General features: G+C 46.5%; 1 protein-coding gene across 1 annotated transcript; it reads left to right on the top strand.

The window, feature by feature from the left end:
* Positions 1 to 11,405: 11,405 nt before the first annotated feature.
* On the top strand, positions 11,406 to 82,645 carry GRB2 (growth factor receptor bound protein 2). Its single transcript, XM_032320086.1, has 6 exons — positions 11,406 to 11,618; positions 20,918 to 21,132; positions 72,089 to 72,186; positions 78,478 to 78,600; positions 81,146 to 81,314; positions 82,084 to 82,645. Exons 2-6 carry the CDS (start codon positions 21,055 to 21,057, stop codon positions 82,267 to 82,269), a joined length of 654 nt encoding a protein of 217 aa, XP_032175977.1. The 5' UTR covers positions 11,406 to 11,618; positions 20,918 to 21,054; the 3' UTR covers positions 82,270 to 82,645.
* The last annotated feature ends 19,599 nt before the right edge of the window (positions 82,646 to 102,244 follow it).

Raw genomic sequence — 102,244 nt, 5'->3', positions numbered from 1 at the left:
CTGAAGCTTAGTTGGATGAGATAAATTGTGCCAAGTGCCTAGCACAGGGTCCTAAAACGTAGCTGGCGCTCAGTTCAACTTGGTTCTCTTCCTCATTATGTTGTTCATAACAAGCAGCGTTCAAGGAGCAATGGACCCGACATGACTCCGGTTGCCAATTAAAACCCTGAGCTGTACTGTCATATAAAACACAGCCAGTAAAGGGCATCTGTGGTCAGACTGCACAGGGAAAGTTAGTTGTTCTCAGTGACTGTCTGGTTTAGGTTGTCTGGCCACGTTGGGAGAGGTTTTGGGGGTGACAATGGATCCCCACAACCAGTCTTGTTTCTCCCGGTCCTGACTGACAATTAACGTAATGTCATGGCCCAGATGCCATAATAACAGTAATAATAATAACACTGGACATTTCTTAAGAGCTTACTGAGGGCCAGGTTCTGACTTAAACACACTACATGCGTTATTACATTTAGGCTCCTAAGACAAAATGTTCAGACGCTGACGATCCTTGCCAGAGGCAGGACACCACAAACCTTGCCGCTGAACCATCTAAATCTGAAAAACTTTGAGAAGAGAGAATAAATTCCATAGCGTTCTGCCCTTAGGCTGTAAAACTAGAAGAGTCTAGCGGAGATGGAAGACGTATTTCACACGAGAAGGCAGGAAAAGTGCAGCTTTGGGGTTTATGAAATAAATGGAAAAAATATTACTTCTGGTCTTCCGTAACCACAAGGGATTGAAACCTGTGGTTAAAGGTTTGGGGGTTCGGGGCCCCCTGGGTGTCTCAGTTGGTTAAGCATCTGCCTTTGGCTTGGGTTGTGATCCGTCCTGGGATGGAGCCCCACATCGATGGGGAGTCTGCTTCTCCCTCTCCTTCTGCAGCTCCCCCTACTTGTTCTCTTTTTCTCTCTCTCTCTCTCTGTCAAATAATACATAAAATCTTTTTTTAAAAATTTGGGGGGTTATTAAGAGTGAGAGGGGAGTCTTGCTCATTCCTGATCTGTTTTGTTGCCAGGGAAATACGGGCTTCCATTGCCGGTGCAACTGGATATTTCCTCCAGGCTCCATCGCTGGGACCTGGCAAGCCACATTTCCTGGCACTCAACAGCAGCCAGTCCCGGCAGCAGCGAGGTCAGACCCATTTTTGGAGCCAAACACCCAGCATTCCTTTACAATTAGTGCTACAACCTCAAGGGAGGCTCTTGCCTGTCTAGAGGGACCTCTAGTGGCCGCCAAGGGGAGTTGCCCAATATTCTAGCCTATGTAAGACATCTCCCTAGACACGTCCGACTCCTTGTCACAAAAGAAGCCTCCCGCTTCTTTTGCTAATTGCCCTGTGGTCGATGATGACAGGTAGGGTTGACAGCATGAGTAAGTCGAAGTTATTGCCCTTGCTAATTAAAGCTGTGAAGTACACTTTCTGTAAAACATGAAGCCACCAGGTTTTCAGATGTGCCCAACCTCCCGGCCTTGGCAGCAAGGGTCTTGAACTGGAACAAGACACTTGTCTATCAAGGGGTGTAACCTGCCCAGCTCCAGGGTGACGGCGGGATACTTCCTTCTAGAGGCTTTGTGGCAGAAACTGTATGCTGGAGCTCACTTAGAAAAGGAATAGACTGTCGTGCTCGAGGTCATAATGTCACATTGCACTAATACAACTATTTTTTTTGTAAAAAAGAAAAAAAAAGCTTTAAAGGAGAAAAGGGGTGATTATCTAAGAATCATTTTGAGATCATTGGAAAATTGAGAATATAGGTGTATCCACTCAAGAGGTAAGAGCTAAAGGATACAGCCTGATGAGTTTTTAGTAAGTATGAAAATGGGTCCAGAGGGGGTTAGAGGAAGAAAGGGAACGTTGAGACGTGAATGTTAAAAGGTTTATGATTCAGAAATATTTTGCAGGGGTGCTTGGGTGGCTCAGTTGGTTGGGAGTCTGCCTTTGGCTAAGGTCGTGACCCCAGGATTCTGGGATGGAGTCCCTTGCTGGGCTCCCTGCTCAGCGGGGAGTCTGCTTCTCCCTCACCCTCTGCCTCTGCCCCTGCTCCGTGTGCCCGCTCTATCTCTCTCAAATAAATACAAAATCTTAAAAAAAAAAACAAATATTTTGGAGCACCTTTACAATGCATTACCTACTTGTGCTTCATTTTCATGTCAGCTCTGTTTTGAGTTGTATCATCACCCTCATTTTTCCACACAAGAAGATTAAGTCACAAACAAGTCATATCCCCTGCCGGAGACTGCACAGTCCCTGAGCAGAAAGGCTAACACTAGAACCACTTCTTTCTTTTTTTAGATTTTATTTACTTATTTGGGGGAGGGGTGGAGGGAGCAAGCCCAAGGAGTGGGAGGGACAGAGAGAGAGAGAGAAGCAGGCTCCCCTCTGAGCAGGGAACCCGATACGGGGCTCGATCTCAGGACCCTGAGATCATGACCCAAGTCGAAAGCAGACACCCAACCGACTGAGCCACCCAGGCATCCCTAGAACCACTTCTTCTGAAATCCTGCTTTGGCTTTGCTGTGTCTCCTGGGTTGGTCCTTCTGTCCTTGAGCTGCAAGCCGGGGGGGAGTCATCTATTTTTTTTTTTTTTTTCGGGGAGTCATCTATTACTTCTTGCTGTCACTCACCTCTCCCTTCTGATGTAGCAACGTGCAACCACACGCCCCCACGCTCCCTCACTGCAAGCTATGGTTTCTCCCGGCAGTGAAGATCTCCAGCCTGCCCATCCCACAGCCCCTCTGGACATCTCTGACTCACCAACCCAGTCCAGACTCACTTAAATGGTTGCAACAAGCTTCTGAAATTGTGGTTAAAAATTTATTTGTTTACCTATTTGTCCTCCCCCATACCCCCCGACCCCGGCCCCCAGGATTGTAGGTTGCCCCAGAGCAGGAACCTCGTTCTTTTAAATTCATCAGTGCCTAGCTCATAATACACCTTCCACACGTGTTTGTGGAACAAATGAGGGAAAAACATGCTAATTCAGCAAGTCCACAGTCTAGTACAATCATGTCTGGGCCCCAACTCTGGGGATTCTACTTTATCTGGGACAGCGCCAGGAAACATTATGGTTTTTAATATTCAATGTATTTTAAATATTTCATTTATTTATTTATTTGACACAGAGAGGGAACACAAGCAGCGGGGGTGGGAGAGGGAGCAACAGGCTTCCCGCTGAGCAGGGAGCCTGAGACACAGGGCTCGATCCCAGGACCCTGGGATCATGACCTGAACCAAAGGCAGACGCTTAACCACTGAGCCACCCAGGCGTCCCTAATATTCAGTGTATTTTTTAAAATTTCTTATTGTGGTAGCACATACCTAATTCTTACCATTTTAACCATCAAAAGTGCAGAGCTCAGTGACATTAAGCACATCCACCCAGTTGTGCAACCATCACTACCTCCCATTCGCAGAGCTTTTTCATCCTTCCAAACAGAACCTGTGTCCCCATCACACACTGACCCTCCCTTCGCCTTTCTCTTCTGCCTCACTTAGATTCCATGCTCCATAGAAACACCTGTCCTACGAGCTCGCTCTACACCCGGGCCTTCTCCCTTGGGGGTATCCGCCCCGCAAAATCCCAGCCTGGCTAAACCAGGCCCTTTGCCCGCACTGGGTCTGCAACCAGGCAGCAGGATTTAAGTGGTTAAAAATAGGCAGCCAGGCTGAGTGTCCTCTTTTGAAATTTACAATCACAAAACCTAGGGGGGATCTGGGTGGCTCTGTTGGTTAAGCTTCTTCCTTTGGCTCAGGTCATGGTCTTGGGGTCCCGGGATCAAACCCCACATCAGGCTCCTTGCTTGGCCAGGGGTCTGCTTCTCCCTCTGCCTCTCCCCATCATCCGTGCTCTCTCTCACTCTCTCTCTCAAATAAATAAACAAAATCTTAAGAAACAAAACCAAACCCAGCGGGACCACAGCGGCACCTGCAATGTGTGTTTCCTGAATTGATTTCATCCTCCATAGTCCAAAAGTTCAGTTTCATGCCTTCTGACCAAAATAAATTTCCTTCTGTCTTCTCCCCTCCCTCAAGTCAGGTGCTGACCCCACTAGAAGCTGCCTGTGCAAAGAGGTTGTACTGTTCTTACCTGTGCTGCTCGCTGTCTGAAAATGCATGAGTTGCAGAGACATTGCTCCCTAATTTCCTCTCCTCTCCTGCATCCCAGAGTTTCCCTCTCTCCTTGATAATCCCCTTGAGCATACAAAGCATGTCCTAACAGGTCCCATATTTAAAATCCCCTCCTTGGGAGGGCCTGAATGGTTCAGTCGATTAAGCATCTGCCTTCTGCGCGGGTCAAGATCTCCAGGTCCCCAGGGAGAAAAAAAAAAAAAAAAAATCCCTGCTCAGCAGGGAGTCTTCTTGTCCCTCTTCCATGCCCCCCCCCAGCTTGTGCTCTCTCTCTCTCAAATAAATAAATAAAATATTTTTAAAAAATAAATAAATAAAATAAAATCTCTTCCTTGGCCCCTTAAATCCTATTTTTTTGGTTGGCCTTATAGAAAAGCTTTTTCTTTCTTTCTTTCTTTCTTTTTTTTTTTTTTTCAGATGTCATTTTTTAAGTAATCTCTACAACCAACATTGGGCTCGAACCCACAACCCTGAGGTCAAGAACCGCACACTCCACCAACTGAGCCAGCCAGAGTCCCGTATAGCAAAATTCTTCTCTGACAGGTGCCCTTCCTGCTGCCTTACTTCCTTACTTACATTGTCTCTCTTCCCGCCCTTCTTTTTTTTTTTTTTTAAAGATTTTTATTTATTTATTTGACAGAGATTACAAGTAGGCAGAGAGGCAGGCAGAGAGAGGAGGAAGCAGGCTCTCTGCTGAGCAGAGAGCCCGATGTGGGGCTCGATTCCAGGACCCCGGGATCACGACCCGATCCGAAGGCAGAGGCTTTAACTCACTGAGCCACCCAGGCGCCCCTCTTCCCGCCCTTCTGTATCCCCTCCAATAAGGCTCTTACCTGACCCTCCCGCCAGGACTCTTCTTATCCATTTCACCAAAAGTCTCCAAATTCAAAGGTTGCCTCTGTCTTCATCTTACTGGTCTCCTTTGGTAACATTGGACATGGCTGACTACACCCTCCTTATGGAAACACTTAATTTCCCCCATCGATAAAAGAGGCATAATCATAACACCTCCTGTGTGTAGTTTTTGTGGGGACTACATGAGATAAAGTGCATAAAACCCTTAGATTTTCCCTGGTGCTCAATACCTCCAGCTTGTCTTGAATATTTTCATCTTTCATGAGATAATGGATTCATGTAATATTTGCCTAGCGAAAACTCTTTCTGTAAAAAGAAATAAAAATAAAAAGCAAAAAGACATCAGAGGCTCAAATAAATTTAAAAAATGAAAAATGTTAAAGGAGAAGAAAAGGGAGAGTCTCCTATGTAGAATGTTTTAAAAGAATATAGTAAACCGATATTGGAGAACCTTCCTTGTATTAAAATTGCTAATGCTTCTTTCTCAGAAGCGTAGGAACAGTGGGGAAATTTCCACCCTTTGGATGCATCAGTTCCATTAGAGCTCACAGCCAAAATGGAACTGACTTCATCTCCTTAGTGAACAGAATGTGTTCTAACAGAAGGAATAGAAGAGTGCCAGCCTCCTCTGAACTTGACTCTGGCATCGCTACAGAGAGCAGTTAAGACCAGAGTCCATTTGCTTATCTGCGCTTTTATTTTTTTATTTATTTGTACTGTGGCGCTAAGCACCACCCGCCCAGATAATGCCCACAGCCATGGCCTTTCCTGGCATTTCTCAGCCACAGGCACCTGAAGATCCCAAGGGAGAACACAGGAGAGTGAGTCCCCAGTTTCTCTGGGCCCAAGGCAATTTACATTCTGATTCCTATAATCTAGGACATACTGGGAAGACCCCAGAATCCCCATGATGCAGTTATTTAGTAAACATTGTCCCTTGAAGTCTGGTCCAAAGAATAGGCTAAGAATTTCTGTAGCTGCTTACTGAAAATGCACACTTCTGGGGTACCCAGAGAGCTCATTTGTCCATTGTCCATTGTCCATGTCCATACCAACTGTCCTCAGTTGGTAGAGCATGAGACTCCTTAAATGCATATTTCTGGGCCCTTCTCAGACCTGACGAGTTGTATATTTCTGGGATACTGGAATTTGCAATTTATACAGATCCCCAGATCTGTACATTCTCCTGTGTATTAAAATATGAAAACATTAAACAAGAACTTTTGGCCCTTTCCTCCATCTTAAAAACTTGCTCTTTGGTCTCGAGGGGCCTCCATTGATTCTACCTAATGGAACACAAGCTATTTTTCAAGACAACTTAGTTACCACCTCCTCCATGAAGGCTTCTTGGACTTTCTGCCCTCAGTTTATCTTTCTCTCTCTCTCTCCTAGGTTCCTTTAACAATGAGTCTCCGTGCTCTTGGAGCACTTGTCATGCTGGGTCATATTATTTAGAGTTAGGCTTTATTTGGGGAGTCAAGAAAAACAAGATGTGGCACCTCTTCTTGAAGAACTCATAGTTTAAAGGGGAGAAGGACAAATAAGTTGATGGCCAACATATGGTCCTAAGAATGTGGTGACGAGGGGCCTGGGTGGCTCTGCCTTTGACTCAGGTCATGATCTCAGGGCCCTGGGATTGAGCCCTGCACCCGCACCAAGCTCTCTGCTCAGCACAGAGCCTGCTTCTCCCTCTCTCTCTACCTGTATCTCTGCCTACTTGTGATCTCTCTTCCTGTGTCAAAAAAAAAAAAAAAAAAAAAAAAAGAATGTGGGGGTGCCTGGGTGGCTCAGTCGTTAAGCCTCTGCCTTTGGCTCAGGTCATGATTCCAGGGTTCTGGGATGGAGCCCCACATTGGGCTCCCTGCTCAGCAGAGAGCCTGCTTCTCTCTCTCCTTCTGCCTGCTGCTTTGCTTACTTGTGCTCTCTCTCTCTCTCTCTATCAAATAACTAAATAAAATCTTGAAAAAAAAAAAAAAAGAATGTGGTGAGGATGCAATATGCTGAGGGTGCTATTAGTGGAACCAGTGCATCATGGGAGGCTTCCCGGTGGAGGTGGCACCTGAGCTGAGTATTAAAGGACAGGTAGGAGACAGGTGGTGATGGAGAAGGCAGGGAGAGGAAGTGAGAGAACTGTAGAGTTATTCAGGAAACTGCAGGTCATTCGGAAGCATAGAAACAAAAGGCCAGAGCCACAGAGGGCTCTGGGGGATATGCTAAGGACTTTGGACCTTATCTGTGACTCCCAATTCTGTTTGAAGTTTAGAAAGCCCACTGTTGCTGCAGTGTAGACGATGATTTTGGAGGGTGGGGCAGGGTCATCAGTGAGGAGGAACGATGGTGATGTGGACAGGTTAAGTGATAGAAATGGAGTCAGGAGATAGAGGAAGGGAAGCCGCAGGACTAGGTGTCCTGGCAGGCTCAACGTCCAAGGTCACCTTCAAAGCTTGAGAAGCCGCGGAAGCCTTGGCTCACAACTTAACCAAAGGAAATTCTAAGATGAGAACTTCCAAGATCAGTTGAGCAGGTGACAGTAGAATCTCAACGACCAAGTTTAGGTTGTCACTGGTTGTCTGACTCTTTCCCACGCTCAGCAATGTGGTCTCAGAGACGAGCAGGAGGCTCACTAAATGTCAGGGTAATGTCCAGTTACTACCGGCAGGCGGCAGCACCGCAACTCACAGAGAGCAAAGCGAGAAACCCTTTTCGGCGACTAAAAAAAAAAAAAAAAAAAAAAAAAACCCGCAAACCCCACCAGAAAGGAGAGACTTTGGGGTAATTAATTTGCGCATTCTGAAGTGACTGATGTGGCCAGTTTGTTATCTGCAAGTTTTGCTACAGTTACAACAGGTTTTCATGCCAGGATGTGACTTTGACTTTGCAAATTGCTTCTTACTCCAGTATCTTTGTGATTTAACATGAGCCACACACATTCAAACTATTGCTTCTAGTGTTTTTTTGGTTTTATTCTTCTCTACATGGAATGATCTTGGGCAACGTTCTCTCAAGTTTCAGAGTTGTTTGCAGAAAATTTTTTTGCAGGAAAGACAGTGTAACAAATGTTGAAGGTTTTGTGTTTTGTTGGCTTTTTTTTTTTCTTTCTTTTTTAAATACACCGCCCACCATTGCTTCATTTCCAGACAATTGTTTTTACTTTAAATGTTCCCTTCCAAATCTGGTCCATATGCATATATTTTTGCATAGACATACTCAGAGTCTGTTTTATCAATGCTGCATTTTAAAAGGAAGTGCATATTTTTTTTTTTCCTGTTCTTTTAGGCTTCTATACTCTTCTGAGATCTCACCCACTTCCTTAGCTTCAAATATCACATGGCACAGAAAAGCGACCACATCTTTATCTCGAGTCAACTTCTGTTATTTATTCTCTAGGCATCCATTTATTCACTCCATGCACTGTGCTGGGGGCTGGGACTACAAATGTGTAGAGGTACGGTTCTGTTTCTCTGAGAGCTGGTAGAACTTGGGAAGGAAGGCTTTGAACAAATAAGGCAGCAATGAGATTGAGGTATAGTGGGAATTTTGAGGAAGAAACCCTAAAACTGGCTTAGGTGTCTAAAAAGTGGGGGGCAGGAGGCCAACTGAGCAGAGGAAACTGCATATACCAAGATATGGATGCTCCAAAGATTATGGTACCTTCTGGAAACCACAGTGGTTTAGTTTTGGTGGAATGTGTGTTGGCTAGAGACAGAGAATGGGACGGGCAGGCAGGGGCCAGATCCATAACAGTCTTGCAAGTGACTTGAGATAGTGTCTTGCGGATGATGAATATCTTAGTTCCCATTGATTTCCCTCTGCAACCAGAGTGATAAAGTACTTTGAAGATGGACATCTGACTGTGTTCCCCCGCTCCTCCGCTTTGGTATCCTATAGGATCAAGTGCCTTGTTTTTTAGCAGCTCTGAAAAGGCCCTGCAGGAGCCTCTCCAAATGCCTTACCCACGTGCCGCATTCTTCTTTCTTTTTTTTTTTTTAAGATTTTATTTATTCATTTATTTTACAGAGAGAGAGAGACAGTGAGAGAGGAAACACAGCAGGGCGAGTGGGAGAGGGAGAAGCAGGTCTCCCGAGGAGCAGGGAGCCTGATGCGGGGCTTGATCCCAGGACCCTGGGACCATGACCTGAGTTGAAGGCAGGTGCTTAACCCACTGAGCCACCCAGGCGCCTCCCACATTCTTCTTCATCCCAGTTATAAATGGCTTCCTTGAATCCTTTCTTACCATCTGCCCTTTGTACATGCTGCACCCTCTCCTGGAACACCATTTTCCTCTTGGGCTAACTGGAGTCTCAAACCTTCCTCTTCAGCCTTCCCTGATCCTGGGCTAGGTCAGGTCCCCTGCCATATGCTCCCAAAGCTGCCACTACTGCAAATGTCATACTCCCAAAGGTATGTTCCCCTCCCTGTGACAGGTAATCCTGTTCTCTACAAAGTAGATGCTCAGTTGATGTTGGGAGAATGAATGAATACATTGAGCTTTTCAACAGCATACTGATATTTCCACCTGCATGTCTCCTAGAACGATGAACTCTACATGTCCAAAACTAGACATCATCATCTCCTTCCCTGCCTCCTCCCTGCATCACCCCACCCCTGCCCAGTTAGGTACTCCTCTTCAGTGGCACACTTCTCTGTTGTTCTCCCCACTCAAAACAAAGAAATCCAACTTTTCCCTCACTTCCTCCTCCTCTCTGCTCAGGAGCTAAGTCCTTCCCTTCCATTTCTGTTTTTTTCCTGGCCACCATTCTAGAATTACTAAGTAATTATAAAGCATCATAGTGGCGAAAATACGGATTTTAGAACAAGATAGGCCTAGGTTCAAGTCTTGGGTCTACTGTACTTGGGTTTTCTTGGGTCACATCAGGAAGCTCTCTAAGCCTCAGTTCTGAGTCTGTAAATGGGAATACTTATTATCCACCCTCTAGAAACACCATACACTTCAGGTGGTAAATAGATAACCCTCTTATTATTTTTACTACATATCAGACGTGTCCTGCTCAAAAACCTTCAGAGGTTGCTAATCACTTGACCATGAACCCTAAGCCATACATCTTGGCCTTGTCTCTCACCCCACCCCAAATCTTAAAATCTGGGCAATTTAACATATTGGCTAATTCTGTCAGTGTTTCCTCCCAGCTTCCAGGTTGCAGTTCAAACACCAAGTCCTCTCTGATTAGCCGAGCACTAAATAACTGGCTCCCTTCTCTGCGGTCCTGTATGCATTTCAGTGGGACTTAAGGCCCGCTCTTTTGCCTTGCAGAACAGGCGGCTCTCCTGTGAATTACAAATTGCTGAAAGCAGAGGCTTTGGTAGGTTCATCTATTACCTTGCAAAGTGCCTTGAATACAGTTGGTGCTCATAAAATGCCCGGTGAGAGAGCAGCTCATTTTCCTTACTTCAGTGGCTTCTTTCCTCTGCAGAATCAGACGGCTGGTTATTCTCATGGCAGCACTATTCTGTTGGCTTCCAGGGAGCACATTACCATGAGATACGTTCTGTTCTCTTTAATTAGAAAGAGCTTTTGGAACTGAAAAATAGGAGTTACTTCTTCAAGCCTCATCTGCTGCTCCCCCGTACTCACCCGCCTGCTGCAGGAATCGAACTACTTAGCATTACACAGAACAGGACTCTCCCGCCTCTGCTCCTTTGGGCGTGCGTGCCGGTCCCCTCTCCTGGAGCACTCTTACCCGGACTTCTCTGTCTAGTGAACTCCTACTCGCCCTCCAAGACTCAGCTCAGACGTCATCATCACCTTCTCTGGGAAGGCTGTTCTAATATGGGCAGAGTAGCGGTCCTTCCCCCCATTTTTTTTTTTTTTTTTTTTTTTTTAGCTTCCTCAGCATTCCCCCAAATAATTCTAACATTGCATATAGCATCTGTTTGTTTACTTTCCTTCCTCTCCTCCAGACCGCGAATTCCTGGCGGGCCAGGATACCTGTTCCTCAGTGTGCCTTCTACACACAATACCTGTACCTATACCTATGATTAGCACACAGTAGGCGCTGGATTAGATAAGCGAGCGAAGAATATGTTAATTCCTCTAACGCGGCTGTTTGGCCCACATTCTCAAGTATTTCAAAAGCTGGTCGTCCCTTTGGAGTGTTTCAGGGTGGAGGGAGATTCCCGCACCCCACCCCCGGCAGGAGAAGGGAAGTGATTAGGGCGTGGTGAAGAGTTACGCCTTCGGGGCTAAGCTGTAATTGACCCGTCTAGGCACTGAGAGGGTTACAGCGACCCGGAGGCGGAGCCAAGTCGGTTCCACCTGCTCCGGGGCGGTCTGGCGCACGCGCCTTGGCATCTAGATGGTGGCTACCTGCGGGGCCCGAGCCCAGGAGGAGCGCTTGCGCTCTGGGCCTTTTCCGCCGGGGGAAGTCTCGCGGGGGCGGGGCGGGGCGGGGCGGGGCCGCGCGGGGAAGTTCTCGCGGGACCCCGAGGAGGAGCGGAAGCCAGGCGGCTGTGCTGCTTCGGCGAGCGGGCGGCGGCGGCGGCGGTAGCGGCGACGAACACTGAGGCGGCGACCGCGGCGGGAACAGGCGCTGCCCTCGGGGAGCAGCAGCGCGGTCGGCGGCCGCTCGCACCGCTGCAGAGGGGCCGGCCAGGCGCGGAGCGGAGCCGCTGCGCCACGGTGAGTGCGGCCGGCGGCGGTGCTCCGGTGCCTCTTCCCCCTCGCTCGGCAGCGGGAGTCGGCCCGCCGGGCCCAGCCTACCCAGGGCTGCCGGGGTTCGGGGTCGGGACGGCGAGGCCTGGGGCGGGGGACGGAGTCCCCGGGGCTCCCGGGCTCCGCGTTTCCCCTTTTGGGGCGCTTCCTTCCTGGGGACCGTCCTCCCCCGGCCCTTAGCTCGGTGCACAGCCCCGGACCCCGGGGGCGGGAGGCGGGGGGCTCCTCATTAAGTTTCACGCTTTCTTCCGGAGGGTTTGCGCCTCTAGAGGGGTCGGGAGAAGCCCGGGATCCCTGGGTACTCATTCTGTGAGTCAGTCTGACTTGGCCCGGGAGGCGGGGGATTCGCAGCGGCTGCAAATGTGGTGATTGATGCTCCTGCGACCTGCACGGCCACCACGTCACCATCTCCTGGTGTCATTGGGCCGAATTTGGGGAGGGAACCCACCTACCGTATGAATACCATTGAGTTAGAACCTTTGCTGCCGGAACCAGTCGAGATGTCCGCTTTTTTTTTTTTTTTTTTTTTTTTGAGGCTGCTCTGAAAAATAATTGTAAAGAACAGTAAGCAGCAGTTGGTTGGAATGCTCCGAGGAAGGATTTCAGTGCGAGGGGATAGAGAAGCACCGGTATTTTTCATCTGTAAGGCTCTCCGTAGAAGCCACATGAGTTATAGCTTGTTGAGGGAGTCCTTGTAAAAGTTGGGCTTTGCAGAGGAGCCGAAGTGCACTCGACATCTATCGTTTGGTGCTGTGGACTCAGAAAAGAGTCCAAAAGACACATGAAAGAAGTTAGCGTTCTCTCTTTGGCTTTCCTGTCTCTCTTTCGATGTATACTTCTCCAGTCCTTGCCTTCCCTTGCTACTTCTATTTTCACTGCGGACATCAGATGCTTACTTGTGTAATGCAAGTCATTTGCCCATCCCTCCCCCCCCTTTTTTTCTAATCTACTTCCCCTTCCTCCTTTTTGTCCCCTCTTCGACATAATTTTTCTGCCCCTTGGTGCAGTTTGCCTTCTCCCTCATGTAAAGATTCTGTTTTCTCTCCGGGGAAGATCCCCTCTTTTCCTGTTTTATCCTTCACTTTGAAGCGTGGGCTTCAGTCAGCCCTGCGAGACTTGAAGTTCTTCCCCTGGGAACTGGGAGGCTCAGAGGATTGAATTCATCCATAAGCCGTCAATACTGCTACAGGGTCACAAGTGTAGCTTGCTTGTGTTATTTGTGTTTTAGTTGTTCTCTTTGTTTCGATATTCTGCTTTTGTGCCTGCTTACGCTTTTCTTCCTGTGTCTCTCTTGTATTGGTTAAGGAAGATTGGGTCAGTTGGTGGCTTGTATGACTTATTTTTTTTGGCTTTTAGTTGGAGTGGTTCACGTTAAAAAAACAAAAACTAACCATAGACCTATATTACAATAGAATTAAGATAACATGAAATATTTGAGGGAATAGAATTTTAGGCCATAGATGAATTAATTAACACTTGCCCGTTGTGACAGTATGAATTTATTCTTTGCCAAGGTTCTTTTAATCAGGCATCTTTGTTATTGCTGTCAGGGTTTTTTCGGTAGAAAGGAATAACTGTGTTCCATTGCTTCTTTCCTGGTTCAAAATTTTCTGAATTCCCAAAATAAAAAACGAAGTTAATTCTTCTAATCGGCTTTCTTTGATACTAAAAGCAAGCATTTAAATGCTTGAGGCAGTTTACTTCCTTAGCAAGTGTATTCAGATTTGAGGGATTGCTAGGTTTTAAATACTACTGGTTGATGGTACTTAGTTTTTCTGAGAAAAATCTATTATGTTGCCTGTTGTGCAGCAGCAGTTCTGATTGTACCTAGAACAGAAGAGTAATAGATTTTGGAGAAATTAAGTAATACAGAAAAGAGACCCACCATGCTCTCCTGAGAGAAATTAATAGTTACTTGCTTAATTCAGAAGAACTTTCTAGCACCACTGAAAGACTGTTGAGAGCCCTTGGTTTTATTTGTCAAAATTGGCTTTTTCCTTGTTGAGCCAAGTGAGGACGCATTATTTTCATCGTACACAACAAAGTTGTAGTGCATCCTCTGGAATGCAAACTTTAAAATCTGCTTAAGGCATCCTTCTAGTATATCAGTGATTCTTCAGGTTTAGCATGCATAAGAATTACCTGTGAATCTTATTTTAAATTAGGCTCTGGGCCTAAGGCCACTACATTGCAGAACTCTAGAAGGCACCCCATGGTGAATCAGTCTCTGAATGGGACTTTTTTTTTTTTTTTTTTTTTGAAGATTCCATTTATTTCTTTGACAGACAGAGATCACAAGTAGGCAGAGAGGCAGGCTGGGGTGGGGGCAGGGGAAAGCAGGCTCCCCACTGAGCAGAGAGCCCCAATGCAGGGCTCCATCCCAGGACCCCTGGGATCATGACCTGAGCCAAAGGCAGAAGCTTTAACCCACTGAGCCACCCAGGCACCCCTGAATGGGACGAATGATTTTGATGCAGCTGGTCCAAAACCCAAAACTGTTGTTACAGGAGGCAGCTGTAAAATCATGAGGCTGGAATGTGGCTTTAAATTAGTCAACTTAAATTATGCTTTCTGTATGTACAGAGTAAATATTTAAAAGCCTAATAGAATAAGTGACGATAGATGTGATTAGTCTTTATATGTGTAAATATTTGAGCATTGTTAGGACTCTGATGTGGAGCAATTTAATTTTAAAGTTTATATTTAATAGGGCTGTTAATTTGCCTACCAGAAAGCGCTTCTGAGTCTGTATGTAGATGGAAGAAGAGGGACAGTGCAGGAACATACAGACTGGTACTTGAAAAGATGTTGGTGATGCCAGCCAGTTGGTACCTCTTACAACTGTGTGCCAGAGACTCCACAGCCTTTACTCCACTCCGAGGCCTTACATGCGCTATCTCTTTCAGTCATCAAAATGTCCCGTCCGGTAGGTGCGTTATTATCCTCATTTTCCAGCTGAGGGAAACGAGGATTTAGGGAATGTAGGTTATTTCACCAGCGTCGCCCGTCTAGTGGTAGTGGGCCAGTTGAATTCAGGTCTGACTCCAGAGCACCAGTAATATTTTTTGGTGTTTGACCGTAGTGATGAAAATACAGTTGAGGTGTGTAGTGCAGAAATTAAAAATACTGGGGTGCCTGGATGGCTCAGTTGGTTAAGTGTCTGCCTTTGGCTCAGGTCATGATCCCGGGGAGCTCCCTGCTCAGCGGGGAGTCTGCTTCTCCTCCCCTCGCCCCCACCTAGTGTTCTTTCTCTTACTCCCTCTCCTGAATAAATAAATAAAATCTTGAAAAAAAAAAAGAAAAAGTAAAAATATTTTGTCCTCTTGCTCCTAGAGATAACCATTGTTAACATTTTGGGTCTTTTCTTTAGCACACATTTGATAAATACTATTTTTTTTTTTTTATTAATTTGACAGAGAGAAATCACAAGTAGACGGAGAGGCAGCCAGAGAGAGAGAGAGAGGGAAGCAGGCTCTCTGCTGAGCAGAGAGCCCGATGCGGGACTCGATCCCAGGACTCTGAGATCATGACCTGAGCCGAAGGCAGCGGCTTAACCCACTGAGCCACCCAGGCGCCCCTTGATAAATACTATTTTGCTTTATGGAAATGGGATAAACTAATTTTTCTGCATTTTTGCTTTTAACTTGATAGTATCTCTTGGTATTTACATAGCTATTCCATAGATGCGCTCGTGGATATTGATCAGGTATATATGTATGTGACATATGGTATTTGTCATTATTTCAGTGAGATAATCTAGGAATTGAATTGCTTGTTCAAGGATATCTATTTTTAAATTGTCAACATAAAATTACTATAGTATAGTATACTATAAAATTACTTTCCAGAAAAATTGAACTGATTAATTCCCTACTACAGTGTGGCCTTTGTGATGGGTTTGTTATAACACAGTATCAAGCACATGGTCAGTCAGGCATATAGTAGCTGCTCAAAATGTTAAATGGATGAACATTGGATAAGGAATCAGAGTATGTTCACCCAAAGTATTGGAGAGGTTAAATACTATAAACCTTTAAAAAATTTTCCAGTTAGGGGACGCCTGGGTGGCTCAGTGGGTTAAGCCGCTGCCTTCGGCTGGGGTCATGATCCCAGGGTCCGGGGATCGAGTCCACATCGCGCTTCTTGCTCAGCAGGGAGCCTGCCTCTCTCTCTACCTCTGCCTGCCTCTCTGCCTGCTTGTGTGCTTTCTCTCTCTTTCTGACAAATAAATGAATAAAGTCTTTAAAAAAAAAAAATAAAAAAAATTTGCCAGTTAGGTGAAGGAAATCTCATTGTTTTAATTTGTAGGTTTTTTTTTTTTTAAAGATTTTATTTATTTATTTATTTGACAGGCAGAGATCACAAGGAGGCAGAGAGGCAGGCAGAGAGAGAGAGAGAGAGGAGGAAGCAGGCTCCCTGCTGAGCAGAGAACCTGATGCGGGACTCGATCCCAGGACCCTGAGATCATGACCTGAGCCAAAGGCAGTGGCTTAACCCACTGAGCCACCCAGGCGCCCCTAATTTGCAGTTTTTAACAGTGAAATTGAACCTTTTTTTAAAGATTTTATTTCTTTATTTATTTGTCAGAGAGAGAGAGAGAGAGAGCGCAGCGCGCACACAAGCAGGCAGAGAGGCAGGCAGAGGCGGAGAGAGAAGCAGCTCCCTGCCGAGCAAGGAAACCTATGTGGGACTCGATCCCAGGACTCTGGGATCGTGACCTGAGCCAAAGGCAGGGCCCAATCGACTGAGCCACCCAGGCATCCTTGAACATCTTATGTTTTAAGTAGAATCACATTTTAACTTATTTTGAGTAACTTAATGTTGGGCCCTGTTCAAACCACTTCATCTATATTATCTGTATTACCTAATAATGAATGAATCTTACAAAGTAGGTGATACTATCCCCATTTTACTGATAAGAAATGGGGCTCGTTTAAAAGGCTTACCCAGAATTATAGCTGGTAAGCATCAAGATCATTACTTGAACCCCTGTCAGCCTGCTTTTAGAGACCATGCAGACATTAAGCTATATTGCCCAGTGAGTGTTGTGTATTTTATGTTCTGTAAATTTGGGGAAGAAGAGAGTTAAATGGAAGAAAGAAAATAAAGTCCTACAAGTACAGGGGACTGCATTTGAGGATTCAGTGCACATTGTTTGCCATGAACAATTCAGGCTGCACATACGGGTTTTTTTTTTTTTTTTTTTTTTAAGATTTTATTTATTCACCAGACAGAGAGCACAAGCAGGGGGAGCAGCAGGCAGAGGGAGAGGGAGAAGCAGGCCCCCCCAGGAGCAGGGAGCCTGATGTGTGGCTTGATCTCAGGACTCTGAGATCAGGACCTGAGTCGAAGGCAGACCCTAAACCCACTGCAGGGGCTCCTGCACTTGTGTTCTTAAAATTTGTTGCTTGTGGGGGCGTCTGGGTGGCTCAGTGGGTTAATGAGCCTCTGCCTTTCACTCAGATCATGATCCCAGAGTCCTGGGATCCAGCCCTGCATCAGGCTCTCTGCTCAGCTGGGAGCCTGCTTCCCCCTCTGTCTCTTCCTGCCTCTCTGCCTACTTGTGATCTCTGTCTATCAAATAAATAAATGAAATCTTTTAAAAAATAATAAAATAAAATAAAATCTGTTGCTTGTGATGGGCTGCAGGGTGTGTGCTGGAACAGCTTAACCGTTCTCAGTAGAGTTCAGTGTCAAATGTACTCTCAACCCATTTTCTCTGTTAAAATCATTATACATTGCGTCCAGTTTCAGTTTTCTTCTTTTAGTTATTAGTGTTCTGTATGATAGTTTTTTTGTGGGTATGTTGTTAGGGCTTTTGTGTTTTTTTTGTTTTTAGGGTTGTGAGTGGGTTTTTTTTGTTTTTGTTTTTGCCTTTAATGAAACACATCCTTTTGAATTCCTTTAGCCTGTGTGCTCTTTCAGTGGCTAGCCTCGTAAGCTGAGCCCTTCAGGTTTTCTCCATGAGCTGCTTATTTTTATTTGGCACAACCACGGAAGTATTGATTATGCCTGGTTTTCATTTCTCTCAAACTGTATCTCACGAAGCCATAGTTATGTGAAACATGATTTTCAAGAGTGTTAGTCTGTTTATGCTTTTTTCTAGGAATCCTGTGGTAGATGAGTTCGGTCACAGGAAAACCCAGTGTTGAAAACCGTCTTGGTTTTTATGCCGTGTCTGTTTAGTTACACTGCAGTTGTCTGAAATCCTATATGACTTAGAAGTTTGTTCCTTGTTACAACATACTACCTTGCCTGTGACAATGCTTTTGAGTTTCTGATTTTCTGATTTCTGTTTTTCAAATATGAAACTCCTTATCCTTGTTAGATCTGCTCAATTTAGCTTCCTACCATTGAAACATAGTCCCAACAATCAGCTCTGGACACCAATTAAAATAAATTACCTGGTCAGATAGAAAATATTTAAAGTATTGACAGGCATGTAGCAAAGATCTTGGAACATTTGTAGCTCAATAAAACAGGTACACGCATTGGAAAGTAGGCAAAAAAGGAAAAGCAGTTATTAATGCCAGGGAAAAGTAAAGGATTGTACCAGAAAGGAAAGTTGCTTGTAATATATTTAAATCAGCAGTGAAGAATATTTTGTAATGTGAACTGCTTAAACCGGAATTCATGGTATTACTGGATGGGCGGGGGGATGCTGGCAGGGGCGAACGTCTCACAAGAGGTAGATCATGGCTGGAATAAACTAAGAAACAGCAGTAAAAGCATATTGTTTAGAAATACTGGAAGTAAAATACAAAGCAAAAGACAAAATTGAGGGTGATTGCTGGTAGGTGTTGGGGTGGGGAACTGCCCTTTTTAAAAATAAGCCTTTTAAAAGCAGTGACTTTCAAAATTATATACATGGATTAGTTTGACAAAAAAAAAAAGCAACTACAGAGAGAATAAATAAAGGGTGTTTAAGGACACACAAAAATAAATACTCTGAGGGGTGCCTGGCTGGCTCAGTTGAGAAAATATGGGACTTGATCTTGGGGTTGTGAGTTTGAGTCCCATGTTGGGTGTAGAGATCACTTAAAACTTAAAATGAGGGGCGCCTGGGTGGTTCAGTGGGTTAAAGCCTCTCCCTTTGGCTCAGGCCATGATCTAAGGGTCTTGGGATCAGGCTTTCTGCTCAGCAGGGAGCCTGCTTCCCTTCCTGTCTCTGCCTGCCTCTGCCTACTTGTGATCTCTGTCTGTCAAATAAATAAATAAAAGGGTTTTTGTTTTTTTTTTAAGATTTTATTGATTTATTTGAACAGAGAGAGAGAGATCACAAGTAGGCAGAGAGGCAGGCAGAGAGAGGGGAAGCAGGCTCCCGGCAGAGCAGAGAGCCCGATGTGGGGCTTGATCCCGGTATCCTGAGATCATGACTTGAGCTGAAGGCAGAGGCTTTAACCCACTGAGCCACCCAGGCGCCCCTAAATAAATAAAATTAAAAAAAAAAAACACTTAAAATGAGACATATACATATATGTGTTTGCTAGCGCTCTGTCTTCCCTCTTTTAGAGCCAGCCCCACATGGAATATTGTAGGTATGGCCTGATAGAGTAAACGTTGGTTTGGTTGATTAATTTCCCCGCGGTAGAATGTGTGGCTTTCAGAATTTGACTGAAGGACTTTTTTTTTTTTAGATTTTATTTATTTATTTGACAGAGATCACAAGAAGGTGGGGGTGGGGGAGTAGGTCCCCTGCCTAGCAGAGAGTTTGACTGGGGGCTTGATCCCAGGACCCTGAGATCATGACCTGAGCCGAAGGCAGAGGCTTAACCCACTGTGCCACCCAGGTGTCTCTGAAGGACTTTTTATTACCAGGTGATTTCTTCCCTCCCTGGTAACACTCATTTCCTTCTAATCTTAATATTCCCAGCTGGCTTACTGCTTAGTCCATTTGCAGCTATGCTTGATTAATGCCCCAGTTGTTAACTTTAGAACAAAAGAATAATAATCACCCGTGCCCCTCAGATGAGCTTTCTGCTAGGTGGTAATTATCCAAGAAGGGTGTCACTATAAATACTCTGTCCCCGTTCTGCCACTGTCAGTGTTGTTTTCTGCTTTTATTTAGCCTGTATGAAAACACGAACTGAAAACGAGAATGGGGCTTTATTTTCCTTTCCTTAGGCAGAGGTCTAGATTACGTCCATGTCTGTGGCTCTGTGGCTGGAGACTGAATGCCCACCGTTCCACATCACGTAGTACAGTAAAGGTTATTACAGAATCTTTACCTGCAAAATGCAATTTGGCTTATTTTAGAACCCCTCTGGCTCTGAGAAGAGCAGCTGTTGTCAGGGTGACTGTGAGAGGCTTCTGTTTGATTTACTGGCACCATCTCCCTGCCCTTTCATCCCCAGATAAGGCATCTGGCAGCTCAGATTCTGAAAAAGGGATTCCTTTCAAGTGTAGTTAGGACTTCAGCTTTGCTCCCTAGGGTGTTTGGAAATAATGTGGAGGATGCTTCTGGAAATGCTGGACCTAGGACATCTATTTCAAGGGCTGTTGGGACTCCAAAGCCTTGGGGGTATTCAGGGGAGAAAGGTGCCTTAGGCAAGAGCAGGTCTTCACCCACAAAAGGCTCTGACACAGCCGGATCTCCTTTTTCTGGTTACCTGAGCTTGCTGAGCAGTTTGGCAGTAGTAGAGGGGAGCTGCCTTGCTCAGAACAGCAAATTGGATTTAAGAGAGGAGTTCCGAGGTTCACCTTCTCCTGCTTTCCTAGGAGCAGACCAAGGGTTAGTTTCTGACAACAGTCAAGCAGCTGAGCACCAGAGCTGGAATTGCTTGCTTTCGACTGGGTCGGGGACCCAGCGTTTTCAGAAAGCCCGAAAGCTTGGCAGGGAGAAAGGAAGGAGATGGGCCCGTGCCACGGAGAAAAGCGGGGTCCCGTCCCCAGGGCGAGGCCTTTCTTGGAGCGGACTGCATCTCGGGCCGGAGCAGCGGAGCATAAGGGGCGAGGGAGGAAAGGCGGAGACTGAGCGGGGCTCCAGCCGGTTCCTGCACCCCGCGCACACCCAGCGGGAAGGAAGAGGAAGTGTGTTCGGGAATAGCTCGAGCGGCGGCCGCCATTGGCCGGCGGGCCTGTCAGTCGCCTGGGGGCTGAGACTGCGAAGAGGAAGGAGGCGATCGGGGCTCCTGCCTGCGAGCGAGGGAGGCGGGCCGAGCCGGGCAGAGCCAGGGGGCGTGGGGGTTGGGGCAGCGGGCCGATCGGCAGGGCGGGGCTGCCTTCGGTGCTGGCCACTTCTCTCACCCATCCTTCTTGTGATTCAGGGTGGCATTGTGTGTCCCGGAGTGCACGAGCGAGTCCCGGGAGAGCGGCGAGGCCGAGCCCAGAGCGCTGGGTGGCTTCGGCAGGGAAGACTCCCTTCCCCCGGCTTCAGGCTGCTGAGCCCTGAGCAGCGCTCAGAATGGAAGCCATCGCCAAATATGACTTCAAAGCTACTGCTGACGACGAGCTGAGCTTCAAAAGGGGGGACATCCTCAAGGTAAGTGTGATGCCACGCAGATGCCGAGATGGCCTCCTGTTGTACTCATCTACCTTCGTTTGCCCTGATAACACAAAGAAGCCGAGCCCGTCCTTTCTCGGTGCCCACTTGTCCCGTTTACCGTGGGGTGGGCTCCGGATAGCTGACACCGATGCTGAGTGGAATATTAAATATGACTTAGGAGGGTTGGGTTGATGTATGGTCTTTAACTGCCTTTGTGTGAATGCCTCGAGTATTTCTGTTTGCTTGTTGGTTGGTAATTCAGGGAAAGTCAAAGCAGCATGATTGTAGCAAAGAAGTGTATGAGGGGAAGGGTTTTTGTCCTTATTGTTGTTGTTAAGACTTAAACTTGAACTATTTATGTAAAAGCACTCAATTAGTCTTACTTTACCCAGTCAAGAGATTTTTGCAATCCAGAACCTGAGGCTAGTTGGAGAGGTGGTTAGAAGTATATGCCAGAACTCATTAAAGAACCTCAGTGTCTTTTAATTCTTGGTTAAAAAAAAACAGTGGGGTCCTAAATCCTTAGGTTCGTCTTGCTGTTGCACGAGTCAGATGGCGATTTTTCTGAAAAGAAACTTGAGCAATTACCCTGTATTACAGTCTAATTGCACAAAAGAAACCTGCTGACAGTTTAAAAATAAGCTGCTTTCCAGTTTGCAGCTCATTCCGAGCCCAAACTATTTACATGAGGATTCGCTTTCCACCTGGCACATGGTAATTATGTTGTTTACCCAATTGACGGCAGCAGCTTGCCCTTTTGGATATGTAATTTATTTTTACAAGGGTGGGTGTTATCGAATAATGTGTCAGCTCTACAGGAGAACCTGAAGTTTAGCATTTGCATATCCCGGGTTCGCTGCCTCTCAAGTTCTGACATTTTTCTGATGGTTGAGAGTTTGCCACGCATTTGTTTACTACCCCTGAGTAAAATTATTAATATTTTACAAAGAGGAAGAAAGTGGAAATGTAGAAATGTGGTCCCCTATAAAAAGACTGCTGTTTTTTTCCCCACTTTTTTGAGTCCTGCCAACCTATGGGTAGTTACTGTTTTGCTCTCCTTGCCTGAGGCACAGAGTTCCACCCCAAAGTGTCTTGATATTAGACATGTAGGTTGTGCTTCATAGAAGGCAATTTTGAAGAGTCCTTTAAGGGGAAGGAAAGTGTTTTTTTCAGAGCTGTCCTTGTGATGCTAACTAAGCTCCCGAGAGAGCGTATTCTCAAAGTCAGCACTGAAGTGTCAGAAAGCAGACAGAACCAGCTGTAGATTTTAGAGTAACATACGTTTTCGGTTTCTCTTTTCTTAGCTAGAAGTCAGAGCAAAGGAGAGAGCTTAGGCTGTTAAATTACTCTATCATGGACGTACAGAGGAGTAATTTGACGTTTCCATAGGTGATGACTGTTTTTAGCAGATAAACAGTCGTGGTACCATCCCAAGATTGGCTTACTCAGATGTTGTATACCTGAAACTAATACAGCACTGTGTGTTAGCTGTAATGGGATTTTTAAAAAGATCGGCTGCTCACGTCGACAGCCTCTGCAAAAACCCTGCAGGAACAATTTTTTCTCCCCCACAATGCAAACTTGGGTTTCTCCATTGAGCTTACCCGAGAAACTTGAATCTGGAAGCCCGGTAGTTCATATTTTTCTCTAAGTTTATTCCATTATATATGTAGCACTAAAGCAAAAAAATGAAAATATGGATTTGAGGTCTATTTTTAATAATTTTCAGGCACTCAGATGTATCCTAGACCTAGACCATGAGCATCTCATAAATTCTCCAACTTAAATTGTAAACTCTTGAACAAGTGTGAAACCCTTCTCTCCCATCCTATAATTAGGGAAGATGATACTGTTTAACATTCCCCCAGAAATTGTTCTGATGGGAGAGAAAGTGAGTCAGAGTGCTCACATTTACTTCCAGATTTTCTTTGGGGAGAGAAAAATGCATATATTTGGTTCTTTCCAATTTGGTAGATAACTGGCATATGAAGTCATAATGTCATTATTACTTTTGAATGGTGACCGTTAGCTGTTTATTATTAGTAATCTTGTGGCTTTACTCCAAAAAAAAAAAAAAAGTGACAGTACAGTAGTTGCCCTTTGTCTTGAAATTCTGTGAAACAGCTGATTGAGAAGGAGGGATATTGCTTTGTCTTAAAAGCTGTTATTTCAAAAAGCAGTGTTTCCTTCATTTGATTATTCAAGGAGTAACTGATTTCATTTGAGAGGCTTTGATTTGATTTGATAGCTCTTTAGGATGTTAGCTGTGAGCCAGAACATGTTTAGAAGTGGCTGGAATAGCATTGACCAGTTTGACTTGATTGAAGTAGAGCTTATATCTGCTCTCTCCATAAGGGGGGCATATACACATGGGTACTAAATACGTATTATTTGAAGGTAATGGAGTGGCAAGGGGCTTGGGCCTCTACCTCTGACTGGAGTTCCCAGGGATTTACTCCTCTCACTGTCCTCAAGCTCCTGGTTAACTCTGGTTAATGTGGACCCCATCCTCCAGCAGGTCTCTTGCTTACTTTCCATCTACACATTGACTTGTGCTGCCCTGAGAAGAGAGAAAAATAAAAACATTTTCCTGGAAGCCTAAAATAGAACTAAATGCTTCGGTATATCTGCCTTTGTTACTGTTTGTCTTACAAAAGCGCGCGTTTTTTGGAGGGGAGGAGGGGGGCATTGGGGCACAGAATGGAAGGAATTGCTCTTTGTTGGAGGTTTCAGCCTTGCATGGCCAAAGTGAACTCACTTTCCCTGCCGTGGTCCTGTAGGCTTCAGATAGTCCCAGGGGTTCTCCACCAAACAAGGCCTCTGAATTCTCTCCCTTAGGGCACACAATATATCCGAGCTTACCTAAAAGTCACGTCTGCTGTTCAGAGACTTACGTACACACACTTCAGACAGAGCTGCGTGCAAATTAAGAGATCATTTTGAGGGGCGCCTGGGTGGCTCAGTGGGTTAAGCCTCTGCCTTCGGCTCAGGTCATGATCTTAGGGTCCTGGGATCAGGCCCCCTAATCGGGCTCTCTTCTCAGCGGGGAGCCTGCTTCCCCCTCTCTCTCTGCCTGCTTGTGATCTCTCTCTCTCTCAAATAAATAAATAAAATCTTTAAAAAAAAAAAAATAGAGACCATTTTGAGCTCTCACACTTGTGTTCATGGCATTCAAGCCAGCAGCTTATTTTCTATAAAGGCAGACCTTTAATTCTAGAAAAGAACCAACAGTGGATCATCTTGGTGTCTTCTACTTGTCTGGTACTAACTGCTTTTATCAGTTTTCAATACTGCTTTAAAAATAGGTCTTGAGTGGTGCCTGGCTGGCTCGTTTGGTGGAGCGTTCTACTCTTGATCTCAGGGTTGTAAGTTTGGGCCCCACGTTGGGTGTAGAGATTACTTAAAAATCTTGGGGTGCCTGGGTGTCGTTAAGCCTCTGCCTTCAGCTCTGGTCATGCTCTCAGGGTCCTGGAATCGAGCCCCCGCATTGGGCTCCCTGCTCAGTGGGAAGCCTGCTTCTCTCTTTTCCGCTCCTCCTGCTTGTATTCACTCTCTCACTGCTTCTGTCAAATAAATAAATTAAATCTGTTTTTTAAAAAAGAGAGAGGGACGCCTGGGTGGCTCAGTTGGTTAAGCAGCTGCCTTTGGCTCAGGTCATGATCCCAGGGTCCTGGGATCTAGTCCCACATCGGGCTCCTTGCTCGGCAGGGAGCCTGCTTCTCCCTCTGCCTCTGCCTGTCTCTCTGTCTGCCTGTGCTCATTCGCTCTCTCTCCCTCTGTCTCTGACAAATAAATAAAATCTTAAAAAAAAAAAAAAAAAGAGAGAGAGAAAAGAAAAGAAAGAGGTCTTGGGTTCACACTTGGCTCTTTGAAGATTTCTATCTCGGTGCTGATGACCTGTTTTAATGTCACATTTACTGAGCATCTCTTTGAGCCACATCCTGGGATAAGTTGCTTTGAGAGTTGGGAAAGAAATGCTTTCTCCCTTGCGGAACTTTAAAATCAAATAAGAGAAGTGAAATTAGTATGTGAAACAGGATATGGCAGTATACAAAATTAGATGATTTTTAGAACAGGAGAAGACCTTTTAAAATTTCTTAATTTTGATTTTTATTATTTTTTAGATGAGGAAATGGCCTGTAGAGGTTAAATGATCCATCCAAGATCACAACGATTACTACTTAGTAAGGAACTGGTATTTCATGAGATGCTGAGTTGTATCACCCATTGTAATGTAGGGAGGGCGGTGACTGGTCAGAGCTGACATTGGAAAGTGCTGTGTGGAGGGACTGTGACTTGAACCGGACCTCGCCAGCGGGATGGGAGGGAACAGGGGGTGCTTGTGGTGTTTGAGATAGGAGCACTAGAATGGGGTTGGGAGACTGTGCCATGGTGGAAAAGAAAGTAGAATTGGAGTGAGATAGGTAAAACCAGTACGAATTCGATCTTATCCTTTAGAAGCCTCTGCAGGCTTTTAGCTGATGATGGAAGTGTTCTGGGCTAGGAGGGAAACCTGGAGGCCCAGGCTGTGAGGTCACAGTGAGCCGGCCGGCTGTGAGACTAGTGCCCCCATAGGTGCTAGAGACTAAGAATGAAGGATGGGGGCGGGGAGGGTGTTGAGGGATGCTGAGTGAATGGAAAAATAAGGGGATTTCTGCCTGTCAGCTGGGGACGTTGGAAGAAACCTGTGTCACTGGGAAATGAATGCCTACTGAGTATGTTCCTGAGAGCCAGGAATCGGAACTGGGGCTTGATTGGTGATAGTTTTTATAGCAGCCGGAAGTCCTGAATTTGGGTCCATGAGTCTCCTGTCAGGTGTTTGAATGATTAAACCTAAAAATGGGGTTGGTATGGTGTTGTTGTTGTTGGTGGTGGTGGTGGTGGGTTTTTTTCATGATTTCAAATTCATTGTACTTGATAGTATTTCTCTGCTTATTGAAAAGAATTCTTGGGGTGCCTGGGTGGCTTAGTCAGTTAAACATCTGCCCTTGGCTTGGGTTGTGATCCCAGGGTACTAGGATCAAGCCTTGTGCTGGACACCCTGCTCAGTGGGGAGCCTGCTTCTCTGGGCCTCCCACTCTGCTCGTGCCCTTGCTTGCTTTCTCTCTCTCTCTCTTTGAAATAAATAAATAAAATCTTAAGATTTTATTTTTATTTATTTGATAGAGATCACAAGTAGGCAGAGAGGCAGGCGGAGGGGGAGGGGGAAGCAGGCTCCCCACTGAGTAGAGAGCCCAGTGGGGAGCTCGATCCCTTGGGATCGTGACTTGAGCCGAAGGCAGAGGTCCAACCCACTGAGCCACCCAGGCACCCCGATAAACAAAATCTTAAAAACAAAAACCATTCCTTGGCTAAAATTAACAAGTCAGGAAATGACAGATGCTAGCAAGGATGCAGAGAAAGGGGACCCCTCCTACACTGTTGTTGGGAATGCAAGCTGGTGCAACCACTCTGGAAAACAGCATGGACGTTTCTCAAAATGTTGAAAATAGAGCTACCCTGTGACCCAGCAATTGTGCACTATTGGGTATTTACCCTAAAGATACAAGTGCAGTGATCCGAAGGGGCACGTGCACCCAAATGTTTATAGCAGCAATGTCCACAATAGCCAACCTCTGGAAAGAACCTAGATGTCCATCAACAGATGAATGGATAAAGAAGATGTGGTATGTATACACAATGGAATACTATGCAGCCATCAAAAGAAATGAAATCTTGCCCAGTTGGAGAAAGACAACTATCATATGCTGTCCCTGATATGAGGAAGTAGAGATGCAACGTGGGGGGTTTGGGAGGTAGGGAAAGAATAAATGAAACAAGATGGGATCGGGAGGGAGACAAACCATAAGAGACTCTTCATGTCACAAAACAAACTGAGGGTGGCTGGGGGGAGGGGGGCCGGGAGAGGGTGGTGGGGTTATGGACATTGGGGAGTGTGCTATGGTAAGTGCTGTGAAGTGTGTAAACCTGGCGATTCACAGACCTATACCCCTGAGGCTAATAATACATTATATGTTTATTAAAAAATTAAAAAAAAAAAACCATTCTTGCTGTTTTTTTTTTTTTTTGACAGAGATTACAAGTAGGCAGAGAGGCAGGCAGAGAGAGGAGGAAGCAGGCTCTCTGCTGAGCAGAGAGCCCGATGTGGGGCTCGATCCCAGGACCCTGGGATCATGACCTGAGCCGAAGGCAGAGGCCTTAACCCACTGAGCTACCCAGGCACCCCCATTCTTGCTGATTTTGACTAAACCCAAAATTTTGTATATAATCTTTATGAATGAAGATGATTTGAGTTCTCTTAGAACAAATAATTTGTTTGCCTTTCGCTGTATTCATTTCTCCCCCTGTCATCTGAATGGACTGTTTCCAAATAGGTGCTAAGAAGGAGCTTTCAGTTCCCGTACAAGACTCCTTTGGGGGGCCTGGCTGAAGACCAGTCATCCCTGTTGGAGAAAGAAATGAGTAAGGAAGTGTAGTGTTCCTTGGGGGATCTTTCAGTTCTCACCTCTTACGCCATTGTGGTTGAAGTCCTCCTCGAATAGCTACCATTTGTGGAGCATTCACTATGCCACAGAGTTCTGCAGTATTTCTAATTTGCGTCATGAAAGGTTGGCCCTCCTTAGCCTCGTCCTACGGCTGTAGAAACAGACAAACCAGGAATTTGCTCAGGTTGGCACGTGTAGTAAGCAGCACAGCTGGGCTTGATCTTGGGTCTGGCTTATGATGCCCCCCACAGTACGTCACTGCTCCCCTTAACTGTCAGATGTAAGGAAACCAGAAATGGGAGCGATCCTGCTTGGCTCACCTGCCAGGCAGGAGCAGCCGGTCTGTGGTACTCCTTCTACTGAGTGACTAACTGGACATCATATCTAAAGTAAATTGAGTTCAGCAGTGAAAGAAATGGGTAAGATGAGATCATTCTGCCTGTCAGATTAGCAACAATGATAAAGATCGACCCCACCCTGTGTTGGCCAGGATGTGGAGAAATGGACTCTTGTCACTTTCTGCCAGTGGAGGTTGTACTAATAACACGGTCTTTCCGCATGGTGGCTTGGTGACGTGTATCAGAACGTAAAATGGGCCAGCAGTTCTACTTTTAAAATGTTATTTTTAAAAAAGATTTTATTTATTTATTTGAGAGAGCTAGAGAGCACAAGTTGGGGAGAAGGAGAAACAGGCTCCGCACCAAGCAGGGAGCCCGACTGGGGGCTTGATCCGGGGACCCTGGAATCATGACCCGAGCTAAAGGCAGCCATTTAACCAACTGAGCCTCCACGCAGGCACCCCTAAAAATTTATTCTAAGAAAATTCTCAAGTTTTAAAAAATGTAGACATCAGGAACTGGAGGAGGTTATGCTGAGTGAAATAAGTCAAACAGAAAGCCAAAAATATCTTAACGGTTTCACTTACTAGTGGAGCATAGGGAATAACACGGAGGACATTGGAAGATGGAGACAAACCATGAGAGACTATGGACTCTGAGAAACAAACAGAGTTTTGGAGAGGAGGAAGGGAGGTATTGTGGGTATTATTATTATTATTTTTTAAGATTTTATTTATTTGACAGAGAGAGAGAGATCACAAGCAGGCAGAGAGAGAAGGGGAAGCAGGCTCCCTGCTCACGGAGCCATCTGATGCGGGGCTCGATCCCAGGACCTTGAGATCATGACCTGAGCCGAAGGCAGAGGCTTAACCCACTGAGCCATCCAGGCACCCTGTGGTTTTGGGTATTAAGGAGGGTATGTACGGATTGCATGGAGCACTGGGTGTGGTGCGTAAACAGTGAATCTTGGAGCACTGAAAAAAAAATTTTTTTTAATGTAAACATCGGATATTTACTTCAATTAATGTATGTACCACCTAGAAAAGAAACTTCTGCCTTTAAATTGTGAAATGCCATTTGTAAGATGCGTTTCAGAGATGTTAAACTGTGTAAAAGAGGCATCTTTGAATTGATGGAATTACCATATTACCAAAACTCCGCCAAAGACCTAAGTAGGGGGCTACATAAGCGGTTTATCGTGCTTGTAAAACGGAATGCTGTGCAGGTGTTCATGTTGGTATAAATCTGTGTCAACACAGGATAATGCCCTTGGCACAGAGAAGTGTTTGAATGGATGCTCTTTGAAAAAGTAGTAATGTAACACATTGGATGTTCAGGATGACTTTGCACTAAACTTAATGTCTTAACTTCCATTCCCTTTTAAGTCCTGGAAGAATCCTAACAAAGATGCTGTTATCCCCATTTTACTGATCAGGAACCTGAGACTTAGGTTAAGTAACTGGTCCAACTTTACAAGTTAGCGTTCAGATCCAGGCCGGTTTGAGTCTGGATTCTGGGTTCTTAACCGCCACCCTGCAGGGCTTTCTCGTACCCAAATGAGGTCAGTGAAGAGGGAGCTCCCTTTTAGGGCTCATTCTGTTTGCTTATTAAATACATGGACTTCTTTCCGAATGCGCCTCCAGAAAGTAACAGATGCTTCCAAGGAGCTTAATTTCAGGTGATTTTTACTCCTTTTTGGTCCTCATTTCTCTGTAATCAGTTTATAATTTTATTAAAGCAATGAAGTTACATTCAAGTAGCAGTTTACATTTTGCATTTGTTTTACCTGGTGGATATTCCAGGAAGTTAGAGGGCTCTGGTCAGGGGTTGGTCGGTTTTCTAATGGCTGAGGTTTAACCTGCTTTTAAATCTTTAGGCTGAAATTCACTGTGACTCAGTGTCCTAAAACTTAGATCCTTTAAAAAGTGATTCATGATGACTTCAAGGGAAATTGTGGTCCTTTTGGCAGCTACTCCCTCAGTTGCACCATATGGACGTGGAATGAGAGACATCTGTAGTATTGTGGCGAGGGACAGGTGCTCCGGCACTCCGGGCTAGACCCGCCTGCTTTGAATCCCAGCTCTGCTACTGGCTGAACAGACATTGTGGTCTTGGGCGATTTACTTTGTGCTTTGGTTCTCCTGTGTGTAAAATGGGACGAAGAGCACCTAACTCCCTAGTATCACAGTGCGGATAAGAAAAGCCTAAGAGAGGGGTGCCTGGGTGGCTCAGTCGGTTATGCGGCTGCCTTTGGCCCAGATCATGATCTCGGGGTCCAGGGAGCCCCGTGTTTTCATTGGGCTCCCTGCTTAGCAGGGAGTCAGCTTCTCCCTCTCCCCTGCCCCTATACCCTCCCTTCATGCTCTCTCTCCCAAGTAAAATCTTAAAAAAAAAGAAAAGAAAAGCCTAATTCATGTGCTTAAAGCAATGACTGGCCTAGACAATGCTAGCTGCCATTAGTTTTTGTTCTTGTTTTTTGTTTTTTCAGTTTCTTTTAAAGATTTATTATTTAAGTACTCTCTATACCCAGTCTGGAGCTCGAACTCAATGACCCCAAGATCAAGAGTCACACACTTCACTGACCGAGCCAGCCAGGCGCCCCTGCCATTAGTTTTATTAGTGTTATTCAGGTGCACAGCTTTGATAAGATGTCAGTCCAACCCCTGGCTCAGGTGACTGCTAAGTCACATGACGGTACCCATAAAAGCAGCGAGGTGCTTGTCCTGACGCTACCTCAGACTCAGACCAGTTGAAACCTTGTCCCAGAGCTCAGTGCGGCATTGGTGGAGGGTTCTGAGAAAGACAAGCTCTTTCTCTGTTCTTCAAGTCTTTGGTTTCTGTCAGGATTAAATCCAAAAGCAAGGAGATGGGCACCTGCACGGCATCCTGCTGGGGGCCTCGCTTTCGGAGACCTCTTTGGCTGGCTGGGGCTTTGGGGCTGTGCTGTTGGCTAGCGCCAAGCATGTTAGAAGCAGCAGCCTTGGGCAAGCTCATTATTTTATTTACCGCAGGGGCACTAAGGAGTCTTTCACGGTATCTAAGTGTCCTCAGTGAGGGAACATTTTCTCTGGTCCGAGTGCCAAGAAGAGGCAGATTTTTTTTTTTTTTTTAAAGATTTTATTTATTTATTTGAAAGAGATCACAAGTAGGCAGAGAGGCAGGCAGAGAGAGAGAGAGAGGAGGAGGCAGGCTTCCTGATGAGCAGAGAGCCCGATGTGGGGCTCGATCCCAGGACCCTGGGATCATGACCTGAGCCGAAGGCAGAGGCTTTAACCCACTGAGCCACCCAGGCGCCCCGAAGAGGCAGATTTTCCCCCAACAGCTTTCTAAAATCTGAAGGATGCTTACATACTGCTTTACTATGTTTTTGTCTTTACCTTGCAGGAAAGCTTAGCGTCTCCTTGGGTGTCCCGTTTCTAGTAGTTCTTGTTTTCTGTCCTGATATTTTTACCCAGACAGGTGCTAATGTTTTGCCGTAAAATATTGGAAAATTTCCTCACTCAAATGAATGGCTCTTTTTTTTTTTTTTTTTTTTTAAGTTTTGATACTTCCTTAATGTCAGTACTTTTTTATGTTAATTTTTAGCTAATTCTTTAACAGTGGTCTTTTAAAGTCTTAAGTTTAGCAAAATGCCAGAAGCCTTCTGTAGAATTTTTTTTAAAAAATGTTCATTCATGAGAGAGAGCAGGGCAGAGGCAGAGGGTGAGGCAGGCTCCCTGCCCCTCAAAATAAATAAATCTTAAAAAAAAAAAAAGTTAGGGCACCTGGGTGGCTCAGTTGGTTGGCCATCTGCCTTCGATTCAGGTCATGATCCCAGGGTCCTGGGATCAAGCCCCGTGTTGGGCTCCCTGCTTCTCCCTCTACATCTCCCTACTACTTGTGCTCTCTCTCGGTGTCAAATAAATAAAATCTTCAAAAAATTATTAAAAATAATAAAATCTATAATAGACTTAACTATTTCCTTATTGCAGCTTTTTTCTAATAATAATTCATAATCTCCAAGGAGGCTCTTGGTGTATATGTTACTCTACTGTCCAAAAGTGCTGAATAGATTACCTGCTTGAGATTAGGTTAAATGAGAATGGCCCATAATCCGTAGCCAGAATATATAATAATAGCACAGCTAACGTCTGTGCCAGTCTCTGTCAACACAGAACATTACTTCACAGTTTGACAAGTGTTCATAGGACTGTGGCACCAGATGTGTGAAATGAGGACATGTCCACTCAGCATCTGAGATACTTGATTGACAACAGAGGCTAATTGTATTTTTTGCTAGTCCTTCCACTGGTTAATTTGCTTTTATAGCTGTGTCAGGTTAAGTTAATAAGTCATCTTGATAGCTGAGAAATTTGGTGTGGATTCATAGGTGGAAGTTTTGTTCTGTTTAATTAAGTCATCTCCGCACCCAGTGTGGGCCTTGAACTTGTGGCCCCAAGATCAGGACTCACATGCTCTTCTGACTGAGCCGGCCAGGTGCCCCTCATAGGTGTACTTTTAATTCCATTTTACTTTCTTTTAGCTGAATGAAATCCTTCTAGAGGGAGGTCATCCATGCTATCTTACGTTTAGAAAAACCAGGTTTTTTGTAAGTTGGTGCTGCACACGCTGAGCTGTGGAGCCAGGACCCTCTGCTGGGAGCTTTGACGAAGAGGGAGAGTGGCTGACAGAGGCGTCCTCACGGGTACTGCAGTTCAAAGAAAAAAGAGAACTATTCTGTTGGTAGCAGTTGGTCTGCTTTGGATAGTTAAGATTCTGGTGAATTAGCATGCTTTTCTGTCGCGGATGTTTTTATAAGCATATATTAGTTTCATAATCAGAAAAGCAGTAAAACACTACAATAATTTGCCAGATTGGGCACCTGGGTGGCTCAGTCCGTGAAGCCGCTGCCTTCGGCTGTGGTCATGATCTCAGCGCCTGGAACTGAGTCCCACATCGGGCTCCCTGCTCTGCCGGGAGTCTGCTGCTCCCATGCCCCTCCCCAGCTCATTCTCTCAGCCCTGCTCTCGCTCGCTCTCTCTCCCAGATAAATAAGTAAACTCTTGAAAAAAATCTTTTCCAGGTGTCAGTTTACAAATCAACAAACAGGGGCCCCTGGGTGGCTCATTTGGTTAAGTCTGCCTTTGGCTCAGGTCATGATTCCAGGGTCCTGGGATCAAGTCCCACATCAGGCTCCCTGCTCAGTGGGGAGTCTGCTTCTCCCTCTCCCCCTGTGCACGGTGTGCTTGCTCACCTGCTCTCTTTCTCTCGTGCACTCTCTGTCTCTAATAAAATCTTTAAAAACAACAACAACAACAAATGTCTTGCATTCTTACAAGAGAAAAAAATATCACTGGATACACCCTAATGGAACAAATTTGTTGGATATTAAAAGACTTCTTGGTTCCGGAGGCACAAGTCCTCCACATCGTTTAGGGCTACTACACAGACTTCGTGTAGAATGCATGCTAGCGTGCTCAGCCCCTTTCCTTATGAACAGATTGACCCGAAAAAAAAAAAATCTTGCTGGTCAGACTTCGTTATTTCCCACTTATCTCTTCCATACACCTGATATGAAAGTTATGTTACCTGCTTTCTTATATATTTATAAGGATATAAATACTGACTTTGGCCAGTCTTCCAACTGGATTAAAGTGACACATGCAGCCAAGTTGCCATTTTTCAGATGTTTATTCATTCATTTCTTCCTTTTGTCCATATTTAGCTGTGGTCAAGATGACATTTTATCATTTTTCAACGACACTAAAATGTTTAACTTAGAGCAATGAAATTACAAGACAGAAAGATTTGGAGGTATCAGTGGTTTCTAGTTCTCTGTTGTGCACTAAAAAAAAAATCAGATGTCTTCATTTTATTCCTTTCAAACGTGTTAGAATTATTTAATACCAAAGTGTAAGGGCACCTGGGTGGCTCTGTCAATTAAGCATCTGCCTTTAGGGGGGCCTGGGTGGCTCAGTGGGTTAAGGCCTCTGCCCTTGGCTCGGGTCATGATCCCAGGGTCCTGGGATCGAGCCCCATATTGGGCTCTCTGCTCGGCGGGGAGCCTGCATCCTCCTCTCTCTGACTGCTTCTCTGCGTGCTTGTGATCTCTGTCTGTCAAACAAACAAACAAATAAATAAATAAATAAAATCTTTAAAAAAAAAAAAAAAGAAAAGAAAAGCATCTGCCTTTAGCTCAGGTCATGATCTCAGGGTCCTGGGATCAAGTCCCACATCTGGCTCCTTGCTCAGTGGGGAGTCTGCTTCTCCTCCTCCCTTTGCCTCTCCTCCTAACTGGTTCGTTCTCTCTTTCTTTCTTCCCTGGCTCCCCACCCCCAAAATAAATAAATGAAATTGTTTAAAAAAAAAAAAAGTGTGGGGCGCCTGGGTGGCTCAGTGGGTTAAGCCGCTGCCTTCGGCTCAGGTCATGATCTCAGAGTTCTGGGATCGAGTCCCGCATTGGGCTCTCTGCTCAGCAGAGAGCCTGCTTCCCTCTCTCTCTCTCTGCCTGCCTCTCCATCTATTTGTGATTTCTCTCTGTCAAATAAATAAATAAAATCTTTAAAAAAAAAAAAAAAAGTGTGAAAGGTCTAACTCCCTCCTGTCAACCAGATAACTTTTTTTGAAATTAAATGTCTCGTTTATTGTTAGAAAATGTAAAGAAGGAAACTCTTCTCAGAGAAAATCATTGTTCAGTATTTCTATGACCTTTCAGGAAAAAAAAATTAATGAATATAGCCACAGTTATGTTTTTAATGCTTTCCAGATACAGTGAGAAACACAGTGAAACCAGATTCAAAATTTTAATAATGAAAGTAAGCAGGTTCTTCAGCTTACTGAAGGTAGGATGCGGTTTCTGTTTAAGTGTACTGTACCTCTTTAGAAAATAGCAGTATTTCGGAGGATTTCTATGCAAGGTCGTTAGAGAAGATCATAGTGATTAAGACTTTCTCAAAGTCACATGTTGAAGCTGAGTCAGTAGATCTTGAACCTGAAATTGGTGACAGTTTTCTAAAACTGTGCTAATATTGTCTGTATGAGATGTTGAGGTGAATTTGTGACTAATGGCCATGTAGAGCTAGAAGTGGAAACTAGTAGCCTTACAGAGCTTTTCTTGAGATTATATTATTGGCCTTCCAGATTGAGGTTACTGGTGCAATAGAAAGAGCAAATACTTTGTTTTAAATAACTTGGAACATCATACTCTATGTGTTCAGAAGCCTTTTATCTGTCTTCTTGGAGCACTTAGTACAGTTACACCCACCTGAACAGCTGTTGTCTTTAAAGGCTGTAGAATATTCAAATTTAGGTATTTGTTGGTATTGTGTATTAAAGCGTGCCCCACACTTCTGCTGGTTCTTTCTCGCATTCTCCTCCTTTCCAAATGGGTAGTAAACGCCTAGCAAAAAGAGGATGCTTCTCATCTGTATTCTCAAGTAACCTGATGAGAAATTACCTGCTTTTGAGTTTGGTGGGTTTTGGTTTTTTTTTTTTAAGATTTTATTAATTCATTTATTTGACAGAGATCACAAGTAGGCAGAGAGGCAGGCGGGGGGAGGGGGAGGGGGAAGCAGGCCCCCTGTCAAGCAGAGAGCCTGATGCAGGGCTCAATCCCAGGACCCTGAGACCATGACCTGAGCTGAAGGCAGAGGCTTTAACCCACTGAGCCACCAGGCGCCCCTGAGTTTGGGTTTTATATATAAAGTAGCAGCAACCTCAATTTGGAATGAACTGTCTATAGCCCATCTTTCAATACAGGTGTTTACAGCTATAAATTTCCCTCTAAATTCTGCTTTAGCTGCATCCCATTAATTCAGGTTTGCAGTTGTTTTTGTTTTCATTCATCTCGAAGTATTTTCTGATTTTCCTTATTTTTTCTTTGACCCATTGATTATCTAAGAATGTGTTGTTTAATTTCCACGTATTTGTGAATTTCCCAAAATTTCTTTTGGTGTTGAATTCTTTTTTTAATTTCATTGTGCATGTACAACATACTTTGAATGATTTCGGTCCTTTTTAAGTTTGTTGATGTTTGTTCCGTTGCTTCACAAATGATCCTGAAAAATGTTCCAGTGTGCACTTGAGATAAATGTTTATTCTGCTGTTGCTGGGTGGAGTTCTATAGATGTCTGCAAGGTGAGGCGCCTGGCTGGCTGTCAGTAGAGCCTGTGACTCTGGATCTCAGGGTTGTGAGTTCAAGCCCCAAGCCCTGCGATGGCCACAGAGCTTACTTACTAACTAACTAAAGATGTCTTTGATGTCTAGTTAATTATTTTTCCCCTGAGTATGTCATGATAGTTGTAGAATTTTGGTTGTAGAATTCTTACGACTGCTTACCCAGTATCTTGGTAAATCATAGGATACTACACTTAGTGCAAAAGGGTTCAAGATAGACCTGATATTTAGTAATATGCTATTTTAAGAGCCCCTGCCCCATGTGCCAGGGGCATGCACTGGATGTTCTGAATGAAACAGACTTACTAAGACGTGAGTATTGAAAAAAATTTTTGAGATAATTTAGAAACGCTCAGGACCACTTTGTCCGTCCAGATACGCCTGACTGACTGAGAGCTGTTTCTAACATTAGCAAAGCTTACTGTTAGCTCTGAAGAGTTGTTGGAACTGTCCTAGAACACTTCACCTAGGAAGGTTAATGGCCTTCCATTGTATTTGGCAGTTACAAGAGTAGATGTGAGAGCCTTGTTGATAACAGCATGGCATACCCAAGAGCTTCAAAGTAATTATGACCCTTCTTTCACGTCTTGTTAAAGACTTTTTTGGTGTCTCTAACACTACCACCCCCTTGAAGGAAATGTTTTTGGAAATGGGTTTCGGCTTATATGTTTGTATTAAGTAGAAAACACTGAATAACATTTTTTTTAAAGATTTTATTTATTCATTTGACAGCGATCACAAGTAAGCAGAGAGGGCGGGGAAAGCAGGCTCCCCACTGAGCAGAGAGCCTCACGTGGGGCTCGATCCGAGGACCCTGAGATCATGACCTGAGCCGAAGGCAGAGGCTTAACCCACTGAGCCACCCAGGCGCCCCACTGAATAACATTTTTAAATGGGATTACTATTTTTTAAGATTTTCTTTTTAAGCAATCTCTACCCAGTGTGGAGCTCAAACTCCTAACCTTGAACTCTTGATCAAGATTAAGAGTTGAACACGCCACTGACTGAGCCATCCAGGTGCCTAAGTGGAAGTACTTTTAACTAGAACTTTCCATGTATTGAAAGTAGCGTGAATTTAATGCTAGTGTGTTAGTAATTTAAGAATTGGAAAGGCTTAAGCCTTTTATTTCCTCCATCACCAGAATATGACTTATATTTAACAAGTGTGTGTGTAGTCCAGAGTTGGTGTATACCTGAAACCATATCTGCATGTTAGTTTCTAAAGTTTAAAAAGTCCGTGGTCAGAGAAGGGGGAAATGGAATACATTTCCGTGAAGTCTTTGTAAAGAAAATCGCTCAGGTACATTAAAAACCTCAGGATCCCCCTTCATAGATCTGAAAACATTTACCCAGTTAGCCCTATGCCCAATGTGGAGCTCGAACTTGCAACTCCACGAGTCATATGCTTTACCAGCTAAGCCAGCCAGGCACCCCCTCCCAATTAATATTGTTTATCAGAGGTGAGTTTGGAAACCCCAAAATTGAGTGTTCTCTTTACAGGGAGGGTAGAACAAGATATCTGTGCCATCCGTGCTCTCAATCAGGATCCTCTCCTTTAAAGGTAAAATTGTTAACAGCATCTCTACTGAATATAGTTTTTTGGGTTTGGGGTTTTTTTTTTTAACATCAGTTTTCAAAAAAAAAAAAGAACTTTTAGAACATTTTAAAATTAGGGGCACCTGGATGGTTCAGTAGACTAAGTGTCTGGCTCTTGATCTCAGCTCAGGTATTTTGTTTTGTTTTCGAGCTCAGGTCTTGATCTCAGGGTTGTAAGTTCAAGCCCACTGTGGAGCCTACTTAAAAAAATAAATAGGGGGGCCAGGGTGGCACAGTTGGTTGGCCATCTGACTCTTGATTTTGGTTCAGGTCATGATCTCAGGGTCCTGGGATTGAGCTCAACATTGGGCTCCTTGCTCAGGAGGGGAGTCTGCTTCTCTCTCTGCCCCTCCCCCGCTCTGCTCACATGTGCTCACTCTCTCTCAGTCTCTCTCAAATAAATATGATCTTTTTAAAAAAATTCAGTTCTTCAGGGGCACCTGGGTGGCTCAGTGGGTTAAAGCCTCTGCCTTTGGCTAAGGTCATGATCTCAAGGTCCTGGGATAGAGCCCTGCATGGGGCTCTCTGCTCAGCGGGGAGCCTACCCCCACCCAGCCCCGCGCCTGCCTCTCTGCCTACTTGTGATCTCTGTCTGTCAAGTAAATAAATAAAATCCTTTAAGAAAAAAAAATTCAGTTCTTCACTTGTATTGGCCAGATTTCAAGATCTCACCAGCTACGTGTGGCTGGTGGCCACTATATTGGATGGTGCAGATACAGAACATTTCCATCATTGCAGAAACTGTGTTTGGACAGTTCTGCTCTAGATTTTCACTACCCAGACTACATTGTTAGTGTTCAAAGTATTTTGGGTTTCACCTTGAAATGCCAGGAATCCTGACTGCTCTCCTTGCAAAGCATCTGTGGTTACTCTGTTCCTTGGAAGCCAGAAGCGAGACCCTTGGGCAGAAGCTGCTGTAGACTGGGGGTAGAACTGGGGTGGGCTTTGTCTTTCTCAGGAGTTCTTCCCTGTCTGTACTCCTCCCTTTCCTTGGGAACCTCGGATTTCCCAAACCCCCTTCTTCTTTTTTTTTTTTTTTTTTTAAAGATTTTTGTTCATTTATTTGACGAGAGATCACAAGTAGTCAGAGAGGCAGGCGGGGGGGGGGGGGAAGCAGGCTCCCCACTGAGCAGAGAGTCCAATGCGGGGCTCGATCCCAGGACCCTGGGATCATGCATGACCTGAGCCGAAGGCAGAGGCTTTAACCCACTGAGCCACCCAAGTGCCCCCACAAAGTCCCTTCACGGTGCTGCGCCCTCCCCACTTCCAGCCTGTGCAGAGGCAGATACTGGGAGCCCGTTGCCTGCCTGGTATTGTGTCTTTTCTAGTGAAAACCAAAGGCCCAGAGGAGGAGTGCTCATAGACTAGCTTTGCTGGTGTGACCGATGAGGTTCCCCAAGCTAGTGGTGCCTCTTCTAATTTGGGTTCCTTGTGTCACTGGATGTGTGATGTGGTCTTGAGCTGAATGTGCAGACGGCAGCGTCTGAGGCGCATCCAGAGAGCAGAGGCAGCATTTCTTTGAATTCAGCAAAACCATAATTATTGTGTTTTCTTTTCAGAACTGTTTTACGTAAATAATCTTAGAGAAAGTCTTAGTCTTATTGTAGAGTCATTTTGATTCTTTGTGTTAACTTGCACTAAAATTTTGCAGAATTTAATATCCTCACCCGAAAAACTCTGCAGTGTTTTGCTGATGAACGTTTTTGCCAGTAATGCCAAATAATGGGCTAGTTAATCTTTGTGGCTTTATTTGTTGTTGTTGTTGTTTTTTAAATTGTATTTATTTATATGAGAGACAAGGAGCGAGGTAGCGTGTGTGCGTGCACACAAGCAGGGGGAGGGGCAGAGAGAGAGGAAGAAGCAGAGCCCCTGCCGAGTTGAGCCCAGGGGTCAATACAGGGCTCCAATCCCAAGACCCTGAAGTCTTGAGTTGAGCTGATGCCAGACTCTTAACCGACTGAGCCACCCAGGTGCTCCTGTGGCTTCTTTAAACAAAATTTGGTCAGTTTTCAGTTAGTTGCATAGCTTCCCTGGGCACTTTGCTGTGTCACATCTTTTGGTTTTTGGTCATGTTGTTCTTTTCATCTGGTGTAATCTTGGCCATCTGCCATTCTTCCCTTATTATCTAGAGCAAGCCCCAAGCTCCAGAAGTCTTTCCTGAGTGTTCTCTCTCCCCTGGGTGCCTCTCCACTGCCCCTTAGCTCTGTGTATACATGTGGCCACAGCTAATTTCTTTTTCCCCAAATCTCAGTAGGCTCCTGTGTCTCAGTGTCTTGCACGGTGCCTAGCAACATGGGAGTTCAGGGGGTGGAATGGAGGAAGCTTTGAAACCCACACCGAGTTTGTCCTACGCGATATAAATCACGTCTGTAGTTGACACTGTCTTTGTTACTGGCAATGCACTGTCAGAGGTCGGGCTTGGTTCTTGTGTTGCCTCAGCTGTTTTTGCATTAATTTAGGTGACATATACCAGAAATAGGGGTTCTCGAATTTCTGTTGAGTTTTCTATTCCCTTGTTTTTTGCCACCACCTTAGTTAGGTTTCGTAGCTGCTTCCCCATTGAGTCTTTGTAAAGTATAATTACACTTTTCTGCGCGTGAAATCTAAAAAATACTCAGTCAGTTTTATTTTTAAGCTACTGTTCAAAAAACATTCCACGGTTTCCACCAGTTTTTGTTTTTGGACATTTATTCCAGCAGATAGTCCATATGTATATAAAAAATATTGCTAGAGGAGATTCTGAACACTTGGGCTTTCTTTCCTTGGTCTGTCCTTTATTCTTTAAGTGTGTAAGAAAAACAGGAAAACAAGTTTTCCAAGAAATCCTGATGACTTGTTCTAATTTACATAGTTAACACAACCCAGGGCCTTGGAGAAAGCGCCAGTGAGCAGCTTTGCCGAGCATTGGATTGAGGGGAGAGGAGGTTGCTCTTCTCAGGTGTTCTCCTGAGTTTACAGCTGAAAAGTGAGGAGGGTTGAAGGGAAGAGGGAAGAATTTCTTGTTTCTCAAGCTTTGCCAGAATACTTCGCTTGCAGACAGTTGTTTGAGCTCTTCCTTGTGTCGTGTACTTCCAGGGATGCTTTCAGACCTCTTACTAGCAGCACAGCTAGGAGTGGAGGCGCGCTTCGTGGTGCCTGGCAGAGCTGTAGCCAGCCTGGGACAGGCGCACACCGAACAAGTACTGAACTTGGAATGCACAAGTGGTGCAGACGCTCTCAAAGAGTCTGGAAGGTCTTCAGGGGAGAGCAGTGCAGGCAGATCCGGCAAGCTTTTAGAGATTTGACATAGAGTGACATTTCAGTTTTTCTGGGCCCTGAGTAGTAGTGGTTTCAGTCAACAAGGCCAGAGTACCTCCTTTTAAATTTACTCATAGAGGGGTGCCTGGGTAGCTCAGTTGTTAAAAAAAACATCTGGCTTCGGCTCAGGTCATGGTCTCAGGATCCTGGGATCACTCCCTGTGTCAGGCTCCCTGCTCAGCGGGGTTTCTGCTCCCTCTTCCTCTGTCTCTCCCCGTGTGTGCTCTGTGTTTCGGTCTCTCTCTCTCTCAAATAAAATCTTTAAAAAAAAAAAAAAATTAGGGGTGCCTGGGTGGCTGAGTGGGTTAAAGCCTCTGCCTTCAGCTCAGGTCATGATCCCAGGACCAGTGGCCTGGGATAGAATCTCACATCAGGCTCCCTGCTGAGCAGGGAGCCTGCTTCCTCCTCTCTCTCTGCCTGCCTCTCTGCCTACTTGTGATCTCTGTCAAATAAATAAATAAAATCTTTTTTAAAAAGAATTAAAAAATAATAATTAATAAATTTATCCATAGAGCCAGCTCTTGGAAATGTACATGTAACTGGTGATAAACTTGGAGCTCAAACAGTGACTGACCTGTGTTAATGTTCTAACCATGTGATATTCACAGAATAATGAATTTGCATCTGTAGTGGTGGGGGGCTTTAGCCATTGAATCTGTGAGTTGATCTAAGTTTCAGCTTTAAACATTCATTAATTTTAATGGGGCATCTAGTTGTCTCAGTGGTTAGAGAACATGAATCTTGATCCCCAGGGTTGTGAGTTCAAGCCCTACATTGGGCATGGAGCGTAAGTTAAACAATAACAAAAAGCTAAAAAAAATTGTTTTAATGTGGGTGCCTATTCATCAATAATATGATGGTTTATGTTTTGAATAATTAATGCTATCCTTAAAGGACTATGAACATTTTGAGTTGTTTTTTAGCTGCATTAAAGCATCTGAAAAGTTCTTAAACATCGTCTGTGTCATGACTTGTACCATTCTGCAGCAGGCTGGTTGACGAGAGTCAGAAAGTCCGTCTCGGAGCAGCCCTTCCCCTATCAGCCCACAGTCCTCGCTTGTCTCAGGAGCCTTGTAAAGTGACTAAGCAGCTGAGCTCAAAAGAAGCAAAGAAATGAATTGGTGTTTTTTTCAGTAGAAGGTTGATCGGAGTCTTTTAAGCTTGAGTAAAGCAGCATACAGTTTGTGTTTACCGTCTTAAGTTTTTTGTCTTCGGGTCATGGCACTGTGGTTTTGCTATGTCTTTAAGCTGCTACTCCATGTTCTAGCATAAAATCATTGAAATGAGTTAAATAGTTTTGATATATCCCCTTTTGATCTCAGGAATATCTAGCAGTAAGTTGTGAAATGAAGAAAATCATAATACATTTCTAAGATTCTCTTTCACATACTGTGTTCAGATCAGTCAGCAAGCTTTTACATGTGTGCCAGGGAGACCATTTCAGAGTACTTGGGTCATTAAGTTGGGCTGGTGTGTCCCTATGAACCAGTGTGTAAAAAATGCATCTTCTGATTAAACACTGATTTAACTAACATAATGTAATTTTTAAAATTAAAAAAAAAAAAAACAGAGGCATCTGGGTGGCTCAGTGGTTTAAGCCCTTTGCCTTTGGCTCAGGTCATGATCTCGGTCGGGGTCCTGGGATGGAGTCCCGCATTGGGCTCTCTGCTTGGCGGGGAGCCTGCTTCCTCCTCTCTCTCTCTCTCTGCCTGCCTGTGATCTCTGTCAAATAAATAAATAAAACCTTTTTTTAAAATTATAAAAAAATAAATAATTTTTAAAATGCTAATTTAGAGGATTTATAGCAAGATGCAGTGATTGTGCACTGTAAATTTTGGACTCAAGGTACTAAGAAGTGCTGCATGAAATGACAGCTACCATCTGAATCATCAGAGCTCTTCTGGGTGGGAAGAAACAGAAGTGCAGAGATGGACGTCAATTGGAGATGCCTTACTGAACTAAAGCTTTCATGGGGCAAGAAAATTAGTCGTGGGAGCCAGGCAGGCTTTGTACTAGGCTCCTTAATCCTCTCAGCAGCCAGTGAGAGAGCATCTTCAAATGCCTTACCAGACACTCAGAGAGGTTGAGTTACTTGCGCGAAATCACACAGGTAATGAGTAGGAGTGTAGGCATTTGAGCAAAACTTGATCAGGTTCCAATTTCAAACTGTGGGCTGATTAGAAAGCAGGTGTTTACGTTGATGTAACAGACAGCAGTATTTTCTAATAGGTCCTGGAACAGTGAGTTCACCAAAGCCGTGTTTTGGAAAGATGACTTTGACTAGTACAGATAGAAATAGGGAAAGGTTAGAGACAAGATAACAGTGTAAGGGTGAAGAGCCAGAGCTGGAGCCAGACAGTCTGGGTTTAGACTTCAGCTGTGCTGTTTGCCATGAGTGTGATGTTGGGCAAGTTTTTCACTTCTTTGTGCCAAATTTCCTCACTGTAAAAATGGGGATGATAATAATAGTACTTATCCGATTTTTGTGAGGATCAAATGAACTGAAATACGTATGTATTTTAAACTACAACTGTAGAGTTATTATCAAATGGAAAATAGTTTTGTTGCAGGCTGCTGATGGAATAAGTTGTCAGGAACCGCAAAAAATCCCGTTCGAGAGGGTGTAACAAGGGGAGAGACACCAGGGTTGGGCAAGAGATGCAGGCAAGTGGGAGGCGTGGGAGGCTTTGAGGCTGGGACACCCTGCTACCACTGACCAAGCTGGGAAAGGTAGGAATTAGCTAATAGGGGGAAATAGAGCTTGAGTGTCGAGCTGTAGGAAGAGGTTTGACTAAAAATAGTGTGGATTGTTCAGACTCCCCAGAGATGAATAAAGCGCACAGCAGCAGGAGCCGCCTCATTGCTCCCAGGGTAACTTCCTTCTGTGTCTTCCAGGGCAAGAAGCAGCCTTAACCTGGAGGAGCATGAGTGACTTTCTGCTGTGACTGCTCCAGGCAATTCCTGTTTCACTGTCTGTCTCTTTCTTTCTTTCTTTCTTTCTTTCTCTCTCCCTCTCTTTCTTTCTTTCTTTTTTTTAAAGATTTTATTTATTTGACAGACAGAGATCTCAAGTAGGCAGAGAGGCAGGCAGAGACAGAGGAAGGGAAGCAGGTTCCGTGCTGAGCAGAGAGCCCGATGCGGGGCTCTATCCCAGGACCCCGGGATCATGACCTGAGCCGGAGGCAGAGGCTTTAACCCACTGAGCCACCCAGGCGCCCTTCACTATCTGTCTTAAAGTAGAGTGATGGATGGGACTGTGACCCTTTGTGGCAAATGCTAGAATCCATTGGAGTCACTTTTCTAAACTGTTTACAGTTGAATATAATTTTTTAAATGACTTTATTTATTCATTTGAGAGAGTAAGCATGAGCAGGGGGAGAGGGAGAGGCAGACTCTTCTGCTGAGCAGGGAACCCGTTGCAGGACCCCAGGATCGTGACCTGAGCTGAAGGCAGATGCTTAACTGACTGAGCCACCCAGGCGCCCCGAATGTAATTTTTTTTGAAGAGTTATTTATTTGAGAGGGAGAGAGCGCACGCATGTGCACACACAAGCATGGCAGGGTCAGAGGGAAAGGGGAAAGAGAATCCCAAGCTGACTCTGTGCTGAGTACAGAGCCCACCACGGGGTTTAATACCATGACCCATGAGATCACCACCTGAGCTGAAACCAAGAGTTGGATGGTCCACCAAGTAAGACATCCAGGCACCCCTGGAACATGATTTTTAGTTATAGCTAATAGTAAGAATAGCATAGCCCTATAAACGAGTCTAGTGAGAATTCCCACAGCACAGCGATAAGACCCTCAAGTACTGGGTCTTACGTGAGTTTTATACTCATCAGCGCCATGATGCTGCTGTGCTTATCATGGCAGGCCCAGGAAAAGCTTCCGGGCTCAGCTAGAATGATTTCAGGTTAAACAGAGAAAATTGCATATGGACAGAAGGTTGAGAACACAGGTACTTCTAAGTCCAGTGGAGAGGGACCATTAACAGTCTGTCAGCTGTCAGGGGAAGTTGTGTTTGCCTCCATGTCCTTAGAACTCTTTGTGGGGGCGCCTGGGTGGCTCAGTCATTAAGCGTCTGCCTTCAGCTCAGGTCATGATCCCTGGGGTCCTGGGATCAAGCCCCGCATTGGGCTCCATGCTTGGCAGGAAGCCTGCTTCTCCCTCTGCCACTTCCCCCTGCTTGTGTTCCCTCTCTCGCTGTGTCTCCCTCTGTCAAGTAAATAAAATCTTTAAAAAATCTTTGTGATTCAAAACCTTATAGCTTTTTTTTTTTTTTTAAGATTTTATTTATTTATTTGACAGAGATCACAAGCAGACAGAGAGGCAGGCAGGGGGTGGGGGAAACAGGCTCCCCACTGAGAAGAGAGCCCGATGTGGGGCTTGATCCCAGGACCCTGAGATCATGACCTGAGCCGAAGGCAGAGGCATTAACCCACTGAGCCACCGAAGCGCCCCATAAAACCTTACAGCTTCAAAGCCTTATATTCAGAATGGGACTAGAGATCAGTCCCTCTACTTGTGCTGGCGGGTGTGTGGCCATTTCCCTGGGAGTCTTTGGCTTCCTCTCTTTAGTTACTGATTGAAGAACCGTTTGTCGAATCTCTGTTGCAGTACTTCTTAACCTGTTTTGGAGGTCACACCTTTGAAACTCTATTAAAAACTATTTCCTGGGGCACCTGGGTGGCGCAGTCAGTTAAACATCAAGTCTCTTGGTTTCTGCTCAGGTCATGATCTCAGAGTCTTGGGACTGAGCTCCATGCTCAGCGGGGAGTCTGCTGGAGATTCTCTCTCTCCCTCTCTCTCTGCCTCCCCACCCCCACTGGTGCCAATAAATAAATAAAATCTTAAAAATGACTAATTCAGGGGCGCCTGGGTGGCTCAGTGGGTTAAAGTGTTTGCCTTCAGCTCAGGTCATGATCTCAGGGTCCTGGGATCAAGCTCCACATTGGGCTCTCTGCTCAGTGGGGAGCCTGCTTCCCCCTCTCTCTCTGCCCGCTTCTCTGCCTACTTGTGATCTCTCTTTCTGTCAAATAAATAAAATCTTTTTTTCTTTTTTTTTCTTTTTTTTTAAGATTTTATTTATTTATTTGACAGAGAGAGATCACAAGTAGGCAGAGAGGCAGACAGAGAGAGGAGGAAGCAGGCTCCCTGCTGAGCAGAGAGCCCAACACGGGACTCGATCCCAGGACCCTGAGATCATGACCCGAGCCGAAGGCAGCGGCCTAACCCACTGAGCCACCCAGGCGCCCCAATAAAATCTTTTTTTAAAAGTGTTTTAAGGGCACCTGGATGGCTTAGTGGGTTAAGCCTCTGCTTTCAGCTCAGGTTATGATCCCAGAGTCCTGGGATCGAGCCCTGCATCAGGCTCTTTTTTTTAAGTGTTTAAAAAAAAAAATTACTAATATAGAAACAGTTATATGTTTAAATGTAGTAACATGAAGTGCCCAGGATGTAGATAATGTTGTAGCAGGTGTTCAGTGAGGTGTGTATTACAACAGCTGCCGCTGCTAACTGTTGAAGGCATCAAGCATTCAGAGAAAGTAGCTTTTGGGGATTTAAGGTAGGAAGGAAAAGAAGTACTGATCCTAAGTGGCTAAGATTTGGATAGGTACAGAAAGGTGGTAGTATTCACAAAGGCTTGGCATGCACGTGGAATACAAGTTTCAAACTGATCAGTATGGCGATCTTTTTTTTTGTTATTAAAGAATATGTTACTGTTTTTGATCACTGCCGAAATCTAGCCCTGGCTCCTGCCCAGAAATAATCACTGTTTGTATTTTATTTTCTTTCCTAAAAATAATTCTTCTTGACATTTTTAAAGTGGAGATCACACTCTACGTAGAATTGACTTTTTAAAAAAAATTATTTTTCCATTGCATTAAGCAGCTGTTTGCAAATAACAGAATATGCTGCTACTGCCAGTCTGAATGTAGGCTTATGTTATCAGAAAGATCAAAGGTAGGGTAGAGATCAGATATGGTTTGATCAGGGCTCCAGCTCCGTGTCTCTGTGACTTTTTGGTAGCTGTGTCCTGTTACACGTGTTAGCTTTGCCCTGAGGCTCATTTCCTTTGTGACTAGAGTGCTGTCACCGGATACCCTTGATTAGAAGATACCTTATTAACATTAGCAGGGAAGAAAAGTGTGCCCTTCTCACCTCCAGCAAAAGTCCCGAATTTTGGGTTGGTTGATTCAAGTAACCAAGGGCTAAGCCAGTCACTGGGGTTAGGAGAGAGTTGATTGGGGGTCCATCCCCACGCAGGCTTCATCCGTGTCACACAGAGGCCAACGAGAGGTTGAGGAGACCAGACCACCCAGTGTCTGCCCCACCCATGCAATTATAAACTCTTAGAATAACATCTGTAACAGCTGCATACTATCTCACTATGAAGAAACCATAATTTTGAACGATTTCACTACAGTTGGACATTTTAGAATGTTTCCCCTCCCCACCCCACAATGTTCAATAATACTTAGGTGAACATCCTTATTATATTTAGAGATACTAAGTAAGACTATGTACCCGAGTAGTGTGACTATGAAGTCATTGTGAAAGTGGCATGACCATAGAGTTACAAGTGGATAGTCAGGAGGCTTGGGGGATGATTGGTTTTGATTTTGATTTGTTGAGTGAGATCCATTCCTCTGACAACTCTAGGCATCTGTTTTTGGTTCCTGAGCAACCTCTGGGTACCTGTTGGTTATTAATTGTTTTCAGTTACTTTTCCCTATTCACCTTATAAAGATAGTCATACTACTGATGGTGCTTTTTTCTTTTACTAATTTTCTTTGTCCTCCACAGTCCTGTTATACTTTGATTTGAACTCTTTTTCACCTTGATAGAGATGGTACCAGATGTTCCTTTTCAAGTCAGACCAGTTAGTCATTACTACCACAGTTCTGAAGGCAACTTCTGGCCTTAATAGCCTGTCTCGGCTGTCCCCTTCTAGTTTTACTGTTTCACTTTATTAAGAATGCATAACTGGTTTATTCTGAGTAAAAGGGCAGCTTAATTTTCTGTACCATTTACAACAAAATGGAATTCAGTAAGGGAGGATTGGGAATTTCTTTGATAAAAGGTTCTGTCTGGAAAGATTTAAATGATTCTGATTTACTGGGTTTTTATTTTGTCCTGAGACAAAAGTAGGCGATCTGGTATAAGATGAGCCATTAGCTTCTACTCCCTTCGTGGACTTTTTCCCAGTTTGAATGTAGGCATCTGGGCGAGCAGCAGATGGAGCTGCTGAAGGATTGGTATCAGACACCTGCCAGCTTCCATATTCTCAGTACAGCAATCATTTGATACTAGAACTGCCAGAGAATGTCCTAAAAATAAAGATGGCCAGGAGCAGAGGAGAGGCTTACAAGATTAGTTTGGTCTTACTTTGTCTTTATGGTCTGCCATCAAAAGTTTGGTTATTAGGCTCAAAACCACCAAATAAAAAGAATTTTTATATTTTCAGACTGCCCTGTCTTCGAGAAATTGAGAGGAGTTATTCCTTTTTGAAGATTGACCTAAGCAAATAAGTAGTTGGTAGGTTGGTTGGTTGGTTTGTTTTCCCCATGTGGACCTCAAAGAGCTGCCTTTTCTGTTTGGTTTTATATGCAAGGCAGTTTACAGTAATCCTGTTATTCTGAACTCATTTCCCATGGCATCCTTAGTCCGAAATAACTGTATTTCCTCAGCTGCAGAAAGCATAAAGCCCTAATAGAAACACAGATAATTTCGTGAAGTACTGGTCAAAATTGCCGTGAACAGCACTCTTTTGGAAGGTCTGGGAAAGAGAAGTATAAAACAGCACATGGCAGGCGGTGTACATAACGGTTACCTGCGTGAACCCTGGAATCTGTCAGACCTCACTTCCAGTCCTCCCTTTTCCTTTACAAGCCATGTCTCCTTGGGCAAGTTATCTGGCCTCTTTGGACCTTAGGTTCCTCATTTGTAAAATAGAATAATATCTGCCCACTTTTTGGAGTTGTCATGAGGATGAAGTGGCCCAGTCAGTCATTAATCCTGGCACAGGGTAAGTGCTTTATAAAGGTAAGCTGTGTTGTTCATTAGAGGAGGGATTAACTCACTCCTCAGACTGGTGTTTCGTGTCTCCCGTATCCAGGTGTACGGTGAAACCAAAGACTGGCCTCTGCAGGAACATACACTTCTGGCAGTGTAGTTAGTTTTGTCTCATTAGTAGAGATGTGCACAGGGTCGGGGTAGCGAGGAGAGCGGTCATGATCGATGTCACAGACGGGCCATTCCGCTGCATTGGAGGAGTGCGATTAGACTAGGAGCATAAATGTGGAGGTACAGGCATTGCGGGCAGAGAGCAGAGATGAAATCGCATGGAAGGTAGGGGAACTGCAGGCGATTCTGCCGGAGTCACAGTGCAGGGTCTTTGTGGGGAAATGGCAGAGGTAGTTGGAGAGGTAGGCAGAAACTATAATTCAGGAGTTCACATTGAACTTGACTCTTTTAAGAGTAGGAAGTAATAGGAGGATGTTAAGCATGGAAATAACCTCAGGGTTGCATTTTAAGAAAAATTGTTGGGGCGCCTGGGGGGCGCAGCTGGTTAAGCGTCCCATTGTTGGTTTGGCTCAGGGTGGGATCTCAGGGTTGTGAGACGGAGCCCCGCGCTGAGCTCCGCAGAGTCTGGGACTCTCCCTGCTGCCCTCCTCCCCACCTGCCGTGCCCCCTCCCAGCCCCAACTCCTGCTGCATGCTGTCTCTCTCTCCCCACAATAAGTAAATAAACCTTAAAAAAAAAAAAGAAAGAAATTGTTGTAGTAGAGTAACGAAGAACGAACTCAGTGAGGACAATGCACTCTGTAGAGATGGTTGCCGTTTCAACTGAAGAGGACATCTACTGAAATGACCGGAGAGCTGGACTTAGGGACAGGTCAGGAGAAGTCGGATTAGTTGGGTGACTGGGTGCTAGTCACTGGGACAGGTAATATGGGATATAGAATGTTTTTTGGAACATCCTGAGCTCCATGTGGTTATGATTAAGCTTGAGCTGCTGGTGAGACATGCAAGAAAAGAGATTCATTAGTTAAATAGGTTAGTTTGGACTAGAAGATTTGCGCGTTTTCAAGTAGAATGGCAGCACCAATGGGAGCTTGTGCAGAGGAGAGGTTTTTCTGGAATGAAATGGAAGGTTAGAACAGTACCATGAAGAGAACCTGGAGAATGTCAGACATCCGAAGAGGAGCGGGTGGGAGCAGGGCAGAGGAGGCACTCGGGCTGGGGAAGTCTGAACCCGGAAGAGGCCATTGTGAGACTGTAGCCGCGGTATCTTCGGTCATAATGTTGACTTCCTGGCATCACGTCAGTTGTGTCTCCCTGTCCCTTAGCTGATTTGCTTCTAGGACAAGCGTAACCCAAATTCAGAGTTGTGATTTCTTAAGAATGAGACTCTGTAAAGCATTTTGAAGATCCAGCATTCTTCGCATTCTTTGTATTTTGGATTCCTGAGAGAAATGATCAAACAGAATACCTATCACTGTCTTCTACCCAACCCACATAGTTTCCTGGAGTGGAAGAGATGTTCCAAAGAGAAAGCTTAGAAGCAGAAGGCGTAGCTACTCTGAGGGAAGATGGTAGTAGCCGACTTCTGGAGCGGATTTTGGCAGTGAAGTGCAGCTGGCAGTCACTTCTGGCGGGGGGCGGTGGGTGCTGACCGAAGAAGGTCATTCAGGTGCTCAAAACCCTTAAGAGAGTGTGTCTTGATTCTGGAGATCTATGTGATGGGAAAGATTCTTCCCCCGACCCCCGAACAAGTAAGACACACATACCTTGTGACCGGCATCCATTACGAAGTGTGGGGTCCGGAACAAATCCTCAGCCAGACACCCTCATTTTCATTTGTTTCTTCCTTCAGTTACCTGACCGAAACAAACAGTTTTAAATGCGATTTTCTCCCTGTCCTCTAGACTCACTATTCTTCCCTCTACTCCCAAGATGAGAAAGCCTTTAGCTTTCAAGTGTAATACTTTATTTAGCTGTATCTGTCACATTAGTAAAGGGGTGATCTTGGCTGGAGGTGGGGGGCCGTTCTGCCCTTTTGAAGATTGGCTCCCACACCATTGTACTTAGATACCCACCCAGGAGCAAAGGAAGCTGGCTGGATTTTGAATGCAAAAGCACGATGCTGGGGGTGGGAGTATGTAGAATTTTTAAAGGCAAGGCAAAGCCCATGTACCTAATGGGGCCAAAGGATAAACTTTACAACAGATAGAACTTTTATTTCTGTTTTTCTTATTCTACATCCAGCAATTTAAAATACTCAGAACAGACATACAGTAAAAAGTATTCAATACCTGTATGTATTGTTTATTGGTTAAAAAAAAAAAAAATCACATTAAAAAATCTGCTGGCACCCAAATTGTTAATACTTGCCGACGCTCATGCGTTCTGAGTAATTTCTGGAGGAAGTGAGCTGGATCTTGCATTCTTACCCAAGGATGATTTCTTCCCCGTGGGGATGAAATTTGGTGGTTGGAGAGTGAAAAGAAACCTTACTCTTTTTATGCATATAGTGCATAAATAGATATGCAGTCTATCCGTGGTATCGAAATTTCTTTGGGGGAGATGGTTGGTTGGTTTTTTTGGGTTTTTTTCCCCTAAGGCTGAGGAATGCGGGGTTACCTCATTCTAGTGCCTGTCATGTTCTGACTCTGTGTGTCTGTCCAAGGGTGTTAGTACGCTCTCAGAGGTGTAATAACACCTTTTTTTTTTTTTTTTTTTTAATTTCTGTATTAGAGAAAGCTTGGTGGCAGGGGGGGGAGAGGGAGAGAACCCTCAAGCAGACTCAACACTGAGCCCAACGGGGGCTCAGTCCCAGGACCCTGAGATCATGACCTGAGCTGAAATCAAGTCAGATACTTAACCAGCTGAGCCACCCACGTGCCCCCAGTGCACCTTCTTCATTTTTCTCATCTCTAAAACTGGTCCAGGGATGATAAAGTCTCAGTCGTCTGAAGTGTTTCCAGAATGTTTATGGGTACTTTTAAAGGATTTATGTGATTCTAACACTGTATATATAATGATTCAAAAACTATATTTACATAGTTCCCTTGCATCAGGCAACTTTGAGGTTGGTTTAAACATGAAAAAATAAGCTGGAAAAAAAATATCAGGGGTGGGAAGACATGAGTCCTAAAATATTTACATCATTATAATTTACAATATTAATGATCTGCAGGAGTGGAGTTGGCTCAGTTAGCAACAGACATTTAATGAGCATAATATATTTTACTCTTGAAATCATGTTCTCAGGGATGTTAGAAACTACTAAATTGGGAATTTTTTGGTCCTCATTTGGTGGGAGTTCACTGCCCTGCATGCCCACCTGCTCTTCTCTCAACCACAACACTGAGGGTGGCTCGTTTGGGGGGATCAGCCTCCGACCTTCATTCAAGATGCCTGATATTTTGCAGATAGATTAATGAGACTAGTACAATGGTATTTCCTGATAAATTAAGCGATCAAAAAAGAAATGATAGAAGTTATAATGACATTGTAAAAGAGCCAAGTGTTTGGGCCCATTTTTCTTCGGATTTCCCTGTCCGTTTCCATGGCATAGTAGACCATCTTGACCTATTTTTCTGTCCTTACACTGCCTGAAGGAAAAACACTTATTTGTATCTCTGCCACTCTGTAGTTTTGGGGTTTCCCCCCCTTTTCCAGGAGGCCTACTTGCAGAGTGTCTTCTAGAACAAGAGACTATGGTTTCATTTTGTATTAACTGTGTTTGTGGTCAAGGTGTTTAATGAACATCTTTGTTCATCTGCACAATAACAATACCCTCTCTGAGAGGGGTTGTTTTTAGCATACATATAAAGGTTATATAACAGACACACAATATGCTGTTAAAAAAAAAAAAAAAGTTTAAAAGAAAAAAAAGACGCAGGCACAGCTAGTATTGTAGAGCTCAGCCTGGTACTCCTCCTGTGTGAGGGGTTTGCGTGAGGCCCAGATGCTGAGGGACCAGAGCGGGGTTTAGAGGGAGCTCCCGCATGGTGGCCCCGAGCTCCATTCTTTTCTCCCCACTACACTGTTCTTCGGCGTCGCATTCCTCACGGGGCAGACGTACGTGGTAATGGTAGTGGCCGTGTGTGAGCTAACGCGAAGAGAGACCTGTATTGCCCTGGCAGTGATTACACTTGTGTGGATTCCTAAGGGTAGCTCCGAGGAAGCCTTCTAAAATGGGATAATTACTTTGTCTGTATTTGTGACTTCGTTTACTAGGCTTTATAATAGGAAAACAGATTGGAAAATCTCCTAAAAGCCCATCTGGTCCTTTGATTTTTATGTGTGAAGGGCTTACAATTACCAGGAATTATTCCAGACACATATAAAACCAGTCCCCGTTGTCCAGAATTATCTTTTAGGATGTGGGTGGGTGGGTGGAGGGCCAGGAGAGAGAGAGAGAGCGAGCGAGAGAGAGAGAGACATACTCGAAATGGCTGCAATCTGTTGAAACCAGATTTTTGAGACTTAAGCTATTGAAGCATTTGCTTGTTATGAGTAAAAAAGAAAACCAGCCATAAAAATTCATTATGTAATAATCACATTCCCTCATTTACACTTGGGAGATAGTTTATCATTTCTTTTAAGAGACAAAGAACTAGAATATTTCTGTAGCACACCGTTTGTCTTTGCAAGACAAATCGAACTCACACTCTTACTGAATGCCATGGAGAAGACCAAGATGAACAGACAGGGCATCGGCCCACAAGTAGCTCAGTCTCGTAGAGAAGACGAATCCTTAAGGTCTGTCGAGACCAGTCTGATGGTAGAACTGAGGTAATTCAAAGGCCAGTGGTAGCAAAGGGGAAGTGATTCTTAGGTTGACTCTCGAGTTTGCCATTTTAAGTCGAGAAACAGCATATACCAAGTCTGAAAATCCTAAAACATCTTGGCAGTTGTAGCTTCAGTATTGGACGTTGGAGCTCAAGGCAGGAAGTAACAGCCATGAAGGCTGGAGAGACAGGTGAGGGCCTGATGTGGAGGAGCTGTGCCACGGCACACCTGTCTGGGCATCTGGGGTCCCACACCACATGACTGGTAGTGTTTGCTGTGCTAGTTACTAGGGAGCTTTCTGGAACTGATTTTCTCCAGTCTTTCACTGGAGTTTGTTACTAGGTTCACTGCCCACACAGGTAAGTTTAGAAAGAAAAAGTAGCTTTTATAAGTAAGTAAATATTTAAACTAAAAATTTGGCCATAAATAGGGGGACATTTGGGTGGCTCAGTTAGTTAACATCTGCCTTTGGTTTGGGTCATGATCTCGGGCTCCTGGGATCAGTCCTGAGTCCTGAGTCTTTCATCGGGCTCCCTGCTCAGTGGGGCGTCTGCTTCTCCCTCTGCACCTCCCCAACCCCTGTACTTTCTCTCTCTCAAATACATAAAATCTTTAAAAATAATAACAAAAATAAAAATTTGATCATAAGACCTGCTAAGATGAATGATTCCAAATTGTATTTTACCTATATTGTTACGAAAGAAGTCCTTAAATGTAACATTTTGATTAGAATTTTAAAAGCTCTAACACACTTAACCAAGTAGCTCCTACATTATGGGTGGTTTGTTGCTGTTTATTTGTTTATTTTTTAATCTCTTTTAAAGATTTTATTTATTTATTTGACAGATAGACACAGCGAGAGAGGGAACACAAGCAGGGGGAGTGGGAGAGGGAGAAGCAGGCTTTTCACTGAGCAGGGAGCACAAAACAAGGCTCAGTCCCAGGACTCTGGGATCATGACCCAAGCAGAAGGCAGATCCAGGTGCCCTGGATACATTACTATTAACTAAAGTCCATATTTTATTCAGATTTCCTTAGTTTTTCCTTAATGTCCTTTTTCTCTTTCTGGGTCCCTTCCAGGATGCCACGTTACCTTTAGTTGTCTTGTTTGCTTGGATTGCTGGTTTACATTTTAATGATGTAATTCTAGTTTGAAGAATTGGGAACATTCAGAAAGGGGGCAAGATGAAAGGCATGGGACCAGTTAGGAAGCCACTTTAATAACCAAGCAGTTGTCATGGCAGGTTGGATTATAGAGTGTCAGCGGTAGAAGTGGACTGAATGTTGTGATTTGGCATATGTAAAAGCCATGAGACTGGATGAGAAAATTAAGGCAGGGCGAATGCAGATAGAGAAGATATTTAGGTTCGGGAATGGAGCCCTTGGGGCACTTTAGCATTTATTTATTTGAGTGATTCCCAGGCAGACTCTACACTGAGAGCAGAGCCCAAAGTCCAACACGGTCTTGATCTCACGACCCTGAGATCATGACCTGAGCTGAAATCAAGAGTTGGACCTAGCCAACTGAGCCACCCCAGGTGACCCCCAGGGCACTTTAACATTTAAAAGTTAATGAAGAGGGTTGCCTGAATGGCACAGTGAAGCATCTGCCTTCAGCTCAGGTCATGATCTCGGGGTTCGGGGATCGAGCCCTGCATCGGGCTCCCTGCTCAGCGAGAAAGCTGCTTCCCCCTCTCCCACTTCCCCTGCTTGTGTTCCCTCTCTCGCTGTCTGTCTGTCAAATAAATAAAATATTAAAAAAGAAAAATAAAGTTAATGGGGGGAAAAAACTAGCAGAAGAGATGGAACAAGAGTGACCAGTTAGTTAGGAAGAAAACCTAGGAAGTGTTGTTAGGTCCTGGCAGCCAAGGAAGTGTCTTGAGGTGAAGGGAATCATCACCTCTGTGATGTGCTGCTCGTAACCAATATCCGAGAAGGACAGGGAACCAGCCTTTGGGCTCAACGGTAGGAGATCATTAGCGACTTCTCCAGGTAGTTCTAGTGCAGTGGCAAGGTTGGACCTGGGGAAGGGGGCAAAGGAAACTTGCAGGGGGAGGGCGGATTCTGTAAATTTTACACTGGAAGAAAGCGTGCGAGTCATATCTGAATGCAGTTAGTAGTTGTGCGCCGAGGTATCCAGGTGGAAGTCCGCTGATGTACTTTTTGGTTCTAGTCCTTTCGGATTAGATAGCTTCGTCATTACAGGTCTGTTGTGCTCTGCCATTCGTGAAATTAAAATCCTTTTGCTGCTTGGAGGGGCGTTATGAAGGCCTAACCGTAGCATCCTGTAGCTGCAAAGAGTAGTCGTACCTTAGCTGACCGCAGTGAGTCTGCTCATTTGGGGGTAGCTCCTCGTTATTGCAGGCGAGGGTGGGAATCCCATGTGCCTGCTTCCCTCTTGCATTTCCAGGCAGCATGGATTAGTTCTGTACTCACTTGGTCGTGTGGCTACCCCAGACTCGGGGGTGGTGTGGGAGTAGCACCCAAATTTCCCACTTTAAATGCCACGTGCATCCAGAAACTTGTTCTTACAGTCTAGAATTGAGGGTCTGACAAACCTATCATTCGCATTAATATATCCTGTTATTTAGTCCTCTGAGTCCCTCTGCGCTGCAGGTTGTGACATTTCCGTGGGACGAAAGTACTGATTTTCAACGTGGAACAGTGTGTAGGTGCTTAGAAAGAAAATGAACAGGCGAGCAAGGCTGGGCTTGTCATATCTGACAGTCCCCGGCCCCCAGCTTCACCCCCAGCCCTACGGGAGCCTGCTCTTTCTGGCCCTGCAGCTGCCTCTGGAGGCCCCAGAGCTGGGTGAGCACGGGAGACGCCGCCTCGGTCAAGGGCACTCTGGAGTATTCCTGCAGAGTATTCCTCTCCAGTTCCGCTGGAGGTGCTGAGGAAAAGTTGTCCTGTCTTGGGCTCTTGTGCCCATTTTCCTCATGTCACTTTTGGAAATAGAGAAAGTGAAGAAGCGTGTGTCAGGGTATACTAGTTAAAATTGAATATTTTCATGGATTCTGGAGTCTGCACATTATATGTGTTTGAATTGTCTGAAAAAAAAATCAGTTTTGTCTAGCTATTTTTAATTGTATAGCAATTAAAGTATCACCTGTGTTCTCAAAGAACTGAAGGGTTATCGCTTTTCCTTTTTTTTTTTTTTTTTATTTGAGAGAGCGAGAGCACGAAAGGGGGAGGGTCAGAGGGAGAAGCAGGCTCCCAGCTAAGCAGGGAAGCCCGATGTGGACTTGATCCCGGAACTCCGGGATCATGACCTGAGCCGAAGGAAGTTGCCCAATCAGCAGTGCCACCCAGGCACCCCATCCTTTACCTTCTGTAGATTTTTTTTTTATGGTGGATGATACCTAAACTTTATCCAGCTTTTAAATTAGGTCACCGTGAAAAGCCCATGATATGGCACAAAGTTTTTTTGTCTCCCCCTATACTGTACTTTGTTCCCTGTTCCTACAAACAAAGGGGGATTTTGTGAGGTGGAGGAGTAAATTTAGATTCTTAAAATAATATGTATGGGTCTTTAAATGTTTATTTTAGAACTTTTCAGAACCCTCAAAATCCCCCAACCCTAGTCTAAATTTCTATCTCCTCCTGCCTGACTTGCTACAATAGGTTCTTAACCAACTGCACTCTTCCTGCTGCCACTTGGTCCCCACGACAGCCAGAGTCATCATCTCAAAGAGCACATTCAGCACTTGTTCTCCCCGAATCCTCATTCTGTTCCCCGAGGGCCTGCCCCGTTCTCTCTTGACCTCGAGCCCGGCCGCTGTGGGCGTCCTCCCTGGGATGCAGAGGTTCACCAGGAGCCTCTGCTTGTGCTCTTCCCTCTGCTTAGAGTCCCTCTCCTCACTCTTTTTTTTTTAAATTAAGATTTTATTTATTTATTTGGCAAAGAGAGAGAGATCACAAGTAGGCAGAGGCAGGCAGGGGAGGGGGGTTACAGGCTCCCCGCTGAGCAGAGGGTTCGATGCGGGGCTCAATCCCAGGACCCCGAGATCATGACCCGAGCTGAAGGCAGAGGCTTTAACCCACTGAGCCACCCAGACGCCCCTCTCTCTCCTCACTCTAATCGTGTCTTCATATTTGGGCTTCGGGTGAGGTGTTGCTGCCCGGGTGTGCTTTCCTCGACACCCATCTCTGCGGAGAGTGAGACTAGGTCTCCGGAGATGGGCTCTCCTGCAAAGCGCCCTGGGCTTTTCATCATGTAATGTAGCCTCCCCGAGGCTGTAACTCCCTCGTCTCCCGCACTGTCTCCCGCACTGTCAGCTCCGTACAAGTAAGGGTCAGTTCGTCACTGTATCCCTGGCCACCCGCTGCACTCCTGTCTCTCCTCCCTGAACCTTCGCATACATTTTTGATTATTTTGTCAGGATAGAGCCCTAAGAAAGGCATTACTGGGCTAGTGGTTTGAAAATTCAGATGTTGACTGTGTATGGCCAAATTCCTTGTCATAAAACCGTGTGGCTTTTTCAACTCCGCCAGTACCCTTCCACCACTCCGAGTGTTAACTTGTTCTCGTCTTCGCCAACACCATCATCCGAAAGGGGAGACGGAGGCCCATCTGCCAAGTACCTGAGTGACAGAAACAGAAGACTCGGAACGGGCCCCTTGATCTGGCTATCCAGGCGCGCCTGCATGGGATCCTGTCCCTGAAGACTGCCGGGACTCCAGGACTGTCCGGCACTCCGGCGACACTCTGGCGGGGGGCGGAGGCAGAGGAGGGAGCAGCTGCTCTTAGGTGCCACAGCGTCGCCGGAGTGGTTACCTGTGAGAGGTGCCTGCTTGATGGAGCGCCCACCAGCTGTCTTTACACACGGGAGCGCTTCGCCACAGGAGGGCACCTTGTAGCCCGGCAGGGGCCGCAGGCAAGTGCGCTAGAACAGCGGCGGCTCCTTCTTCTATCGAACCCCAGTTCGAGTACAGAAGTGAAGCTTCGTCTGCGTACTGTATCCATTGCTCTGCCTGGAGGCTCTTGCTCTATTCCTGGATCTTTGAAGTTGCCCTTTTCATAGTTCCCAAACAGGAACTGAATTTTCTAGAAACATCAGCCACGCAGCCGCTTTGGAAACCAATAGCTGTGGGTTCCGTACTCCGCTCACAGTCAGCAGTTTCCCTTGTGCCACATTTTACGTGTTCCCTCACGGTTTACGTAAATAGCTCCCTTAGCTCATAAATGCTTCTCGGGGCAGGACCGTGTTTCGTTTCTGTTTCTGTTTTTAATTCCCGGTGTAGCTTCCCAGCACCCCATCTTCGCTGTAACGGACGCGGAAACGCTACTGCGCAAGGCGAAGAGGCAAGCCGCTGCCAGCGACTGCGACCCTCTCGTCAGCAGACGGCAGCCTTCGCGGCCTTCACTCCCTTCCCCAGCCCCCCCTGCCGGCATCACGAACAAGATGGAATGATCTGGCGGCTTAAGAAGGGCGGCCCTCAGGAAGCAAGGCCCGTTTGTAATTGGTCGGTGGAATTCGGATACTTCTTGCTTTCTCGTTGCCCGTAACAAATGTCCCTTTATATCATGAAATGTCTTCTTAATGAGTTCCAAAGAACAGATACAACTGATTTGGGGAGTCCTTTCAGTCGGGGTCCTGGTAGGAGATACATGACACACTTAAATCTAATTTAGGAGACTTTAGTAATGAGGCTGTTCACAGGTGTCGGCAGGGCTTCTCTGAAAAACCACAGGGGGTGGGCCCGTGTCCAGAGCCAGGAACCAGGTTCCTAGGTTGAGGAACTGAGTCACTCTCTGACTGCCTCTCCCAGACCCCTGACTAGATTAGGTCCTGTGTTTTGTGCTCCCCCACACTGTACTTCATAATCCGCATTTTCACTTTAGCATTGGAATTAGCTGCCTGGCTGCCTGCGCTCACCTCCACTGTGGGAGCAGGATGTGGGGACTTACCACCCTATCTAGCACCCCTCTCTGGTGACGGCAGACTGTCCTAATTACGTTTTCTGAGGTGGCCCTGGGGTCACACAATGACTGTAAATCAATAGACTCTGGTGTACATCTTGAATCACTAAGGCCTTAAGTGAAATTTAATAAACTGTATTGTCATTAATTTTTTTGGACTTGGGTGGAGAGGTCTGGGAGCTCCTGTCTCCTCTTGTATTTATTATGGTGAAACAAACAGCAGGAAGTAAGTAGGTCTCAGGGGGTGGAATTGGTGCCGTCCTTAGAAAACAGTAACTCCTGTGCTCTGGCCTCGTCTTGTTTTTTTATTTTGTTTGGTTATTGGAGGGGAGAGGGTTGTAGAAATTGACCCAAGATCGAAAGCCTTCTGTTGTCAGTAAACAATATGGCAAATTTAACAGACAGATCACAAGTAGGCAGAGAGGCAGGCAGAGAGAGAGGAGGAAGCAGGCTCCCTGCTGAGCAGAGAGCCCGATGCGGGGCTCCATCCCAGGACCCTGGGATCATGACCTGAGCCGAAGGCAGAGGCTTTAACCCTCTGAGCCACCAGGCGCCCCTATAAATATATATTGTTAAAGGTGGAGATTCTTTTGGTCACTTCCAGTTGGGAAATTCTGATACCATTAGTAAAGGTTTTACTTTTCAACTTAAAAAAGTGTAACCAGTCATTTAGTTAATGTCAGCCAAGTGGGGCCAAGAGAATAACCCATCCCCCATCTGTCTGATAGCAAGTGGGGAAGTGTGCCATGCTTCTTGCCCTCACAGCTCTGCATGGGCTGAGCAGAGCTAAAGGTGCAGACCAAGAGTGTAACCTAGTTCACACTTCATCCGGGAAGTTTTCCTGTGTCCCCCCCACCACCACCATGTCCGGCCTCAAGTCTTTTTCTCTTCAGTGTTTGGAACCACGGGCATTTTCTGTTGAGTTGGTACTTACCATAGTACCCGTTAATACCCTCTCTGCCGGCATCCATCTCCCTGTGTTGCACCTAGCAGTTTACTAAACTCTCGGCTCTCTGGGGGGTGTAGTCGTGCCTTCAGCTTACTTAGCTCAGGGCTTGGCACTCTTGTGACATAGCACTTGCCTGGTGCAGGCCTTCGTATGATTGCCGACTTTTGCAGACGCACAGCATTTTCTCTCTTTACATTCCCTGCTATCTCTGTTTCTCCCCCTCACTCGTCTCTCCAGCTCCCTGCAGTTGAGAGTCTGACATTCTGAGAGTATTTTACGCTTCTGTTGAACAATCAGCTACACCAATGAAATACGTCTTTCATGAGTCACAAAACACAAAAGACAGTTATTTTGAATGGAAACTCTTAGTACCCCTTTGGTAGAAAGAGTTTATTTTGGGGTATTGCCTGTGCATTTTGGTTTCACTGCCCCCAGATTTATCTGGGTGGAGTAATATCACAGAAGTGTGAACCGCCTTCCTGTTTTGTTGAAATGTCAGGAGCGGCTTTTCTTAATGACAAGTGAGCCTTTAGAGGTTGATGAAAGTATCTGATTGGGTTTTTGAGTACTTAACTCTTTCTCAGAGAAAGAGAACTATCCTGTAATTTGATAGGCCTTCTTAATTGTTCATCTTCTTACATGTATAAATATTTGAAACGAAGTCTTAACATTTTTTTTTTTAATGCACTCATGATCCTGAGCTTTTAATAGAATCATTTTGTGTGTGTGAGTGTGTGTCTAACCATTTTTCTGTCTACATCAACCTATCTGCCATTCTGTGGAAGAATAGAAAAGTCTAAGACCTAGGGGTGCCTGGGCGGCTCAGTTGGTTGAATATCCCACTCCTGGTTTCATCTCAGGTCATGATCTCGAGATTGAGCTTCGCGTGGGCCTCTGCATGGGCCCCACGCTCAGTGCAGAGTCTGCTTGTCCCTCCCTCTCCCCCTCTGCTCCTCCCCTCCCCCACCACCACTCATGCGCACTCTCTCAAATAAATAAAATCTTTTAAAAAAATGATTTAAAAGGAAAAGTCCAAAGTCTTCCAGGCTTTCTTTTTTTCTTTTCTTTTCTTTTCTTTTTTTTTTTTTTTTTTTTTTAAGCTTTTATTTATTTACCTGAGAGAGAGGCTGGGGGGAAGGGCAGTGGGAGAGGGAGGAACACTCCCTGCTGAATGCAGAGCTTGTTGCTTGCGTCAGTCCCAGGACCCCAAGACCATGACCTGAGTGCAAGTGAGGCGCCCCTTCCCGGCTGTGTTTTGTAAAAATTTTGCTGGAAGAGTTGTAGCTGTAAAATAATACCCTGCAAAAGTCAGTCAGAAGTCAAACTTGCAGACTGAACCAAGCATCTCCACTTCCCTGGGAAGTGCTCCCCTGCTGGGAGGCATTAGTGTGGACAGGGGAGGAGCTCCCCCACCTTTCTCCCTCTTGCACCCAAATCATCACCTGCTTGTATCCATTTCATACTGAAATTTCCCTTACCTACCTTTCCATCCCCTTTCCCCACCAATGTATCTTTTTATCTTGGAGAAAGTAAAAGCAGGTCTTGTGGAGAGGATTTAGCACACCCCCTTTGTGGTCCTCCACATGGGATTCTTTGGGCAGTGGTGCTCACATTACAGCAAGGCTGACTGCCTAATTCTGTTGCTTGCTTTCCTTTGCCTCTCCTTCCTTGGGGAAACAGACTTTCATGACAGTCTTCTTTAACTAAGGTCCGTTTGAGAGGCTATTGTTTTTATCAAGGAGTCTGACGCTGCTGTGTCATGCTCCTGCGGTGGTTCTTGGACCCGGCTAGCTTTGGGATACAGTATACTTTACTTAGAACACTGTCCCGTATACGTCAGTTCCTCAAAATATGCTAGATACCATTCTAAGAGCTGTGGGGACCACAGGTGGGAATTGGGCACGGAGCCAGCTTTAGGGTGTTAGCATTTTGATTTAGGAGAGGACCATAGCACAGGAGTAGTACACAGTACTAAGTGCAGTGGTAGACCAGATGTCCGAAGTATTGTTATCTCTATCAAATACTGTGAAAGTGAAACAGAAAATTTGACCAAGGTGGTTGCAAGCTCTGAACTGAATCTTGGGAGCCTATCAAATAGATAAGGAAAAGGACAATCCAACCAGACGGAAAACTTGGAAGTCTAGCATGTTTAGAAGTTGGTGAGTCAACTTGCTCGACTGAACTGAGGGAACTAGAGGATGAGATGGCAGATGAAGTAGGGTTGGCCGAAGTAGAAAAACTGGAATGCCAGACTGAGGGCAGTTTGGGTAAGAGGCTACTCAGTACTTTCTACAGAGAAAACCAGTGGTTTGTACTGATTTGGGGCATTAAGTAGATTGAGGTAAAACAGTGCAGCCATAATGCTTGGGCATTTGGTGCCCCTCAGCCTACTGATTCGATGCTGTTCCCCTTACACACAGATCTCTGTTGACAGCAGCTGCTCGGAAGGAGTACAGAGATGTAGCTTGTGCAGCAGGGAGGAAAATACTATTTCTCAGGACGCCTGGGTGGCTCAGTTGGTTAAGCTGCTGCCTTCGACTCCGGTCATGATCCTGGGGTCCTGAGATCAAGTCCTACATTGGGCTCCTTGCTAGGCAGGGAGCCTGCTTCTCTCTCTGCCCGTGCCTGCCACTCTGCCTGCTTGTGTGCACTCTCTCTCTGACAGATACATACATACATACATACATTTTTTTTTTTTAACCAGGATGTATGACATCCTTGTCTTTATTTAAAAAAAAAAAAACAAAAAAAAAAACGCTATTTCTGGGGTTCAGGTGCCAGTATAGAAGTGATAAGTGATTGTTACCAGTGAAAAATTTGGGCGTTTGAGTGGGTTTTTTTCCTCTGTGCCTTGCTCTTTTTTTTCTTTTTTTCTTTTTAAAATTGTTTAAGAGGGGAGGGAGTGCCTGGCTGGCTCAGTCAGTGCAGCAGGTGACTCTTGATCTTGGGGTCTTGAGTTCAAACTCCACACTGGGTGTGAAGCCTATTTTAAATAAATAAATAAAATATTTTTTAAAAAATAAAATTTTTTAAAGTGCAAAACCTAGCTGCTTTCACCAAGTATCACTAGTGGTCAGAAGGTAGACTTAACTAACAATGCCTATTGGATTTCTTTACTTTATGAATGAAATCCTTTCCTGAAATGACATCAGTCAAGGATTTCAGACTCTTTGATCCCCCAAAGAAATGAACCTTCTGGAAAGACTCATTTCAGAGAGAAACTGAAAAAGCATTTCAATGCACAGATGTTATACTTTAGTGAGAAAGGTCATCACCATAGGGTAAAGTACCCCCTTGTTTTGATACTGTTACATGAATACTTTTTTTAATGAAGACTTTCTTTAAACCAATTTATTATTATTACTGTAAGTAAGCTTTATACCCAGCATGGGTCTTGAACTCACCACCCTGAGATCAAGAGTTGAATGCTCTAGGGGCACCAGGGTGTCTCAGTGGCTCAGAGGCTAAGCCTCTGTCTTCAGCTCAGGTCCTGATCTCAGGGTCCTGGGATCAAGCCCCACATCAGGCTTTGTGCTCAGCAGGGAGCCTGCTTACCCCTCTCTCTCTCCCTCCCTCTTTGCCTACTTATGATCTCTCACTCTCTCCCTCTCAAATAAATAAACAAAATCTTTTTTTTTTTTTTAAGTTGAATGCTTTATCCACTGAGCCAGCCTGGCGTCCCATCTTCAAACCTTTTAATGAAATAGTGTAATTTGATGTTCACACACAGATTGATAAATCTGCTAAAATCGGGAGAGTTTTAAAACCTCATAAATGCATCTCATTTCTTCTCAGTGTTCTGATGTCTGAGGGCCGACTGCCTGTCAAGTGTCTTGACTGAAACGTAGTTCTTCAGCTTGAAGACTTGGCCAGGCAGCATGAACTTGGAGAATTGTTGCTCTCTGTGTGCTTGAGTAAACAATTGAAGGTTTCTGTGGGTCCAGGAATCTTAATTATTATACTGCCTTTAAGTTGGGCATCTCGTCGTTAAAATCAGAAGAGCTTATCTACAGCGTGGGTGTTTTTCATGATTTGGCACACAGTAGAACAGGCAGCACAACCGAGATGGTTTTTACTTTGAGCAAAACCTGTAGCGGACGGAGGCGTTGATGTGTAAAGCACTTACCTGAAGTGTTCAGTAGATCCAAACCTATGCAGTCTGAGACCGGGTCGGTAATCCATGCTAAGGGGGTGTAAAGTTGAAGAGCATTCTCACAGTTTCCAGTAAAATATGGAACAGGCAGCTGAAGACGGTGCGTTTCTAAATGGCTGTCCCAGTGCAGTTACCCTAGCTAGAGCCCTGTCACATTTTTTTTAAGGGGTTCAAGTCTTTAAGAAGTGCGTGTGTGTTCTCCCTTTTTAAGAACTCAGAATTAATATGGTAGGATCACCAGATTCTTAATCTGTCTTCAGGTCATGGCAGTATTTCAGTATTGTTCCTGTGGGATTGATTGGCCTTGAAGAGCAGGAGAAGCTCACTGGCTTATGTTGATTTCTTTAATGCAGGGACCATAGTAAGTGGTTTTGAGGGAGGGGTATGTGTAGAAGCCTAAATATGTAATTGTTCATTATCTTTCACATATGAATGCTCTTACATAAGTTGCTTTACGCATTGATAAAATTTTGGCTTGCCCTACTGTTCCATAACTGTACTGCATATTTTTTTTTAAAGATTTTATTTATTTATTTGACAGAGAGAGATCACAAGTAGGCAGAGAGGCAGGCAGAGAGAGAGAGAGGAGGAAGCAGGCTCCCTGCTGAGCAGAGAGCCCGATGCGGGGCTCTATCCCAGGACCCTGAGATCATGACCTGAGCCGAAGGCAGCGGCTTCACCCACTGAGCCACCCAGGCGCCCCTATTTTTATTTTTTGATGTCAACATCCCAGTTGACATTTCTTATTTTACTTACTTACTTATTTTTTAAGATTTTATTTGTTTGAGAGACTGTGTGAGTGAGAGAGCATAAGCGAGGGGAGGGGCAAAGAGAGAGGGAGAAGCAGACTTAACCTCATGGGACCCCAGGATCATGATCTGAGCCAAAGGCAGGGTCTTACCTGACTGAGCCCCCCAGGCGCCCCTCTTTTTTTATTTTGTTTTGTTTTGTTTTGTTTTGTTTTGTTTTGTTTTGTTAGAGCACAAGCAGAGGGAGAGACAGGGAGAGGGAGAAACAGACTCCCTGCTGAGCTTTGGATCCCAGGACCCCAAGATCATGACTGGAGCTGAAGTCAGATGCTTAACCGACTGGGGTACCTGGGTGGCTCAGTAGGTTAGGCAACCAGCTCTTGATTTTGGTTCAGGTCATAACCTCGGGATTGTGAAATCAGGCCCCATGGAAGGTTCTGCACTGTGTGCAGAGCCTGCTTGGGATTCTCACTCTCCCTCTCCCTCCGTTCCTCTCCTCTCCACATACCCCCGCTCTTTCAAAAAAAGGGTGGCGGGCGCCTGGGGGGCTCAGTGCGTTAAAGCCGCTGCCTTCAGCTCAGGTCATGATCCCAAGGTCCTGAGATCGAGCTTCGCATCGGGCTCTCTGCTTGGTGGGGAGCCTGCTTCCTCCTCTCTCTCTATCTCTCTCTCTGCCTGCCTCTCTGCCTACTTGTGATCTCCGTCAAATAAATAAAATCTTTAAAAAGAAAAAGAAAAAAGAGTCATGATTTCTTTTGTTTGTTTACAGATAACTGAATATTTTCATGCAAGAGAATAGCCCCATAATTCAAATTACAATCTAAACAAACTAGCAATTTTTTTTTTTAAGATTTTATTTTATTTGACAGAGATCACAAGTAGGCAGAGAGGCAGGCAGAGAGAGAGGAGGAAGCAGGCTCCACGCTGATTAGAGAGCCTGATATGAGGCTCGATCCCAGGACCCTGGGATCATGACCTGAGCGGATGGCAGATGCTTTAACCCACTGAGCCACCCAGGCGCTCCCAAACAAGCAATTTATAAACAAAATACTTGCCTACCATTTTCCTAAAAGATACCTTTTCCAATAATTTGTGTAAAAAATCAAGTGCAGTTCTTATCTCTCAGTATCTGTGTAGAAGAGACAGGGAAAGGAATTAGCGATCCTAATCCTTGAACTCTGCATTTAAAATCTTTTTTGAAGTGAGCCCAGAGTGTCCTGGTGGTGTGTTTTCAGAATAAAACAAAGAATCCCAGTCCTCTTAGTTTGAGTACTGTTGGTGTCCGTGAACAGCATTACATTGAAGATACCAGATTTAGTGAAGGTAGAACTTAGTCCTCCCAAAAATTGCCACTTTTTGTTTGACCTAATATTTTCATGTGTAAGTCAGAGTTAACTATTGTGAAGTACATTTGTCCACTAAGACAGCTGTACTGATTGCTACACTGCTTATCACATTTTCTTACTTAATCATCTCAGTAACCCTGGGAGATGGAGGTATTAACCACCACTTTCTAGGTGGGGGAAACTAAAATTTAGACAAGGGTCATGTGCCCAATGTCACATAGTTCACTGCTGAGATTGGAATTTGAACTTATGTGTTCAGCCTCTTGAGTCCAGATCAGGTGGATCATAAGGGACCTGAGACCTAAATCTTTAACCCTTTTTTTTCTTAACTGTTTGGAAAGCTTTGACGTCCTATTGGTATAAATGGAAATTTGCATTGCTTTAAGAATGGTCTCAGATTGAGAGTGAGGGCAGTGGTGAATATTATCAAAATCACATAATACAGAAGAGTAGAATCACACAGTAAAGAAGTCTTCACTTCTGGAAATTTTTCCCCATAGAATAGTTACGGTAAGCTATCATTTTGAGGTTTTCTGGAGTCTCACTGTGTTGTTTTCTCCTTTCCTATGTATTTTTGGAGTGTGACGTTTATACCCAAGGTATATGAGGAGGCCCTGGTGTGATTTTCTTATGTGCGGACCAGAATATTACTATGTTCTCTTGACTGAAATTTTTTTTTTTTTTTTTTTTTTTAAGATTTTATTTTTAAGGGGCACCCGGGTGGCTGATTGGTTTAGGCCTCTGCCTTCGGCTTGGGTCATGATCTCAGGGTCCCGGGCTTGAGCCCTGTGTCAGGCTTTCTGTTCAGCAGGGAGCCTGCTTCCCCCTACCCCGCCTGCCTCTCTGCCTACTTGTAATCTCTGTCAAATAAATAAAAATCTTTAAAAAAAAAAAATTGTATTTTTAAGTAATCTCTATACCCAACATGGGGCTTGAACTCATAGCCTGAAATCAGGAGTCACATGTTCCACCAGCTGAGCCTGCCAGGTGCCCCTGTATTTTTAACTTTTAGTTGAAATATGATATGCATATAGAAAAGTTCACAGACCCTAAGTATCCAGTGAATTCTCATAAACTGAACACACCTAGGTAGCCGGCATGAGTCAAGAAATACAGCTTTACTGACACCCTCAGTGCCCCCATTGTGTCCCCCTCCATTGACTGGAATATTTTGTTGTTGTTGTTGTTATAAAGATTTTATTTATTTATTTGACAGGCAGAGATCACAAGTAGGCAGAGAGGCAGGGGCGGTAGGGGGTGGGGGCAAAAAGCAGGCTTCCCGCTGAGCAGAGAGCATGATGGGGGACTTGATCCCAGGACCCTGACACCATGACCTGAGCTGAAGGCAGAGGCTTTAAAACCCACTGAGCCACCCAGGTGCCCTGATTGACTGGAATAGTTTTAAGTGTCCTGTATAAGCGTCACAGCATTCCTCATTTTTAGGTCTCTTCCTGATTTGGGCTCTGACATTATTTTCAGTCTTTTTGCAAGAAGGAAAAAAAAGGCACTGAAACTTGTCACTTCCTCCTTTCATAATCTCATCTTCTTGATCAACTTGCTTCCGTTAAACTAGAGTATCTTGTGTGGCTACAGGGTCCTAATTTGAGGGACTATGAAGGTTGGAATCGAACCTGCAGCTGTGGGGTAAAACCTAAAGATATTCCTGAATGTCCAAGACTGAATGAAAATTTGGTTATTGGATGCTGCCCTAGCTCAGGGGGAATGAATGAGTGAGTAAGCGTGCCTTCCAACACGGGGAGTGGAGATGGAACTTCCTCGTTCTCGGAACTCTGATGAGGCTTTTTACATTCCGCGTGAGGGACGCGGGTGCTCCCCGTCAGTCCGCAGGAAACAGAACAGTCTGTGTCGGCGCAGACTCAGCGCACGTGGTTCTCGGGCTTCTCGTCGCCTCCTCTGCTCCACTGGGACCTCACTTGGGTTAGTTTGTGTCTTTTGCTGCTTTAAGCGTTTAGACATTTGAATAAAATTTAATTTGTAAGTATCTGTTAAGTCATCAGAGCTGCAGGGTTTGCATGTTGTGCTGATGGGTGAGTGGAGCCGCTGGACGGGAAGGCCTGGTGCCTGGCTCCCGGGGCGGCCCAGGCTGGCAGGGACGCTCTCTCCCGGGCTTTGCCTCCAGCAGAACCAGTCTTCTTAAGTTCTAGAGTAAAGAAGTTCAGAGGCATGCACAGCAAATTTTGACTTCCTGGTGAAGTGATATTCTAGATACTAGAATGTTTCAGAGAACCAACATTTTAATTATTCACATACATTAAAAATAAACTAAGTGCATTAATTCCCATATTTTCCTGTCTTCCTGGGGAGAAAAGCATACTGAACACCAGGCGATACGTTTGTTCTGCAGAAACCATCGTTCTAAATTGGTGCCAAATCTGCATGTTGCCCCATAAAATATTAAGGGGATCATTTTTAGGGGGCTTGCTTCTATCTTCGTAAAGGTGGTAGGAATGCACAGCTGTACGAACTAGCATGCAGCAACGCAGTTCTCCTTTTCTGCAAGGTTGTTGGCCCCAAATTAAAACTGGTCTTTTCTAGGTGGTTACCTTATTCTGTTTTGATGCCCAGACGGCCCTGAGTCACTGACTCTACTCTGTCTTCCAAGAAATCTGTAGCATAAGATACACGGCGCACCACTTCAGGACCTTCAAAGACATTTTGAAAAACTCTTCGTAAGGCTACAGGTTCACTATTGTTATTATAGGATAATGCTTTAGATATCAATTACTAGGCCACATTTTTCTTTAAACCCTTCTTTTTGGTAAAGAACAAAAATACTGTCCTTAAGCAACTTTCAAAATCTCTCCTTTGCTCTCATGCTGTTGAGTTTCCTGTGACACCTGCACAGCCATGAGCTCCCTTCTGAGATCACTGCCTCTTAGGTGATAAACATATTGGTTATATCATTGCAGGAGTTAATAAAATATAATGATTTTTTTTTTTCAAAGGAAAAAACTAATGAAAAGTTTTCATCGCTGGCTGCTGGGATTTAACCTGCAGCTGTGTTGTTTGTTTTTTTTTCTTTTCTCAGATCTCTCTATTCACATTTATTAGCTCTTGCAGGATTTGCCACTTTAGCCAGTGCGAACCTTTTTTTTTTTTTTTTTTTTTTTTTTTTAATTTATTTATTTGACAGAGATCACAGTAGACAGAGAGGCAGTCAGGCAGAGAGAGAGGGAAGCAGGCTCCCTGCCGGGCAGGGAGCCCGATGCGGGACTCGATCCCAGGACCCTGAGATCATGACCTGAGCCGAAGGCAGAGGCTTTAACCCACTGAGCCACCCAGGCGCCTCTAACTTTGTCTACCTTAAATGGGATCAGAACACTTAGAGTAACCTCCATTTCGGTGGAATCCTTTAACACAAAGCCTGTTTCATAATTGAAGCGTAGACTGTCTCATGTAATACACTGAGTGAGAAGCAGAGCGGCTGTGGGGCAGGATGGCAGTCACTGCATCGGCTCTGGACCCTTCCCTGGCTGCCTGGGAGCTTCAGCCGCCCAACATCATGAGCGAGCACAGGACGGTGTATTACTAGCCCAGGGAACTATCAAAATTCAAAACTGGAAGTACGGTTTCCACTGAATGCCTATCACTTTTACTCCATCATAAAGTCATGAAATCATAAAGTTGAACCATTGAAGGGAGGGACTGTCTGTACCTACACATCACGCATTCTGATGAAACAGTCCAAGTTCTGATATGGTAAAGAGTACGGTGTCAGTCAGTTTCTTGAACAAATCATTTTGTAAGGAATTTTATCAACTTTCTTGGCGGCGCCTGGCCGGCTAAGGCAGAAGAACACGTGATTCTTCATCTTGCTGTCATGAATTCAAGCCCCATGTTGGGTGTAGAGATTACTAAGAAAAAATAAACAAACAAACTTAAAAACAAAAAGAACTTTACCGGCTTTCTAATAGAACTTTGTTGCATAGTGTAGATTAACTGCTGCTGTACTAGTCTATCTCTACTTTCTTGTGTTTAGCACTTTTGAGTTGGGCTCATATTTCTGTTTTCTCTCTTAAGCCACCAACTTTTTAAAATGCCTCTGCCTGGGCGGAGTCTTAGGGCACCTGGGTGGCTCAGTTGGTTGACTGTCCTGACTCTTGATTTCAGCTCAGGTCATGATCTCAGGGTTGTGAGATCAAGCCCCACATAGGGCTCTGTGCTGCACGTGGAGCCTGCTTAAGATTCTCTATATCTTCCTTTCTCCCTCTGCCCCTCCCCCCACCAGAAATAATAAATGCCTTCTGTCCTTTGCCTTTTGTTAGAAATCTAGAATTCAGAGGTGGCTTTTCTACTACACCTATTCTATTCCTTGTGCTACCCTGCGACGTCCTGGCCTGGCCCATCCGTGTAACGAGGAGCAGTCTGGGCCTTCAGATCTGTGCGTGATGTGCTAACACACAGCCTTGAGTAGTCATGTCGCATTTGTAGAGAGTGCTTCCAGTCTGGGAGTGCAGTGTTACAGTTTTATAGTCTCTGGATCTTCCCCCCTGAACTGGGCTAGTGGTTGTGCTTCCAGCATTCCCTAACTCAAGCCCATTGTGGCCCTGAGGGTAAGTGGAGTAGGACTTGCGGTGCTTTTTCGCTGGGATATGCTTTGTATGTGAGGACACGTTGGGGGGTGGGGCCCTAGCAGCAGCTGGACACCTGTTTGGTGGCTGACCCGGGACTGGATCCCTGTGATCCTGAAGTTGGCCCAGAGGAGCTCTAGAGAAGTCCTGAAGCTCTCCCTGCTGCCTGCTGCTCCTGCCTTCCCCGGGAGACAGCAGGCTTATTTAGTCCCTGGGGGGGCCCCTTCGTTCTCCAGCACCAGCGCTTGCTGGTTTCCGGAGACTTCATTTCACCTGTCCTGCTCCCATCTGCTTTCCTACCGAGGGGTTAGTGCTAGAGGTTCGGGGGTCAGACTCTCTTTTTCAGAGACCATTTCTTTTACTTTTACTTTTACTTTTAATTTAATTTTAACTCTAAGAGTTGATGTGCTGGTTGTTTGAAGTCATGTGATGTCTTGGATCATGTAACTGATCATACTTCAGAGAACCAAACAAACCTAAATGGCAACATAATTGTCTTAATGGCTGCCTTTTTTAAGAGTGTGAAAAGGAAATGATTTGATTTCTCCCCCTCCTTATTTCTTTTTAGGTTTTGAATGAAGAATGTGATCAGAACTGGTACAAGGCAGAACTCAATGGGAAAGATGGCTTCATCCCCAAGAATTACATAGAAATGAAACCACATCCGTAAGTTGGACGCTACTGGTCTTCCAAGAGTCAGACCCATCTGCTTATTTCAAATAATGTTTTTATTTTAATTTATAACGTTTTTAAAATTGAGGTCCTTGGGATGGTTGTCATACCTTTTACTCTGTCTTCCCAGAGAATTCACAAAGCATGTTGATTTTGCATGTTAATAGTACAATATAATAATATTCCATGCCCAGCACAGAGCCCACTACGGGGCTCAGTCTCACGACCCTGTGATCATGACCTGAGCCAAAGAGTCAGACTCTTAATTGACTGAGCCACACCAGTGCCCCAGTGGTGCATGTTTTAGACTGATCTTTAATGAAGTAGTTGTTTCGTTTAAAACAATAGTTTCTATGCTGATACATAATAAAGTACATGTCTTGGATTGATAATAGCTGTCAGTGATCTTCAAATAATAAAACTATAGAAATGCCTTTCCGTGATTCTTTTTCATAAAACCCCTGAGGCCAGATCTCTTTCATAATTCTCCATTTTTTGAATCTTAGAAAGTGTACTTATCACATGGTTTTGTTGATATGTTTGATTGCCCTATAGGACTGTATCTTAATAATCTTTTTATCCCCAGAGCAGTGTTTGGCAATATAATAGGTTCTCAATAAATGCTTGTTATAATTACTATTCTTGCCTACCACTTAGGGTTCCCACTTCAGAGAATTCAAAATAATCTCCTACCCCAGACCGTTGAGAGCAAGGAACTTTTTTCTTTTCTTCCTCCCTCAGAACACCCCCCACACACACTCAGTTTATATTGGTGTGTGACGTGGTGGGGCTGTGGGAACTCTTGATGTGGTGGGGCCGTGGGAACCCTTGACGTGGTGGGGCCGTGGGAACCCTCACCGACCACCGTCTTCTCACCCGCGCCCTCCACCTCCTCCTCTGGCCCTGCTCCTCCTCCAGCGGCGGTCGCGCGGCGGTCGCTTCTGTCCCTCGTACGTCAGGGAGCTGAGGCTCAGTGCCCAGACTAGAATGCCATTGGGACAAGGAGGAGCAGTAGTTTCTGTCTCCCTAATTTAACATAAATGATAAGTGAGACCTTTGGATGACATGACCCACCCTGAGTGGCAGCCCATTGGTCCCTCTCCTTGTGTCACTGCTCTAACACGTGCCTGTCCTGTCTCTTCTCCGGAGCCTCCAGAACAGAGATCTTAACTGCATCTGCTTGTACACAGCTCAGTGTCACAGAGTTCAAAGGGGTCTTCGATAATCTAGTTCATTCCTCTTTATCTTAAAAATTAAGAAAGCTTCTGGTATTTTTATTTCAGTGCCAGTAATTTATGAATTTGGTTCACTTTGTAGAAGACAGTGTAGAAAACCATAAAGCAATATATAGGAGTTTCTCCCCGCGTACCTCGCCCTTTTGGAGGTTACCCCCATGGCAATTAAATGTAAGCCAATTGCTGTCTTTTTTTTTTTTTTTTTTTTTTTTAAGTAGGTATAAAAAAATCTTCAAAGGTGTATGTGGCAGGGATTCCTGGCTTCCTGTCGGTGGATTAATAATGCCCTTTGTTTGAAGTCCCTGTAACACTAGATTAGAGGGTTTATTTTTTGTAAGATTTTATTTATTTAATTGAGAGAGAGGGGAGAGGTCAGAGGGAGAAGCAGACTCGCTGCTGAACAGGGTACCCACCCCACCCCCACCCTGATGCAGGGCCGGATCCTGGGACCGAGGATCATGACCTGAGCCAGAGGCAGATGCTTAACCAGCTGAGCCACCCAGATGCCCAGATTAGGGCCTTACACACATCATGCCCAGTTACTAAAATGTAGGCACACGTGGTAGTGACCAAGAAACTCCAAAAGATAAACACAAGCCTAGTATAGATGTCCTGAGAAGTGGACTAAGCACAGCTTTGCACTCTTGTAGCCACTTAGTGTCTGTGTGTGCTGTGGGGACTGTGTGGGCTTTTCACGGACAGCATCACGGAGTGCGCTCCCCAGGGAGAGGCAGTTGGTAATGGTTCCTGGGAGTGGGAGCGGCTCTGGATCATACAGTGGCTCCTCCCTCTGTCCAAATACACAGATATTCTGTATACATCTGTTCCTTCAGTCAGTCCTCAAAATAGACGAAGCGTTGGCTAAACTATATGTAAAGGACAAGATGATAAATATTTTAGACTTTGAGGACCATATGCAGTCTCTGTCATTTCACGTATTCTTTTGAATTTTTAAAAAAATAACCCTCTAAGGGATGCCTGCGTGGCTCAGTGGGTTAAGCAGCTGCCTTCGGTTTAGGTCATGATCCCGGAGCCCTGGGATTGAGCCCCACATCGGGCTCCCTGCTCCACAGGGAATCTGCTTCTCTCTCTCTCCCTTTTTCTCTCTCACTCGCTCACTCTCTTAAATAAATAAATAATCTGTCTACCGTTTAAAAAAAAATAAATTAACCCTTTAAAAATTTGTAAAAGTGGGGCACCAGGGTGGCTCAGTGTGTTAAACCTCTTCCTTCAGCTCAGGTCATGATCTCAGGGTCCTGGGATTGAGCCCCACATTGGGCTCTCTGCTTGGCAGGGAGCCTGCTTCCCCCTCTCTCTCTGCCTGCCTCTCTGCCTACTTGTGATCTCTCTCTGTCAAATTAAAAAAAAAAAAAAATCCTAAAAAAATTTTTTTTGTAAAAGTCAGGGCACCTGGGTGGCTCAGTTGGTTAAGCAACTGCCTTTAGCTCAGGTCATGATCCTGGGGTCCTGGGATCGAGTCCCACATCGGGCTCCCTGCTCAGGAGGGAGTCCGCTTTTCCCTCTGACCCTCTCCCCTCTGATGTTCTCTCCCTCTCTCAAATAAAATCTTTTTTAAGAAAAATTTTGTAAAAGTCAGAAACTGGACATATTTGGGCCAAGGGCCCATAGTGTTGCTGGCTTCTGCACGCGATCCAGTAATCATGGAAATCAACCTCAGTTCCTTTTCATTTTCGTATTTCCAGGCTGAAAGGGAATTCAGCAGAATATCATACTCTGTAATGTTTATATTAAATAAAATGCCTATGGCTCCGTGTCCTTGTTTTCCTTCGGATTGTTTGAAATGACATAGGCCATTTGAATCCGACTGTTGAGAAAACACAGGAAAGGCCTCCTTCCTCAGAAAGCACTGGTTACTGCCCCAGTTGCCTGATTGCTGGGTTAGCCCTCGAGGAAGACTCTTGCCCTGCCTCACCCTCTGTAAAGGTCCACTCTAAAGAATTCTGGAAAGAGAGTTGATGGGAAAGCCTCCAGGGGAGCTTCCATGCTGGTGTTTTTTGCAGAGTCTAGCTGAAGGGCAGGGAGTGCTCACCCCCCCCCCACCCCTGCACCCTGGGCAGCGCTCTGAAACAGGAAACCGTATTGCTGAAGGGACCCGTGGCCATGGGGCGGCCGAGTGGTTGGCCTTGCGGGCACACATCGTGTTCCGGGACCGCTCTGTGACTGGACATCCAGAAGTACAGGGTCCATGTCCCTCCCGTAGCAGCAGGAGAGCACCGAGCACCAAGCCCCTCTTCCCTCTCCCTCTCCCCCCCCCCCCGCCCCCGCCTTCAGTTTTTGCTCGGAAGCGGGAAGTCTCCAGTGGAGTAGGACCTAATACAGCTTTCGAGGTAACAAGTTAAACACAGACGAGGAAGCGGTTACTGGCTGCTGTTGGAACACACTGTCGTGCGCATTGGGGGTGGGTCCAGATCCGAGCTTTTCACACTGGGTGCATATGGATGGAAGCCTGTGGAATGTCATGAAGAATTAAATTGGAAAATGAGCCATCTCCTCCAGTTAGCTTTCTCTTTTGCTATTTGTGTTGTAGTACAAACCCATCTTTTAAAGATTTTTAAAATTTTGACTGTAGCCACGTAGTTACACTCATCACTGTTGAAATTTTCGTCTTTTTTTTTTTTAAATATTTATTTATTTATTTGACAGAGGGAGAGAGAGATCACAAGTAGGCAGAGAGAGAGGAAGGGAAGCAGGTGCCCTGCTGAGCAGAGAGCCCGATGCGGGGCTCGATCCCAGGACCCCGAGATCATGACCCGAGCCGAAGGCAGAGGCTTAACCCACTGAGCCACCCAGGCACCCCTGTTGAAATGTCTTAACAGAGAGTGACCGCTCTTCTTCATGCGGTGCGGTACCTTTTATGTTGTGGGACACCCTCAAGAGAAAGAGGGACAGAATTTAGTAAAAAATGGAGACAGATACAAAAGAAGGCTTTAATAAAATGGTCTGCAGCTGATTTTTTATTTTTCAGTCTGGGATTTTGTCTTGGAAAGTTCCAGTTTAGAGTCTCTATTTCACTGAAGTTTATCTTTTTTTGCTGAGAATAAAACCGAGCTCATCTTCATCGGGGGCTGGAAAGCCCTGCAGCCGAGTCCGCGTGCGCATCAGACGCCGAGCCGCGCCGAGGACCGCGCAGAGCTGCCCGCACTCGCTGCCTCTGGGGAGCTGCGGCGGAAGTCTTTTTTCACTTTCTGAACATCTAGGCAGTTTTAAAAATTCATAGTCATTATTTTAAAACGGGGGGGAAAGAAAGGAAAATACCTGCTTGGTGGGCCGGTGTTGGCGGCTTGGGAGGAGGAGAGAAGAGAAGGGCTGCTGAGTGACTTGACCCCTTCCCACACCGTGTTTATGGCCCGCAGGCGGATCACAAACTTGAAGGCTCTAGAGATTACTGGAGACAATCTCCCAGTGGTCTCAGTATCGCCAGCCGGCCTTTCCTAGTCCCAGATGATTCTGTTGTATCAATGCGTAATTTCTATTGTGTGGCCTGACTTCCAGGCACTGGAGGGCTTGTCTTTGGTTTAGTTCTAGAAGCTAGATCCTAGCAGCTGGTGGCATTGTAGTCCTCAAAGTGAGAAAGACACAAGAAGGTCGATTTAAGAACATTCAAAGATTAATCCAATTAATGGCAGCTTCTGATCAGACCCAGCCAGCAGCTCACCTCTTTCTGTTTGAGGTTTTTTGGGTTTTTTTTTTTTTTTTTTTTAAGATTTATTGATTGAGGGGCGCCTGGGTAGCTCAGTCGGTAAGCATCTGCCTTTGGCTAAGGTCATGATCCCAGGATCCTGGGATCGAGGCCCTCATCGAGCTCGCTGCTCAGTGGAGAGCCTGCTTCTCCCTCCCCTCTCCCCTCTCTCTGTCAAATAAATAAAATCTTAAAAAAGATTGATTGATTGATTGATTCAGAAAGAGACTGTGCAGGGGTAGGGAGCAGACTCCCTGCTGAGCAGAGCCAGATGCAGGGCCTTGAGGCTCAATCCCACAAGCTCATGATCACGACCTGAGCCAAAACCAAGTCAGACACTTAACTAACTGAGCCACCCAGGTGCCCCAGGTAGGTCTTTATTAGCTATAAGTAATACCACTACTTTTGAAAATAACAGCGCTTAGAGACAGATTTGAAGAGAGAACACTGTTTCCGCAGTTCACCCCTCCTAATGAGTAATGGTTTTCATGTGAAATAGTGGCTGTGACTTTGAGCTTTTCTCACCGTTCCTGCTCCTCTTCCCCGCCCCCCACCTCCTCCCCTTCCTCCTCCACGGGCCAGTTGCACCCATAGTTTTGCCTGAATTCACCCACTTTTTCTTGTGGCCAAGGTGAATTCGCATTGGGAGCAGAAGAACCTATAACCTGTTTCAGTGAAAAAACCGAGTCTTGCAGCCAGCTGCCTCTGTGTAGGATCAGCTGTGATGTCGCTGCTGGTGCCCAGAAGTTCCTGGCAGTGATGGCAGAGAGAGGCCTCGAGAGGGATGTCACAAAATCTGCCTTTGTGACAGCAGAGGCTTCTCTCTCAAGGCCTGAACCTCTTCACCTTGGGCTGTTACAAGAAGTAGCCCCGTCTCCAGTTTCGGGGCCTTCCAGTTTCCTGCCTCTGTTTACTTTAATCCCACTGTAGCAAAGCTTCGACCTTGTCAGAAGGCTGCGAGAAGAGGCCTGTCTCTTACACGGTTCTTCCAGTGCTTCATACTGATAGACCTGGGCTTTCCCTGGTGCCCTGAGTCAGTAGGGAGCCTGGTGGGCTCCGGCCCAGAAGGCCCAGCTTTAAGTATCTTTCTCTTTAAGAAGAGTGGCCCACAGTCATGCCTCATGAGTCACTTTCTGGAGAGTAGGGTAGGGTAAAGGCATTTGAAGGGAGATGGTCCCTGTCTCGAGAGAGAAGCCGACTGAGTGGTTTGTGGGACATGTTGACACTGGAGGGTGAAAAGGGGGGCCCCTTCCTTTGGCAAGAAGTGTTCTGTTACTCACATTTTGGAGGCTGGATATCCCGTCTCTTTGTGGGGAAGCAGATGTTGACTGGCTTGTCTTCCTTCCTTAGGTGGTTTTTTGGCAAAATCCCCAGAGCCAAGGCAGAAGAAATGCTTAGCAAACAGCGGCATGACGGGGCCTTTCTCATCCGAGAGAGTGAGAGTGCCCCAGGGGACTTCTCCCTCTCTGTCAAGTAAGTACTTCCCGCTCTGGTCCCCGGAGGCCTCTCCCTGCTGATGGGAATTGTGTCTGGCTACACACACCGAAGGTTGCCAACCGATAGAGGTTTAGCCTAAACAGTGGTTTACTAAAGCAGAATATTTTACATTAAAATAGTAATTTCTGGGGGAAAAAATGCATTGTAAAATAGTAATATCTGGCTGCTCTTAAGAATTCGTCCTTCCGGTACGGAGTGTCGGTTCCCGTGTGGAAGCAGTCTTCAGTTGGTCGCATTTTCCCTATCCCCCAGGCCTCCACTGTGCCCTCCGCTTGCACATGCCTCTTTCCTCGATTGGCATCTAGGGGATCCCCACCGCCCTTTCTGTCAGTATGACTGGTCACCTTTTAGCTGGTTTGGGGGACCTTTACCAGATGTCTAGCTTAAATCCTCCACCACCGTCCTGGGCCTCTCAGTTGAACTTTAAAAGGTTACCACAAGGGTGGAGCAGTGTTTTGCTTTCCCCAGTGGTAAAATGTGCAGAGGAGCTGGTAAGCAAGGAATGGGGAAGGCAGGGAGTTTACCACCCCAGGAATTGTGGAGAACCTAAATTGGAATTTGAGGATTGCAAGCACATCACTTCTCGTCTGCAAAATAAGGATTTTTAATCAAATTGTCATTTCCATATGTGTTTTGACTCGGTCCTTTCTAGGTAATATATTGCCACAGGAACCCCACATCACTGGGTGTTATATGTAAGTGATGAATCACTAAATTCTACTGAAACTAATACTCTACTATATGTTAATGGACTAGAATTTAAAAACTTGAAGGCGGGGGAGGGGAGACTCAGATCACTGTTATAGATCACCTTGATTATTTTTACATGAAGACCGTAAGATAGTTTATTTGCCATTTGCACACAATGTAAAGATTTTTCCATTCTCAAAATTAATCTTGTTTCCTCTTAGGACCAGTATAGGTTTTTTGAAATGTAGATTTAAACTTAATTTTTATATTCTTTTTCTCAGTGAAAGTATGGGAGGTGGTTTTAGGCCATATTCACACCACCACACAGATATGTGTCCAGTAGAAGTTAGTTTTTAGTCCCAGCATGAAAATATTAAACCGGATCTGTCATCTGTTTTCCTTACATTTCACACTGACCCAAGTGGAAAACAGTCCAGAACGGGGAGTGCAAGCAGTTACTCGCGAGTGAATTGACTGACGGCCGCACCGGGGTAGCGGGCCGCGTGCCGGGGAGGCCTTGATTACACCAGTCGCTGCGCGTGCTCATGTGGTAGCTGCTGGCGAGCTCCCAGACCATTATTCCATTTTATCAAATAAAAACTTAAAAATCCATGCGTTTATTGTTTTAGAAATAAAATTTGAAACAGATGTCATTACCACCTTTAACAACACAAAAACCTTCTCAAAGGAGGTTCCAGAATCCAATCTCTAAAAGGTTTCTCTAGTCTCAGGATGGGAGTCAGTGATGAAAAACACCATGGCAGGTAACAGGCCCTTGTCTGGGACCCTGTGCACCTTGTGGAAACCGTCTGCATGGCAGCCGTGGGAGTGGGCTTCTGTGGGGCCAGAAGCGTGGTGTGGGTGCGTCTGCCTTCCTCACAGAGGACTTGGATCAGAGTGAAAAAGCAGCTCCGGTTCTAACACTTGGGATCGCCTACTTGAAGCCCAGTGCTGCCACCTACTGGGTGGTTTTTAAGAAGTCATTTCTTTCCGCCTTGAAGACTGAAGGAGAGGAGACAGCGTGTCCTTCATTTACATGTCTTCCTAGAGCACCGTTGGAGGCCTGGGTGCTGGGGTCCGTGCCAAGGACCCAGCAGCGAGCAGGACGGGCAGAGCTTTGCCTGGTTGTCGGGGGTGGTCCGCTCCCAGTTGCAATCCCACTTCTGCGGGCCTGCGTAAGGAGAGGCGTGTTACTCGGTGATGGAGAAACCTCTCGGGGCACCGGGTACCTCGGCCTCTTGTATTTATTGGCCCACGACGTTCCATTCTGAGACCTTTCGCCCATGAGTAGAACTAAAATCCCTAAACGGCATTTGCAGGAGAGCTATTGAAAGTGTGTCCGGTCCCTCCGGCTCTTCTCCTGACCCACCTCTTGCAGCTTTTAAATATCACCTAAGGTTTTAATGGGCGTTTGTTTGGTTTGGTTTTTGCTTGAAAAGTTAATGAAGTCACACTCTTCCTTGAGTAAGACTCTGTTTGGCTTGGTACAGTGCAGGGCGCGTGGAGACACGGCATAGGTGAGGACATCCTTTATTTTACAGACATCTTCAGAATTGACCTGACGGACAGGGTTTCCCTCTCTGGCAAGGAGTCTTACTATTGTCACTGGTGATCATCAGTACCCCGGAGGGCTCTCGGGAGCACTCAGCGTCCTAACTGCAGCCAGGGAGCTGTGTTTGTGCTGCAGTCCGGGGCCCCTTGGGCCGTGAGAAGTGTTGCGGGAATCCGAGTTCTCACAAGACGCTTCCTTGATCTGATGGGCACACGGCCCCCTGGTAGCCGGGACCGAGCCCTCTGACCTGCTCTCGTTTGTGTTCTGTGCCCTCCCCAGGTTTGGAAATGACGTGCAGCACTTCAAGGTGCTCCGAGATGGAGCAGGAAAGTATTTCCTCTGGGTGGTGAAATTCAATTCCCTGAACGAGCTGGTAGATTATCACAGATCGACATCTGTCTCCAGGAACCAGCAGATATTCCTCCGGGACATAGAACAGGTGCCACAGGTGAGCCTCCTCGAGAGATCGGGATCATCTCCGGCAATTAAGAGTAGCTCCTCGGGCAGGCGGGCAGGCGCCTTATTGAAGGATCCTGGGCCTTCTGTGCTCGCTATTCAAAGTATTGCCTGTAGTTTGTGTTACGGGTGTGTAGATGGAAACAAAATGGTTTTGCCTTTCCCAGAGGCTGCCCTTCTAAGGCGGTGCGTTGCCAGGTACCACCTATGTCTCTGTGGGAAAACGGTCTTTAACGCCCTCCGCTGTTGTATCCCCGGAAGCAAGTACTGAGGCTAACCTCGCTTTGGAGGTTCCCGTCTTCCTGTGCCTGCAGCCCCAGCGCTGTGTTAGGGGGAGCCCCGCCTGACTGGGGTCAAGCTCTTGACCTTTCGACTCCATAAAACCTTAAGGACTTCATAAGCAATAAACCGATGGGAACTGAAGCCTTTTCCAAGCCTGGGGTTGTAAACCAGAGCCTGGCTGCTGTTGCCCAAGTTCCTCCCTGACGGACCGCGCTCGCTTCCACGCCGTGGCGGACGAGCCCTAGCACGTTCTGGCCTGTCGGGAGCCGTGGTGAGCGTAGCCTGCTCCCACGTAGGGTAGACCGACAACCTGGAAAGATAAACAGCGGCGGGGGGGGAGGGTAGAAATGGGAGGTTGTCGCGGGAAACGTGGAGGAGTCGGCACACGGCGGTCGCGCTCTCGTGACCAGTCCCCCCCAGCAGGGGGCTGGCCGTGGCAGAGACCGAGCAGGTATTCTCTCCCCGCCCCTCTTCTGCAGCAACCGACGTACGTCCAGGCCCTCTTTGACTTTGATCCCCAGGAGGATGGAGAGCTGGGATTCCGCCGGGGAGACTTTATCCACGTCATGGATAACTCAGACCCCAACTGGTGGAAAGGGGCCTGCCACGGGCAGACCGGCATGTTCCCCCGCAATTACGTCACCCCCGTGAACCGGAACGTCTAAGAATCAAGAAGAGATTATTTAAAGGAAGTGAAAAATTTCAGACACGAAAGAATGAAACCCACGAGCTGCCTTAACAGCAGCCTGTGAGGGAGCTCAGAACACCTGTCTGGGTCACCTGGTGACCCTCTCACTTCGGTTGGAACTTTGGGAGGGGTGGGAGGGGGCGTTGGATATAAAAATGCCAAAACTTACCTATAAATTAAGAAAAGAGTTTTTATTACAAATTTTCACCGCTGCTCCTGTTTCTCCTTTGTCCTCTTTTTCATCCTTTTCCTCCTCTGTCCATCAGTGCATGACGTCTGATGCCACATATAGTCCTAGCTGATGCCAATAATAAAAGAAAAGAAACCAAGCAGGCTGGTATTTTCTCTCTGCAGAATGTCTGTTGTAGTCGAGTGACTGAAGGAAGGACAGCCGTGGCTGGGTTCCTCGTGCGCACGCAGGAGAGGGCAGGAGAGGGCGGGCGGCCGGCCGGCGGCCCTTGCTGGGCGGCTCCTGCCAGACGGGGGTGGGGGGCAGCCCCCGGCCGCCAGGGTCTTGCCACAAAGTTGGAAATGGAGCGGGGGCAGAAGGAAGGACTGTTCCCCTCATGGCTTCCTGAACAAAGTCAAACTAAAAACCTTGGTCTCTTTTCTACATTGTTTTCCCTTCCACATGGCATTACTGAGCATGTTGGTTTTTTCCTAGTGCCTTTTTCCTTATTTCAAGAGTTGCTTATGAGTGGTGTTTTTTTATTTGTTTTAAAATAAGTTAAAGACAGTCCGGAGCTTTTTCAGCCCATTTGTCTCCTCCTCTGTGTAAATAGTCCTCCCCGGGGGAGGGGAGAGCAGGTCGAGGAGCCAGGCATGGGCAGGGGGCGCGGGCAGGGGGCGCGGGCAGGGGGCGTGGGCAGGGGGCGCGGGCGGTCTGCCTGTTCTCGGCCACGAGTCTTTAAGGTTCAGCTTTAATGTTTGTCAGCCCTCTGGAGTCCGCTGTGGCTGTCCCAGGGGTGCCGTGCCGGCCGCTGCTGGGGAAGGAGGAGATGGTCCGGCTCTGTCCAGCGCTTCCCACCTCGAACTGGATCTGGCTGCGGGGGGGCTATGAGAGCCCTTGACCTTGCGAACCCTGCTGTTGCCTGCCCCTCCTCCGCTCCAGCGCCCCCCAGAGAAAACACCCTGGAGCCTGCAAGTTTCAAACAGGAAAGCCTAAGGGACTTCAGCTGTCGCTCTGTGACCGGATCGGGTTGTATACTGTGTTCCCACACTGAGGTGGAGCCTGGGAGCTTTCATTTTTCTTGCTCTGAAAATCCGAGGTATCCGTTCATGGCTTTCATCATCTGTGTCCCCTGCCTGACCTGCCCGGGTGAGCACGAGGGCAGCGTGTGGGCAGCAGCCGGGTTTTCGAGGCTCCGTCTGCAGTGGGCTGTGTCTGTAGCTGCTGCCCCTTCTCCCCCAAGCAAGTGTCTCCATGAAGCAGGGACGGTTGGGGAAGGACGAGTGGGAAATGTAGGAAGGCCAAGGCCATCGCAGAGCTCCCTCTTCCGCCTTGTCAGCTGCTCGTCCCTCGTAGTGATGTGCCTGTGAACTTTCTCCTCCCGATCCCCTGCCCGCATCAAAGACAGGGCTCCCCGGGAGCTGGTGACGGCCTTTGGGTTCTGAAGTGGTCGATTGGAGTCTCCCCTGGACTCTGCTTATGGAGCCGGACTCAGCCTGGAGTGCTCAGGCCCCGGAGGCAGCTGCTCTTCAGGACAGAGCGCCCGCCCTCTCGCTCTCTTTCTGGTAGCTTCTTTCCTCGTGATGATAAAAGGAATCTCTGGCATTCTACACCTGGACCATTTGATTGTTTTATTTTGGAATTGGTGTATATCATGAAGCCTTGCTGAACGAAGATGTGTGTGTATATATTTAAAAAAAAAAATCAGTGTTTAAATAAAAAGACCTATGTACTTAATCCTTTAACTCCGCGGATAGCATTTGGTAGGTAGTGATTAACTGTGAATAATAAACATCCAATGAATTCTTCACTCTGTATCTTTTCTCTTTTTTCCGCCCCCCCCTTCCGCCTTACTTAAAATAAAAACCTAAAAGCCATGTCAAGCGTCAGGCAGGACTCCCGTGTCCTCTTTTCCCGCTTGCCCAGCTCCCCGGGGATGCGCATGGATCTTGCTGGGCTCCGAGAGTCGCGCGGCCCACACTCAGCGGCTCATCGGAATCCCTGGGGCTTGTTCACAGTGTGGACGCCCAGCCAGCGCCCTCGGGTGCTGGGAGATGGTGGCTGAGGCCAGGCCTAACCACACCGCGCCGGCTGGTGTAGACCAGACGGTGGTATTTAGGGAGAGCATGGACAGAAACTAAACCCAAGGAATTTCCACTTAGTTCTTGGTCCCGTTCGTAAGTAGAGTGTGTTGTGCTACCTCATGGGCAGTCCCCTACTTGGGTGGTAGTTGTAACTTCGCTTTTCTGCGATGACCTCGGTGATAGAACTTGACCTGACACCGTCCTGCTGGACACTGCCAGTCTCACAGACCACCTGTGAGCTATGCTGTGCAGATGCTTCCAACGTGGGGCCACTGAGGTGAGAACTTCAGGCCGTGACCGCCTCGGTGAGACTGTGCTCTCTCTGACTCCTGGCCTCAGAGTAGCATGGTAATTAATGGGAAGGTCGATGCTTTTGCACGGTTCGGTCACAGGCTTCTTGCTGATTCTATCCCCTTCCGCCATGGAGCTGTAATTCCTGGGAAGGCATCTGGGTGGGAGCACCTCGGGGAGGAATCCACCGTGGAAAGCTCATCTGCGGCTGCTGACAGAGGTACAGGTAGGCAAGTGGCCTCGAGGCTCCCTCTTCCTGCGCTCACTTCAGTGACCTGCAGCAGCTGGAGCCCAAGTGCACCTGCTCACGGACCTGGGAGTTTGTCACAGACTCATCTTCAAGCGAGACTGTAGAGGGGACCGTAGTGACCAATCCTACCCAGGCCTTCACGGCAGTCTGCAGCCCCAGACCCCGCCTTCTGGTCCTCCGGCATGGTGGTTGCGGCCCACCCAAACGGTTGATGTTGGAAAGAGGTCAAGGCAAGGGGCACAAGTGGCCTTGACCTGCTGACCATAGGGGATCTTCAGGCTGAACTCTGCTTTACCAAAGTGCCTGGATAACTGGGAAAAATGAGAGTGGGACTGTATCTGGGCACCCTGGGAACACTTCATTCCTAAGACACTCAACTGCCATGAAATGCAAATTCTCCAGGTCTGAGCTCTATTTTATATTAAAGCACAAGGGGGATACTGTGTATGTTCTTTTTTTTTTTTTTTTTTTTTTTTTTAAGATTTTATTTATTTATTTGTCAGAGAGAGAGCGAGAGCGAGCACAGGCAGACAGAGTGGAAGGCAGAGTCAGAGGGAGAAGCAGGCTCCCTGCGGAGCAAGGAGCCCGATGTGGGACTCGATCCCAGGACGCTGGGATCATGACCTGAGCCGAAGGCAGCTGCTTAACCAACTGAGCCACCCAGGCGTCCCGATACTGTGTATGTTCTTAGGGGATAACTGTGCGTTCATTGGGGGGCTCTTAAGCTTAATCCCGGGGACCATAGGCCCCTCCCTCCAGCCAGAGCCCTGTGGCAAGGGAGCCCTGTGCTTACTACCAAGATGGCTGACAGGAGAATCCTGAACCACCATTGTAACTGGGTCTATCCGTCGCTGTTAAGGAAGGAAGAAAAATCCCGTGTGCCGACAGCTCGGATATGCTGTTGACTAACCCACTTGGTACTCAGAGCCTTCCAAACACTACTTTTTTTTTTTTTTTTTTTTTCCAAACACTACTTTTAAAACAGTTTTAAAACTCATGTCCTGGGGTGTGGGTTTTTTCTTTTTTCTTTTTTTCTTTTTCTTTTTTTTTAATAAGGAGACTTGGGGATTTTTTTTTTTTTCTTCAGCAAGAGTAGGAGCATGTGTGTGGAGGGTGATTGGGGGCTGAGGGACAGAGAATCTGAAGCAGGCTCCATGCCCAGCACAGAGCAGAGCCCACCATGGGGCTCAGTCCCACCACCTGAAATCATGACCTGAGCTGAAATCAAGAGTCGGGCACTGAACCAACTGAGCCACCCAGGTTCTCCACCGCTGAAGATTTTATTTTATTATTTTTTTAATAGAAATGGCTTTACTTTAAAAAATATATATTTATTTATTTGAAAGAGACAGAGCATGAGAGAGGAGAAGGTCAGAGGGAGAAGTAGACTCCCCGCTGAGCAGAGAGCCCGATGGGGGGCTCGGTCCCAGGACCCTGGGATCATGACCTGAGCCGAAGGAAGAGGCTTTAACCCACTGAGCCACCCAGGTGCCCCAAGGTTTTTTTATTTTTAAGTAATCTCTACACCCAATGGGGGTTTCAACTCACAACCCAGAGATCAAGAGTCGTGTGCTTTCCCAACTAAGCCAGCCAGGTGTCCCCAGACATGTGAGGATTTTATTAGATGAGATTACTGAGTGGAACAAAATGCTCCCCTGTCTGTGGCCAGATTCTGCCATAACTTACTTTTTGCTACATTATAGTTCTTCAGGTGATTTTTTTCTGTCACTGCACAATATTATTTCCTATTACTACTGACATGGTTAGTTGTTTTTTGTTTTTTTTTTTTAAGATCGCTTTTCTTATTTCATTTAAAGAGAGAGCATGAGTGTGGATGGGGAGGAGCAGAGCGAGAGAGAAAGAGAAAATCCCAAGCAGACTCCACACTGAGCACTGAGCCGAGCACGGGGCTCGGAGCCCAAGGCAAGGCTCAGTCCCACAACCCCGGGAGCATAACCCAAGCCCAAATCAAGAGTTGGATGCCCCCAGTGGACTGAGCCACCCAGACACCCTAAGGTCGTTCATTTAAAGGCATACTATCTCCCGTCTGAAAGATACTGCTTGAAACTAATGTAATCTGTATGATAACTGGAATTAAAAACTTAAAAAAAGATATTACTAAGACAGCCTTTCAAGACTTGATTCTGGCCCATCCCATAAGTAACACTGGTCTCCGGTCTCCAAGGAGAGTCTTACTTTTAAAGACTGCATCCCCTGGTCAGATGTACCCAGAACTCTGGTTTAGAAAGCTGTCATTACAGCCATCCTGAGTCCGATAGGCCTCCCACAGGACCACCGGTGTGTCCGCTCTGGGCGTGTGCAAGAGCCCTGGGGCATGAAGGGCTCAGGCCAGGGCCAGGCTCTCGCTCCTCCCCTGGTCTGTCCTCTGCTGAGGAATCAAAGGGCACCGGGTGCCCCCCCTGCTGTGTCCTCCCTTTCAGGCCTGTTGACCATACCTGTGAGCCATTTCCACGGTCAGCTGGGTTCCTGGGGCATGGGGTGTTCTCTTCTGCCTTGAGCCAGTGGCACGCACCCGCCCCTCCAGCTAGAGGCTGAGCGCAGCGCATTTCCTTTGCCATTTCCACCACTGCTCTCAGTCGGCCTAAAACTGGAAATAACCCTACTTAAGGCTTCTGTGCCATGACACCGATGCTGCCTCCGAAGCGACTCCCCTGTGGGTCTGCGAGCCGGTGTGGGAGAGAATTTCAAAGTTGCTGTGGGATGTGGAGGTTGGGGCAGATGGGACTTGAGCCAGGTCCTGGGGGAGGCTGTCTGGGCTGGGACCAGCAGGCTGCACCTACACACAGCAGGAGGTTCAGGGTTGGGGGAGGTGTGGGCTGGAAACCAGTCCGCATGGCGTCGGGATGCTGGTGTAAAGGAACCTGAGCAGGGGCTCCTGGGCCGCTCAGTTAGTTAAGCGCTGCGTTCGGCTCAGGTCATGATCTCAGGGTCCTGGGATCGGGCCCTGCATCGGGCTCTCTGCTCAGCGAGAGAGCCTCTCCCTCTGCCTGTTGCTCCCCCTGCTTGTGCTCCCTCCCTCTCTCTCTCTGATAAATAAATAATATCCTGAATGAAAGTATGAAACTGAGCAGCCTCCTCAAGGAGCCTTCCTCACGGAGGAAGGATTCCAGCAGGTCTTGCTGGGCTTCCGCACCGACCAAGCAATGGCCATGTCACTTCGGGCACCAAGGGTTCCATGGGTCCTGCAGGTGCACAGCACGAGGCATGAGCTGGAGGGAGACCTGACGCGCATGGGTGCCCGGAGCAAGCAAATCAGGATCGCATGGATGAGGCGGATGAGCTCGTGATCACTCAAGGGCGTAAAGAAGGACAGCAGAGCCCAGCCTGCTTCTCCCACCTTCTAGTCAGTCAGCTGGACTGTGTGCCAACCTCCTTGCAGTTCCAAGTGGCTGTGTGACATCCTGGAATGTGACCCGCGCCACTTCGAGGCTTGGCTGGCCCGTGTGACCCCCCTCGTTCCCTCCTCCCGCTGTACTTGGCCGTGCTGCTCCGCCGACGTCAGGGGCTCTTAGCTACTGCTGTCACCCGAGCCTGACTTTCCAGGAGCCGCGCTGGGGTAAGCGAGCAAGGGAGACGCTTGAGGGCTGACCGGCATCCGACCGTCCTCCAGCGGACTCCACCGGTGCCCGGGGCCGTGCTCCTCTCCCTGGCACGGCCTGCCCATGGCCCTCCTACTATACTGACGCTCCATCTGGTGTCCTTGATCTGTCACTGGGGTGGAGTTTGCTGCGTTCATCATGTGGCCCATTCAGGCCTCTGCTCAAATAGGAGTCCCGGGCCCAGAGAGGCCATCCCGAAATATTATCCGTAATCGCCTGGCCCCCAGCGCTTTCTGTTCCCTACCGCGCTGTTCCTCCTTACAGCCCTTCTGGCTGTCTCCCGGGTTCCTTACGGAGGGTAGACGGTCTCTCCGCCCATCTCCCCGACCTGCGCTCGGCAGGGCCAGAGCTCGGGCACCGTTGCCCCCCTCACACTTAGAAGAGTGCAGGAAACATCCCCGAGTGGCCGTCGTATTCATGGTCTGATTTAACAATACCGTGTCCCAGAGACGCTACTGGTGAGCAAGGCCAGCGATATCCAGCTGCTCCCAACCTCCCGCCTGCGGGGAGGACAGCCAGTGGGAGGAGTTCCAGGACCGAGGGCAGTGTAGGACTTTGGGGGACATTCAGCAGCGGCTCCCACCTGTCTAGAGCTCGGGGAAGACCAGGCAGGCAGACCCAGCTAAAAGCTGGACAGGATAACTGCTCTGTGGAGACGGGACAGGAACGTACCCCAGGGAGGAAGCCTTGGACAAGTCAAGATCCAGAAAGAGCTGAGTGTGGAATTGGAAGGAGACCGGGCCCCGAGGAGGAAGCTGGCACAGGGCGGAGGCCAGGTCAGCAGGAGTGCGCTGGGGCTCGGAGATACATCTCACTTCTCACTCATTGAAATTGGGTGATCTAAGCCGTATTTAGGAGGACAGGTTGGCAAGACGTAGGGGCGGGGGGAGGAAGGAAGGTGTTGCGTGCGAGTCTCAGCCCATCGGTACCCAGTGTTGTGGCTGGATAGGCCCTCGTGGTTCTCACTGTGGTGACAAGGCGCCCTTCAGCCATAACCGTCAGGAAACTGAAAAAATAAAGATGTGCCACTTACAGGGCCTGGAAATTTCAGAGCACACCTGGGGCCACATGGTGAGGTCACGGGAGAGAGAGAGAAGGCGGCCGGGGCCTGGGCTTTTGCTTTAATTGGGATCAAGGGTGGAGGCCGAGGGTCGTAAGGAGTGGGCATTTAAAGCTCAGGAAGGGAGAAAAACAAGGGAGTGGAATCAGTCCTGGAAATCAACAGGGATCACTTCAGCAAAGGAGCCTCAGTGCTGGGAAGCCACAGGCTTCGCCCTCTCTGGTCGTGGGGCTGGCGGGCTGCTATTCCCGAGGGCCGTCCGAAGTAGATCAGCCAGCCAAGCTGAACCGGTCGCTTGCCTTATGACAGAGGAAACCCGGGGTGCCCGGGAGGGGCTCCGTGGGTTAATCGAGCTCTGGACCAGGCTTCGCACTAGGCTCGGAGCCTGCTTACAATTCTCTCTCCCCCTGCCCTGTCCCCGCCTGCTCACACTCTCTCGGAAAACAAAAAATGAGACAAGAGTGGAAACCTGTTGGAGCTTACACTTGAGAGGGGTGCCAATGACTTTCAGGGTCCTTGCTTGAGTAGTGGGGGCCGGAGGATGCCGCGGGGGTTGGTAGGTCGGGAATCCCTGGAGTAGGGGGAGCGGGGGTGAGGTGGGGAAAAGGGTCGGACAAGTGATATTGGAAGTGTCCCCAGACAGAGGCCTCGGGGCAGCAGGACATCGTCACCTGCCACTCAGGGACATGAATCTGAGCAGGGGACCCAGGATGAGGGGCTGTGGGCTTGGAGGGGGCCCCGAAGCCACAGCCCTGGCTGGGACCCCACACTCACCGCTCTTGGTGAGGGAACAGGGCAGAATGCAGTGGGGCCCGGGGAAGGCCAGGCCCTGCGGGCTGGACGAGGGGAGAGGAGGAAGCAGCTGGGGAGGGGCGGAAGAGGAGGGAGGTGGGGGGTGGCTCGAGGACATGAGGCCATCCTCTGCCGGCCCCTCCGCCTCCACCCCAAGCCAACTGTGACTGCCCTGCCACTTCTTCCCTCCTCTGCGGAGAAACCTGCCCCAGCTTCCAGGACGCAGGGCAGACACCTGACCCTCAGGAATGGTGTGATGTAGGGGAAAGGGCACAACAGGAGTCGGAGGCCCAGGGCGGTAAGCCAGGCTATGTGACTTTGGCCAGGGCCTTAAACTTCAATCCCTTTGCCCATCTCTTTAAAAAAAAAAAAAAAAAGAAAAAGAAAGGACACCTGGGTGGCTCAGTCACCCAGTTAAGTGTCTGTCTTTGGCTCAGGTCATGATTCCAGGGTCCTGGGATCGAGGCCCTTGTTAGGCTCCTGCTCAGTGGGGAGTCTGCTTCCTCCTCTCCCTCCGCTGCTCACCCTGCTCGGGCTCGCTCTCTCTCTCTCTCTGTCTCCCTCTCTCTCAAATAAATATATAAAATCTTAAAAAAAAAAAAAAATGGGGCACCTGGGTGGCTCAGTGGGTTAAAGCCTCTGCCTTCGGCTCAGGTCATGATCCCAGGCTCCTGGGATCGAGCCCTGCATCGGGCTCTCTGCTCAGCAGGAGCCTGCTTCCCCCTGTCTCTCTGCCTGCCTCTCTGCCTACTTGTGATCTCTGCCTGTCAAATAAATAAATAAAGTCTTTAAAAAAATAAATAAATAAAAGCCAATGTCATCAGATTGGCCCGAGGATCCAAGGTGATTTTGCGTAGGTGTTTTCAAACTATTAGGTGCTCTGGGACCCATACTAATTATGATCTTGGCATTCAAGGCCTTTTATAGTCTGCGCCTGGTTCTCTGAGCCAACTCTCCAATTCTTTGGTCCCTACATCCCTTCTGAGAGTCCCTGGCTTTACCCAGCGTCCACGTCTCTCTCTGCTCCGAGGTCAGGGGCTCTCTCCCTCTCTGCCATCTGCTTACCCTCAGTCCGACCACTCGCTGCCTCCACGCACCCCACACCCCCTGAGAAGCCTTTCCTGACCAGCTCCCGGTGAGCTCTGCTTGCTCCGCCCCGGCCTCGAAACCCAAATGCCTGCCTTTGCTCCAGCTGGTGTGTCACCAGGCTCTTTGTTCCTGAAGGCAGGCCCCCTCCTTGACCCGCCCTCCCGCCACCCCCAAGCCCAGCGTCCCTCTTCAGTAACCCTCTGATGGCCGCTCTCACCTGCAGTCCGGAACCACAGAGCATGGTGAGGACCCAGACCCCAGGCCGCCTGGGACAGGTTGCCTCCTGCTTTCTGGGAGCAACCAGGAGCAGACCTTACACAAGCTACCTGCCTAAGCCTCAAGAAACCCGGTTCCCCAAACTCCGCAAGGCTCACCCAGGATACTGTGGGCTCCTCGCTGCCAGCTCCCAAACCTGGCAATCCATGCACGCTCCCCGTCCGCCCGGGCCCACCCACAGCTCCCATTCTTGTTAAGGGCAAAAGAATTCATCTGTATTTTCACTCCTCTATGTTTCAACCTTGGACCCATTGAAGTCTACCCTGGTGATGGGTGTGAGGTCAGACCCCTAGACCCCGCTGTCCTTTTCCAGAAAGCTACCCAGTTGTCCAGATAGTATCTACTAAAAGGGCCGTGGTCAGCAGCACCTGGGTGGCTCAGTCGGTTAAGCATCAAACTCTTGATTTTTGGCTCAAGTCATGATCTCAGGGTCGTGAGATCGAGTCCCGTGTTGGGCTCTGCACTCAGCCGGGCGTCTGCTGCACCTTCTTTGTCTCCCGCCCCCTGCGCTTGCGCTCGCTCTCTCCAAAACAAGCAAATAAATTAAAAAAAAAAAAAAAAAAAAAAAAAGGTCCTTTGTCAGCTGTCAGATTTGAGAGGATGCATTTTACAACCAAGTTTCCATTACGGTGCTGGGTATGCCCGTCATGCTCATTCCGAGGCTTCCCAGAAGCCTTGGGGGTCTGATGGGCCACTCCTCCCCGACCTCTCTCCCTTCGAGAGTTCTCCTGGCTCTTCTGCTTCTTCATGCATTCAGGGTAAACTTCAGATTTTCTGAAGTTCTAGGGGGGGAAAAAAGGCTTTGGATGTTTTTATTTGGATCATGTTCAATTTATAAACTACCTTTGGAAGAACTGACATCTTTATGATGGTCAGTTTCCCTTTCCAAGAACACAGCACATTCTTTTCAGTTTCACGTCCTTTGGGAATGCTTCAGAGTTTTCCTCGGGGAGGATTTGCATGTTTCCTGTGATGTTTACCCCCAGATATTTTATCTCTTTTGTTGACATTGGAAATCAGACCTCTTCGGTCACGCCGTCTCACTGCTGGGTGTTTGTATACGGGAAGGTATTGATTTCTTGATACAGGGGTTTTTTTTATTTTTTTTTTTAAGATTTTATTTATTTATTTGACAGAGATCACAAGTAGGCAGAGAGGCAGGCAAAGAGAGAGGGGGAAGTAGGCTCCCTGCCGAGCAGAGAGCCCGAGGTGGGGCTTGAGCCCAGGACCCTGGGATCATGACCCGAGCCAAAAGCAGAGGCTTCAACCCACTGAGCCACTCAGGCGCCCCTTGATACAGGTTTTGATCTCACTTTCCTACTGAATTCCTGGACTGTTTGAAGTGGTTTGGCAGTTGGTCTCATAGGGACAAAACTGTGTTTAAATCTCAAGTTTAAACTCCACAACTAGGGCAGCTCTGAGAAGGGTCTTCCACTGCTTTGAGATCTCCCTGCACTGGGACTGGCCCCACAGAATTATTTTATTTTATTTTTGTTTTATTTTTATTTTATTTTATTTTATTTTATTTTTGTATCAGAGAGGGAGTGCATGGGGGTTGTACAGTTAGGGACAGAGGGAGAGAGAGAGTCTTTTTTTTTTTTTAAGATTTTATTTATTTATTTGAAAGAAAGAGAAAGAGAGAGTGAGAGAGAGAACACAAGCAGGGCAGAGAGAGAGGGAGAAGCAGGCTTCCCACTGAGCAGGGAGCCCGATGATGCAGGGCTCCATCGCAGGACCCTGGGATCAGGACCTGAGCCGAAGGCAGACGCTTAATGGCTGAGCCACCCAGGTGCCCCAGGAGACAGAAAATCTTAAGCAGGCTCCACACCTAGCATGGAACCTGACATGGGGCTCAGTCTCATGACCCTGAGATCATGACCAGAGCCGAAATCAAGAGTCAGGTAACTTATCTGACTGAGCCACCAGGTGCCCCCCACAGAGTTAATTTAATAAGCAAACGACTGAGTCTACGAGATGAAGGGCTAAATGAGATGCTCGCTGACTCCGGTCATGAAATCTGGCTTTCTCTGTGCCAAAATCTGATTTGCACAAAATTCTAAACATTTTTTTTTAGCTCAAAACATTTTGTTCTGAGCAAAGGATACAAGTTCTTTTACAAATGCTTTTTTTTTTTTTTTTAAAGATTTTATTTATTTATTTGACAGAGAGAGATCACAAGTAGATGGAGAGGCAGGCAGAGAGAGAGAGAGAGAGAGAGAGAGGAGGAAGCAGGCTCCCTGCCGAGCAGAGAGCCCGATGCGGGACTCGATCCCAGGACCCTGAGACCATGACCTGAGCCGAAGGCAGCGGCTTTAACCCACTGAGCCACCCAGGCACCCTACAAATGCTTTTTGACCACAAACTTACAAATACTTTTATAGCCTGAGAAAAGTAACCTGTGAGGAAAGGTTGTCTTTTCCGGAACAAAATGTCAGATCTGTCAGGATGACTATTATCAAGAAAAAAAAAAAAGGCAAAAGCAACAAGTATTGTGAGAATGTGGAGAAATCAGAACCCTCATTTACTGTTGGTGGGAATACAATGTGGGTGGCCCCTGACTGGCTAAGAGTCCGACTCTTGGGTGCCTGGGTGGCTCATTCGGTTAAGCGTCTGCCTTTGGCTTGGGTCATGATCCCAGATCAAGTCCCACATCGGGCTCACTGCTTGGCGGGGAGTCTGCTTCTCCCTCTGACCCTTCCTCTCTTGTGCTTTCTCTCTCTCTCTCTCAAATAAATAAATAAAGTCTTTAAAAAGAAAAAAAAAAAAGAGTCCAACTCTTGATCTCAACTCAGGTCTTGATCTGAGGGTCATGGGTTCATGATGGGTGTAGCATAGTTTAAAAAAAAAAAAATAGAACTGGGGCGCCTGGGTGGCTCAGTGGGTTAAAGCCTCTGCCTTCAGCTCAGGTCATGATCCCAGAGTCCTAGGATCGAGTCCCGCATCAGGCTCTCTGCTTAGCAGGGAGCCTGCTTCCTCCTCTCTCTCTCTCTGCCTGCCTCTTTGCCTACTTGTGATCTCTGTCTGTCAAATAAATAAAATCTTTAAAAAAAAAAAAAAAAAAAGAACTACCTTCTGATCCAGCAATCCTACGTCTGGGTATTTATCCAAAGTAATTGAAATCGGGATCTCGAAGAGACATTAGCAGCCCCATATTCACTGCAGCACTAGTCCCAGTAGCCGAGATATAGAAACAACGTAAACATCCATCAGGAGATGAATGAATAAAGGAAGTGTGTGTGTGTGTGTGTGTCTCTCTCTCTCTCACACACACACACACAGACACACACACAGACACACACACAGGAATACTCTCATCCTTTAAAAAGGAAGGACACTCTGCAACACGAGGGCCACATGGATGAACACGGAGGACATTGCGCTCAGTGAAACGAGCCAGTCATAGGACAGAGACTGCCCGATTCCCCTGACGCGAGTCCAAAGTAGTCAAATTCACAGACTCAAAGACTAAAAGGGTGGTTAATCAGCAGGCAGTAGGTCTCAGTTAAGCAAGACGAAGAAGTTCCAGAGACCCGCTGCGCAGCATGGGACCTACAGGCAACAGTAACGTATTGTACACATGGAGGTTTAAAAGGGTCGATCTCATGCTAAGTGTGCTTAGCACAATAAAATTTTAAAAAAATAAAGAAAGAAAGAAGGAAAGAAATGGGGCGCTTGGCTGGTTCAGTCGGTAGAGCATGTGACTCCAGATCTCAGGGTCATGAGTTCAAGCCCCATGTTGGGAGTGGAGCCTACTTAATTAAAAAAAAATTAAAATTAAAAAAATAACATTATTGGCTATAATAGCTGGTTCTGGAACCTCACAGAAAAGGGAAAGTAGGAAATACACATGTAAGAAAAAAAATTCTTCCAAAGCTCCCTGACGATTCTGTCACAGGATGAGCCCCGCTCTAGCCCACCGTACTCCCTTCACAGGGTGAGCGAGGGATCGGACACCCAGAGACAGTATTGAGGGGTTTGTCCAAGGGTTCGGAGCTCTACTTCTTCCTTGTACAGTCGTCTTGTTTTCAGTACCGTGAGGACCAGACCGGTGACAACATTGTCCTCCTGCTCTCCAGCTGCATCCCTTACCCTAAGAGGTGAAAACAAGGAAAAAAATACTTTAAAAAAAAATAGGACTTCCCCCACCCCCCAAGCCCTTGCTGCCTTTCCTGGCCTGGCAAGCTGGTCTGAACTTCAGAAAAAAAGATGACTGGCCTCTCTCCCCACCTCCCTCCCTCCCTCTGTGACACCCACGGTAGCTGGATGTGGCGGTAAGAGCCTTGAAGTCTGTGTCAGTCAGCTTGGGGCTGCTATAACAAAATACCAGAGACCGGCAAGGCCAAGATCACAAAGCTGGCAGATTTGGCATTTGGAGAAGGCTCTCCTCCAGACACCCCTTCTGCCTCCTCACAAGGTGGGAAAGAGGGGGCTCTGGCCATACAGCCATTAACCCCCCATGAAGACCCCAGTCGTCCCATCACCCCATCTAGATCTAATTCTCTCCCAGAGGCCCCACGTCCTCAGACCATCACACTGGGGTTTAGGGCTTCAACATCCAGGTTTGGCAGGGTTCAGCGGGGGACACCCACATTCAGTCGATGGCAGTTTTTTAGTCCTCACGCTAGACAGTTGTGTAACCTTGGGTGAGTTACCCAACGCCTCTGACTTTGTTTCCTCATCAGTATGATGGAATATGGCGTCTGCCTCCTAGGGTTTGGGGAGAAGTGAGTAATATATACCACATGGAGCACGTGCTGGAAATATGGTATTTGCTCAATACATCTTTCTCTCTGTCCATGTGCGGTGGAGGCTGGCTTACCCGCCATTTTACCGTCTTCTCTTCCTCTAGAGTAGCAGATGCTCAATTTGTACCTTGTTCCTTTATTACTAGCCAGAATAAAGACCATTCGTCTCAGTCACCCTAGCTTTAAGGTGTGGCCCTGTGACTAAGTTCTTGCCAGTAGGATTCAAGTGGAAGTCTCACGTGGCAACTCCCCGTAACCTCCCAGAATTCCCTTCTCCTTCAGTCCTTCTTCGGTTCTGTTGCTGGAATCCCAGCTGCCGCCTTGGGTCAGACAGTGAGGGCCACACCTAGGGTGCTGGCGTGGTGAACCAAGACTCTGTGCCCCTGGGAAGTTTGTGAGGACAGCTGCCAGACCAGCCCTGGACAGCCTACCCTGGACTTTGATGGATTTAACGCTGCTCCTGTAGGGCTCTGTCCCTCTCTTTGTGGCCGATTCTAACCCTGGTACCTGCCGTTCCTGCGTGCCTACCAAGGGCTCATTCCCCACATTCCCTGGCTGCTCTTTTTCTCCGGAGTTCAAGGAGGGGGCAGGGGGACACAGCCAAGGTGAGCAAAAAAAAAAAAAAAAAAAAGACATCCAAAGATGCCTCACAGTCTCTCCCCATTCAGCTCTCCGACAAGTACAACCCTCCTCCCCACCCACATTCCCCGGTCTATAAATACTGGAGGCAGATGTAGAAGAGGGAAATCATCTCATTTGAAGCCAGAGTGGGGAACGGTTTCTTCCATCCCTACACTCCCCAGTATCAACCACTGAGCATTTGGTTTTCTTTTCAAAGTTTTGTTGTTTTTTTGTCTTTAGTAATCTCTACACCCAACATGGGCCGCGAACTCTGATGACCCCGAGATCGAGGGTCACACACTCTACTGACTGAGCCAGCCAGGCGCCCCAGCCACGGAGCAGATGAACGTGGTGGATCTGTGCCAGGTACTGGAGACAGAGAGAATGGGAAGGTCACCAACGCCAACCTTCAGGGAGCTCAAAACGTGGAGGAAGCTGACCAGTGACCTAACTCAGGACAGGCGTGGGAGCAGGAGGAGGGCAGGGGAACACAGGCTTCAGAGAGACGCTGCGGGAAAGAAGAGAAAATTGTAAATGCAGAAGCACATGACATCTGGGGCGCCTGGGTGGCTCAGTTGTTCAGTGTTTGACTCTTGATTTGAGCTCAGGTGGTGATCTCGAGGTCCTGGGATCGAGCCCTGCATCAGGCTCCACTCAGCAGGGAATCTGCTTGAGGATTCTCTCTCCCTCTCGTTCTGCCCCTCTCCCCACTTGCATTCTCTCCTTCTCTCTCTCAAATTAACATTTTTTTTTTAAATGGGGCAACTGGGTACTCAGTCATTAAACATCTGCCTTTGGCTCAGGTCATGATCTCAGGGTCCTGGGATGGAGCCCCACATCAGGCTCTCTGCTCAGCGGGGAGTCTGCTTTTCCCTCTCTCTCTGCCTGCATCTCCCCGTGCTTGTGCTCTCTCTCTCTCTCTCCCTCTGACAAATAAATAAATAGAATCTTAAAAAAAAAAAAAGTGGAAATAATTCAAATGTCCATCAAAAGATGAATGCAGGGTCACCTGGGTGGCTCAGTGGGTTAAACCTCTGCCTTCAGCTCAGGTCATAATCTCAGGGTCCTGGAATCGAGTCCCATGTTGGGCTCTCTGCTCAGCAGGGAGCCTGCTTCCCCCTCTCTCTCTGTCTACTTGCGACCTCTCGATGTCAAATAAATTTAAAACAAAAGGTGAATGCATAAACCAAATGTGGTATATACATGGAAATTGAATATTATTCAGTCATATAAAAGAATGAAGTTCTGATTCATGCTATAATTAAGATAATTAAGATGTTTTTAAGATATATTTATTGAGCACCTGGTTGGTTCAGTTGGTTGGGTATCTGACTGTTGATTTTGGCTTGAGTCGTGGTCTTGGGGTCCTGAGATTGAGCCCTGTGTCAGCTCTGTCCCCAGTGGGGAGCCTCCTTCTCTCCCTCTCCCTCCCCTGCTCACTCTCTCTCACTCAAATAAATAAATCCTTCTTTTTAAAAGATGCTTAGCCAACTGAGTCACCCAGGCACCCCAATTTTCAACCATTTTTAAGTATAGAATTCAGTGGCATTCACTCCATTTGCAATGTTGTACAACCATCACTATTTCTTTTTTTTTTTTTCAACCATCACTATTTCTAAAATGTTTTTCATCACTCCAAACAGAAACTTTGTATCCATTTCACAATAATTCCCCATCCCACTCCTCCTGCTGGCCCTTGGGAACGAACCCCTACCCTACTTTCCATGTCTATGGATTTACCTATTCTAGATACTTCATATAAATAGAACCATACAATAGTCCTTTTGTGTCCGGTTTCTTTCACTTCTTTCACTTTCTTTTACATTCAAAACACTTTGAATGTTTTCAAGGTTCATCTACCTTGCAGGGGCACCTGGGTGTCTCAGTCAGTTAAGCCTCTGATGCTTGATTTCAGTTCAGGTTATGAGGCGGTGAGGTCAAGCCCCTCAAAAGTCTGCACGCTCAGCCGGGAGTCTGCTTCTCCCTCTCCTGCCCCTCTCCCTGCTCATGCTTTCTCTCTCTGTCTCTCAAAAACATAAATAAAGTCTTTTTTTTTTTTAATTGTTGAAAATGGGGAGCCTATCTGTCTTACTCATAGAACATGTGAGTCTTGATCTCAGGGTCGTGAGTTCAAGCACCACGTTGGGTATAGAGATTACTTAAAAATAAAATATTTTTAATTTTTTTATCTTAAATAGCAAATTATACATGTTCGCATATACACACACGTGTACACAAAGGACGTTGAATTCTAGAAGAATCAAACTTGCCCACCAGATCAAGTGCAGGGCATTGCAAGGGAATGGTTACCGCTGAGGCTGGAGGTCAGGGGGCAGGAGCATGTGATTTTCTCTTATAGAATCAGGACTGTTTGGGTTTCCGTGGTGGTTTGTATCTTACCGCTTTCTCTTTTTCCACTCCAAGTTCTGCACGATCTAATTCTGCTCTCTGAAGAGTGGGATGAATAGAGCAGAATGTAACAGAAGACATGGATATATTTGAGACATGCATCTTGTGGTGGTTATCCATCATTCTTTCCCCTTTATCACTGACTGGCAGTCCGTGGCCTGGATGTATCACTTCCTATACATTCTGTCCATGGGCATCTCAGATTTTTCCAGTCTGGGTTGCACTGAACGTCCTTACACAATCTTTTTGTAAACATGTTTTCATTTCCCTTGGATAAACCTTGAAGTGGGATTGTTGGGTCACAGATGTGTAGATATTTAATTTAATAAGAAACTGCCTGACCTCTTCTCATGTTTGTACCATTTCTTTCTTTCTTTTTTTTTTTTTAATTTATTTATTTGACAGACAGAAATCACAAGTAGGCAGAGAGGCAGATAGAGAGAGAGGGGGAAGCAGGCTCCCCTCTGAGCAGAGAGCCCGATGTGGGCCTGGATCCCAGGACCCTGAGATCATGACCTGAGCCGAAGGCAGAGGCCTCAACCCAATGAGCCACCCAGGCGCCCTGTTTGTACCATTTCTTTTTTTTTTTTTTTTTTTTTTTTTTAAGATTTTATTTATTTATTTGACAGAGAGAAATCACAAGTAGATGGAGAGGCAGGCAGAGAGAGAGAGAGGGAAGCAGGCTCCCTGCTGAGCAGAGAGCCCGATGCGGGACTCGATCCCAGGACCCTGAGATCATGACCCGAGCCGAAGGCAGCGGCTTAACCCACTGAGCCACCCAGGCGCCCTGTTTGTACCATTTCTTAACCGCACCAGCTGTGTGCAGGAGTTCCAATTGCTCCACAGATACGCTAACATTTGATGTCATGGATCTCTTACATTTTAGCCCTTCTGGCGGATGTGTGGTGGTATTTCATTGCGGATATAATTTGCGCTTCCTTTCGGCTAATGATGTTGGTGCTTTTCTGCTTGTTTATTACCCATTTGTTTCTCTCTTTGTGAAATGTCTGCGCATCTCTCTTGCCTGATTTGTTTATTGGGTTGTTCACTTTTTTATCATCAACTCTGCATCCGAGGTCGACCGTCCCAGAAGCAGTGCTCCTTGAGTCTGGTGAGATTAGAAGTCGTGGAGAGGGCGCCTGGGTGGCTCAGTGGGTTAAGCCTCTGCCTCCGGCTCAGGTCATGGTCCCAGGGTCCTGGGATCAAGCCCCACATCGGGCTCTCTGTTGAGCAGGGAGCCTGCTTCCCCCCCGCCCCCTGCCTGCCTCTCCGCCTACTTGTGATCTCTGTCTGTTAAATTAAAAAAAAAAAAAAAGAAGAAGAAGAAGTCGTGGAGGAAGAAGAGGTGATCTGCAGCTGACGTGGCACACACCAGCCCTTCCTTCATGGTAGAGCTGCACCCACTCTCCCTCTGAGCACCATACGAAGACTGTCTTCACATGGATACCCCAGGAAACACCTGGGGGGAGCTCAGAAATGGGTAGCAGGTAAGGTGCTGTCACCCACGAAAGTGGACTATCTTATCAGAAAGAGCCAAATGCTGAAAACCAGAAAGCTGGAAGCCAGACACTCCTCCAGCAAACTTGGGAAGCTTTTTTCTCTTTGGGCTGACATTGACATTCCTGATAGCCCCTTGATGTTTGGCTCTACTGAGAAGAACAGCAGAAGAAAGTTAAAACGCATAAGGAATCAGCTCTTTAAAGTTACTGGACAGTGAATCCTCTTTCTTTCTTGTGCTTTCCCCCCTTGCCCTTTGGTTAATTTACTGGTCTTTGACTCATTTGCTGAGTAAATCTGAAAGGACAGAAAAGGGAACTTGACCAGCCGTGCCTCTATCTTTGGCCTCATGTGGCCTGTCAGAGCTTCCTCCAGAGCCCTCCATCAGTTGTTGCTTTTTCATGATTTTCTCAAACCTACAGTCCAACCCTTAAAAAATAAGCAAGTAAAAATGAAGGAAACTTACGTGCACACAAAAACCCACATACAGATATTTCCAGAAGCTTTTTTAAAAAAGATTTTATTTATTTATTTGATAGAGAGAGACACACAGAGAGAGGGATCACAAGTAGGGGGAGTGGGAGAGGGAGAAGCAGGCCCCCTGCTGAGCAGGGAAGCCCGATGTAGGGCTCGATCCCAGGACCCAGGACCTGAGCCGAAGGCAGACGTTTAGCAACTGAGCCATCCAGGTGCCCTATTTCCAGAAGCTTTATTCATAATCACTGAAATGTGGAAGCAACCAAGATGCCCTTCAGTAGGAGAATGAGTGATACGTTCAGACAGCGGACAATTACTTAGCACTAAAAACAAGTGAGCTATCATGCCGCAGAGAGATATGAAGGAACCTTAGATACATATTTCTAAGTGAAAAAAAGCTCCAAAAGGGAAGAAAGCCTGATTTGTTCATTGCTAGATCCCCAGCATCTAACACAGTGCTTGGCCATGCAGACCCTCAATCAATATTTGATGGAAAAAAGTGACGAGGCACAGAGGCTCTTCATCTCCTCCTGAATCATAAGAAAGAGGAAAGAAACAAGGGGAGCCTGGCA

This window comes from Mustela erminea, chromosome 18 (genome assembly GCF_009829155.1).
Source record: "Mustela erminea isolate mMusErm1 chromosome 18, mMusErm1.Pri, whole genome shotgun sequence".
NCBI lineage: Eukaryota > Metazoa > Chordata > Mammalia > Carnivora > Mustelidae > Mustela > Mustela erminea.
The sequence above is the reverse complement of the archived record's forward strand: the minus strand, read 5'-3'. Positions and strand labels throughout refer to the sequence as shown.

Excerpts from the sequence above, each read along its gene's own strand:
- GRB2 (XM_032320086.1), top strand. The coding sequence starts at position 21,055 with ATGGAAGCCATCGCCAAATATGACTTCAAAGCTACTGCTGACGACGAG. Across the intron at positions 72,187-78,477 it reads ATAGAAATGAAACCACATCC|GTGGTTTTTTGGCAAAATCC; the intron begins GTAAGTTGGACG and ends TTCCTTCCTTAG. Across the intron at positions 81,315-82,083 it reads ACATAGAACAGGTGCCACAG|CAACCGACGTACGTCCAGGC; the intron begins GTGAGCCTCCTC and ends CCTCTTCTGCAG.